Source organism: Euprymna scolopes, chromosome 4 (genome assembly GCF_053919585.1).
Source record: "Euprymna scolopes isolate OS-2025 chromosome 4, ASM5391958v1, whole genome shotgun sequence".
NCBI lineage: Eukaryota > Metazoa > Mollusca > Cephalopoda > Sepiida > Sepiolidae > Euprymna > Euprymna scolopes.
The window spans coordinates 168,043,827-168,166,960 of NC_136485.1; the positions used below are offsets into that span (position 1 = coordinate 168,043,827).

A 123,134-nucleotide genomic window follows, 5' to 3' on the forward strand; every position below is an offset into this window, starting at 1 on the left:
CAAGAGAGAATTCCAAAGTGCAGCAGTCTGAGGGAACAATGTAGGGGTGGGATTTTGCAGCTTATTGAGTTTGTAATCAAGAGGGTACTAGTGCTTTGAGTTCGTCAGAACACTTGCCATTAAAATACTTGTAAAACAAGGCGCAAGGATGCCATGTTTCAGTGATGGGACAGAGATTAGGGTTTAGTTGATAGTTCAGGATCTATTAGGTTGGCGACATTTTTAACCCTGTCAGGAGCGAGAGGCTAGTGGCAGATGCACCAGCCTATTGGTACAATAAAGAAAGCCCACTTTCCTCGCAGCAGCCTTGGCAATTGTCTGGATGTATTTGTTCCAATTCATGTTGTCTGTGAATGTTAACCCTCATTATTCTATCTCCCGAGAACATCATTGTTTTGGCTCTTTAGCTTCTTATATATATATATATATATATATATTTCGTTTTGAATGTGAGATCATCTGGATAATTATTTCCACGATCAAACAGTGCCACAGCTCACACAAACTATGAACGCTGCAGACCGTAAGTCCTAGACTTAAGTTTTAACAGTCTTTGGTCTCATAAGTAGGACATATTCGAACTCAGGATTCAAAACTCCAAGTCGCATGAACAACCACACTATATACAAAAAAATCTATTAACTAACACAGATCAAGCAAACCATAACTGTGGAATATATCAACTACAAAGAACACAGACTGATTTCTTGCAACTTGGATTTTATATGTGCGGAGATGTCATTCAACAAGCTAATCTAACAAATTAATATTACATTTTTTTTTCTTTCTGTGAATGCTCAGGTGACAGAGTGACTCCACAGCCCAATCTAATTTATTTTGCGGTGGCATGTATTTTAGTTTTTCCAAATCTGTACCTGGACCCAGGAAATACGAAAAAGTAAATGCGATTTGCTTCCGTCTGCAGCAACGAATAGGAGGCATAATGACTAATTACTGTTCAGAATACGCTATTTATAGTTATGTAACAGGATATGATGCAATATCTATAATTAGACATGACGAAATTGAAATCTTTTATTCAATCAAAGATATTTAAGTATAGGCACTACACAATCTTATTGTTAATGGGTTGGATATGTTTTTAAGCAAATGATCAGCTACGGAAGACCCGGATGTGTAACTTAGAATGTCCATTGTTAGGAAGATCACATTTCTGATGTTGCTATGTATTGTTGGACTTTACTATCTAATCTTAACATCGTTTGACCCAAGTAGTCAGAACTGTAACTATATTTAAATTAGTAAATTATAATTATTATGAGGGAGAGGAATGCATTTGAGATAATGCCATTAATGGTTTCCATACATTGGTAATTATATATATAAAGTGAAATTGTCTGTGTGTCTGTGTGTGTGTGTGTGTGTGTGTGTGTGTACATTTCCCTACCAAATTACTCTGTCAATTTTCTGTCTACAGACTCGAGATTTGACATAAGGGGTATTGAAATTGGGGAAAATCTTTTTAATCAGTTTTCGGCCAGAAATTTGGCCGTCAAGGGGTCAAAGTTCAACGATTTGACCTTTGAAAACTCTACCAAACTCCTCTGCGAATTTTGGGTCGAAACACTTGAAATTTTAGATGTAGGTTACCTGGACATGAGTCCAACTTAAATATACATACATACGCACATAAAGTTATGAACAGTACATAGGGCCCACACAAACCTGGGCTGAACTGCTAGTGTGTGTGTGTGTATATATATATATATATATATATAAACAAACTGGACCGTCTGGGCTTGCTTGTATCTTGTCTTCCATGCTCGGGCGATTCCATCTTTAAAACAAAAAAAAAAGGATGATATATATCTATATCTATATATCTATAAAAGTGAACGTGTCTGTCCGTCTGTTTGTCTGTGTGTCTGTGTACATTTCCCTACGCAATAACTCTGTCAATTTTTAGTCTATAGACTCGAAATTTGAAATACCGGGTACTGAGATTTGGGAAAATTGATGTGACGGGTGTCAGCCAGAAATTTGGCTGTTAAGGGGTCAAATTTCAACGATTTGACCTTTAAGAACTCTACCAAACTCCTCCGACAATTTTGGGTCTTGACACTTGAAATTTTAGATATAGGTTCCTTGAACCTGGATCTAACTTAATAAATGATTTGAGCCCGAAACTATAAATTTTAAGGGGTCATAATAGGGGTCAAAGTTTTAAAAAATTAACCATTTTTTTTGTTTTTTTGCACAGCATACACCTCCAAACACCCGAGCAATATATATATATAGATAGATAGATAGATAGATAGATAGGCAAAGGACTGAGGATGAAGAGTTGTAGGCTTTGGTTGCATTCTAGCTGATGGCACCCAAGTCATATAGACATTGTTTTTTAGTTTTAATCTATTATATATTAGGTTCAATATAATAATCAAAAGAGAATTGTCTCTATAATAATAAATACGTAATCCACATGAATTAAAATATTATATTTAAGCGTATCTTATGACTAGGCAATGCTGGGCGGCCTGCTAGTATATATATATGTATGTGTGCGTGGAATTTAAGAAAAGGTGAAAACTAATGTATTTGAAAATATCCAACATGGTTGACTTTTCACTTCCCTGTGAAATTTATAAAGAGTAAAGAAATAAAATAGGAACACGAAATCTTGACACAAAGAAATGACAAGTCAAATAAAAAAAAAAAATGATTTTTAATATAAGAGAAAATAGAAACAGGTATCACAGATGTTACATTTGTTTTCATTAGGATTCTGAGCAACGCTAAGAAATCTTTTACATTGATATTGGATTCCGAGAATGGATGTGTGTGGGGGCGGAGAAGGGGGATAAATTCTTAAAACATAAGCATTTTTTTTTTTTTTCTCAACAGTTTGGCCCATTGATTTTCTCTCGTCTTTTTATCTTTGTAATCGCAAATGATAGGATCAATGAGGAAAGAATTCCTTCCAGAACTAAACTAATTTATTTACACTGCGGTCCGTTTTGTTGAAAATAGGTTTGCTTTTTTTTTATTTATTTTTTTTTTATTTTTATTATAACTCAAGCATTTCACCTTTTTGAAGAAGGAAAGGGGGGAGGGGGATTAAAATGAGGCATTTCTTTATGGTTTAAAAAATATGGTGCAAGTCCAGAATTCAACCTAATCAAGAATTAAAAATACAGAAAATCTTTGTGTGCATCTGTTGCAGAATGAAAATATATTTCAAAAATCACATAATTTTTTTAATTAAGAAAATCAAACTTTATGCGGAAGCAAGAACATTGTCTTGATCTACCATAAGAGATAACTCAATTCAAACTACCGAAATTTTAAAATCAGTCTTATAATGGCTAGGATATACTATTAATCGCTAAAAACCGTTTTAAAAAAAAAAAAACAACTTGATCAAATTAATTTTTGGAATACGACATTTTCATTTTGTGATGGGTACATTCATCATAAAGATTTTTTTTCGTATTTCTTTTTAATTAGGTTGGATTCTATATAAGAAGCAAAAGTATTTTTAGTATTAAGTCTTCCCTGAACATTCCCTGACTTACGATGTATCAACTACAATTAGGTCAAAAGACAGACACCAAGTCAGAGAAAAAAAAAATCTTAAGTAAAATAGGAGTATAATAAAAAAAATTTTTATGAAACCTAAGTGGAGATTGGAGAGGGATTGGTTAAAGATAATGAAAGAATTATTTGAAATGAAAATTTACAAATGTGTTTAAATTTTAGAGAAAAAACTAAAATATGAAACTGCTCACGAAACTCAAGAGTTCCCTGCAAAAATTTGAAAGAAATGTAGTATAAATGCAAAAAAAAGTCAAAAGATATAAGCAAGCAAAATTTTAAAAGGCATCACTCGTATAAACTTTGTCGATTTAGTGGAAGAAACCAATTAAACTAACACAGAAATCTTAAATTCCAGATTTCTTTAATAAAGGGTGCTTAAACAAGAAGTTGTCTGCTCTTGTTTGCAAGGCAACATTTTTATTCTGTAAGAAAATTTTTTCTTAAAAACTTCAGATATGAGAGGGAGAGAAAGAGTCCCTTAACTCTCCGAGGTTGTGAACGTATTACATTCTTCCATGCAGCATGTCTTGGACAAGAATAACCTGTCGACACCCAAACCTCTCCAGGATTGAGAGCACGTACAGCACCTGATCTTACCAAATGGTGACCCATTTTAGCACTAGCCAAACAACATTGCTGATCTAATGGGCACCAGTGTGTCGACATGATTATGCCGTATGTGAAATACGAAATCATCTTTAATAAAATCCCCTTCATCAGTCGCAGATCCTAAATTCAAAATGTAGTTTAGTTTAATCAGTTTTCTTTTAAATGAAAGACGGTTGCATTTAATAAAAAAAAAAAAAAAGATTTATTCATAGTGAAAGATGCAAATTTAAACTAAGAATTCTACTTTCAACCTTGACATATTTTCTTATAGAAAAACAATACTTATTTACAAGGTAGAAATCTAACATCTAAAATGGTTAATTTTGTTTCATCCTTGAAAATAAAATTAAAAAGTTAATGCACTGAAAATAAAAATATATAAACTTTAAATGCAACAAACTTTTTTTTTTTTCATATTGCACTTATATTAAAAATTCATTTGTTTTTCTCGAAAACTGAAAAGTTAAGATTTTTATTTCAACACAAACTTAATTCAATAATGGCTGAAAATAGGATGCATGTGTATTATAAATGGATATGTAAAAAAAAAATTTTTAAATAAAACAATTTTTTTTTTAATAAAGATAATTTAAAATACATGCCACATTGAAATTAGTAAAAAAAAAAAAAAAAAAAAAAAAAAAAAAATCAAAAAAAGGATAGAATAGATTTGTTAAAACTATTTTTTTTTAACAAGAATAGTATCGATTAGTCATTTTCTAATTTAAAATGGCAAAACTTAAAACAAGGGAGATAAGCCAGTCATATAGACTAGACTAAACTGCTAAAACTGCATTATTCGATAAATTTTTTTCCTTGTAATTATTTTCTACCCTATCATTTTTCGTGATTTTTGGAATTTCTACTAATTTCATCAAGATGTGTAATTACATGTTTTTTTACTTAAAATGCATATTTTTAAAATATCCATTTATAATGCACAAGCACCAAAAAATAATATCAGTAGTTGTTTTTATTATTTATTCTTTTCACCTAAGATGTGACGCTGAGGAAGTGGATAGTTCTTCATTTTTGACAGAATACTAACATAATTAAAAAAAAAAAAGGGGGGGGCTTGATGTTATTTAAAGAGAAACAAGACGTTTTATAAGCTAACAAGAATTTTTAAATGTTTATAAAATATTGGCAATCGGCAAAATAGTGCTTGGGAATTGTAAGGAATCAGATATGTTTGTGATTTGATAAAATAAAAAAAATAAAAAAATCTAAAGAAAATTAAACTATTTCAGTTTGTCAACATCAATTCCATAGAGGAAAAATGAATATTGCTTTTCAAGTTTTTATAGACTGTAAACGTTTACTTTATCCATAATCCCTTTACTGAGATGGGGAAGAGGAGGCATTTTTCAAGAGGACAAACAAAAAATGTTTTTGTGTTTTCTTTTAAATCATTTTCATAAAGAAAATAAAACAAACAAGCAGAAACGGTTTAATGTATGGTATTAGTTGAAATAGTCCGATAAAAAAATAAAAACAACACCTTTTAAAATAAAATTAAAAAAAAAATAATCAATCTCTTTAACAAGAGCCAAATGTTATTGAGAGACAGGGGAAAAGGAATAAAAATTGTTTTAAAGAAAAAATATATCTTAAAGTTTTTTCTTTTTCAAAAGCGATAAAAAAAAAAAAGAAAAAAATTTTTTTTTTTTTTAAATGGTTCTTGTTCAGCATTTTCCTTATATTAAAAAAAAAAATTTTAATCTGTATGATGTATGTACCGTATTGTATTATTCCAAAAACCATGTAAACTGATAAAGTAGTTTTTAAAAAACATTTTTAATTAATGGGAATTTGTAGACATTACAACATAAATCTAGTAAGTTTGAATTATTGAGTTTTCTCCCTTTGTTTCTAAAGATATTTTTTTTTTAAATGTCAGATGAGACTGTCAATCCTCGGATACTCAAAATTTGATTTTTTGTTGAAAAATAGACCTACTTTTATCAATTTACATGGTATTTGGAATATGCTATTTTGGTTTTATTACAGATATGTATATCATGGTGTTTTTTTAATTTTTTTTAATATAGGAGGAATTCTGGACGAGAACCAAAAAATTGAAATATAGTTCAATCATAAAGTAATGATTACTAAACGATTTAACAAGAGGGCAATAAACAACCATTTTAAAAAATAAAAATGTAGATCTTGTTTTTTATCTTTTCATGTTAAACCTAACTTTTGGTTTGTTTTGGGTTTCGTTTTTTTATTATTTATTTTTATTTTTTTTTTTGCAGGATGAAATCGCTCAAAAAGAAGGATCACTCCTGTGAAAGGCAATAGAAATGTTTGTTTTTTTTTTGTTTTTTTTTAATGGCTGCTAATATAAGGAGAAAGGAGGAGGAGGGGTGATATAAGTAACCAATAAAAAGAAAAATAAGAAATTTCTAATGACTGTAATTCAAATCTCCATTTTACTACAAGTCATCTTCAGTCATTAAAATAATTGTTTAGTCATCAAGTGTCATTTCTATTTCTTCAGTTTTTTGGGGGGGTTTTCTCGCTCATCTCCTTTGCTTGACAATTCCATCATTGATACAATGATCATAAATATATGCAAAAAAAAAAAAAAAAAAAAAAAAAAAAAATCATAGAAAATAATTTTCTTTTCCTTGTTTCAAATTGTTTCCAATTGTACCGTGACCAACGATGACAAAAATGTCAGAGGAAAGTTTTGGTTCCTCTTTACAATAATCCTACAAAAAAAAAAATTTTTTTTTTTTTTTGGTTTTCAATAGTTGATTTTTTTTTTTTTGGTACCGGTATGCCAAGGGTTATACTTTTAAAATCTCAATGCATTTCAAACACAGACAAATTAATCGTGTCGTTATATGGTTAAAACTATAGTTCACTCTTAACATCTTGAGTGACGGAATCTGACAATAATAGTAAAAAGTATTGAAGCTAATCCACTGCCCAAATCAGAGGTGACTAGAGAGAGGCATAAAAACAGGAAATGCCATTTGGGTTAAAAACCCACACGGCAGATACACATGAAAATATAGAACTGGACAAGTCACCAAGGTGATCAGCTGGCAACCTGTGCAAATTGATTGGGTGTGTCATCATTTCAAAGATCTCTGACCAGTGATACAGATACAGACGTTTATTTGAAATAAAATCCACTAGATTGCAATTCTGATTGACAGCACCTTTTCACTGACGACATTATTCATGCAACCTCTTAACTACTCTTTCCTCTCAGCTAAATAGTATGTATATATAGCTCACCTTCCTCAAATACAAACTCTCCTGTTCTTCAAACAGCTTGCTTATATACAGCCCAAGATTGTCTAATCTGCATTTGAGCAATAAGAATTCAGTGAGATTTCGGCATTAGTTTGCACGTTCATTGAAGACAAATCAACTGCGCATCACCATTTTGGTTTTCTCTCATTCAGCAGCCGAACCTAACAAATCGTGTAGACATGTACATGTTTTTGAGGCAATATTCACACTCATTACAATTGTCTTGACAGAATGGTATTCAATTGTTTCATGTAACTAATCATTAAATACTGAGCATTTTGCGCAGCTGTAATTTTAATACAGACACTAACACAGTGACATCCATAACACTATTATAATAATAGCAACTTTAATAAAAGCTAGAGGGTGTCTCACAAAAAAATGACACCCAGTCAATTACTAATAAAATTCAAAATCCTTTCTGCAATCAATTTTTGGTAGAAATAAAATTTATTCTATGCCTGACTTGTTTTCCAGGTCTCAGTCGTGAATGTCCAACAGTCTTTGTTTTGTCACCGTTCAATAATAGGAAGGAGTCACTTTAATTAGAATTTCATCAGTAGAACGTGTGATTCACTTCACTCAAACTTTAACCAATTCTAAATATTTGAGTGGGGGTTAGGGTTAGTGGAGGATTGATTCTTAGATTATTCAAACTATTGTTCTCATCTTGAGTGTTAGTTTCTTAGATGCATCTTGCAGAACTCTGGAATCTTTCTGTCAAACTTAGAAATCTACACAGAATTTCGATCACAACTCTTTATTTAATCCATAGGGGGGTAGCATGGTCTCGTTCAATAATAGGAAGGAGTCTCGTTCCATCAGCCATGATTGGGTAGAAGTCCACAAAGACCTATGGCATATGGATACAATACTTGGTAAAATTCAGTTTTAAGTTACACTTTCTGGAGGTTGCAGGTTCAGCCTCAATGCGGGTGACACTCAAAAATGCGGATTACTTAGGACTTCTTTCCAATCAAAGCTGACGGAATGAGAGCATGTTACCCCTGTAGATTAAATAAAAGGTCCCGTTCCAAATTCAGTGCAGATTCCCAAATTCATTAGGAAGATTCCCCGAGTTCAATAAGATACACCTAAAGAAAGTTGGAGGTTATATTGACCGAAAAATTGTGAACACACGAGATGAGAACAGTGTTTGAATGATCCAAATACGAAACCTTAACCGCACCAGATTTTAGTATTATCTCAAAGATAAGGTCTATCAAAAAAATTCTTGGACTATACGTGAATGGAAGGTCACTACAACTCAGTCGTGCCAAGAAGAGCGTGTCAGAGATGTTAACAATTTTGAAGATCATATTCAGGTGTGCTTTTAATTGAATGGTGATAAAACAAAAATTGTTGGTATTCATGCCTAAAACTTGGGCAAGTCAGGCACAGACTTTTTTTTTCTTTTTGGTACCAAATATGGTCGGATTGCAAGTAAGGTCATATATTTTATTAATGATTTCATGGTTGACTTTTTTCATCCTGTACTTGTCTATGATTAAAATGCACAGAGATTCTTAGAGTCCATATATGTTGAAGCACCTACAACAACAATTGGACTGTTTGAAAAATAATGACACATTTTTTTTTCATGTCAGCATAATCAGAAACAAGTACCAAAAGCATATTTCAAAAACAAAAATTACTCAATAAAAATAAACAGCCAGTTTCATCCTTTTAGATATTTTTTTTCTTTTTAGTTCCATCATTCATGCTATTTATCCATGAACTCCCCCTGCATTAAAAACAAAACCGAAGCAAAATCTGTATAACGTACATAGCTGCGATGAAATGAATATATCATATTCCAAAAATCACGTTTTTACCAAATAGTTTTACTTTTTTATTAAAAAAAAAAAAAACATTTTTAAGCAATTATTGGGAATTCGTAGACGTTACAACATAAATTTTGCTAGTTTGAATTACTGAGTTATCTTCCTTTGTTTTCTTTTTTTGTACATTGTTTTCAAAATGGCTAACAAGACAGCCACTATTCGATTACTCATAAAATTTTATGTTCTTATTTAAAAATAAAACAACTTGATCAATTTATGTGATTTTTTTAATAAATTTTCATCTCATCACGAATATATACATCATACAAATTTTTTTTTTTTAATTTAGAGAGGATTCTGGACAAGAACCATTCTTTTTTTTGTGGGGGGGGAGTTTTCTTTTCTATTTTTTTCATTTTGTTATTTACATACACCACCAGTTTTATCGTTTATTTAATCTATTCTTTTTATTTTTTTATATTAAAAGTTTTTTAAAGGGAGAGTGGTAGGAATGTCCAGTGTAATTATTATTTTTAGCAACATGCTATAGCAAGGCAAATGATCGTTAGAGAAAGGGGGCAACATTTTTTTTTTTTAGTAATGTTGAACAAATACTAGTAGAGGAAATACAGATCTGGCCAAATGAAACCTCTTCCTTTTCTTCAGTTTTGTCCTTTTTTTAAATTTTTTTTTTTTTGCTTTTGTTTTCTTTTGTAATTTCATTAAAAAGACAGTTTTTACTTTTTATTTTTTTTTTTTTAACAATTCTATCGCTCATGAGGTGAATTCTTGCAATTGTTTCAGAATCTCTGGGTCAACTTGAGTCATCAATTCATTAAAGATTAGATTGCCATGTAACTGTTGGCACAACGTCAGTTGAGAAAGAAGAAACTCCTTCAGTGAATAGATATGCACAGGATCTTGACGCGTCAACTGGAAAAGTAAAAAAAAATGAAAAATTACATTTATAAAATACACTTTAAAATATTTTAAGGCAAAAAAAAAAGTTTAACAATCTGCTTCAAATCAAGTTTACACTCAGTGCTTTTCCAGAATTCCCCCTATATTAAAAAACAAAAATAAAGAAAAATCTGTATCTCTACTCCCCACCCCTGTGACAAAAAAAATATCATATTCCAAAAATTATGCAAATTTTTTTTTTTTTTTTTTTTACAAGGTGGACACCACTTATCAAGGCCCGGAAGCCACTCAGGGATAAGGGTTATTGTAAGTACAGTACGTTAGTGTGGAGATTTAATAAAGTGTCTACCCAATGGAGCGGTTCATCAGGAACGTGTTTACGGACTTGAAGACATCCAGGTTGTAGTCAGGTGAGAAGCAGGCAGACGGAACAGAGTTCCACAGGCGTGCAGTTCTAAGAAAGCTTTGTTCATGGAATCTACGTTTTGATTTAGGCATAGATAAAGAGTGGGGAAAGTTTCTGACAGTGGATTCAGCTAGACGGATGCTTTTCGTAAAAGATTGGTGAGGGGGGACCAGAGATTGGAGTTCAGACGAGCACCTGCCATGGAAATAACGATAAAACAAAGATAGGCTCGCAACGTCTCTTCTGTGGGAGAGAGGTTGCAAGAAAGAGAAAAGAGCATCCCCCACTAAGCCACAAAGTCTATTTTGTACTCTGTCAAGGCAGGATAGGCTGTTTTTAGCAGCTTCTGCCCAGATATGGCAGCAGCATTCCATCCTTGGACGTACTTGGCTTTTATACAGATAGAGAATTGCATCAGTAGTGATATATCTTCTGGAGCGGTAGAAGGATCCCACCATCTTTCCAGCAACCTCGACAACAGACTTGATGTACGTGTTCCATTTCAGATCAGGAGTGAAGGTCAAGCCCAGAAGCTTGTCAAAACATGGGGCTTCTCTTAGACGAGAGCCATCCATTTCAATTGATGCCAGATGGGGATCAGAGCATTGATGATGTAAAGATAGGAGTTTGGTCTTAGATGCATTAAAGGTAACCAGCCACGTCTTCCCCCACTGAACCACACGCTCGAGATCAGAGGAGAGAGAATCAGAGAGAGCTTTGTCATTTACAGCCTTTGATGTGTTGTCGTAGATGATCATGTCATCAGCATAGATGTCAATGAATGATTTAAGTATGTGTTTAGGAAGATCATTGATGTAGATCAGGAAGAGAGTTGGGCCCAGGATTGACTCTTGAGAGACTCCAGCATTAATACTGCAGGCCTCTGATTTTTGTCCATCAACCACTACTCTTATGAGCCTATCAGAGAGAAATGATTTCATGATAGAGAGAACATTTCCAGTTATATCGTAGCTGGAAATCTTGTGAAGTAGGTCTTTTTGCCATACCTTGTCGAAGGCCTTTGATATGTCAAGAGCAATTGCCCTAGAAAGGAAGCCTTTGTTAAGAGATTCACTAATCCTATGAGATATAACCGTTAGCACATCTGTTGTAGATCTTGCAGAACGGAAACCATATTGCGTGTCACTAAGAAGGTTACTTCTGTTGTGGTTGACTACTTCTTTATTTAATATGGATTCCAGCAACTTACTCATGACACACAGGAGACTTATTGGTCTGTACTGAGAGGGAGATGACTTATCACCTGAGTTCTTAAATACAGGGTATACTGATGAGGTTTTCCAGGGTGTTGGAAAGCACTTCTCCTTAAGGCAACGCTTAAACAGTTTTGTAAGTATGGGAGCAAGTTCTGGTTGAAGCTTTTTTAACACTATAATTGGGATGCCGTCAGAGCCAGTTGCTTTACTGGAATCAAGGTTCTTGATTAGTTTGGCGACCTCATGCACAGATATCTGTATGTTACCTAGCGTGTTTTGTGTTATAGGAGGAAATATGGGGAATTGATCGCCTTTGTCGCATAGGGTAGAATTAGCTGCAAAGTTCTTGGCAAATAGTTTGGCCTTGTCTGACGCTGACGAGATGACCTTTGGTCCATTGATAATGGTTGGGATAGAACGCACACTTCTGTTCAGGATCCTATTTGTTATTTGCCAAAACTGGTGGTAACCAAGCCACTGATCAGCTACTTTGGATTTAACAGACTGGGCATATAGCTCTCTTGCATTTTTTATTACTCTTTTACAGTGGTTGCTGGCAGTCCTGAAAGCAGCTTTAGTCTCAGTGCATCTATTACGTTGGTAGCTATGGAAAAAGTGATTTCTGTGTGCGATAGCAGCAGCATATTCTGGGGAGAACCATGGCTGGCTGTTAGGTTTTTGTTGGAATTTTTTAGATGGTACGAATCGGTCTATGCCTACAATTAACCATTCGATCAGGTCTAATACTATAGAGGATACAACCTTTTTAAACATGGAATGCAGAGGTAGATCAGATATAAATGTACGGAAGCTATCCCAGTCAGGAGCCATGGAGTATCGGTATACAGTACGGTGGAGGGGTACGTCTGGGGACTTATTACATTTCATTTTTATCTTAACTGATACGACGGAGTGGTTGGAGGATCCTAGAGGAGAAAGAACGGAACATAAACATAGCTCAGGGGAAGTTGAGAGAAAAAGGTCTAGGAGGCTTGCATATTGACCTCTAGTATCGGGCACACGGGTGGGCTCGCAACCAATCTGAGTGAGGTCATAAGCAATAGAAAAATCATGACAGAACCTCCCCTCATCGTCCGTCTTATTTGAGTGGGTCAGCCATTTCACGTTATGGACGTTGAAGTCACCACAGATGTGGATGTTAGCCGAGGGGTGTGCAGACAGGATGTGGTCTATTTTCTCAGATTGTTCAAGTAGTTTTGTTTTATAAAGAAAATCATTTTAAACAATTGGTGGGAACCCGTAGGCATTACAACATAAACCTAGAAAAGTATGAATTATTGTTGAGTTCTCTCCCTTGTGATTTATTTTTGTTAATGGTGGACTAGACTGTCAATCCTCCGAATTTGAAAATAAAATTATTTGATCAATTAACACGATTTTTGGAACATGGTATTTTCATTTTGTCACAAATACGTACATTATACAGAATTTTCTTTATTTTTGTCTTTAATATAGAGGAATTTTGGACAAGAACCGGTAAAATTTAGGTACAGATCGTTTTTGTTTTGTTTTCTTGTTACTAAATAAATTTATTTATATATTACACACAGTACTGCCAAAACGAAAGCCCGCACTTAATTTTTCAAAAACTGCAAATTTAAACTAAAATTGAACGTAACTGTTTAAACAACCTAGCCTCATTTTATTCACCTTTTATTCTTCTATAATTTTACATGTTCATATTTGACTTTTAATTGAAGTATCCTTGTGTTCATGTCAATTTAAAAAATTAGCTTCAAATCAAGAAGGCAGAGAGAAACTCTGCAGCAACAAATGAGCTTAAAACCAGCTTAAAATATCCACCTTTAAGCATCTCTAATCGTAATTGTTGTTGTTCCCAGATTATGCAACGTAACATTTAGTCCATACACCTCGAGTCTCTCTTGTGAACGTCAGAGCTCATTAATCTGCACCTTTCTGGTTTATGAAATCAAGAAATCGGCCGCAGATTGAAATACAGTGTTAGAAAACAGTATGAATGACTGTGCAAAAATAACAAAACACCAACAGTGTTCGCAATGCCCCTAAAACTAGTCATCCTAGAATTACTTCTTACAGGAAAGACAATGCTATCAAGATCCGCAGCCTCAGAAACACATTTGAAACAGCTCCCCAAATCCAACAACAGTGTAATCTTGTTAAAAAGTGCTCTCTTTCTACAGTTAACAGATTGGAGGAATTTAATTTGCGATGCTGTGTTGCAAGACGAAAGCCAATGATTTTTGTAAAGAATAGAAAGCGCTGTCTAGAATGCAAAGGAAATTTTTTTTAATTTAGAAAAAAAAAAAATTTATCAAACTTTTTTATGTCAAATTTTCATATTTCAGTCAATTTGACATTTTTGATCTGGAGATTTTAGTCAAATTCAGAAACCAAGACAATTGAAAACTAAACCCTTTAAAAAAAAAAGTGGTAGATTTTCTTATTCTGTCGGCCATATCAACATAGAAATATTAATTATTGTTATTTTTGGTTATTATCGCCTGAAGTAAAGATTGAACTTTTAACATTCAGAAAAATGGCCACTTATTTATTTATTTATTTTTTTCACCTCAAACAAGGCATATTGTCACTTGGATATAAGTGGCAACTACCAGAGATAATGTCTAACAGGGGATGGGAGGAGTTGAGCACTGAGGTATCTGTTCACAGTAGATTTAAACTTGTGCATGTTAGTACAGTCAGTAAAACAGAAAACAGGGAGGGAATTCCAAAGTCTAACAATCCAAAAGAAAAAAAACTATTAAAGCAAAAGACTTTCCGGCATCTAAGGATTTCTATAATGAAGGAGTGAGATTTTGCTGCTTGTCAAGAGTATGTACATCGAGGGGGCACAAGTGATGTTAATTCATCAGAGCACATTCCATTAAAGTACTTGTAAAACAAACACAGGGATGCAATATTGCAATGATGGGACAGGGGTTGGAGCTTGGTTGAAAGTGTGGGCCCTATTAGGATAGAGACTCGTTTTTGAACGAGGGAGAGACTAGTGGTAGATACACCAGCCAAGATGTGGTGGCAATACTTGATGCATGGGCCAACTGTAACTTTGTAAAGATATAGGATACTCTAATCATGCAAGTAATTTTCTTTCTTTAATAATCAACACCTTTATCTGTTGTGAGACATATCTATACGACAACCAAATTATAAAGCATCACGTCAAAAATTAAAAAACAAGGCAACATCTTCATAGATAAAAAAAAAATTTTTTTAAAAAGATGGGGTGGGGGGGGCGATAAAAATAAAGGCTCAACTACCATGTGCTTCCTTTTGTCATGTTCGGTGTCGAGATCATCATCACTGTTTAAGACTTCTTCATCTTCTTCAATCACAAGGCAACTGAAAAAAAAAAAAAGAAAAGTTATTTATCATTGTTAGGATCCATCTCAAGATTTAGGCTCGTCATATAAACTGCAACAACATAAATCTGTTTTTAACGTTTGTAAATTTGTTTAAATCAATTTCAATATCAAAAAAAAAAAACATGAAGGCAGTTTTGACAGGTCTTGGTTTGTTTACTTTTCTTCAATTCGAACAAAGCATATAGTCACTGAGACTTAAGAGGCTACTGAATTAGAGGCCAGATTTATAGGAAACATCTAAGTGGGGAGTTGTGCAGCAAGTTGCTTGTTTATATTACATTTGAATTTTTGCATGTTGGTAAAGTTTTACTAAAGTTTTGCATTTATAACAAAAAGCTACATCTAAAAAGAGAGAAATTTCAATGACATCCCTTCAGGGGTTGGATAACACAAAACCCAGGAATGAACCAGGACTCCTTTTTGACTCAAGTTAGAAGAGCATTGTTGAAATTACACTATTTGCTACTGACAAAAGTTTTTAAATTGATGAAAATAAACACTTCTCACCATTGTTGTATTAAAAATAAGAATTCCTTTCGAAAGTGTTTTTGAGTCTGTTAAAAGGAATTCCACTTCAAGGTTAGCGAAGATGCCCAGGAAGCGCGCTAAAGATATCTAAGATGACGTCAAACCTAGCTCCAGTCCACTGCGTTTGTCGCTGGTTACAAAACTGGCTGCCTATCACCATTTTGTCATGCTCGATTTGCGGACCCTGTATGTTTTACGGGAGGAGCTAGCTCAAGCTATTCTGGATGAATATCGCCGCAAGTCAAGTCAATCTTTAGATCATGAGAAACGGATAGGAATAACAGAGATAACAGAAGAGGAAGACAAAAACACCAAACAGGGTTATTAGAGAGAATCACCAACATGTTAACACAACAAGTTCAGATGACAAAAACTGATAAACAGAAAATTTTATCCACTTCTATTATTAAATTATGCAAATGTAGTCGATGATTCGGCGAAAAAATTTGTGACATGGATAAGTTGACTGCCGCAACTATTCGTTCGCAACCAAGCATTTTATAGGTTTAGAAAAATCCATTTGCATAGCCAACTGTCTCGACTATTTCTTTGCAACCAAGTGTTTCTGGGTTTGGGCCAACTTGTTTTAAGAAAACAACCAACCACTTGAGGTGACATTCACCTACGATAAATTGAGCTGGTTGTTCTCGTAGAACATACAGTGTACCGGATAAACGCAGAATGGATGCATGACAGTCCATAGCAGTCCAGATATGGATGTCTTCAAGTCCAACATAAACAAATTCCTGATGACCCCCCCCCCTTAAGAAGGACACTTTATCAAATCTCCAATACTAACGATTACTATGATATCCCATTGATTACTGTACACGCAATAACCTTTATCTCAGAGTGACTTCCAGGCCTTGATAAGTGGTGACTATCATGTATAAAAAAAAAAAAAAAAAAGATAGACAGCCAGTCCCGAGATCAGTAGCAAACACGGTAGACTGGTAGACCAGAGCTAGGTTCAACATGTGCCATGATACAGAAATAGTACGCAAAATAAATTGCTCACTATCAACACCACAGATGTTATGTAAAACCAGAAACTAACGTTTCTGGTCATCATCATCAACATCAGTTTAATGTCCATTTTACAAAGTGGCCTCAAAATGAATTTTTAAAACAGCAAAAATTACTTTCTGCAAAATGTATATTTTTAGTCCAAAGGAATTTTTATCAGTTTAAACAGATTCATTGAAAACAATCTAAAACACGGGGCAAACATGTGCCTTCCCCCCTCCAGATCACAAAACACTGACCACAATTTTAGGTTTTGATTCAAATTTTTCCATATTTAAAAATAATTGCATTTCTTTAGTGGTTTTGCATTGGTATGCATTTTTCTGAACTATGCTGTGCATGGAACATGTAAACAACCTTTAATCACACTTTTGTTGAAAAAAAAAAAAAAAAAAAAAAACTAAAAAAATTATCAAAAACATAACACTGGAAATTTACATCCTTTATTTCACATCTTTTTTAACACTGATATGACAACAAACAAACAAACAAACAAAAAGTGGGGGATATTTCTTACTCTGTTTGATTGCCAGTATCACAGTCTGCTCGGCAGATGTCATGCAGAACTTCCACACAGACATTTATAATATTACCAAATCTTGATGTCACTGGACTGAGAAAAAAAAATGAGAAAAGAAAACAATGTCATAAAAAATAATTGTATTTAACTAAAATTATCACATAAAATAAATGTCTTAAACACATTTTGTGAAAGTGATTGCAATTTAATATCTCAATAAACATCTGTAGACCAAAAGTATGTTAAAAAATAAACACTGTATTAAAACATAAAAAGTTCTTAAATATTAGTGAATTTAAACAGATTATATGAAGAGATGATATTTAAGCAATGCTCAGATTAACTTCCTCAGATGATTGAGAGAACAATATCCTAGATTCTATTCTGATTGTTCTTTCCTTAGTTAGTCCATACATTACACTTTAAAAAAGTGTAAACTGCTTCAAAAGGCCAAATTCACAAAATTTTGACTTAAAGGCCAATCTGGCAACATTGGACAAGGATATCAGTTACCTCCCTTTGATGTAGCTTCGTTTTTGAATATCATGTGATCAGTGTTGTAATGGTGTAAGAAATTACCTAGTAGTAATTTCGACATGTGGCAACTTTTCAAAGAAAAAAATTCCACAAAATTTTACATAGGAAAAGGAAACATTAAAAAAAAATAGAACATAGTCTGCCAAGAGGTGTTGGACTGAAGCAGTAAATTAAAGATTGTCTCTTACAATGTGATTTTCTTATTTCTATTGAACTATGTAACACAATATTACTTCACCAATCAAATATATTTTGATAAAGCTGATATTTTTCTGGATAGCACCAAAAATTAGTTTTGGACAAAAAAAAACACACAGCGAATATGAGTTTATTAACATTTCTATAAAAATAGTGTCCATAGTACTTCATATAAAGAACTGGCCCAAATGAGATAAGTACTAAAAAAGGTAATATTGTGCTACATAGTTCAATATAAATAATAACATTACATTCTAAGAGATAATTTTTAATTTACTCTTCAGTTCAGCACCTATTGGCAGACAATGTTCTTTTCCCCTATTTCTTTTGAATGTTCCCTTTTTTTTTCTTTTTAAACATAACATTTCACACATTTCTTTCTTCAGTAAAGAATCGTTGCACACTGAAATTACTACCAGTTCCTTTCTCACGCCATTAAAACAATAATCATATATTATTAAGATATTCAAAAACAAGACTAAATCAAAGAGAGGTCACTTTCTTATTCTTGTCCAGGGTTGCCAGATTGGCCTTTTTAAAGCCAAATTTCATGAATTTGTCCTTTTTTTTGTATTTAGCCTTTTTCAAGTCGTATGGATTAACTAAAGGAAAGAGCAGATTATGATATTGATAAATTACTTTTTTGGCTTATATTATGCCAATTATATTACTTTTTTTGCCAATTATTTAGACGACTTGCAGACCCGTGGTGTAGTGGATAAGGTACTTGGTAAAATTCAGTTGTAAGTTACACTCTTTTAGATGCTGAAGGTTTAATTCTCAGTGTGGACAATACTCAAAATACAATTGCAAGTTACTAAGAACTTTTACTCGGTAATAGCTGATGAAACAAGAGCGTACTATACCTGCAGATTATTAAAGAAAAGATTCCAATAGAAATTCTTTGCAGATTCACGAGTTTGACAAGATACACTTGAAAGATAGTTAGAAGTTACGACTGAAATATTGTGTGAGGAGAACAGTAGTCCAAACAGTACAAATTCTCCAAAATTCAGAAAAATAAAACTTTCCGCATTATATCTTCAGCGATCAAGCAGAATCATCTTTTCTAAAAAGAGGTAGAGTGATAACGTACACACAAACATAAAATTATTATATAGATCAGTAATCGTAAGTTATAAAAATAGGAATGGCAAGATGATGACTTACCTAAGGTTAACTGTAAGCAGTGAAGATATTGCCAAGGCAGCCAGTTTCCTTCGCTCTGGTTGCGTTATGGAATCAATTTTTTCAAACCACAAGTCAAGCAAGATACCAAGCAATGGAATACTCTAGAAAAGAACAAAGAAAAAAGACATAAATAATCGTTCATACATAAAATTTTATGAGTTGAATAGAATTGTTAGTCCTTCTACAGAATTCCCCTTATATTAACCTTTCCAACCCTGTACAGCTGAAATATCTGCCAAACACGGCAGATATTTCAGCCTTTTAATAATACATTAAGGAATATTTTTGCTGATTGCCTATTGTCTTTTTGACTAATTATTGCTTAATTGGACCATAGTCCAAAGGGTTAAAAAATAAAAAAAATAGAGAAAAATCTGTACGATGCATGTACCTGTGATGAACAGAAAATACTGTATCCCAAGAATTACATAAATTAATCAAGTAGTTTTATTGGTACTTGTGCATTACTTTTTGTTTTTTTTGTTTTAATTTTTATTTTCGTTTATGAAGTATTCTTTTGAGGGGGAAAACAATTAAAAAATACCATATCCAAAAATGTCAGTTTCACATGATTTTTAGTGAAAAACAAAACATTAAAAACAAATAAAACACTAATTATCTCAACAATAAAATTAAGGAAATTCTGAAATGAATGAAAGTTGTCATATGAAAATGTATAATTTTTTTAATTTATAAATAGTTTTGAACAGTCATTTTTCGAATGTGTGTGATTTTTTTCCTTTGATCAAGAAAACAAATTTTTCTTAATTTTATTTCAATTCAATACATGCTTAGATAATGTATAATTTTGTGTTATTGTATTACTTTAGCATATTTGTTTTGTTTTTAACTAAAAGTTATGCAAATCTGACATTTTTAGATAGGGATTTTGTTTTGATCTCTCTCCCTCAAAGAATTTCTTCAAAAATGAAAAAAATAAAAATCATGCTCTTGTGCCGTTTTATTTTTATAAAGAAAATCATTTTTAAGAGAATTTGAGTTTTTGCAATGTTAAAATGGCTTTCTAAAATTATACAGATTTTATTAGGAGTTATCTCCCTTGTTTTCAAAATACTGTCACAATATTATTTTTGTTCATTTGGCCAAAAAATTTGAGTTTTTTTTTTTTTACTATTTAAAAATAAATCTACTTAATCAATTTACATAATTTTTTAGTGAACAATTTTCTATCACAGATAACATAGAAGTTCTGGACAAGCACCAAAATGTTTGTACAAGTTAAAATATGGTGATTACTTTTGTACCAATTTTGGTTTTCCGTAGGCGTGGATATATCCATTGTTGTCATTTGTGGATACAACCCCTGATGTTGATGTTAGTCTATAAGAAGGTTTATTAATAAAACAAGAATGTGCACAACACAATAAATACGAGAGAATTTGAACCTCACATCACTAATTTCATAATCCATAATGACATCCATTCAGCTAATTACGAACCTTTCAACATGAATAGAAAATAAGTATAAACCATGCATTTTTTTTTTCTTACCGCTTTATCTGTTTCTGCCGACACTTGTTCAAGGAAAGACCAAAAGAATTCATTATTTTGCAACAGAACACGGCACAAGATTGAGATCTGCATTGCAATCACAGTCACAAATTCCTGGAAGAAAAAATAAGATGGGGAATTACATTTTAATATTGACGGTAAAGTCAAAACACAATTATATTATTTGAATTCTTTCAACAACTGTTCTCATCTTAATTGTTATTTGCACAAAGTTTTCATTCATATAAATTCCAACCTTCTTCAAATTTACCTTCTTAAATTCTGAAATTTACACACAATTTCAAACAGCAGCCTTTATTTAATCGACGGAAGTAGCATGACTGGGTAAAAAAGTAATTTGCAACTGTATTTTGAGTGTCATTCACACTGAAGATTGAACCTTTAATCTTCAGAAGAGTGTAACTTATACCGTAATTTTATCAAGTGCCATGGGTCTTTGTGGACAATTTAATAACTTTTTATAATTTATTTTTGGCATTCATCATGAATTTGGAGGAGTAGAATTTTTTACGCAAGGAAATAACCATGGTACTTGTGCACAATTTGAACCAGACATAACTCAACGTCCGATCGCCTTTGCTCGGAACATGACATTAACCGCTGCGTTTTGCCAAGCTTCACGATTATCAAAGTGTAACAAACACCACTCAAAAAAATACTGAAGGAAACAGTGAAATATAATAAAATCAACAGAAAAAAAATCACTAAAATAAAAAGAAACAATAACCTACCATAACAATTTCTGTTGTATTTTTTTGTAAGTTGTATTTTTTGTCTTTTACCATTTCTTTTTTTTTGGGGGGGGGGGGTCAACAAAATTGAACAAAATTAAACAGAAAAGCAATCATTTTTGTTTTTGCAATTTTTTTGGTTTTCTTGCATTTACTGTAATATATATTCTTTTTTTTTTTTTTGAATCCAACAAAATTGAAAAAAAAAAACAAAAAAACTTGATAAACATTTTTTCTTCAACAAAGAGGGAGTGATATTTCTAAGGCTTAGATAAACTTTTCTACGGTAGCATTAGATGATGTCAAAGTGGGGTGAGATGAGGCAGCGGAAGTGAAAGAAACTTCCGCCAACCAGGTAACTTTCTGATATATGGTTTAAGATGGAGACAAAAAGGATCATGACCAAATTTCTGTCTCCACGAACTCAAACTAATTACTGTCGAGAAACTCCAAGCCACGGGATGTCTTAATGACTAATATTGGCAAAATGCCACCTTATCTCCTATCACTGTTTGCCATAAAGTTAGGATGACTTACCGTGTTTTCGATTGTTGTTTTAAAAATATGAGAGAGCAATGGTTTGAATACTTGAGGCCCTTCCAGAGGGAATGACTGGAAGACGAGTTCAACAACCTGAAAAGAAAATATCAGAAAACAATGAAATAAATTGGAAGCTCATATTAAAAACATAATCTAAAAAGTCCATTTAAACATTCAATTCTATATTTAAAAATGTAGGACAAAAATGAGAAAAATTGATGAAAATAAAAATTGAAGAAATTATAATATCAAAAATTTTAAGAATTATAATAAAGAAAAATCCTTTACTCATAGATTTTTCAAGGATAAAGTCTTTTCATCAGATGATAAGCATTAGAAAAAAAAATGTATCACTGATTAGAATGAATTAGAAATTTATTTTTATATACATTTTTCAAATTTGTGCTCACTCTGGCCGGCCAAAGATAATTAACAGCGACTAAGTGAAAGCCATAGTTGAACATGATTGCTGTTTGTCAATTAGATACATCACAGAAATTTATAATTTCCAAATAGAAAATGAATTGCATTAATATCCAATTAAAAAAAAAAAAAAAAAAAGAAAAAAACTTTCAGACTGACCACATAATTATACATTGTCTTTTTTTTTTTTTTTTTTTTTTTTTTTTTAATTTAAACAAGCAAATTCAACAGATTCATGAATTACAAACATCTATTTACATCGACAATTAGTCAAGCTACAAATGTATACATGTACATGAAACATACTAATGTTGACCTTACATAATTCTGTGATCCAAAACAGATGACTGGAAGTCAATTACCACCTAAACCTGACACTATTTAAACTGCATTGATCCTAGGCAAACGGTTTTAATCCGAGATAGAATTAATAAAGTGTTTACTGGTCATGGCTCAAGTTGTGAAAGTTTATCCTTTTCTTTCATGCAGAAAGAAGGGTAGAAAGTTGACGGTGGATTGACTTTCAGCAGCCGTATAACTCTCGCTTCCCTTATCCTTTAGTCCTCACATTCCAGGAGAGATGTTTCTTATAAAGAGAAAAGAACTGCTGTTTTCTGGGTCAAAATCTATTTCATCTAACACTTATTCCAGTTTTTAAACTCCTTACATCAATTGACTTTTTGCCTTGATTGGAGCAATTGCCATAAAAAAAAAAAATACAAAGCAAACATGATGAAACATACTCATTCAATGATTTTATATTACAATATTACCAAAAGATTCAAAATTCAATTAGTAAAAATTACAAAAAAAAAATGATTGAATAGATCTGATAGAACTATTTTTTTTATAAAAAAAAATTAGCAATTTGTCATTTTCTATTTTGAAATGGTGGATATTAGTTCCTCTAGATTTTAACTCTTCAAAATTAATTCAAGAAACTAATTTATAATTCAATAAATTTATTTTTACTTTTTTTTTTTCTACTCATTTTTTAATAATTTTTGGTATTTTTACTAATTCTAAGCATGTTATCGTGTTTTTACCTAAAATGCATTTATTTGAAATCAAATTATACTGCACAAGTACAGTAAAATTCTAGTATGAATCTTGAGAACCTTGAACCTAATCTTGCCTAGATGTGTTGTATCACAGTTTTTACACATGCATGATAATTTGATGAGATAATTTTGTGCATAGAGATAAAAAAAAAAAAAAGAAAGAAAGAATACTGACCTTTAGAATCATAAGAATACCTTCTGTCCTAAGGTCTGTGATTAAATTGGAAAGTGAAAGAACAAGTTCAGTGGAAAATCTCTGAAATAAAATACAAAAATCATGAAAGATTTTGGTGGTTTGTCGAGATTTTTCTGTATTTTTTATTTTAATGTGTTGGGGAAGGGGGTCTACATTAAAAAACAAAAATAAAGAAAGTCTTTTTGATGTATATACTCGTTAGGAACAGAATAAATCATATTTTAAAAATCATGTAAATTGACCAAATTTTTTTATAGAAAATTATATTTTTTTTATAAATTTTTAGCAATTAATGGCAAATTGTAGCCTTTACAATGCTGAAATAAATACAAAAACATCTTGGAAGTTTGAATCAAGTGATCTTCCTTTATTTATTCAAGACGGCGGAGTAAAAAAATTAGATTTTCATAATAAAAAAACTATTTGATCAATTTACATGATTTTTGGAATATGACATTTTCATTCCATGACAGGTGCACACACCAGACAATTGTTTTCTTTATGTTTGTTTTTTTTTTTGTTTTTTTTTAATGTAGGGGAAATTCTGGAGAAGAACTGAGATTTTTAGGGTTTTTTTTGCTTGTTTCTTTTTAGACTCAAGAATTATGTAGCCAGAGACAAATATTTTACTCATTTTTGTTTTTATTTTTAACTCGCCAGGGGGTACCCGGCGTTGCCCGGGTGTTTGGAGGTGCGTGTGGTTTTGGGTAAATCAAAACACCGGGGGTGGGTGGGGTTAAAATGAAAAAAATATTTTGGTAGGTGAGTATGAGGATTGAACCCGAACCCTTGAAGCAAAGTTGGAAATTAAAGTGTGAAAAAAAAAATGTGCGACGCTAAACACTGGGCTACCGTGACATACAACAGAAACATGTTTGAATTTATTTATTTAAGTATTAAAAACAGGTGGCCGCAATAAAAGTTAACTCTGCTGCTTCTAGTTGACCTAATTAATGAGGTCAAATAGAAGTCACGCAGTTAACTTTTGCTGCGAGGCAGCGTTTGGGTTTGTTTACCCAACTTTGACTGGTTTTTTCCCCAACAGATGTTGGGGAGGGAGAAACCTGCTCCCCATTGTCCAGATTGAATAGCAATTGTCTGATATAAGAGGAGTTTGGCCCCACATTGATCAAAGCTAATTGCTTCTGGACGTTTCCGGCGCGATGCCGAGAACACGTCTGTGAATTTAGTTTCACTTTATTTATACTAAAAAGCAGGACAAACAGGGGACAGAGCGAAGTAGCGCAAATCTCATAAAAGTCGACGTAAATAAATGTAAAGGCGATCCGCGTTCCCAAATTGTAGATATTATTATCTAGGGGCTATATAAACAGTTCTAAGCGATCATAACCCCCCTCCTGGAGCGTGTGTGAAAGAAGCCTTTGCGAGACATACACGAAATGGTCACACACATTTTGATTCTCTGTAATAGTGTTGTTTTTTCAATTTTAAGATAAAAATTCATGAAATTTCTGTCCAATTTTTAGCAGGTGTTTAGTTGATGATGACTCAACAACAGCTGATAATCTGGGTATGTTAGGTTCAAATTCAGTTTGTTCAAGAGAAACATTTCCACTTATGTAGTCATTCCTGTAAGTACCTAATTTCTAGAAAGAATTCCAACTAGAAATATGGAACTAATTCAATGTGAAATCATCCAGAGTTTAAATCCTATATCAGATTTTATAGTAACTTGCAATACAGATGTCATAAAAACTAAGAAATCCTGAACACTTGAACATGTAACACCAAGCAGTTGCCGATTTTGAACATTTTTCAGGAATCATACAAGATGTCAGCCAGGCAACATTTTAATTATTACATTTTCTTGAACATTTTCAGTTTGGAAAATGATAGGACTGAAAATTCACTCAGGTAATTTTTTTTTTACCCAAGGAATCCAAAAATGGTATATTTTCTCAGAAATTAAGCCTATCTATAAAATTTTTTGTTCAATTTTTAGCTGGTGTATACGTCATGCTGGCTTAACGTTTTACGATGCAGATTGACAATCTGGGTGTGACTGGTTTGAATTCAGTTCAATCAAGAGAAACACTTTCATTTATGTGGCCACTCCTGTAAGTGGCGTCTTTTTAGAAAGAATTCTAACTAGAAAAATATCAATGCCAACAATAGAATCATCTGATTCATAGATGTTCATTCGTTGGAATGAACACCCTCGACAAACCCGACAGGCAGCTAAATTCCATCCTCACACTGTAGAGATCCCTAAATGTAAAAGATCCTTCTACTCCAGTAGTTTCTTCCCCAGAACCGCTAGACTTTGGAATTCCATTCCAGGTCCCTGCTTCCCCAACTGTACTGACGTGCAGAAGTTCAAGTGTAACGTGAATCGACATCTTGCTGCCCAAATCCCTACATAGTACCCCAGTAGTTGTTGCCCCTGATAGCAGCCCCTACACCAAAGTGGCAAAGTGCCTTGTTTGGGGTGAAAATGTAATTTAAAAAAAAAAAAAAAAAAAAAAGGGGCTCATCTAATCATTTTGGAGAGATGATGGATGACATGCGCAGAATTGTGAAGCAAGGGTTGCACAATCTACAACCACATGGGAATCGGCATTGTTTGATTCCAGTCGCAAGAAGTTCAGGATGACAGGAAACAATGTCAAGTGGAATACACATACAGTACCTGGTATTCCCAAATAGTAACCCATTTTAGTACTGACCGGGCTGAACGATGCTTAACTTTGGTGATTTAACGGGAACTGGTGTGTCAGTGTGATTATGCTGTATGTATGCGGGTTCATACAAAATGAATAGAGCTGAAGTATTTGGTTTTCGCTCTAAACTTAATGTGAATTGTATCCATACTTAATTTTTAATTAGTTTTGCTATTTTATTTTTTAGACTATGGCAGGTTTTATTTCTAATTTTTTTTTCTTTTCTTTTGCTCCAAAGGGAAATAAATCTTTAATTTCCAAATATCACGAATTACCTCCCTTGTATAAAAAAAAAATGATAGATAAAATAATTTTTGCATTCAAATAATTTTTTTTTCTGAAAGGAATTCATTCAAATTAAATTTTAAAATTCTTAACATTCTGAACAGTTTAAAATTTATGAATCAGAATCAAATCGTGATTTTGTAGTAAGAAGCATATTGATGACAAAAATTAAGAATTAGATCAACTTTAGTTTACATATACAATATATGCATATTATCTATATATATATATATATATATATATATATATATGTGTGGATAGATGTAATATTCTGCTTATTCCTTTTTTAGTTTATAGATTACGCTTTGAAAAATGCCAAATAGAACTTTTGAGTGCTAAACTATTTTAAAAATGGTAAATCTGACAAGCCTGGATAAGAATGACAGTGACCTCCATTTGGTATAGTCTTGTTTTCAAATGTCATTACAATATATGATTATTTTTGTAGTGTTATGAGAAAGGAACTCTATTTCGATGTGCAGCAGTTCTTCACTGAAGAAAGAAGTCAGCAAAACGTTACAAAAAAAAAAAAAAAAAAAAAAAAAAAACATTCGAAAGTAGCAGGACAAAAAAAAAAAAAAAAAAAAACATTCGAAAGTAGCAGGACAAAATAAAAAAAAAAACATTCGAAAGTAGCAGGACAAAAAAAAAAAAAAAAAAACATTCGAAAGTAGCAGGACAAAAAAAAAAAAGAACATTGTCTGCCAAGAGGTGCTGGACTGAAGAAGTAAATTTAAGGTGATCTCTTTATTTTATTATTTGTATTGAACTATGTAGCACAATATTACTTTCTAAGTATTCATTAGTACTTATTAATTTATCTCATTTAGGTCAGCTGTACACTTAAAATACAATGGACACTATTTCATAGGAATGTTTATGAACTCATATCTGCTGTGTTTTATTGATTTTTCTGTTCAAAAATGTAATTTTTTGCACTATCCAGAAAAATATAAGTTTTATCGAAACATTTGATTTTTTTTTTTTTTTTTTTTAAAGGAAGTCACCATTTATCAAGGTCCAAAAGCCACTTGAGGATAAGGGCTAATGTGTATGGTGATCCATGAGACAACAGCGTAGTGATCGTTGGTGAAAATTGGGTAGAATTTGATTAAGGGGACGGCTCAGCAAGAACTTGTTTACATTGAAATTGAAGACAACCATGTTGTAGTCAGCTGGAAAGCAGCCCATCGGAACAGCATTCCACAAGTAATCAGTTCTAGGAAAGAAACTATATTTATGGAATTTGCATTTAGATTTAAGCACCGATAGAGTGAAGGAAATTGTTAAATAGCTAAGCAAGTGTTATTATGAAAACTTACACAGTGAAGAGGTGGGGGGGGGGCATAGATTGAAGCTTGGATGAGCATTTATCATGAAAGTAATGATAAAGCAAAGACAGGCTTGCAACATCTCTTCTTTGGAAAAGAGGTTGCAGGAAGGAGAGGTATCAACTACTAGGTTTCGTAGCCATTTTTCAACTTTGTCGAGGCAGGATAGAGTACTCTGAGCCAGATGTGTCAACAGTACTCCATTTTGTATTTGGCTCTTATACGGGTAGAGAGGAATGATATACCTTATGGAGCAGTAGAATGACGCAAGCAGTTGCAGATTTTTGAGTATTATGGCTGGAATGCCAGTACCAGTTGCTTTGTTGGCATCAACCTCCTTGATGAGTGTGACATCATCACGAACAGATACATGAATGTCACTCAGATTATTTTTTGTTTTGGGAGGAAATTTAGGAGGCAGGTGGCCCTCATCGCATAGAGTTGAGTTTGATGCAAAGTTTTTGATAAAAAGTTTGATTTTTGTCAGATGCTGACGAAATCACCTCAGGCCAAGTGATGATGGTCGGGACAGAGGATGCACATTTGTTGTGAATCTTGGTTGTTATTCACCAAAACTCATGGGAACCAAACCTGTTATTCTACTTTGAACTTGATGGACTGAGCACATGACGCTTGTGTTTTCTATAATCCTTTTGCAATGATTGCTTGCAGTTCTAAACGCAACTTTAGTTTTAAAACATTGTTTTATGTTTAAAGCAATTGAAGTAGTGGTTTCTTTGCGCAATTTTGGCAGCACATTCAGGGGTGTATCATGGCTGACTGTTTGGTTTTAGTTGGAATTTTTTGGAATGTATGTAGCTGTTTATGTCGAGGGTTAACCAATCAGTAAAGTTGGATGTTATAGTGCATGCAGACTTTTTAAACAGAGGATAGGGGTAGTTCCGATATGAACATTCAAAAACTGAGCCGGTCAGCCTTCGATGGAGAAGGATATTTAAGGTTTTATTACACTGTTTTTATTAGATTATGATTAAATATATTTCTTATCCCGTAAAATTCCCAAAGGTCCTGCTAGCATACATATAATTGATTAATTAAGATTAAATATATTGCTAAGAACTAAAAACCAACATATATATTAGTGATGGGATGATTCTAATATTTTTCTCAATGAATATTTATTATTTTATTAATTTAAAATCAATAAATATTTATTACTACAAACAGTGGACGATTCTGTTTTAAACAAAATTAAGTTAAAAATAAAAAAGAAGATAATTAAAGAAATCGTTTTTGGCATCAGAAAAATGGCAAAATTTTTTCTGATTCCAATACCTGCAAAAGTTCCAATTGTTTTGATTCCGATTAATCATCCCAAAGTTAATATATATATAATCTGAGAGATATTAATAAACAAATTACTTTTCAGTACAAGTCCAGAATTTGACCTATTTAAAAAGCAAAAACACAGAAAAATCTTCACGATATACATGCCCATCACGGAATGTAAATGTTAGATTCCAAAATTCATGTCATTGTTTTTTTTAACTAAATGAAAAAAAAAACATTTTAATTTTTTTTTTAATGAAATTTATGGAAAAGCAAACAGAATTCTTTCTCTCTCCAGCATATTTAAATTTCATCATTGGTTACCTCCCTCTTCACAACCTCTTCAGAAAGAGATCAAATTAAGCCCTTTAATTGCTAAAAATTGTAAAAGAAATTTAAATGATTTTCTATAAAAAAAAATAATATTAGATCAATGTTTGTATTTTTTTTTTTAATTAGGTTGAATTGTGGACTTGCACCTACTTGTAAAATTGCTCCAGTGAGGATAACAATACAAGTAGCTGAATATGAAGAGCAACAAAACCTTTTGAGACAAGAAATCCCAACTCACCTGCATGAATTCTTTGGGTCCCAGCAGTACATAAGCCTCAATTATTTTAAGACAGACTTTAAGGTTTTCAGTTCCGAGCTCTTTAATAACAAAGAGAAAAACAATTTATAAACAATCAAAATAAAAAAAAGACACTCTGATATTGAGAATAACGGTTTTCTTAGGTATGACTTTTTTTATTTTTACATTTGAGGATTAAATAACATTTCATATATGAAAGCATTTCCTTTTTTAAAGGATAATAGGATAAGTGATGCTTGAGTTTGGTTTTGCAATATTCAACAGAATCTGTTACAGAATGCTAGTCTGTTGCCAGTTATACTTGTACATAAAGTTGGTACCTATTCGTAAACCTGGGGGGGGGGGTAACTCTTTTTTACCCCATGTAAGGCATATTGCCACTTGGATGTAAGGGCTACTATTTTGGATCATGTCTAACAGGGGACTATCAGGAATGGAACAGCGAGGTATGTTCACATTACATTTAAACTTCTGCATGTTAGTACAGTCAGAGAAACAAGAAACAGCGAGAGAATTATATATAAAGTCTAGCAGTCAGAGAGAATAAACTACTAAAGTAGGAGGCTTTTTGGCATCTAAGGACATCAACAGTGAAGGGGTAAGATTTGGTTGTTTGTCGAAGGCACGAGTGCTATGAGTTAATCAGAGCACATTCCATTAAAGTATTTGTAAAACAAGCACAGAGATGCAACATGGCAGTGATTAGACAGAGGTTGGACCTTGACCAATAGTGTGATTCTTTTCTTTTTTTTTTTCGCATAACAGAAAGAGACTAGTGATAGATGCACCAGCCCGGATGTAGCAACAATAGTCCATGCATGGACAAATGGTGGCTTTGTAGAGATATAGGATACTCTAAGGTGTAAGCTGCCTTGGCAATGTCCTCAGTGTATTTGTTCAAATTCATGTTGCCTATGAATGAAAAGCCAGGAGTTTGAACAATGATCTCTTAGGTAGAATGTTATATGCCATGGCAATTGGTTATGAAGGATTTTGTAATTATTAAAGGAAATATTTTGTGTCTTATTTATAGGACAGTGGGACTTAATGAGTTAAAAAAGGTAATATGGTGTTATGTTGTTGTTGTGTTATGGGCTAAGGGTAGAATGGCAATGTTCCTGATTCAATTTTTGGCAACATCAGGTCTTTCCTGGAGTTTAAACGAGGATGTAGTCCGTAGAGTAAACGATACTCAGACGAGTTTCAAAACATCCGACTTCAGCTAAAATTATAAAACAACAGTTTTATTGAGGAAATTAAACAAATCTGGCTCTCATCCAGAATTCTTTCGATAAAAAAAAAGATAAATCTGTATAATGACAAAACAAAAGTATCCGATTCCAAAACCGGTAAATTATAGTTATATTTTAAAATAACTAAAGTTATATGAATAAAATAAACATATAAAAATAATATTTCATAAGCACCCAAGGAATGATTGTCTCACCTGTCATTTTGAAAAAAAAAAAAAAATCTCAAGGAACTCAACAACAATTCATATTTACTATATTTATATAAGAATGTCTACAAATTCTCACTAATTGCTAAAAACATAATTTTCTTTATAAAAATAAAACTGATTAATTTATATGATTTTTGGAATATGATATTTTTGTTTCCTCACCGGCACCGTATAGATTTTTTTTTTTTTTTAATATGGTGGAAATACTAGACAAAAAACAAAAATCTTAAAAAGCATTTGTTATTTAGAAAGAAAATAAGTTAACCTTAACAATGGCCAAATCATAAATAGAAATATTTATAATCTTGTCATATTTATAAGATAAATAATGTCATCTGTTGAAATTATAGGGACTTATGAAGAGAAATTCAGTATGAGAGAAAATATTAATCATTTAAACTATTGAAACATCTTAAAATTTCCATCAAATATTTAAATGAATAAATTATTTAAAAAAAAAAAATGAAGTCAGGATAAAATATACATCAATTTAAAATCACATTTGATGAGGGTTTAGTCTTGAGATATTTTTAATAAAATAATTAAATATTTATAAATTTATAAATAAAATCACATTTGATGAAATTATTCAATTGAAATCCAGTAATTAAAATCATGATTAAAATATAAAAAAAAAAAACAATTTTGTCAAGACATGAAATCATACAAATAATTAAAATCATGTTTGATGAAGAGTTATTGTGAAAGTTATTTATATAAAAAAATCAATTATGAAAAAAAAGAGAGAGGGGTCACTGAAATGTTCTGGACTTAAAAAATTAATACAGATTGTGAAATTAAAATTATAATCTAAAAGTAAATGCAATTTAAAAAATTTGAAAGAAAAGTTGGTAATCTGCTAATTTTTTTAATTAAAATATATTAAAATATTATGAAAATGAAAAACAAGCCAAGGTATCATTAAATCCTTAGTTCTTGTTCAGAATCCCCTTTATATTAAAAAAGCACACAAAACTATTTTACCATTTCACATGATTTTTTTTTAATTATTTTGGTCATAGGTATGTACATTATACAGATTTCTTTATTTTTGTTTTTAAAAATAAGGGGAATTTTGAACAAGAACCTAAATTCACTTTAAGAAAAATTATGAAAACAAGTGTAATAAGAAAAAAAATATCAAAATTTTCAAAATTACAAGTTTGTTTTGAATTTCTAATATCCTCGCTTCATAGATGAAAACGAATTGTTCTTTGCAAAGAAAACGAAATAAATCATACTTAGGTATACAATTCGAATTTGAGAATAGCCACACTTAACTCTTTAATATTTTACATTGCATTTTTTTTTTTTATTAAAAAGAAAAAAAAGGAAAAATACAGATCGATTAGAAAAAAAAAAACGGCAACTGAAAAATGTATTAAACCTAAACTATTGAAGATACAGAAACGCACACTGTAAAGTTTTGCAGAGAAATTCTTCACATTTGACAAAATTGATTTACACGAAACAGATTTTATTGAAATTAGAATAAACTTTTGAGGAAAGAATCTTTCGGATGTGGATTTCATTGTTGACCCAACTTCCATCATTCATGTAAAAATAGAAACTAACATCTAAACTCATGGAATAAATAACTGAGTAATATTTTCTACCTAGAAAAACCAAAAGGATTGTTCATTCGGCACAACATCTTTTAGAAAAAAGTTAATATTTAAAGTTACAACTCGTATAATAAACTCTTAATTAGGTAAAAAAAAATAAGTCTTAAACGTTTGCCATAACATTTTAGCAGACCAGAATAGCATTAAATAAAATAATTTAGATAAGAAAATATAAAAAATGTTCAATTAGTAAATACTGGAATTTAATGATAATGATGATCAAAATTTTATAAAATCTTACACTAAAACGTAAGTCTGAGTTGGTGGTAGAGAATGCCAGGTTGTGACGTAAATTCAGCTCTGCTAGTAAACAATTTAAATTTTTTTTTAATTACGATTTCTTGTCCAGAAACCCCTTATATTAAAAAACAAAACTATAGAAAAACTTGTATGATGTATTTATCCGTGACAAAACAAAAATATATTTTAAAGAATCATGTAAATTAATTGAGTAGTTTTATTTTTAAAAAGCAAATCATTTTTAAGCAATTAATGAGAGTTCTAGGCATTAAACATAAATCTTGCAACTATAAATTATTGTTGAGTTATCTATAATTGTTTCTTGAGATTTTTTTTTTAAATGGTGAGCAGGCAATGACATCTCCCATAATCATAAACTTTGATTTTCTTTTTTAAAAATAAAACTACTTGATCAATTTTTCTGTGATTTTTGGAACATGATATTTTCATTATCAGTACATACATCATACAAATTTATCTGTAGTTTTGTTTTTTAATATAGGAGAAATTCCGGACAGGAACCAATTTTTTTTTTAAGTTATGTTAATTTGACAAAATATCTCCCTTTATTGGAGCTTGGTTAACCATTATCTAGCAGAGAGTTCATTACACAAGTATATACATCAGGAAGTAGTATTTTTTTATGGAAATTGCTCAAGACGAAGCATGAAGCCACTTAATGTAAGGAGCTAACAAGAACAAAACATGATTATTGAAAAGCCAAGAGATGGCTATTGATCTTTGTCTTGAAAAGACCAAGGCTGTAGGTAGAAGGAAAACGGTGAGCAGAAAGAGTTCCACAACCTTGCAGTCTTTGGAAAGAAGCTACTGGAACAGGAAGTTTTATTACTATGAGGTATTAAAACAGTTTGACTAACTTGAAGGATTTTCTCCATAAAACTCTACAGTGTGTGCATCAGTATTTTGAATAAGCTTTGGTCTAATCATTTTTCAAGAAAACTTTCTTCTGCTCGCTACATTCAAGGCTGTCTTAAATGTCAGTGAGATTGGCTATCTGGCAATCGGCACTCATCTCTCAGGTTAGAATATAACAAGGCTGCAGCTTTTCAATACTTGTAAACGTTTTGATGCCATGAACATTTTTATAATAGTATAAAATATAAAAAGATAAGTAATAGATGTTGATGGATAAAAAAAAAACTTTAATAGCCAATAAAAGCCAGGATTCATTTTGATTTCGTAAAATATCTCTGCGGAAGATCTTTAAAGGAGCAACATAAAAATTTAAAAAGAATTAGCATTAGCAGCAAATATAATTTTGGTGAAATTCTTAAAATGGTTATAAAAGATTCAGAGAAACAAAACAACTTCCTTCTCTTCATCCAAGGAAGATAATCTCTATTATATAAAAGTCACTTTGTATGTGGAAATTCCTTCCTTATAAGTTCCAAAACAGCTGAGCCTATCTTTTGCAAATTTCACACAAAGCTAATTTATATGTCTGGCAGTGTTCTTAGATATGTTTGGCATAGAAATTCATCCGATAAGTATTGAAAAAAATCCATCTCAAAATAGCTTTTCTCTCTTACAGATAAAAGGAATCATTTTTACAGAGGAATATTTTATGTTACACCAGCAAGGGACATAATAAAATTTCAGCAAATCATTTCTTCTTAAAAAAAAAGTTATTAATCGGAAGATATAGCTGGTAGAGCATTTGACTACAGATTGAATGATACCCTGTTCAAGCCCACGTGTACCTCACCATTTTATTATAATTTTTTCTTATTACGGAGTTCAATTTACGATAAAAGAGGTACCATTTAAAACTGCTGCAAATCATTTCTTTGTTTCCATATTTTTAAATGAATTTTCCAGAGCATTCATCGTCAAGCCCAAAAATCAGCTGACGTGATATTGTATACAAACACACACAGAATATGATGAATGACATTATCATTTTGTAAATTTATTTTGCGAATTAGTCTACCAGGAAAATTATTCCTCGTAATAAATAATAATCAAGAGAGGATTGATTCTATAATAATATATATGCAATCTACATAAATTATCATGTTTAAACGTGGATCAGGGTCAACAGTGAATATAATCTCAAACATCTTTAAATAGTAGTGCATATTCAGGTTGCCTTGAACTGGTGGAAATCAATACGTTGTGAAGAGTTCAAAACTGACATACATAGAAACACATACTGAGAGCCGGATAGAAAAGATGAACACATTTTAAAATGTAACTAATAAAAATAGCGAGCAGTAGATGGTCTCAGTTTCTGCCAGAATAATGGACCTGAAGAAATAAACAGGTAATTTGAATACAAACATCTTCGTAGGAATATTGGCAATTAATATTTCCGTGAGACAATTCAGAAAGAATCACTACAGCAGAACAAATCCACAACTCAACCAAGTATATCTTAGTTCTTCATCTCATAAGATTATTGTGTCAAAGCTCAGCAAAAGTCGATATACATCAATAGAAAAGTGAAAGCATAACTCAAGGCCTTAAAATCAATACCCAGAAGATACTTTTAAAATCGATACCCAGAGGATAATTTTAAAATCGATACCCAGAGGATAATTTTAAAATCGATACCCAGAGGATAATTTTTAAATCGATACCCAGAGGATAATTTTTAAATCGATACCCAGAGGATAATTTTAAAATCGATACCCAGAGGATAATTTTAAAATCGATACCCAGAGGATAATTTTAAAATCGATACCCAGAGGATAATTTTAAAATCGATACCCAGAGGATAATTTTAAAATCTTCTGTTTGATAAACTTTACATCTCAAAGTTTTAAATGCTATTTACATTTCCCGTCAAATGGCTAGGAGCAAGATGTAATATGTTTTGATTCTGCATTTAATCTTTCCTTGATGGCAGATGAAGTCCTGGACTGAAGCAAATTTTACAATACAGAATGCCCTTTTTTGGCAGAAGTGTATTCTCTTCACATAAAAAAAAAAAATTTGTGTCTAATTCTGCCCTCATGTGGAAGCAAGAAAATAGAAACAAAATTTGTCATGTAAAAAAAAATTATGTATGCTCCGATCTCTGAATCTTTTATGAACATTGTCAAAGTTTTGTCAAATATAAAAAAAAAAAAATTAAAAAAGAGGAAAAAAATTTTAAAATACTTTTTATTAGATAAATAGGTAATAAAAACCAGGCTTCATTGTTTAATAAATTTTCCAAGATCCTTCGACTAACTTTAATCAGGGTGTGGAATAAGGCAGGAGGAGGTGCTCCTTTTTTGAGCTGCCTTGAACCAGTCCTAGGGCAGCGAGAGAGAACGATTTATGACCATCAAAAAATTTGTCTTATACTCCATTAAAAAGGATGTGTTTGCCAGCATCAACAATTTATGAAAATGCAGTGAAGAAATGTTATCCTTTCTAAAATTTAGAACACAGGATGTCCTTTGTTTTTTGTTTTTACCAAGCATTCGATTTTTTAGATGCAATGATTCCTCTTTGTATAGAATTAATGATTTATGTCTAATACAACCAATTTACTCCGCAGTTCAGACATAGCTGGAGCAAACAAGTTTTTGAAGGTTTTAGACACAGCATGAGTTCAAGACACAGAACAAGCACTGCTTCGAAAGGAGAATGTGACTATCAACATCTAATATCTTGTGTCATGCCAGGAGGATAAGATTCCATCTCGGGATATCTCCACACCTTGAAGTACGATAGTATCACAAGAAGGGTTTGTTGTTATTCGGTTCAGTTATAGAATAACAGCCAATGGATACAGATGTTGTGCAAGTATTGTGAGAGTTCAATATCAATCAAGAGGCATGTCTATCAATCAAATGGCCTTCTCTAAGTTTGCAAAAAAGTAGCCAATAAAGATGGTTGATCATTAGAAGTTGGAAATCTTTGACAATGACCGACTCCACCCTCATCCTACATTATTGGCAAGCTAACCAGGCCACGACTGCTGTTCTCTGCGAACCCCTCAACCTGGAGCCTATCAGTGAGCTGCCAAGGATATTTGTATTATTTAGATTCATCGCACTACTGTTTTCATCTGGAATGTCATTTTCACAATATTTCGGTCAACATTACCTCCAATCTCCTTCAGGGGTATCTTGTCGAACTTAGGAATTTGGACAAAATTTCCATCAACCGTAACTAGATGGAAATAGAATTGCGAATTATTTAGGACCTCTATCCAATCATGGCTGACGAAACGAGAGCATGCTACTCCTGTAAATTCCGTTCAAAATTCCATTCAAATTTGTGAGTTCGACCAGATACACCTAAAGAAGGTTGGAGGTTACATCAACTGAAACATTGTGAAAATGACATTCAAGATGAGAACAGTAGTCAGACGAATTCAAATAATACAAATAACTAATCTTCATCTCAAAACTTCAGAAATTCTGAGAATATATACTATCAGAGAGAAATTGGCTAGGCTCTCTAACTCACAAGTGATCTTTGATAGAATAATGATTAACAATTTCTTGTAAGCTCAATCATTTTTGCTGTTACTTAATTTTTCTGGTTCTCAAATTACTCCTGATCAAAATTAGCTGATCTTTAATAATTTACTAAAACTGAAACACTGTCTTTATTAGCAATTTAAGTAATAAAAAAAATTTTTTTTTTTAGGCTTCCTTTTTTTTTTCTTTTTTTTTTTTTACAACAAAAATATATTACTTTTTGTGGGAAGGAGACTCCCACAAAAAGTGTAACTAAAGATAATTTTTGTTCCGAGAATCATTGTCTCCCCATTTTTCTGCTGTACAATAATTATTAATGTCCAAACAAAGTTTTTGATCCATGCAGATCACAAGACATTTTTTGGTTTGAAAATATAGAGTTTGTTATAAATTTTTTAACAATTAAATCTTATTGATAATTGACTGATTTAGCTGCTATTTGAGACAATTTCAAACCCTTGTTAAGGAAAATATTGTACAAGAAAATGGAAAAAAAATGAAATCAAATAAACAAAGCAGCCAGAGTAGGCCATTGATGCCAATTTGATAAAATAAATAAATAAATGGAGAAGACAATATTAAAAAGGTTCTGGTTGTTGATCCTTTTTATATAAAAAAAAAAATTAAAAACTAAAAAAAAAAAAAAAAAAAAAAAAAAAAAAATGGATCAGCGCCATACCAAATATTGTCTTTCCTAATCACCAACATCTAAGACATACCTAACATTTTTTTCCCAGTCACTGACACCTGGGACATACCTAATAATGCTGGCATAGCAGTGAACAATTCAAGAAGGTCAGGAGTGATAACGGGTGAATTGTGGAGGGTCTCGAGCCATAGGTCAAGACCATCTTCTTTCAAATAAACATGAAATGGCTGAGTTACATCAGTGCTAAGGCGAATCACAGGAATCAAGAAATTATACAGCGTGTTGCAGTTTGTGCCTAGACCCTAAAAAAACAGAAAAAAAAACAAATTCAATATAAAGTTATTTTTGTTAAGATTTTCAAAGTCAGAACCAAATAACAACGTACCTAGCATATATCGATAATGGATTATTACTAACCAATCTTCTTTCTACAATGTTCTTTGCAAGAAAATAACATTTATTCAGTAAGGTGCCATTGAAAAAAAAATGTTCAGTATTTATCTATTGGTGCAAATCTTATCAAATTACATTAATTTTAAAAGTTTTTCATTAAAATAATCAAGTTATTGTATAAACTTTTTTTGTTTAATTTTTAAAAGAAACATTTCATGAAAATATATTTTGTGCACATTAAAATACAAGTAAAATACACATTTCATAAACTGTAAAACTTGTATAAACTTTTTTTGTTTAATTTTTAAAAGAAACATTTCATGAAAAGATATTTTGTGCACATTAAAATACAAGTAAAATACACATTTCATAAACTGTAAAACTTGTATAAACAAAATTTTTGTTTAATTTTTAAAAGAAACATTTCATGAAAAGATATTTTGTGCACATTAAAATACAAGTAAAATACACATTTCATAAACTGTAAAGTTAGTGTTCTAATGATGGTCATTAAAAACATTCCAGATTTTATTTAAAAAAAAAAAAAAAAAAAAAGGCTATTATAAAAAGGGCAATGGTCGGTGTGTATGTCCAGATAAAAGTAAAAAACTACAAAACAAAGAACCACAAAGTCGATATGCCAGCATGTAAAACAAACATTAAACTAAATGTAAGTTTCACTCAAACATTTCTTATATATTTAAAGGTAAAACAAAAAACATTTTGCATGAAAATAAATAAATAAAAATAATCACTGAACAGTAAAAGCCAGGTTGTAATGGTGGTCATTAAAATTATGTCTGAATTTTTTTAGATGAGGATTGATAATTTGGATTCTTTGGATTATTCTATTATTATTCTCACCTTAAGCATTATTCTCACAATGTTTTAGTTGATGTAACCTCCGACCTTCTTTAGGTGTATCTTGTTGAACTTGGGAATCTTTCTGGTATACTCAGGAATCTGCATGGAATTTCAACTGGAATACTTTATTTCATCTTTGCGTGGGGATAACATGTTCTCATGCCGTTAGTCCTAAATAATTTGCAGTTTTATCTTGATCCACTGCTTCATAGGCGACACTAAAGTACTTGGTAAAACTCAGTTGTAAATTACACCCTTCTGGCTCAAAATACAATTGCGAAGGAGTTAGGACTTCTATGCAATCATGGCTGACAAATCAACGAGAGCATGTTAATACCATGAATTAAATAAAGAGTTCCATTCGAAATTCCATGTAGATTCCAAAGTTTGACAAAAATATTTTAGAATTCAGCACGATGCATCTGAAGAAGGTCAGGGGTTACATTGACCAGAAAGGTTGTGCGAATGATACTGGAGATGAAAATGGTAATCCTAAAAATCAAAATACAAAAAAAAAGAAATTTATTGAAAAAATCATGAAGCTAGTCAATCAAATCAATTGCAGATAGCTGCAATTTCATTTTCAATCAAAAGACTTCATCAGATTTAGTTTAAAATTTAAAATCAATTTTAATGAGTAATAGATACCAGAAGATAATGGATGGGCAAAAAAAAAAAAAAAAAAAAACTTGAAGAAAAAAGGCAAAAGGGCTAGTGTTATATTAAACATTTATATAAGAATTGGTATTAAAGTTCTTGAAAGCATGTCAAGAATTTAAAAAAAAAACATTTAAAAAGGTTAAAAATCTAAATTATTTTATTAAAAGAAAAATGTGATTCAATTTCTTTTTTTTCTGGTACTTGTACAGTTTAATCAGGACATTAAAAAAATGAAAATTTCAAAAATGTTATATTGTACATATCTATTATGGAACGAAGTTCTCCAAAAAAAAAATTTCACTTAATTTCATCAAGTATTTTTTTTTTTTTTTTTTTACAGCGAAAAAACAATTTGCTATGATACCGAGCAAAAAGTTCGATTTTTAGGAAGAAAAGCTAGTAATAAAGATTGGAAGGGAGTCTCTGCGCTTTAACTGGAGTTATCTCCCTGTGGCATGTTAAAAATTTCCATAATGGCTGACTTCAACGCGCTCTCATAAAAACGTGTTTTTCCTCTATAAAAAAAAAAAATAATACTCGATCAAATTAAATGAAATTTTTTTTTTGAGATCTTCAGTCCAAAACAGATACGTACAATATAACCTTTTTTCTATATTTTAATTTTTTAATGTGTTGATTGAACTGTACAAGTACCTTTTTTCTTTTTTAAAGTTGAAATATTTCTGATATATTTCAGGCTGTAACACGTCCATCTTCAGAGAGTAAAAGAGTTTTATTGCCTTTTTTTTTCTTTGCAAATAAAATCCTTGTGTTGTTAAGTCCAAGACATGTGTAAGGAACTCTCTAGTGAGCTTTTTAGCATGAGTTCACTTAAAGGTATAAGAATTAGCATTAAAGTTCTTGGAAGCATATCAACATAAACATTTATAGAAAATTAAACATATTTGTGACTGGTTGGATCACACTGTAACTATTTATTCGACGGATTTAATTTGAATATTCATAAATTGACATTTCTCCAATTTCTTCCTGCTTAACTAAAAATAGAACGTCTTTTCACATCTATATTATGAATGACTAGCAAGGATACCAGACGTTGACCGTGATTGAAGAAGGATCACCAAATGTTCCACCTTCCCATCAAAATCATTTATGATGTGTAATGAACACATTATGTAAATTGACTGAAAAAAAAGAGTCACTCTTTCTACAAATATTCAGATTAAAAACTACTAGAAAGTGAATTAACACACAGTGAAAGTAGACAACAGAAATGCAAAGCATGAGATATGGATGACTTGTTCCGTTAATTAAAATTTGTACTCAGAGAAGAGACAAGTGTCAAGATAATTAAAAAAAAATTAAAAATTTAAAAAATGGGGACCAATATCACGGACAGATGAATAATGTGTACAGAAATATGTTGGCAAGTTGAAATGCAAAATGTTCATTTTAACTTGTCAACATTTTTATTTCTTTCTATGCATCGGTAGGGAACATGGCTGGAGAGCTAAATGTTTTGGTTTTGATTCTAGCTGATGGTACCCAAGTCACTTTTTTCTTTTTTTTACTCACCTTCACCCCAAATAAGGCATTTATACGGAAGAGGCTACTAATTGAGACCATGCCTATGAAAGATTAACAAGATGTTGGTTTATGTTACATTTGAACTTCTACATATCAGTACAGTCAGGAAAGCAGGAAGGGAATTCCAAAGTCTAGCTATTCAAGGGAAAAAGCTATTAGAGTAAAAAGCTTTCCAGCATTTAGAAACCTCAAGAGCGAAGGGGTGTAATCTTGTTGCTGTTGTCGGAGATATGTACATCGAAGGAGCACAAGTGCTAGGAGTTCATCAGAGCACATTTCATTAAAATACTTGTAAAACAGGCACAAAGATGCAACATTGCAGCGACAGGACAGGGGTGGGAGCCTAGTTGACAAATTGGGACCTATTAGATTGGAGATCCTTTTTTATTTAGAGGAGAGACTATTTGTAGATGTACAAGCCCACATGTGGCAACAATACTCCATGCATGGGTGAATGGTGGCCTTATATAAGGTACAGGATACTCTCAGATGTTAGTTTTCTAGCAAGATAGAGGTAAACCCACTTTCCTTGCAGCAGCCTTTGCAATGTCCTCAATGTATTTGTTCCAGTTCATATTTCCTGTGAATGTTAAGCTTAGGAGTTTGAATGAAGAATTCTCAGGTAGGAAGTTATTTGTCATGGATGTCGGTGGTTGGAGAGGCTTCTTGTAATTCTTAAAGGAGAGCAGCTTAGTCTTATTAACATTAAATGTTTACCCTCAATTTATGTCCCATTCCACTAGGGTTTGGAGGTCATTTTCTAAGGATTCTGCCATGGACATAGATTTGTGTACATCCGTTCTTTCCTCATGCGCTACTTTATATTAAGTATTGAATATAATATTCAATAGAGAATTGGCTCTGTAATTATGAATACGGAATCTGCATAAATTAAAATATATTTAAGCGTATTTTACAACCTGGCAAGTCCCCTACCTAGTTTAACATAAAATGATCAACCCACTTTACAATGTTTAAACGCTAACAGTTTTAGTTCAATCTTACATGCAACGTGTTCTTTCTTTTAGAAATGTGTGCACCTGACCAAACAGTTATTGGTAGAGTTATTTTAATTTTTTTTTATTTTACTTTTTAAACCCTAAATAAGGCATATTACCACTTAGACCTAAGGGGCTATTATTTCGGGATCATGTCTAACAGGAAACTGCGGGGAGTTGAGCAGCAACATGTCTGTTCACATCGCATTTAAACTTCTCCATGTTAGCACAGTCAGGGAAACAGGAAACCAAAAGAGTATTCCAAAGTTTAGCATTCCAAGGGAAGAAGGCCTTCATGCATCTAGGCACTGCAACAGTGAGAGGGTGGGATTTTGCTGCTTGTTGGATTAGTTGGAAGTATGTATAGTAGAACCCCGGAATACGGTGGCCCAATGTTTTTCTGGCCCCTTGTTAAGGTATTTGCCCCGCCTTACAATGTTATTTATAATGTTATTTGATTATATACATGTGTATTATATACTGTACTGTATTTTGTTACTAATTTTTAATATGTACTGTATAAAATTTTGCTTAGGCCACGCAATACAGCGATTTTACCTTATGATCCCAACCCTGGAACAAATTAATGCCATATCCCAGGGTTCTACTGTACATTGAGGAGGCACAAGCTCTACGAGTTCATCAGACCACATTCCATTAAAGTACTTGTAAAACAGGAACAAGGATGTAACATTGCGGTGATGGGACAGAGGTTGAAACCTGGTCGATAATGCAGGACCTATTAAATTTAAGACACCTTCTTGGATCTTGTCTTAGAATTACGAGACTTTGGAGGGTAGGGAGCATTCGGGTTATATTTACAATGATGAAAAAAAATATTTTCATTACTAACTTTTCAACATGATCTCTCCCCTTAAACACATGCTTTATCTCAAAAAAAAAAAAACAATCTTATTATGTCCTTGAAATACTATCCAATTAGACAATGGCCCAGAAATAGGTGATTATTTTATGTTAGATTTATATGTGATGCTGATTCAAATACAGCTTCTTCCAAAAATACAAAAAAATAAAAAGTCAAACCTTGACCAGTCGAATAAGAGTTGTAAGAATCGCACATCGCAACATGTTGTGGTCCGAAGCATGTTCCCACAAGAGTGGCAAGTAGAGAATCAGCTGGTCAGCGTATGGACGGATCTGGCAACCGACACGTTCAATCACAAATGATATCACATACAGAACATGCATCTGAAATAAAAATTAAAAAACTTTTTTGTTTTTCATTACTGAATTCATGAAACGGTATAAAACAATATTTTGTTTTTTCCCCCCATTGCCTAACTAAAAATTTCAACAACTATATTTTGCTAACCAATTTATACACATTACGGTACTTTTCAGATTAAAAAAAAGAAAAAGTTGTGGTTCTTGTGAAGAATTATCATTTCTTTTAAATAAGAAAGAAAAAAAAAAAGAAAAACTCTGTATAATGTATGGACCAATGACAAAACAAAAATTTCATTTCCAAAAAGTCACGTAAATTAATCAAGCAGTTTTATTTTTATAAAGAAAATCATTTTAAAGCAATTAATGGGAATTTGTAAGCATTACAACATTAATCTAGTATGAAGTGTTGTTGACTTATCTCCCTTTGTTTCTTGAGATGGTATTCAAAATGGCAGATGAGACCTTCACTTCACAGATACTAATAAAATTTGATTTTCTTGTATAAAAATAAAACTTGATCAATTTACATGATTTTTAGAATATATTTCATCACAAGTACATACAAATTTTTCTTTACTTTTGTTTTCTTAATATAGGCTTTTAATGATCATGAGGCCATTCACCCACAGCTTAACATCAACTTTTTTTCTGGAGAGAGGGTCACGTTGCTGTCATGATACCATCCTCCCAAGCATTATTTCCTTTTTTTTGTAAGAATTATAATGTAATATCTGTGTGGTCATGTTACTATCTTCTCAGGAATTAACAACACATTCTTTTTTTGGGAGACGGAAGTTGTGTAGTGTCCATTTTGTTATATTTTAACCACCCTACCAGGGCATTATCTCCTCCTTTTTGGCAGTTATAATATAGTTTTCAAACGATCCAATGTATTAATTTGAAAAAAACTGAGTCATTAATAAAGATTTTCCAGAATGTACTTCAAATTAGTGGGGCCCCCGTCATTACCATCACTTTCTTTGGGAGAGAAGGGAGGCGAGTAGTGTAGTCTCTGTTTTTGTATTGAGACCATCCTCCCAGGCATTTTCTCTTCTTTTTATTAAGGATAATATGCTATTTTGTGCTCAGGAAACAATCATCCCAGGAAATAGGGGGGGGGGGGTCCTCGTAGTGATGAGTTCATTTTGTTGGCATAAACCAGCTTCACACGCATCATCTTTTTGGTAGTTGTTATAATGTAGTATCTTTTGTGGTCATGAGATCATCTTCCCTGGTGGCAAATAAATTGTCATTATCAATATCATTTCTCTGCTAGTCTATAATATAAAGGATAGTTGTTTGCACGTATATTTGTATGTCTGTCTAAAAATCTAAAACAAAACCCACAAAGTATTTTCATGATCAGCGTTGCCACAAATGAATAATATCTAAGATTTATAGATAAATTATTCATTTTTTGGCAGAGATTTTGTCAGCGGAAAAAAAGGTGATGTGATTTTTCAATTAGATTATATACTAATTAAACAGAACTGATTTTTTTTATTATGGAGTTCAATCCCTTATGCTAACATTTCTCGAGGGGTCTATAAATAGTTGTTCCTGTATACATTCAGATTGAGGAATAGGCTGGGCAAAGAAAAAGGGGATGCGAAAGGGGAAAGTCAGGGGAGGAGGAATATAAGAAATATAGAGAAATGGAAAGAAAGTTTTAAAAATGTTACACTTTTGTCCTGGGTAACACCAGGTTGCCCTGCTAGTGGTTATATAATGGGCACATTCTCAAATTCTATCAGTAAAGGGAGTTAAATGTCACAGTTTAATCGTAACATATTTTGACATGCACCTCTCATACAATCCACTCTTCTATTAAAATAAAAAAAGAATGGAATGAAAAGTAAAGCTACAACTGACCTTAGTATCACATTCCTTGACTTCCCTCAGCAGTTGGAATAGAAGGCTAAAAGAGGGGCTTAGATACTGAAAAAGGAAAAAACAAATTTACTTGAAATTTAAAAATGTTTAGGTAAGGATATGTAAAAAAGGTTCTAATTGAAAATTTTACACACAAGGTTAAAATTAAGCAAAGAACAGAAAATTTCATTGAAAAATCAAAGTTTAAAATTAGAACTACATTTTATGCTTTTGAATTTTTTAAATGAGGATTGATTATTCATATTATTTGGATTTTTGGACTACTGTTTTCATCTTGAATGTTATTTTGGCAACATTTCAATCGATGTAACCTCTGACCTTCAGGTGTATTTTGTCAAACTCAGGAATCTGCACAGAATTTCAAACAGGACTCTTTATTTAATCTACAGGGATAACATGCTCTCGTTCCATCAGCCGTGGAAGAGTTAGTGTTCTAAGTAATTTGCAATTGTATTTTAGTGTTGCTTGCACTGAAGATTAAACCTTCAACCTCCAGAAGATTTAACTTTACAACTGAATTTTACAAAGTACCTTATCCACTACACCACGAGTCCTGAGCATGGATTAAATAATGGGTTCTATTTTATATGCAAATACCAGAGTTAGAGATAAGGATTCACAGAGTTCGACAAGATGTAAGAAGGTCAGAGGTTAAATTAATGGAAACGCTGTGTAAATAACACTAAAGACGAGACCAATAATCTGAATAATCCAAATAATACGAATTAGGATTACAAGGTGAAATGTGATGTCATGGAAGGAAGTATGTGGAAGGAAAGTGATTGCTTGTGCAGTGTGTAATTTCAAACCTCATTTCAGGTGAAAAACAATACATACTTCTGTGCCATGTTGAAATTAGTAAAAATTTCGAAAATTATGGAAAATGATCCAATAAAAAAAAATAGAATTTATTGAATTAAGTTTTATCGTTTGTTTTAATATGAAAGTTCTTTTGCAACTAATTCTGTATGACAAACTGATTTATCTCCCTTGCTTTTCTTGAAATCCGCCATTGAAAAAATAGAAAATGTCTGACTGCTAGTATAGATGATTTTTTTGTATGAAAAATAGATTTACCACATCTACTGGATTATTTTTCATAACTTTTGTGAGTACTTTTTTTTTTTTTTTTTTAACCTGAAATGCATTTGTTCAAAATTTCATTATACTGCACAAGCACCGAAAAGTGAGAATTTGTGCCTAGATTAATCAAACATGGAATTCTGATCGTTTTCTACCCCTTTTAGGGGTTGAAAAGAGTAGACAGTTGATCGGGCTGTACTTGTTGTAAATTAATGTAAAACAGCAATCAAAATTGCAGAGTAAATAACGGAGTAATAAAGACATTTAAAAAAAGAAAAAAAAAATTTTTTTCTCTATTAGTTCAGCCACAAATTCAATTTGCATATATGTCTTCATCCAGTGTTGGTATTTAGAAGGCTAAAAGTGTCCCAAACTTTGGAGTAGGCAATACTAGGCACGTCTCGCACCAGCTTACTATGTTGTCCACATATATTTGTCATACACCAAGATTACAATAGATTCAAAAATGTCTCAATTAAGTTTTTACATGTTTTGCATTAAAAGGAAAAAAAGGGGGGGGGGGTACATTTTTCGGTTCTTGTTCAGAATTCGCCTTACACTAAAATACAAAAAATCTGTATGATGCGCATATCTGTGACAGAATGTAAATGTGATATTCCAAAATTATAACTTGGTCAAATAGTTTCATTTTTAACCAAGAAAACTTCAATTTTATAAGTAAATGAAGAGAGACTGTTTTGCATCGCCATTTTGAAGAAATAAAAGGAGATAACTATTCAGACTTGCAAGATCAATCTACAATTTCCCATTAATTGCTTAAAATCATTTCAAAATTATTTTCTCCATAAAATAAAACCACTTGATCAATTTACATAATTTTTGGAATATGATTATTTCATTCCATCACGGTTATGTACATCAAGGATTTTTGTCTATTTTTGCTTTTTAATTGAGGATGAATTCTGGACAGCCACCCATTTTTGCAGAAAATTAGACAATAGAATGAATTGTGAATATATAATTACAAATTAATTAAACTGATAAATCTAAAATTATTCAACAAATGAAGATCTTAAACTTATTTCTTAAATCTTCAAAGAAAAATTTAAAAATCAGCAAAAGATGAACATACATTTTATCTACTTCTGAATACAAAGTTTCCTAATTTCAACTAGGGAGTTTTGTTTGTTTTTTTTTTCAATGAATAAAAGCTAAATTTAAACTTGTAACTTACTTGAAATTTTTAAAAAATACAAAAATGCTCATACTTACTGGTAAAAACTGTTCAGTATTAAATTCAAAGTCATCAACAGGTACAAAAGAGTTAAGGATATATATATTTCTCTTTGTTACACATTTTCTCAAAGACTGGTGGCTGATCTAGCTGAAATTTTATATGGACCTTTGCCATAAGGTGCAGTGAATGAAGTATTATGTTCGATGCACAATTAGAGATAAGTCACCACAATACCATATTTACTTTAGAAATTTTGTAAAACTACAAGGCCCATCTGGACGAGATTTTGTATAGCAAACTATTTTGTTTGATAGAGGTTAACAGGGATTAATATTAATGTAAAACGAAGTACAAATTTAACCGTATACAGCCACCAATTTGGCATAAAGCACTCATTCTAAGTTAACGGCTATAACTTCTGCTCATTTGTAACGGTCTAAAAGTTGAATAATTTTTAGTTTTCAACCAGTATAAGTACCCTCTGGAATATTCTAAAGTTAAATCATGGGGTAATATTACAGTTTATATGAAAAATAAATATGGTTTGATGATAAAATTCTTTCATTTTCTTTAAAAATATTTTTATTCAAAAACATTTTTGTATCAATAGACAAAATAAATTCAATCAGGAATGACAATAGAGGGAATACACAAGTTTGTCTGATGATAAAAGGATATCAGTCCTCAAAGTGTTGGCAGCTTCAAGCCGTACGACGAGATCTTCATCATCTTGTAATAAGGGAAGTATGGTCTCATACAAGGTTGGCCGCAACGTCACAGACAATTTAACACCCACCCATTGACTGACCAACCATATCACACGTCGACGCATAATTCGATAACTGGAAATAAAAAAATAAAATAGCCATAAAATTTTCAGAATTTTCAAGATGAGGATTGATTATTCGTGTAATCTATATATTAATATGATAGCGTATGTTATTTTCTGTGTCATGCTTACATCCGAATCATTTAATTGCTATGTACTTCCATTTCTTGTCATAAATAATTTTATCAAGAATTCTTCATAAGTTTTGGTTTTGATTATGGCTGAAGTAAGTTATGTTTTTATTTCAGTTTCGATTCAAGCTAATGCACCCAAGTTATATGGATATATTTCTTTATTTTTGCAATCATAACTTTATAATATATAAAAAGAAATCGATAGAACATTAACTCTTTAATAATAATCTGCAAGAATTAAAATATATTTAAGCGTACTTTATGACCGGGGTTTGCCGGGCGTCCTGCTAGCTTAGATAACTACTTTTGCAGTTTTAAAAAAAATGCTGCAATAATATCAGAGCATCTCCATTTACACTTAACATCTACAGAATGCCAACATCAATATATTACATATGAATGATTCCCCTGTGGAATTTCCACAGGTTCTGCTAGCATGAGATTATTCGGACAACTGTTCTCATCATGAGTGTTATTTTCACAATGTTTTAGTCAATGTAACTTCCAACCTTCTTCGGGTATACCTTATCAAACTCTGGAATTTGTGCAGAATTTCAAATGGAATCCTTTATTTAATCAATGAGGTTGCATGCTCTTATTCTGTCAGCCATTACTGGGTAAAAGTCCCAAGTAAATTGCAATTATATTTTGAGTGTCGCCCATAGTGTTAGATATTGGCAGGCAACCTCGGGAAGAAAAAACATTCGATGAGCTGAACACATGCAAATGGATTAAATGTGAGAAATTCGGGATTTTCCACAATAACGGAATGCATAACTTGGATATTTATCAAAAGTTGAAACAAAAGAAAATATTTAACATTCTAATAGGAAAAGAATGTTTTTATAAATAAAATCATCACAAAGAGAAAGTCAATCAGTTGGTCAGAGAGAGCGAAGCTGTGTGACCATTTTTTCACTGCCTGACACTCGCCTAACCTCACACCACCCTACTCGTCTTTCAAAAACCTCAAAACACCAGTAATAATTTATAATCAAAAGCTAATTGGTCATTGTGAAATAAAAGCGATATATTTTTTTTAGATCAACTGTGTTGTGATTTTTACTTTGCTGTCAGTGTGTGTATATATCTTGTACCAGTGATAAAAGTAGATGTTAACAATTATATAGACTGGACAAGTCCATATTAAACACTCAGCCACAGTAACAATGATACAGTGGATAAAGTACTTGGTAAGATTCAGTTGTAAGCTACACTCTTCTGGAGGGTGACAATTCAATCCTCAGTCGTAAAAAAAATACTCAAGGTGAAAACAATAGTACAAAGAATCCAAATAATATCAAGTTAAAAAGGTTATAATTTCCCCAAGTCATGCCACAATTATCTCAAAAAAAAATGTGTGTAGAAAATATCAATATCCACTAGATATGGTGCTAATGATAGCAGCAGATTGATTTTGAGAGGAACGCAAGTTTCCAAGTTTGAAGACAAACTAGTAAGTTTCTTAACATTCTTTGTTATAGTTCTTATTTACTTGCCTCCTTATTAGGGTGAAGTTATACACAAAATCAAGGTTGTAATTTGGTAAAAAAAAAAAAAAAAAAAAAACGGACACAGAATTAGGACAAATCTGTTACTGTTTCCTAAGTAAAATTAGTATCGATCTGAAAAGAATATAGAAACAATGAAAATGAAAAAAGTGTAATATGAGTTAAAGTAAAAAAAAAAAATAATAATAATTTGGGGCTTTGTCCAAAATTCTCCCTATAATAAAAAAAAAAAATAAAAATAAAAAGAAATCTGTATGATGTACGTACCATGATGAAACAATATCATATTGTATTGCAAGAATCATGTAAATTCATAGATTTATTTTTAGATAAGGAGTGACTGTCTCTCCTGCCATTTTTTTTTTTTTAATGGCAAGAACCAAAAAGATAACTCAACTAAATTGATCAAATAGTTTTATTTTTACAAAGGAAAGTTTCTTTAAGCAATTAATGGAATTTTGCAAGCATTACAACATACATCTACTAAGTATGAATTATTGTTGAATTATCTCCCTTTGTTTCTTGAGATACATTTTGATGGGCAAAAACAGTCTATACTCATAAAATTTGATTTTCAAAATAAAACTACTTGAATAATTTACATGATTTTTGGAATATATTTTTTCATTTCATTATGGGTACATAGATCAGATTTTTTTTTTTAATTTTTATTTCTTAATATTGTGAGAAGTCTGGACAAGAAGCAACATTTTGCTACTCAGCATAAATTCTACAAGGAAAAACATGTTTTTTTTTTTTCATAAAATCTTACTTTGTATGCTTGTTTTGTAATTCTGGTATCAAGTGACTTGTGAACCATTGGTCAAAGTCGATGTCATCAAAAAGATCAAAAGAGGCCAAACCAACAGCATTATAAACTGCAAAGGAGAAACACACAAAACTATTAGAATAGTTCAAAGATGTGTATAACACTAATAAAGATACATCTTGTTTGAAAATTTGGATATATTAAATACGAGCCTGGGTGCTTTGGAGGTGTGGGTTGAGCAAAAAAAAAAAAAAAAAGCAGGCAAGCAGGCAGGCAGGCAGGCAGGCTTGAACCTGTACCGCAAAGGAGGAAAAGAATGTGGAAAAAAAAAAAAACGGGATGCGTTTGCTGTTGCGTCTATCGCCAAACCGGAAGTGACGTAGTTTTAAATTAGGGCTAGTCAATCGAAAAGAGGGGAGGACTTTCAAAAATATTGGTGAAAAAAGCGACTCCTCCCAGTAGAAAAGTGCCGAGTTGAGGGTGAAGAAATTAATGTTTTTGGCCAATTTTTCCATATTTGTTGTCTGGAGGGTCGATCTTCAAAATGATACCAATCCTGTGAAAATCCATCGCCTCTGTTGAAAGTTTTAAGCAGACATACATACACATATTTAAACAGACAGGTGAGATTTATATTATAGACTAGCAGGGGGTACCCGGCGTTGCCCGGGTGTTTGGAGGTGTATGTGTGTGTGTGTGTGTGTGAGGGGGGGGGTTTAGATCAAAACAACCCTGTTTTAAAAAACTTTGGCCGGGTGTTTGGAGGTGTAAAAGAAAAAAAAGTTTTAGTAGAAAGGTATGCTTGAACCCCAACCTTTGACGCGGAGGTGAAAAGGAAATGGAAAAAAAACCTGCGACCTAACCATCTCGACCACCGGAATAGATGAATTGATAAGTGTGTTAAGTTGACGTTTATAAAGCGAAATTAACAGGTGCGAGAACGTCAAGTCGCGTGATGTTGTACCTAGTTTTGCGCTGGAAGCCAGTTTCCGTTTTCTCTGCTATGCGGTGATCAAAAAATATCTCGACAATAGCTTGTAAAAGTCAGGTAAATTAAAGATAGCTGCGGCCAGAGTTCCTTAGTCGTAGATATTATTTAGACAGCATATAAAAAGTTTTAAGAAGGAGCAAGCTAACCAAGAATCACAGCCAAAAAAAGCCTTTTGTAGATATACACAAAAAGCGAACACACATACATTTTCACTTTTATATATACAGATGGACATATTTAATATAAGTGAACTGCAAAGGAGAAACCAAAGAACAAAAAACATCAAAACAAATACATTGGGGACATTACAAAGGCTGCTGCAAAGAAGGTGAACTCCCTCTACTATGCTAGAAAATAACATAAACGAGTACCCGATGTATCTACAAAACCAACATTCGCCCCCGCATGAGTATTGTTGCCACATTTGGGCTTGTGCATCTATCAGTAGTTTTTCTCTTTTAGACAAGGTTAAAAAAGACTCCAATTTAATAGGGCCTGCACTATTGACCAAGCTCCAACCCTTGTCCTATTGCCACAATGTTGGATGCCTGTGCATATTTTACAAGTATTTTAATAGAATGGGCTCTGATGTACTAATAGTACTTGAGCCCCCTCGACGTATATACTCATAACTTGATAAGCAACAAAATCTCACCCCTTTATTGTGTAGGTCTCTAGATGTGGAAAAACTTTTTATTCTAATAGTTTCTTTCCTTGGACTGATAGACTTTAAAATTCCTATTTCTTGCTTCTTTGACTGTACTAACATGCAGAAGTTTAAATCTAATTTGAAGATATCTTGCTGCTACACTCCCCATGTAATCCCCTGTAGACATAATCCCAATTAGTACCTCCTTACGTCCAAGTGGCAATACACCTTATTTGAGGTATGAAAAAAAATAGTTACAACAAAAGTATAACACTAATAAACATCTAGTAAGAAAATTATATTAAAGTAGCTCTACTTATCAGTGATTGCTTTTTAACCATTTTTGTTTTTATTTTATTATTTTCAAGTTAAATTTAATTAATGTGCTCCAACAAATTTTGTAGACCTTTCAATTTAAATACAGCATACCAACCCAACAATCAGATAAGTTCTACCCCTTTACTGTAGAAGGTCCCCAGATGCCGAAAGACATTATACTCTAATAGCTTCTTTCATCAAATCACTTGCTTTTAGAAATTCCTCCCCGTTTCCAACTATCAATACGTAGAAATTTAAATGTAATGCGAAATTACACAGCCCAACATCAGAAATAAGTTTGAGAAGTTTTATTCCCACACAAGCTGAAAGGCCAGACATTTAAAACCAACAGTAGGTTCTTTGATATGGGGGTTTGAAATGAATGTTTCTCTTTAAAGCACAATTGAATTTTTTTATTTTAAAAACTTAAATTCAATCATTATCACTGCACAAGCAGAAAGGCCGGGAATATATAATCAACAGTACACTCTTTGATATGATTGGCGCATTTAAAATGAATGTTTCTAGAGCACAATTGCATCATGATACTTGACGTTTGCATTTTAAACTTTAATTAAAGCCATTATATGAAAAATAATTTTATAAAATCAACAGTAGGTTCTCTATAGTGGAATGTATTGTGGACTAAGACGTTGCAGGGAGGCATGTGAAGCTTCCTTCCGATGCACCATGATGGGTTACCAACTAGAGCAGGCAATCAATTTGACTGAAAAATGGGCGATTTAACTGATTTCAATGGCAATAAAAATATGGGAGTGTGAAACATTCGTTGATCATCATTCAATCCCTAGCAACGTTGTGTCTCCCTACTAATACGGAATAAATTGCTAAAATAAATTTTTTTTCTTGTAATTAGTTTTCTATTCAAGCATTTCCACAATTTTTGGAAATTTCAACATGACACGTAATTACATAATGGGTTAGGTTTTTACTTAAAAGGTCTTTTTTTGATATCCAATTATAATGTACAAGCACCAAATTTTATTTCAATAAATAATTGCAATTAATAATGAAAAAAAACGTGTATGTTACATAGAAAAAGAGGTGAAGAACTTACAAAAACAAACAAAAAGGTGATCACCCAATTTTGTTTGTGGGATTTAAAAAAAAAAAAAAAAAACTGATTATGTTAATAGAGAAATATTTTCTTTCCAATTTACCTGCATCTTTCTGCAGTATAGCTGCCATATCATCAACATCACAGGATGCTTGAACATTACGGACCATTTCAAGAAGAACGGGAGAGAGTACGCTATGGAAGCATTTAAACAACGATAAAAATAATACTTCTGTGCATGGCTGAAATAAAAAAAAAAAAAAAAAGAAATATTTAAGAAATTTATAAATCTATTCTTTGAAAACAATTTCAACCAATTATAAAAATCAGTTAAATCAATTTTGGGTGCTTACAATATGGGACACGGATGAAAATCGCCTTCCTGTAAAAATGTCTTGATATACTTTTGTATTAGGCAAAAATAAACATCCTCACCAAAAAGTAGGAAAAATTATTGAGTAGAAGTTAAATTAAAAATAAGCCAAGCATGCGGGGTTCCCCTCCACGAATGAAAAATTTACTTTCACCATGACTAATGTTTGTGCAAAATTTAAAAAAAAAAAAAAAAAAGAAAAATCCAAAGTGTGGTTATTCAGAAAAGTGTAACAAAATGAACAGAAGTAAATTACTAGGTCCAATACCTCTTTTGTTAGGGGATCAATAAAAATCAGTAATTTGCAATTGTATTTTTGAGTGTCACTTGCACTGAGGATTCAACCTACAAAAGAGTACTTGGCAAAATTCAGTTAACTCAAAAATACAAAGACAAATTACTTACGACTACTAGCCTATCATGGCTAACGGAATGATAGTGTACTACTCCAGTGGATTAAATAAAAGGTTTTGTTCAAAATTTTATACAGATTGCATAGTTCAACAAGATACAACTAAAGAAGGTTGGAGGTTACATCAATCAAAGTATGGAGACACTCAAGATAAAAACAATAGTCCAAATAATACAAATATTTTTTTAAAGAAATATTATCTGTGTTTGAATTGTTGCATATATTTGAAATTAAGAATTATGTATATAAATACGTTTGGAAGGCTAGAAAACAATGCATATTCCCTTTTTTTTTTTTATATATATAAATACATTTATTTAATTCAGATATTTTGATGATACACATTTTTGTCAATGAAAGACTTTTTTTTCTTTTTTCTGGTCCACATGGTGTCATCAACACGCGAGAGTATTAGTTCACAGGTCTCATAACGGTACGATTTTTAAAAGTAGTAATTAGCAGGGTGTCATGTTAGACGCGTTTTCTAGCCTTCCAAATGTATTTATATACGTAATTCTTAATTTTAAATACATGCAATGCTTCAAACGCAAGTAATATTTCTTTAATTCATTTTGCGCAGCTAACACAACACTCTGCTGATTATTGTTTTTGAAAATCATAAGACCTACAAACTAACACTCTCGCTCGCAGATTACACCATGCAACCAAGAAAAAAAAAAGGTTTTCATTGACAAGGATGTGTATAATCAAAATATCTGAATAAACAATTTTTTTTTATAAAATAAAAAAATAAAAAAATGCATGGCTTTTGAGCCTTCCAAACATATTTATATATGTAATTCTTAATTTCAAATATATTTTTCTTTATTTTCTTTCATAAAACTTTAACACATCTTCCTATTACGTTTGATGTACATCGAGGATCAACACTTCCATAGCTTCCTTTCAATGTCGCCACTCAATGATATACCATGCAGACAAAAAATAAAAAATGGCGAAACGTCTGACACTAACATATACTGTCTACAAACGACATAACACAAATGTAAATCTGTTGCTAGAAGTTGCTGGAAAAACGGATCATTCTACCGATTCAGAAGATATCTAACTCCTGACACAATCCTCTACCTGAATGAAAGTTAAACATGTCTTATGATGAAGTACAAGTGCAATGGGGAAAAAGGTGGCTGATGGCTTTTAATGCATCTAAAATCAAGCTTCTCTCCTTTCAATGCCAATACTCGGATCATCATTTTGCCCCAATTAAAATGATTCTCTCCTTGTGACTCCTTATGTGTCTCTCCTATAAGCTCATCCATGCATGGGGTCCGTGCTTTGATAAACTTCTACGACTGACTTTTACTCCAGACCTCAAATGATTTAGATAAAATCCGTTGCCAAAAGTTGCTGGGAAAACGGATCATTCTACCGATTCAGAAGATATCTCACTCCTGACGCAATCCTACCTGAATAAAAGATGAAGATCTGAAGATGAAGTACTGTTGCCATGTCTGACAAGGAATACACAACAGTACTCTCTCCTGCCTTAAGAGAGTTTAAAACTGGCTTTGAAATCTTGTGATCAAGGATCTTTTTCCCTCCTTAATTCCTTTTTTCTCACAGAAGAGGAACTGAGTCTATCTTTGCTTTATCATTTTCATGACAAGTGCTCGACTGAGCTTCAAACTATGCCCTCTTCCTAAAAAACATTCATAGCAAACACTCATCTAGCTATAGCTTCTACTCTCTATTTGTGCCTAAACCTAAAATTCTATGAACAAAGTTTCTTTCCTAAAACTGCTCGCCTGTGGAACTATATAGCTGACATGATAGTTTTCAAGTCCAATGTAAACAAGTTCTTGTTGAACCATTTTAAATAATGAACTTCTACCCAATTTCCATCATTAGAGTGTTGGGTTATCTCACCAGCCTTCTACCAATTATTAACCCTTATCCACAAATGGCTTTCAGACCTTTATAATTAGTAACTCTTTTATAAAAAAAAAAATATAAATAAATAATTAAGATGAAGGACACTAGAAAAATGTCCAAAGGACGACGAAAACAAAGGTGGTTGGATACCTGACAGGAAGATTTGAAACAAACTTCATCCTGATCAAACCTTTGATAGTGTTGAGTGGAGAGGAAATCCATTGCCATGTCACATTTCATAATTTTAATTGGCAAATAATTGCAACTTACAACATTTTAGAAAAAAGTAAAACAGTGGAAGTCCAGAATTCAACCTAATTAAAAAATACAGCAAAATTTTTATAATGTACGCACCCAGTATGGAACAAAATGTCATATTCCAAATATCACATAAATAGATCAAATTTTTTATATATAGAAAAATCATTCTTTTAATGATTTTTAGTGATTTTAGTTGTAAAAGTAGCCATTACAAGGCTGATTTGGATCATAGTAGTTCGAATTGTCTCCCTTTATTAATTTTACCTACAATGTTCTCGCTTCTCCATATTTAATTTTCTTATTTAAAAATAAACCTACATGATCAATGTATGTTATTTTTGGAATATGATATTTTTGTTGTGTTTTTGTTTTTTTAATTAGGTTGAATTCTGCCCTTGCACCAGGAAAAAAAAAACATTTTTGCTTTCTTCCTGTCACCTCCACCCTTGCCTCTTTTCAGGTCAAGATCACAGTGTAGTATCTGTTCTGGTGCTACACTATACCTTTTCTGTCCTCGACCAGTGACTGAAACAATTTTTATTTTTGTTCCTATCCAGCGTGCCCCTAAGGGAGCTGAATTTCCTCACATTAAAAACCGACCTTGTGTATAACTCTGCGCTCGTGAGGAGGTAAGTAAATAGGAACAATACAAAGAGTAACAGGGAAAAAAGCTTTTGAAGATGTTTACCTAATTTAACCATTGTCAGAAAATTGCATGATGCATCTGAACTTGTGTGTAGCAAAAATTGGTAAATAGAACAGTGCTTGTGTAGTATAAGCGAATTTCAAACATGCTTTTCCAGTAAAAACATTATCACTCAAGTATCATGTCAAAATTAGAATAAATTGCAAAACTTACAAAAAAAAAATGATCCAGTAGGAGATTTGCTAATCTATTTTTCACAAAAGAGGCCAACATTTTCTATTTCCTCAATGCAAGGGAGATAAGTCAGTTCGTCATAAAGAATAGATTGCACAACTGTCACCTTATAACATGAAAAAAAAATTCAATAAAACATTTTATTTTTACTTGTAATTATTTTTTTACCAGATAATTTGTCGTAATTTATAATTTTGACACAACACGTAATCATGTGAGAGGGTTTTTATTTGAAAGTCATTACACTACACGAGCAGAAGAGAACGTAAAAATTTATCTTTGCATCATCAATGCTCTGATCCCCATCTGGCATCAATCAAAATGGATGGCTCTCGTCTTGGGGAGGCTCCATGTTTTGACAAGCTTCTGGGTTTGACCTTTACTCCTGATCTGAAATGGAATACGTACATCAAGTCTGTTGCCATGGTCGCTGAGAAAATGATGGGATCCTTCTACCGCTCCAGAAGATATCTTACTGCTGATTCAATTCTCTATCTATATAAAAGCCAAGTACGTCCAAGGATGGAATACTGCTGCCACATCTGGGCTGGAGCTGCTAAAAACAGCCTATCCTGTCTTGACAGAGTACAAAATAGACTCCATGGCTTAGTGGGGGATGCCCTTTTCTCTTCCCTACAACCTCTCTCCCACAGAAGAGACGTTGCGAGCCTGTCTTTGTTTTATCGTTATTTCCATGGCAAGTGCCAATCTTTCACGAAAAACACCCGTCTAGCTGAAACCACTATTAGTATTTTTCCCCATTCTTTATCTGTGCCTAAATCAAAACGTAGATTCCATGAACAAAGCTTCTTTCTTAGAAGTGCACGCCTGTGGAACTCTCTTCTGTTTGCCTGTTTTTCACCTGACTACAACTTGGACGTCTTCAAGTCTGACATAAACAAATTCCTGATTAATCGTCTCCTTAAGACACTTTATCAAATCTCCAATACTAACGATTACTACGATACTATCCCATTATAACCCTTATAACCCTTATCCCCAAGTGACTTCCGGACCTTGATAAGTGATGATCTCCATGTAAAAAAAAAAAATAAATAATCGACACATGCGCACGCCCTCTTCCTGGCTGTTAAAAAATTTATTTTTACTAACCTTTAATGAAAATTTATAAGAATCTCCACCTTCATCTTGACCTATCAAAAACAGAAAAATAAAAATGCTTTATATATTAAAAGTATTAATGCTTTTATATATATTTTTAGACTCATATAGCTACAAGTAAAATAAAGATATAATTTTTGGGTGTTTGTCCAGGATACCTCCTATTTTAAAAAACAAAAATAAAGAAAAATCTGCGTGATATATGTGCCCATGACCAAACATATTCTCAAAATAACGTAAATTGATCAAGTACTTTTATATTTATAAAGAAATTTCTTTTTGTTTTTTCAATATAGGATGAATTCTGGACAAGAAGCGAACATTGAAAAGATGTATTTTAATTTCTAAAATTAAATACACCAGATATTTGATGATATACTTTTTATGGTTAAGGTGAATTGATTGTCTGCCAATTTAGAAAGACAGTGATTTGAATGATACTTACAAAATGTCTCTGGATCAGATTCCCATGCTTGAAGATCATCAGAAGACAGCAAGAAATAACGGTTAATTAGATGATGAGAGATTTCTGTTAGTGTGCTAGGCGTGAAAAACTCCATCTTTAATTTGTGCGCTTCAACTGTGGCAGGATTTATTTTGTCAGCTTCAAAAATGAAAAAAATTTACAAATTATCAAATACAGATGAAAAATACAAAAAAGTATAATCAACGGCCTTTTCACGTTAGACTTAAAGTACAATGCATCTGACACATTGATACTTGATTCTAACTAGCCTATCAATTACGTCATTTATTTATTTTTGTTCTTTACTATTGAAAATTGAAATTCCAATCAATTTAACTGATTACAGATTATATCTGGTCCAGCATTTTCATTCAGTAACTTACAAATCCTGACATACACCAGTAACATCTATTTGTTAGAGATACGCAAATTGACAAATGGGTTTTCAGTCTATGGTTATTTCCAGATTCATTATACTAAAATACTGAGTTTGTTTTACTATAGATTTGAAAAAGTTGTCAAAAAGCAAATACATAACAAATAAATGTTGTCAAAGGCAAAATAAGTTACTTTTTTTACCTAACTCGATAAGTTTTTAGTGTTTTTATATAATGTCAAACCTTTATTCGGTTCGAAAAACGAATAATGTTGAAGATTGCCAAAGAACTAGAAAAGATGGCCGCGGTGCCTTTGGAGACTCGACAATCACTTCAAAATAAGAAATAAAACAAAATGGTGTTAGAAACTCACCCAATAAATTTCACTAACATTCAGCACTCAATGGCCTCAGTCAAACAGTGTCGTTAGAATTCAAAACGTGTAATATGGTTAGGAAATAGAAAGAGCATGGAGTTGTTTGTATTTTTTCTTATTAATTCGTGTTCATATTGATTTGATATAGCATTTTTGCATGTTTTAGATGAGGATAAGAGTCATTGTCAAGATACAAATTATCCTCATCTCAAAAATTCAGAAACATTTAAAGTTATTTGATGTTGTCCATTAATTTTTTTTTGATGAATGCTCTCTCTCCCTTAAAACAACTCCATCCATTTGCAACCAAGTCAAAAATAATGGAAAGACAAAAAGTGCACGTGTGTGGCTTAGACAGAAAGATGGTGGACGTCAAGGATTCAATTAACAAAAAGGCTCAATAAAAATTTATTCGCATTGGACATGAAAACAACAATGTTGTAGTCAATACGGAAGAAGCCTCATATTTTATTCCACAGATAGTTCTAGAAAAGAAACTTTGCTTATAAAAGTTTCCTTTAGTTTTAATAGAGAGCAGGAAAGGAAAATTATTGACAATGGTTGTAGATAGGAGTTTTTACTGTGAATGTTTTACAGGTGAAGGGACCACAGATTGAAGCTCAGCCAAGAACTTGCCATCAAAATATTGATAAAATAGAGAAAGACTAGCAATGTCTCTTCTGTGAGAAAGAGGTTGTAGGGAGGAGAAGATATCAGCCACAAGATTATGAAGTTGTTCTCGTCAAAACATGTGTAGAAAAATATATTTGTATAATACATTATATACAGCATAATTACGTTGACACACTGGTTCTTGTAAGATCACCAAAGTTAACCAACGTTAGTACCAGATGGGTGACTATTTGGGAATTCTAGGCACTCTGTTTATTTCAGCATTGTTTCCAGTCGTTCTGAACCTCCACTTGCCACTGGTATTTAACAACGCTGACTCACAAGAGGTGTAGTTGGAGATTGGGCAACTCTTGCGACAAAAATTCCACATGCAGACATCCTTACAGTGTGTATCCAGTGTGTCAAGAGTGAAGGAAGCTACCAACCATATTTGTACAAATAAAAAATTTTAAATAAATATACAGCTTTAATATTGAACATTATTCTTTAGACACAGCAAGATTGATTGTTTATTAAACGTGTATGAACAATGCATATATATATATATACGTTGTTTGTTCACTTACCTTTTCGAGAATCAACTTTGTAGCTATCACTATGAATGATACCTTTCAAAAGATTCAAACAATTCACAATGAAATGAGGAAAGAGAAGACCTAGAAAAGAAAAACGATGAACAAAAGCTGAAGAAATCAATTTCAATAAAGACAAGCGTTTTAGAAAATCAAAATAATTGAACAATTTTAGATAAATACTAGAAATAAAAAAGTCACATTTTAAATGGCATATAAAAATCTTTACAGAAGTCAATCTATATAAATAAAACAGCAAATGTATGTACGTCTGTGTAAATATTTATCCGATAAACTCTTAAACAACTGGTCACATAACACTGAAATTAACAGGAAATAGTAGTCATACACTAAGAATGGTTTATAATGAGTAAAATCTTTGTTTGGATGAATGAATAATGAAATGTGTCGGCAAGTTGAAATGCAAAATGTTCAGTTCAACTTTTATTGTCTGGATGAATGAATGATGAAATGTGTCGGCAAGTTGAAATGCAAAATGTTCAGTTCAACTTTTATTGTTTGGATGAATGAATGATGAAATGTGTCGGCAAGTTGAAATGCAAAATGTTCAGTTCAACTTTTATTGTTTGGATGAATGAATGATGAAATGTGTCGGCAAGTTGAAATGCAAAATGTTCAGTTCAACTTTTATTGTTTGGATGAATGAATGATGAAATGTGTCGGCAAGTTGAAATGCAAAATGTTCAGTTCAACTTTTATTGTTTGGATGAATGAATGATGAAATGTGTCGGCAAGTTGAAATGCAAAATGTTCAGTTCAACTATTATTGTTTGGATGAATGAATAATGAAATGTGTCGGCAAGTTGAAATGCAAAATGTTCAGTTCAACTTTTATTGTTTGGATGAATGAATGATGAAATGTGTCGGCAAGTTGAAATGCAAAATGTTCAGTTCAACTTTTATTGTTTGGATGAATGAATGATGAAATGTGTCAGCAAGTTGAAATGCAAAATGTTCAGTTCAACTTTTATTGTTTGGATGAATGAATGATGAAATGTGTCGGCAAGTTGAAATGCAAAATGTTCAGTTCAACTTTTATTGTTTGGATGAATGAATGATGAAATGTGTCGGCAAGTTGAAATGCAAAATGTTCAGTTCCACTTTTATTGTTTGGATGAATGAATGATGAAATGTGTCGGCAAGTTGAAATGCAAAATGTTCAGTTCAACTTTTATTGTTTGGCTGAATGAATGATGAAATGTGTCGGCAAGTTGAAATGCAAAATGTTCAGTTCAACTTTTATTGTTTGGATGAATGAATAATGAAATGTGTCGGCAAGTTGAAATGCAAAATGTTCAGTTCAACTTTTATTGTTTGGATGAATGAATAATGAAATGTGTCGGCAAGTTGAAATGCAAAATGTTCAGTTCAACTTTTATTGTTTGGATGAATGAATAATGAAATGTGTCGGCAAGTTGAAATGCAAAATGTTCAGTTCAACTTGCTGACCTACACCTATTACTGTGCAAATTCATTCACAGCTTGAAGTGGTTTCATTTTAAATCTTTCTTATCTTTCTGTCGGGTTAGCTCAAACAGTAGGGAATGCAGCTGAAGCGCTAAATGTTTTGGCTTTGATTCTAGCTGATGGCACCCAAGTCATATTTTTTTAACTTTTGAAATCCGTACTATATATATATATATATATATATATATTATATAAAAGTGAAAGTGTCTGTGTGTGTGTGTGTGTGTACATTTCCCTACATAATAACTGTCAATTTTAAGTCTACAGACTCGCAATTTGATATACAGGGTACTGAGATTTGGGAAAATCTACGTGATCGGTTTTCGGCCAGAAATTTGGCTGTTAAGGAGTCAAAGTTCAACGATTTGACCTTTGAGAACTCTACCAAACTCCTCTGACAATTTTGAGTCTAAACACTTGAAATTGTAGATAAAGGTTCCTTGGACATTGATCTAACTTAATTGATTTGAGCTCAAAACAATAAATTTTAAGGGGCCATAATAGGGGTCAAAGTTAAAAAAATTGACCGTTTTTTTGGGGGGGGTTTTTTTTGCTCAGCATACACCTCCAAACACCCGAGCAACGCCAGGCACCCATGCTAGTATATATATATATATACGCACACATACACCTCCAATAGAGAATGACCAAATAAGGCCATGCATTTCCTGTTATCTATAAAATACAGAACTGTATTGTGTGTGTGTTCACCTAAAAGCCAGAAGTTCCAAAAAACAAAACATTCTTGATACATTCATTATTTAAAAATCATGCTCACAATAAGCAGGTTGGATTATTTAATCTACTGTTCACATCTTGGATTTGTGTTATTCTCACATTTTGGCCAATGTAACCTCTGACCCTCTTCAGATGCATCTGATCAAACTCAGAAATCTCTAAGGATTTTATAAAAGGAACTCTTCATTTAATCCACGAGAGTAGCTTGTTCTCTTTCTGTCAGCTATGATTGGGTAGAAATCTTAATTTATAATTTTATAATTGTATCATCAGTTATTACCCATACTGAGGATTGAACCGTCAACTGGCAGAAGACGGTCACTTATTATATGTTAGATGCGTATTATTACGATTTATTAATATCTATACATTATTTCATGCGTTATGTTATGGAGATAAATTTTATATATTGATTTTCAGTATTTAGTTTAACAGTGCTCAATACGAGAGTAGAGCTACGTAGCAATACACATGAAAAGCTTGAAATGGTTTAAAATCTCAATATTGGTAGATATAGAAAGAGATTATTAAGCAAAGAAAGAATCTTTTGAAATTTTTAAAATCTGATTAAAATTAAGAAAGTTATGACTATTTTTGTGCCTTGCACATTTGGATATTTTTCTTTCTTTAAGACCATATGCGTAGTGTCACATTTTTTTCACTACTTTGTCAGTAAAAATGTCATATCTTTTTTAAAACACAAAATTAAGCAATGAAATTTGTCATGTGTATTTTTGTGCAAAGAATCAGAATACGCTACAGAAAATCTCCAGAAATTAATGGTTTTTAAATAATCTGCAGTAAACGCACATAAATATGCTGCAATTCCTTAAAAATGCTATGTATTCATTAACAGAAAAGAAGTTAGAGAACTCAAAGCTGAATTGTAATGCATTTTATGTACTTAAAACTGAAATCTAAATCTCAAACCATTTAAAAATGAATATATTGCAACATTTCTTTGGTATTATTGTAGATTAATACCTTCCGTTACCCTCCCATCTAACCACCTCTCCAAAATATGTGATTCTACCTTACATATGACCATCTTGAAAAACTTTAATGAAAGATAAATTTAAAAATAATTTTTGTTTAACGCAAAATGATTCCCAATTTTTAGCTATTAGGGCAGTTAACCCATTTTTTTTTCTATGGGAGTTAAATCCTGGGCATTTTTTTTTCTAAAAGGTGATTATGTGTGGAATTTTGTCTGATGGAGAGCTTGCCACTCGAACTTAGTGTTATTGTTAGGGCTAAAGGTTTTAGGAGATTTGCCACTACTTAGGATTAGAGGTAGGATTAAGGGAGTTTTTTTAAGAGGGCATTTGACACCCATTATGAAACTTTATAAGAATTACGACAGACAAAAATTCATGTTATTTAAAACAAGTGACGTCACTAACAGAAAACATGACATTTGGAAAGGTATCAAGTATTTTTTGCCCAACTATTTAAATATTAAAAAAAAACTTTTTGCTAAAGCTGACAAACTGTCTTACATGTCTTTTTCTATCGTTTTTATTTCTTAACTTCACTGACGTTTGGAGTATTCTTCCTAAAAATATTTAAATATCGACTTTGCATTTTTTTTTTTTATTAGTTTCCATTCGATAATAATCCACTAAAAACATTGTAAAAAAGATGAAAATTTTAAAAGGTACTGCTCATACATGTGAACCAAAAGAAATCATATTTCATATTTTCAGTTGTTCAAAGCAAAAGAATAATTTTAAAATTTGACCACTGGTCAAATTTTAAAATGTATATTTTAAATTTATAACAAAATAGCTCTAATTAAACATGTAAGAAAATTTTTTTTATAATCAGATTTTCAATTTTTAAAAATTTGATCTGGAATAAAAATCAAAAACAAAATGTGCCTGTTTACAGTCGTGCTATCACTGCTAATAATGAGGTTATTACTAATACTAAAAAACAATCAAACTCAAAATGATTTTTTTTTTTGGGGGGGGGGGGAATCATTATTTTAAATTGCTAGCTACCACAAGAGAAAACATACAATTATACTTTTAATGAATAAAAACAGTAAAAAAAAATCATCTTATTTAACAGTGGGTGTCTGGAGAAAACTTTTTTCAAAATTTTCAATACTTGTCATGTTGAAGTGTTTTTTTGAACACAACAAAATAGTAGTCAAAAGTATTTCGGACACCATAAACTATTAAAAGTGACATCTCTTCTGGTTAGTTCCCAAATTTCATGACAAAATTCTTAATATAAATGCAGTACTAGCATTTACAAATCGAGGGGGGGGGGTCTTTACAAAATCTTACCAAAAACGCAGTTTTATGATGTTCAGGCTTTTATCACTTTATTTGCTTAAAACTCTAAAAATATATAATGTACATTATTATTTAATTCATTTGAAAGTATATTAATTTCCGAACAAAATGGTTCTATTTTGAGGACTTAAAGTGTTTTGTGTTGTAAAATATGACTATTTTAGCAGAAGCCCTTGAAATCTGTGATTATCCAAAGCGTCTTATCGCCCATGTTATGAAAACATATGGCAATTAAGCTACACAGAACCTTCTGCATTTCATACCCCATGGAGGATTGTTAAGCTAAAACGCATGGAATTCATGTTACTGTGTTTTTATATGTCCACACAGTATTTAGTTAAGCTAGCCAATTAGATTCATTTTTATTCCCACCCAAAAGTTAGTTTTCATTAGTCAATAGTTGAGCTTCAGAAAAAAGTTCAGTACACACACACACGTTATTTATTTTCTGATTTTAAAGAGCACCCTTTTAACAATCATTATAATTTCCTATAATACAAATTGAATATAAATACTTAGAGTTTCAAAAAAATGTTCAATACACACACACATATATTGCATGCATATACATATTTTTTTTTTGTACATTGTCTGATTTTAAATAAAAAACACCTTTTAAAAATTATCATAATTTCATAAATACAAAATAAATATAAATACTTATCTTTTGTTTATGAAGAAAATGTATTTTAGTTAATAATGTACAGAAATTAAATATCAATAGAGATTTCATTTGGACTATTATTTCTACACTAATAAGAATGAAAAAATCTTTCAATAAAACTATACAAAAAAACTTCAAATCGAAAATATAAAAATTGAAGATTTATTTTTCTATTCAATCTTTTCATTTAATTATTTCTATTGCTAAACTCGCTAAAGTCAAGAATCGAGAAATTTAATTTACCTTTCCCAGTTTCTGTAAAATTATAACGAGCCACAAATTGTAGTGCAGTTGGTATGAACTGAATGAAGCAGAATGGATGGACTTCTAGCACATCTAACAACTGAAATAAAAAAAAAGGGGGGGATTGCCAGAGAGCAGCATTAGAGAGAGATTCATAAATAATTCTAACAAATAATTTGTTTATGAATCAAAACAATTCTTTTCTGAAAAAAGATTCTTTTATCAAAGTTTGAAAAATCTAATAAAAATACAAAGATAAAAAAAAATAGATCTTTTACTTCCAGAAAAATGTTACTTAAAAATGAACTTTACTTAGTATGTTATCCATTACGCCACCATACAAATTATCAATCCTCATCTTAAAAATTAAGAAACATATGATGGTTGAAAAATATTTTAATAAATATATAAATTTTCAACTGCTTTCTATGTAAAAAAAAAAATAAAAATAAAAATTAATTGAAAAATATCTTTGTAAATTTCTAGCATTATTTCTAAATTCATCCAATTATATTTCTTTAGAATGATTTGCATTTGTAACCTGTTTATGAAACTTATTTTAAAAATAAGTTAATCTAATTGAAAAATTAACATTTGTGATTTGTACATAAAAGCATAAGTTTATGAACTGTTTTTTTTTTAATGTCTCAGATTGGAAGTGAGAGGACATAAATAATCAAACCAAATAGAGTGAACAAGACTGAAAAATAAATACACTTACCACTTTGCTCATCAGTAAAATTAATTTCTCACACTTATCCACCATTTGTCGGTTATTCCATAAACTACGACCTGAAAAAAAAAAATTTTTTTTTTAAATAACTATCATAAGTTTTGGTTTAGAACTAAATTCAGTTCTTATCCAGAATTTCATTAAAAACCAAAAATAACGAAAAATCTGTATGTACATACTTGTGACAAAACAAAAATATCATATTCCAAAATTCATAAATTGATTAAGTAGTTTAATTACTGAGTTATCTTCCTTTGTTTTTGCAAGATGACTTTCAAAATGGCGGATAAGACAGCTATTTCGATAATCATAAAATTTGATTTTCTTAAAAAATAAAACTAATTGATCAATTTACATAATTCTTGGAAGGCGATATATTCGTTTCATCACACATAGGTTACAGATTTTTATTTTTGTTTTTTTAATATAAGGGGAATTCTCAACAAAACTCCTAAATTGTGTCAGTTTCAGGCATTTTTTTTTTTATTCAACAATTGTTTCTAATCAAAAGTCTCTCGCTCATAGATAGGATTCAAAGCAGAGTCACCAGCCTAAAAGGTGCTGAACTATCAACTAAACTTCAAACTGCCCTTTCGCCGAAACGTGACATCCTTGTGCCTGTTTTACAAGTATTTCAATGGCAAGTGCTCTGACGAACTCAAAGCACTAGTCCCTCTTCAACAACAATATCCTCAATAAACCCAAAAAGCAGCAAAATTTCACCCCTACACTGTAGAGATCCCTAGATGCTGTAAAACCTACTCAAATAACTTTTTGCTCTCGGATTACTGCACTCCCCCCTCCCCGGGCTCCTGCTTCCCTGACTATACCGACATGCAGAAATTCAAGTGTAATGTGAACAGACATTTCGCTGCCGAACTCCCTAAATAATATTCCTGCAAATCTGATCCCAAATAGTAACTTCTCATGACTAAGTGGCTCTGTGCTTCGTTTGGGATGAAATAACAGTAGAAAAAAAAAAAAAAAAAAAACAATTCATTTGTTTTGTTAGTTTTTGCTGCATGAACTTTTGTTTATCATTGCCATATATGGCATTTTGTGTCTTCCATGCTTAAAAAGGATTTTTCAAAGTTTTGTTTTTTAAATCGAACAAATCATGAGGGGGCATTCAATAAGAATTGCCCCGACACACTTCTAGCTATCTGATCTAGCTGAAATATGGCAAATTACATTTCTGAACTAATTCTGTTTTTTTTTTTACAAATGTTTTAACCAAATCAGGTATAAAATGGAGTTGAAGATGTTCTAAAATAAAATAAACATTTTTTTTTTTAAATTTGTCATCAGATGATGCAAGTTTGATTTTTCAAAATCACAACGTGGTTGAAGGACTAACTTGGGATGTTCTACAAAAACAATCTACAGAGCTGCATTAAATGATGGGAGAAATGCATAACTCTGGATGGTTCCTACTTAAAGAAAGACTGATAACTGTGCCAAGTTTTGTTGTTCTTCTGCTATGCTAAGAGGGTCAAGTGCATTACTTATTGAACGCATATTGTTTTTTGCTTACTGTTAACAAGGTTGCTTGGTTTGAATGTTCCGGAGTGAATTTATTATTAAAATGTTTCCTCCATTGACTTCATAATACACATTAATATGGCTGAGTATCATCCAAACTTTACATTCTTGAATCAAGATGTTCACTTGTTTAATGTTTGTCCATTCACAGAGTTTGTCTATCCATTTTTTGCCTAATTTTCAACCTGTTTCCTTATATTATGCCTTCAACGTATATTTTGAATAGCCCCACACTGAAACTTCACCTTACAGATTCACACTTTTCTCAGTTCATCTGGAGTTAATTGCACGTGTCAAATTTTGGAGGCTCGTTTCTTTTTCACATTATTACAACATAATGAAGATAGACATTCACTTTTTTACTTAAATATTAAAAAGTTGAATTGTACTTGTTTTTATTTAGTTTTAATTGAGAAGATTCCTTAAATTAAGTACATTTTAAATTTAATTTAAATTTATATATATATATATATATATATATATATATATATATATATATATATATATATATACACTAGACTACCCGTGACCCGTTGGGTCAGTATGTTATATTAGCTATGGAATTAATGCATGAGCATGACACTTGTGAGGTAAAGAAAACAGGTTTTTTTTGACATAACAGAAACATTTCTATGAAAGTATATTAAAATGAAAAAAGAATATAGATAGATTTCTATGAGTCATTCTGTTTATAATTGTTTATTGTTGAAAAAAAACTTACAGCCATTGAATTATAAGTGGTCTGCCATACTTGTATGTAAATGTGCACTGAACAGATACCATAATACTTGAAGTAAAATTCAAATTTTAACTATCTTAATTTAAGCACAAAAAAAAAAAAAAACAATTGGGATGCTGAAAACGTACGCAATAAAACAATAAGGTTTAATGTCGCGGTGATTACTTATTTGTAACGCAAATTAAAAAACATATTTTCGGGGTTATTTATTTATGTTGGTAGTGTAGGAGAAAATGTATGAATGTTTTTTTAAGATGTATTAAAAAAAAAAAAAAAAAAAAATGGAGGATAAATTTAAAAAAAAAAAAAAAAAAAAAAGGGAAGGCTGTGGGTAAATCACTGCTCTTATGGTGGTCAACAGGTTAAATTAGATTTATTTGTAAGAAAATTGCATTAAAATAACTTAAATGTAATACGGAAATGAACGATGTAAAAAAAAAAATTTTTTTTTAAATGCAGAAAGTATTAACAATTGTTTATTTGGATAATTTAAACGCGAAAAGTTTTATTGTCGTATTGATTATTTGTTTATGTATGCATGCACAACCGAAAGTCGTAAACCGAATGTTGGGTTACAACACCCGTTACAAGGTCATTTGAGTTTTATAATTATATAGATATATACCTCAAGCTTATGCAGTTGTAATCTATATAAATAAAACAGTAAATGTATGCGTGTGCATGTGCAAATACTTAACCAATAAAACACTACTGGTCACATAACACTGAAATTAACAGAAAATAAACATACATCAAGGATGGCTTATGATGAGTAAAATTTTCATTTGGTTGGATGATACACACAGAAATGTTGGCAAACTGAAATGCAAAATGTTCATTTCAAATTGCCGACATATTTCTATTAATTTTCTAGATACACAAATTCATTATCATAGCTTAAAATGATTTAATTTTAAACCATTATCTATCTCTCGATAGCTCAAATGATAGGGAGCGTGGCTAGAGCACGGAAGGTTTTGGTTTCAATTCTAGATGATGGCACTCAAATCACTTTCTTTCTAACCTTTGAAATCAGTACTATATATATGCTCACGAGAGAACTGACTGTAATAATATTAAATTTGCATAAATGAAGATATATTTGAGCATATTTTATGACCAAGCAAGGCTGGACACCCTGGCATTGCTCGGGCAAAAGTGTAATCTATTTCAATTAAAACTTCTCTCTATCCGTCTATCTTTCTCTTTTCATTTCTCCAATCATATTTTGCTTCTTCCACCCAGCCCATATCTCTCTAGCTGGACATACAGACAATTCTCTCATCTTATATATAGTTAACTAGTCAGCATTTTCTTTCAAAATAAATACATACCACTAAAAAACCTACCACTCAACAAAACTTTATTCAGTTGAGTCTCAGGGAATGAATAATTATTTTCTAAATTTTAGATATCATTCATTGCGGATATTGCTGATATATGAACTTTGAGTTTTTGTTTTGTAATTTTTTTAACTTTTAGGTATATAAACATACTCTTCTCTGTTACAATGGACAACAGTGTAGTATCTGTGCTGCCCTTCCATTTCTTGTTCTCTTTCGGTGGAGGAGAAATCCTTCACGACTGAGACAATTTTTATTTTTGTACCTTTTCTCCACGTTAAAAAACAACCCTGGTGTCTAACTCTGTCCCGTGGGGAAGCATTGTAAATAGGTACAATGGACAACAATTTGAGATCAGGAGAAAGTGTGTTGCAACAATCCATTTCAAGCAGAAACTTAAATCTCAAAAGATTGGCTCTAATGATTTTTGGAGAATCTATAATGTTATGCATAATAAGGTTAATGGTGGCAAGTATGCTATTTCTTCTTTATTTAATAGTCTTCGGTTTATTTCATCTTCTAAGGATACGGCTGATCCTTTTGCTCGCATTTTGTTGACATTTCTTTTACTGATGATTCTGGTGTTGTTTCTGATTTTCTTCTGAAAACATTTCTTTTACTGATGATTCTGGTGTTGTTGTTTCTGATTTTCTTTTGAAAACATTTCTTTTACCGATGATTCTGGTGTTGTTTCTGATTTTCTTTTGAAAACATTTCTTTTACCGATGATTCTGGTGTTGTTGTTTCTGATTTTCTTTTGAAAACATTTCTTTTACCGATGATTCTGGTGTTGTTTCTGATTTTCTTTTGAAAACATTTCTTTTACAGATGATTCTGGTGTTGTTGTTTCTGATTTTCTTTTGAAAACTGACAAGTCTGTTCATTCTATAATTATCACTCCAAGATAGTTGCTAGGGTTCTTTCTGATCTCGACCAATTTAACGCTTCCGATACTGGTTCAATTCCTGTTGTCGTTCTTAAAGATTGTGCTTCTGAACTTTTTGTATCCCCTCAAAATTAGTCTTTTTTTTTATTATTGACCTTTCACCCCAAACAAGGCACAGGGCCACTTAGTTATGAGGGGCTACTATTTGGGACCAGATTTGTAGGGAGACTATTGATGGAGTTGGGCAACAAGATGTCTGTTCACATTACACTTGAATTTCTGCATGTCAGTACAGTCAGAGAAGCAGGGACCCGAGAGTCAATTCTAAAGTGCAGCAGTCCAAGGGAAAAGCTAATCGAGTAGAAGGCTTTAAGGTATCTATAGATCTCTACAGTGTAGAGGTGAGATTTTGTTGCTTGTTAGGGGCATACTAGTGTTCGGAGTTCGTCAGAGCACTTGCCATTGAAATACTTGTAAAACAGGCACAATGATGCCACGTTTTAGCGATAGGACAGAGTTTGGAGTTTAGTTGATAGTTCAGGAGCTATTAGGTCGGCGACTCTTTTTTAAACCCTGTCTAGGAGCGAGAGACTAGTGGCAGATGCACCAGCTCAGATGTGGCAACAGTATTCCATGCATGGGCGAACCATGGTCTTTTAGAAATATAGGATACTCTCGGGTGTGAGTAGACTTTTAGCACGGTAGAGAGTCCAGCATCCTCACAGCAGCCTTGGCAATTGCTTCAATGTATTTGCTCCATTGGTCAAAACATGGAGCCTCCTCAAGATGAGAGCCATTCATTTCAATTGATGCCAGATGGGGGTTCAGAGCGTTGATGATGGAAAGATAGAAGTGGTCTTAGATGCATTAAAATTAACCAGCCACCTCTTTCTCCATTGCACCACATGCTCAAAATCAGAGAAGAGAGAATCAGAGAATTTGGTCGTCTACAGCCTTTGATGTTCAGTATGGCTTTTGTGATTTTCGTTGAACTACTGCTCTTTTTTAATTGAGCAAATCTGTCAGTTTATGGATAATTCAGGAGAGGTTAGGGTCATTGTACTTGACATTTCGGAGATGTTTCATAGAGTGTGTCATTCAAGGTTATGGTATTGGCGATGATATTCTTGATATCATTAAGTATTTTCTTTCTGATTGAAGATTGGAAGACCCTTTAGTTCAGTTGTTGATTGGGGTACAAAACGGTTTATTTCGTTTAATCCTTTAAGACTCAGCTTGCGTCTTTCAATTGTAGGAGTGTCCCTTTTTTTCCTGAGATTCTCGTGAATGGCTCTGCTCTTGAGCTTTCTTTTTTCATTAAATCTTTCTTGGAATGCATATTAAATCCATTGTGGATTCCACTTCTCATAAAGTTGGTTCTATTATTATAAACACTTTCTCACAGCTGAGGCTATTCTCTATCTCCATAAATCTAGTGTCAGACCAGATATGGAGTGCTATTGATATATTTTGGCTGGTGAATCTCTCATATTTGAGGGTTCTTGATAAGATGCAGAAACATATTTGCAATTTCATTGAAATGTCTCAGTTGCTTTTTTTACAAATACTATTATAGCATGTGTTCTTCAGAATTGTCTGATCTATTCCTGGCTTCTTTTGTTACAGCTCGTTTGACTCTTTGGTCAAGTGGTCTTCATCAATTTACTGTTTTTATACCTAATTGTAATACAGCTTCCTATTTCAGTAGCTTCTTTCCAAAAACTGCAATATTGTTGAACTCTTTCTGTTCACCGTTTTCCCCCTTTTAACATTGATCTTTTCAAGACGACAGTTAATAGGCATCTTCAGTCTTTGCAATAAGCACTTTTTCTTTTATTAGTTCCTTACATTAAGTGGCTTCACACTTTGTCAGGAGCGATTTATATAAAAAATAACTTTCACAAAGGAGAATTCATCATTCATCAGAAGATGAACATTAATTTTTGTTGAGAAGAAAAAAAAAATACAGTGGAAATAAACTTTGTGTAAGAATATTTAGATGTGGATGCATGAAAATAAGGTGAAATTAAATAGAGAGTGGAATTTCACATTAAGAATCCAATTAGAATTAGAGGTATATGTACATGAAATTATGTCATAGAAATAGAGTTGCTAGTGACAACTGGCAAATAAACAGCTTAGATATCCTTTTTTTTTTTGAATTACAAGAGAGAGAAACAGAGTGATCAGGGTTTTGGAGAGCGGTTTTCAATTATTAGAGATGTATATACATGGGAAAAAAAAAAACTAAAACATTGTTGCTTCTTCTCCAGAACGCCATCTATATTAAAAAACAAAAATAAAAAAAAACCTTTATGATGTACATATCCGTATATCTTAAATATCATATCCAAAAAATTATATAAATTGATCAATTTTATTTTTAAATAAGCTCAGTTTGAAGCAATTAATGCGAATTTGTAGGCATCGCAACATAAATCTTGAAAATTTGAATTATTGAGTTATCTCCCTGTGTTCTTTTTTAAAGATCGTTTTCAAAATGACAGACAAGACAGTCGCTCTTTGGTGATTTTTTAATATCAAGGGAATTCTGGACAAACAGCAAAAGTGTGTAAATATTTAAACTTAAACTTACGACATTCAAGAAGGGTTTCAAGCCGCGTAAAAATCATGTTAAGGAATAATACAGCATCAGAATGAAGTTGATGCTGATCTCGGAATCCAAAACAAACAAGTTTTCTTAATACTGAAATGAAACGGCAAAACATTTAGTAAAAATACATTCAAAATAAGTTACGATACAAACAGCACACATTGCTTGCGATTGAATAAGGAATCATAAGAACCCACTGCATTTCAAACTTGTACTATCTTTTTTTTGTTCCTTTTTTTTCATATTTCATAGAATTAAATTCTATCGTTAGGGTCAAATATATAGTCATGAATTAGGCAGGGAGGAATCCAAGTACATTGGCATTCACTGAACTAATTTTTCCATTAATGTTTAGTCTTTTTATGAAAGTAGAAAATGTATCTTGGGTTTACTTTCGGCATCCTCGTAACTCTTGCTTGCCTCATTTTGTCCTCACATTCTGTGAACGATGTTTCTGACAAAGGGGGAAGAATTGTTTTCTGGGTTGGAATCTATCCTTCTAACATTTAGCATTGGCTAGTTTTTGACCTTGAAACGGTATTTTTGTTTTTAGCTCTTTACATCAAGTGGATTCATGCCTTGTCCGGAGTAATTTCCATAAAAAATTGCTAAAATAATGAGAGACTGCTAGAATGAACAATACGGGAGTAATTCTTGTTGCTGCTGTTGTTGTACACCATTCACTCTAGGCAGGTTGAACTGGCTTCCTCTGAGTAAGGAAGTTTCAAGGGAATATTAAAATCACAGATGGTCTAGTCGCTTGCAATATTTAGTACATTTTTGGTCAGGAAGCCAGTATCTTTAGATAAGCTGAGAGTAATCTGGTTCCAAATCCTAAAACTACATTTTTTTCTTCCAATAATATTCATTTTTAACGAATACAAGATATACCTGTGACTGTTACATCACCAGTACTACCATTATTTATGCTATTTCTATTTCATTAGCTACGTCATATTTTAAGACATTATTCTTATATAACTAAAAACACCAACCCCTTAGATTTTTCGCTTGGAACAAAAAGTAGTATCTGTACTGATACTTTAGCCTATTCTGTCCTTGGTTTGGTGAAGGAGAAATCCTTCTAGACCGAGGCATATCCCACCCCCTTAATCCAGAGCACCCCATTTTGGAGAGCTACATTTTCCTTATTAAACAAGGGAGGCATAGGTATACAGCATAATCACATTAACACACCAGTCTGGCCAGTATCAGATAGGTGACCATTTAGGAAGGCTAGGCGCTCTATATACCACAAGGTAATATACAAGGTTGGGAAACTGGTACGGTTAATCCTTCTCGAGGGTAGATTAGTCTCCCTTAAGCCATGGAATGCAACCCATCTAGTGATGGAGTCACAATAAAAATACCCTTGATAGCCCTGGCGAAGTATTAAGTGTTCAGTTACTGACAAGTACTCGTGTAGTGAGTTCAATCTCAGCTGCAGCCGCATGTTATGGAGGCAAGTAAATAAATCTATTTTTACATTATTTTATGGATAAAAAGATTTATTATTTTGCTAATTTTATATGCAATGTGTGTATGTGAACACTGTCAATTAGATGACAAAATAATTAAGAAACATTGGAAACAAAAAGATTCACTCTTTCACTAAATGATCATAAAAAAACATTAAAAATATTAGTCATTGAATTAACATAGGGTGAAAGGAAGCAGATTTGTTCAGTTAATTACAAATTACGGTTAAATAGAAAAATTCTTTACAAACTCAATCCCAGAACTAAGCAATCTTTTAAACATCTATTTTCTGCCATTTCACACTCACAGGAAACAGGAATTGGAACAATTACATTGAGAGTATCACCAGGACCACTGCGAAGAAGGTAGGTTCTCTCTACCGTGCTAGAAAGATACTAACGCCCGAAAGCATCCTATACCTCTATAAGGCCACCATTCGCCCATGTATGGAGTATTGTTGTCATATTTGGGCTGGTGCATCTGCTACTAGTCTCTCGCTCCTAGACAAGAGAGTCGCCAATCTGATAGGTCCTGAACTGTCATCTAAGCTTCAGCCTCTGTCCCATCAACGAAATGTTGCATCCCTCTGCCTGTTCTACAAGTACTTTAACGGTGAATGCTCTGACGAACTGCAAGCACTTGTGTCCCCTCGACGTAAATACCCCCGACAAGCAGCACAATCCCACCCCTTCACAGTAGAAATTCCTACGATGTAAGAGAGCCTTCTACTCCAGTAGTTTCTTCCCCAGAACAGCTAGACTTTGGAATTCCCTTCCGGGTCACTGCTTCCCCAACTGTACTGACATGGAGAAGTTCAAGTGCAACGTGAACCAACATCTTGCTGCCCAACTCCCTATACAGTACCCCTAATGCCTATGTCCCTGATAGTAGCCCCCTACAACAAAGTGGCAATGTGCCTTGTTTGGAGTGAAAATGTAATAAAAAAATTTAAAAAAATAAATTTAAGCATATACAAAAAAGTCTTTAGGAAACAAATAACTCAACATTAGTATAATAATAAAATCTATAGTATATTTTATTTATTTATACAAACATTATTGGCTACATATGTGCATACATGTTACTGCTGCAAATTCTTTAGAAATGTAATATCATTATGCCGAATACATACAATGAAACCAGATTTTAAATAGTAATTATCTTATGCAAAATATTTGTATTTGAAAAATAAAAGGGGAATGGAAAAAAAAAGATTACAATAAAAGGGGAAAGTTTAAGGAAAATGAGAAATAATAATTTTGATAAACACCGAGGTTTCATAGGTGAAGGAACAATAATTTCCTCAACCCTTACTGAATTATTTAATTCATATTTTAATCATAGTTAAATTACACAAGATCTGTTGATTTTGAACAATTTGGAAAATGCCAATCATTTTATGATCCTTTAATCAATATCATGAAATGAAAATTCTTTACTCAATTTGTCTGAAAACAACATTAAAAAAAAATATATCAAGTTGAAATATTTGGGGCCTGAATTCTTGCACTCATGAAAGAGTGCATGGATGTCTCGGTATTTATTATGACTGCATCCTTAGATGAAGGTTTCGTATAATATCAAAGACTTCTGAGCAATGCCAGATAGGGACAGTTAATCTTCTATGATATAAAGGGCAGTTGCTCCTGTATATGTTCAGCTAAAAGTAAATAACTACCAGACAAACACCCACAAAGTAGGCATATTCTTAATCGGCATTGTCCTGGATGAATAATATGTCAAATATTTTTACAATTATTCTTTGGGAGTCAATTTGGCCAGGATTAATCTAGGGATTCTGCAGTTTTCAATGTTATCAATTATATAAAGGAGAAGTGAATGAATTGCATGATTATTTGTTAACACATTAAAACAGAGGGAAATGGGTTATGCGGAATGTTGAAAAATTGGGAAAAGAAAGAGAGACAGATAAAGAGAGAGAGACATTTTAAAGATTTTGCATAAAAATTTTTAACTCTTTTTTTTTTAATGGCCCCGGGCAATGTCAGGTAGGCCTGCTAGTATATGTTAAAATGTTTTTGGGTTGTTTTTATATATATTAAACAAGGTAACAATTTAATAATTTTAAAAACATTTCCGCCTATTTGCCGTGCAATGGCGAGTACATCTGTTGATTACAAAGATGTGAAGATTAAAACATAAACCAACCTTTTAGAATCAAAATGCACCTCTCAATAGCTTCTAACATCCCTTCCTCGTACTTTGAGGCAAGCTGCAGAAAGGTCTCCATGTGCGTATTCCACAAGTTCAACACAAATGAGAATAAATTATCTGATACCTAAAAGAAAAATAACATTTGCAAAAGAAAAAAAAATAAAGTTTATCTAAACAAAAAGCAACAAAATTTTTATATCGCAATTAGGAAGGCAACACTCCCTTTTTATTACTTTTCTAAGACATTGAAATTATTATGTAATCTTAGCATCCCCATACTTCATGCAAAACAGTAAACCTAGAAAGAAAATGGCCACAAAGTTTTGAGAATGCATCCAACAAGTCTTGTAAATGATGTTTATGACAATGATTTCATGCAGACTGAGAAATAACATTATTCCAACTTGTCATGAAACTGTATGACAATTTAAAAATGATTTCATGTATTGCCAAGCATCAGTTAATAGCCAATTGGAAGTGTGAAATCTATAATTTACTATGTGCACTGAACCATTATTCACAGTCAATTGATGGTTGGAGATTGAAATGTTCAAAAAATGGATTTCATCATTCAATACAAAAAAAACTCTTGGGCGAAGCAAACTTTCCTTTTCAATAATTACCTTTATAATTTATATGTGCAGTAAGGATTTTAAATTAGTGATATTTTTCTTTTTACTATAAAAAATAATTTTAAGCTAAATATTTTTTAAATAAATTAAAACAAGTGTCATTTTTTTTTTAATTATTTAAAATAGTATCAATTATATGTGGTAAAATAAACTTTTAAAAAAAAAGGTGTAAGAAGTATTTTTAAAATGTTTACGCACACTGCGATGACGGAATTAATGCATAATGTCATATTCACTTTTGGAATCATTCAAGATTGCTTTCAGTTTTTACATACAACTCAAACTCAGCAGCCATTTTTTTTTCTAGGTTGCTGTGCCTGTATATTACCAGCAAAACAGTTGCTTATACATAAAGGAGAGGTAGAGCAAGAGAGAAAACATAGTATTTCAATCAATTTGCAACAACTCAACACCATGCATTTTAATTAGTGAAATCTTTGGAATTTTATTATTTGAGCATCTAAATTTTTAGTTATCAAAAAATAAAAATCAATTAAAAAAAATAAACAAATTTTTATGTCACAGTTTTACAGTTAATTATAGAGATTAGCGAATCTCAACGGAGGCTTCCTTTCTAGGACAATTGCCCTTGACATATCTAAGGCTTTTGATAGGGTATGGCATAAAGGTCTACTTCACAAAATCTCCATCTACAGTATAGCTTGAAATGTCTTTTCAATTATTAAATCATTTCTCTGATAGGTTCATAAAAGTAGTGGTTGATAGGCAGGAATCAGAAGCTCACAGTATTAATGCTGGAGTCTTTCAGGGTTCCATCCTGGGCCCTACTCTCTTCCTGATCTACATCAACAATCTCCCAAATCACATCCTAAGAACATTCGTGGACATTTATGCTGACAACACTACCATCTATGATAACGCTTCAAAAGTTGTAAATGACTAAGTTCTTGAACATGTGGTGCAATGGGGAAAGAAGTGGCTAATTAAGTTTAATGCATCTGAAACCAAGCTTCTATCTTTCCATCATCAACACTGATCCCTGTCTGGTATCAACTGAAATGAATGACACTTATCTTGGGGAGGCTTCATGTTTTGACAAGCTTCTAGGTCTGACCTTTACTCCTGATCCGAGACACAACATATACATCAAATCTGTTGCCAAGGCCGCTGGAAAAATGGGATCATTCTACCGCTCCAATAGATATCTCATTGCTGATGTAATTCTCTATCCGTATAAGAGCCAAGTACATCCAAGGATGAAGTACTGTAGCCACATCTGGGCAGGAGCTGCTAAAAGCAGCTTACATTGCCTTGACAGAGTTCAAAATAGACCTCATAGCCTAGTAGGGGTTTCCCTTAGAAAGGACGTTACGAGCCTGTCTACTTATCGTTATTTTCATGGCAAGTACTTGTGTGAGCTCCAATCTATGGTCCTCCTGGCCTGACTTCTCACAAAAAAAAAAAAAACACTTGTCTAGCTGAAACCACTATCAATAATTTCCCCCACTCTTTATCTGTGCCTACACTAAACATGGATTCCATGAACAAAGCTTCTTTCTTGGAACTGCATGCCAGTGGAACTGTCTCGTTTTCTTGCTTTCAATCTGACTACAATATGGTTGTTTTCAAGTTCAACATGAATAAGTTCTTGATGAGCCATCCCTTTAATTAATTCAATTTACCCAATTCCCACTACTAACGATTACCACAACATTTTCCCACTGATTACTGTACATTCATTAACCCTTATCCTCGAGTGGCCTCTGGGCCTTCATAAGTGGTGACTCCTTTGTAAAAAAAATGAAGCCTGAATCAAATAAAAAGCCTTACTTCTTCAAAGAGCTTGCGGTCTGCCATGAGACGTTTTGAAGCCAACGACTTTATAACATGATGCAGTACGAGGAGAGATCGTTCTTGCAGTAATCGATCATTGCAGCGTACCACCTGCAGCAAAGTGGGGATCAGCTCAGGCCAGTACCGCGGACAGTCCATGCGAGCAATCTTGCCAATGAGCACAGCCAGTTGGGTGGCCACCTGAAATAAATGATTCACATGGTCATGCAATCTACACACACATGATTACAATTAACAGCAATAAATAATAAGATGACTATAATTGGGGGAAAAAAAAAACAAGATTTTAAACATTTTGCTTCAAAAAGATTTTTTAAAAGCATTTTGTTGAAAATACTCTCAGTGGATTAAAAAAAAAGAAAAGAAAAAAAAAAGAAAAAAGTAGCTTAAAACATTTTTTTTTTCCATTTAAATGTTTTTTTACTTAATATTTATAGTAAATACTTTTAGTTATTGTCCAGAATTCCCCTATATTAAAAAGAAAAAAACAAAGAGAAAAATCTCTGAAGTATGTATCCATGCAAAACAAAAACATCATACTCCCAAAATCACAAATTGATCAAGTAGTTTTATTTTTAATAAATATTAGGTTGGTGCAAAAATGTTTTTTGACATGTATATATATATATGTCAAAAAACATTTTTGCACCAACCTAATTAGATCAAATTTTATGAGTATTGGAGGAGTGACAGTCTCAACATTTTGAAAATAAAAAAATCTCAAAAAAATAGAGATAACTCTATTTAAAACTTGCAAAATTTATTCCTATTAATGAATTTTAAAAAAAAATTTTTTTAATAAAATTAAAACTACTTATCAATTTATGTGGTTTTTGTAATATATATTTGTTTCATTCGCTGGGAACGTATATCGTACAAATTTTTCTTTTTTTTTTATATATATAAGGGGAATTTTGGATAAAAACCTTTGTTCTATTATATAATGTTATGTTAAAATAATAATATCATCAATTATTTCAATAAATCTAAGTTGACTAACACACATTCTTTTAACCTAATCAATACTGAGTATACTTGAGCTCCACTTAAAAACTTAACCATAAAATGCAAAAATCAATAAAAAGTAATATTGTGTTAAAAATTACACACAAAAAAAAAAAATGTAGAGTTTCTGATTAAATTCAAGGCAATGACAAGTTTTCCTAACAGTAAAGTATATACTTTCCCATAAGTACCTAAAACTAAATCAAAATTTCATGAGGAAAGTCCCCCCCCCCCAGAACTGTCCACCTCCGGAATACAATAGCACGAGATTGCTTCCCAGCTGACTATAACATGGTCATCTTAAATCTAATGTAAATAAGTCTTTGTTCAGTTGTCCTCATAAATAACCTAACCCTATATTCCACCATTACTGATCATCACAATGTTGTCTCACCGTTTACCTGGTGCTCAGTGACCATTATCCTCGAGGGGACCTTGAGCCTTGATAAGCAGTATTCCCATACTAAAACAAAAAATTTAAAAATAAATTATTTAAGTGTCCAGAAATTAATTTCAGGATGGCTAGGTAGTTCACATGTGGGGTTCATATAAAAGCAACTAGACTAACTAATATAAGGTATCACAAACCAGCCTAGTGTAGAATACAAGATTAGGTTAATATAATAACATTCCCTTCAATTTGTAATATCGCATTTTCTTGCAGGTTATTTTGAGAAAATTTGAATGTACCAAAAAATATCTTTTTTTTTAATAAAACTGTACAAGTCTTTCCCTTGTGTCATTAATATTTTTTCTCTTCAAGTCAAATTACTATTTTCAGTAAAGAGCAATTTGTTTTTTTACATGTAAAAATGTCTTGTTTTTTGTTTTTTTCAAAATTTGGTGTGCATGGTACACAAAGAGCGTCTCATTTTAAATAAAAAGGGCAACTTTGAAAATAAGGTAGGTTTAATATAAGATTTTAAGTTAAGACACAAATCCACGTCCACTAAACTTCCACAAAACAACACTTGACTAGCCAAAACCACTATGTACGATTTTCCCCCACTCTATCTGTGCCTAAATGTAGACGCAGATTCCATGAACAGAGCTTCTTTCCCAGAACTACCCGCCTTTGGAACACTGTTCTGCTGGCATGCTTCCTAGCTGAATACAACATAATATCCTTCAAATCTAATGTAAACAAATTCTTGTTAAGTCGCCTCATAAATAGACAAATTCCATCCAATTTAAGGATTACTTCACTACCATTAACTCTTATCCTCAAGTGGCCTTTGGGAGATAAACAGTGATCCCCAAGTAAAAAAAAAAAAAAAAGGGAAAACTTCAGTGAATGAAATACAGAAATATTTGTTTTTACATGATCAAAATCCAATTTTTTTTTTTTTTTTTTTTTTAACAATTTATATCAAATGTAAACATCTGACCTGATTCAAAATATTTTAACTGCTGAAATTAATCTTCTGAACAGTCAAAGTTACACTTTTGGTATCAGATCTTAATTTTTTTTTTTTTAGTGGGTAATGAGGTTTTGACTAATATTTATTGAATATTCTTTATTATAATAGCAAAATTCGAAATATTGAATTTCAAGTAAAACCAATGGTATCTCTTAATTGTCACGTTGAAAAATAAACGTATCCAAAAATTATGAACACCAATAAGATAGAAAATTAATTATTAAGGAAAACAGTTTTCAAAGACAATTAGCAAAAGTTGAGGTTTGCTAATTGTCTTTAAAAAATATGTTATTTAATAATTAATTTTCTAGCTTATCGTTTTTCATACTGTTTGAATATGTTCATTACTGTAACATGACAATTAAGTTGATTTTACTTAAAATTCAGTATTTTGATTTTCGCTATTATAACACAGAAGAACCATTAACTAGCAGAAGAACCATTAACTGAAGCAAAAGTGTAACATTTCTATAAAAACTTCTATCTTTTTCTACCTTTCTCTCTTTCTTCCACACATTTTCCCTCTGCCCAACCCATTCCTCTCTATTTAGAGACACATATACAACTCTCCTTCATATAATAGATTCCTCATAAAATTAGTCAGCATTTTATTTACAAATTAATACATGATTACACTAAAAACGTCCTCCACCGAAACCTAGCCGAGTTGACCCTTAGAGAATGAATAAGTTTTTCTAATTCTAGATATTATTCATTTGGGGCAACACTGATCAAGACATTACTAACTTGATGAGTTTTTGTTTAGTAGTTAGAGACTTTTAGCTGGACAGACAAAAACACAGAGAACTACCCTTTATAACATGGATACCCGGCATTGTTCAGGTGGACATGAAGCTCGATTTGGACATAGCTGTTATACTAAGGAGCAATCTCTATAAAAGAATGGAACCGCGCCCCCCCCCCAAAAAAAATAATAGGTGACACTTTTTTGTTGCCCTTGTGCTGGAACCCACCCACCCCCAAAATAAATCGATGCTTTTCTTTCAATCAAAATAGTAGCAAGTGCCTGTGCGACCACAAAAAAAAATTAGCCATGGCAGGCAGGTTCGAACCAGAAACGCAAAAGAGGGAAAAGTTACTGGCAAACGCTTTTGTCTATCGGACCACAATGACTTATGACGTCATGATCCTGCAAAAATACGTTTTTAAACATTCAGTTTGATACGCGTGCATGACTTGCAAAAAGTGACCCCCCCCCCTTCCAAAAAATGGTTCAGTTGACCACCACAGAATTAATCTTATTCTAATTTTCACATATGCATCCGAGGCATCGCTCTTTCAGATGGTACCGGTTTTGACCCGGTCCGATGTGGCTGACAAAAGTTTTAGCGGACATGAACACAAACAAACACATTTTCCCTTTTCTATAATAGACTAGCGGGGGTACCCAGCTTTGCCAGAGTGTGGAGAGGTGGTATAGTTAGGCTATTGAGCAACCCAACCCTAAAAAAGTTTCAATCAAAATACTCGTGCGAGCGCAAAAAAAGAAAAAAAAATAGCCACAGTAGCCAGGTTTGAACCTGTAACACTAAGGTGAAAAAAGCCGACTTATCATGTTGTGGACATTTAAAATAAGCTTAGTCATTGCAAGGCGTATGATGACTTTGCAAAAATGTCAACCCAAAAACTGACCCCTCCTTGAAAAAAAAAAAAAAAAAACAGCTCAGTTGATCAACACAGAATTAATGATTTTGACCAATTTTTGGATATTTGTCATACGAGAGTCCCATCTTTCTAATGAAACCAATTTTGTCAGTGTTCGTTCCGTGTGTCGAAAGTTTTTGGCAGACATACACACGCAAAGACACAAATCGACGTTTGAAATTTAGATAATAGATAAATTTTCATCTACCACAAGATATTAAATTTGTAAGGTTATTTCATTTGTTTGAAGCCTGCAAATTTAATTATAAACAGAAAATGACTAGTAGATCAATACCACACAAGATCACCAGTTTTCTAATTTTCAACAAACCATAAACCGGTCATAATTTGATGGCTAATTGAGGTACCAAATGAAATTTGTAATCATTGTTTATTTTTTACAAAGATCTACGACATTAAACATTTGTAAATGTAATGTAAATAAAATTTACATTTAAGATGCATACTAATATAAAGCAGAACAAAAATTTTTATGAATAAAAAAAAAAGCCTTAATATTTTTTTCTGCTTCAGTTTTGCCAGAATGCACTCACTCTCAAAATGTGAACAGTAATGTCTTTCATAAAGAAACAATTGAGCAACCGTTCTAAATCGACTAACCCGACAAACAGTAAAATTCTGCATCTTCACTGTTGAGGTAACGAGAAGCAGGAAAATCTTCTATAATAATTCCTTCCCTTGGACTGATAGAATTTGGAATTCCTCTCTGCTTCCCTGACTGTACTAACCTGCAGAAGTTTAAATGTAATGTGAACAGACATCTTCTTGTTCAACATCCCACAGTTTACTGTTAGAAACAATCCCAATTAGAAGACCTTTACGTTCAAAGTGGCAATATGCCTTGTTTGGGGGTGGGGAAAAAAAAAAAAAAAAACTACGACATTTATTTTGTCTAATGCCAACCTGCATATATAAGCACCATCAACTTACCTGTGGCACAGGTTCATTAAAACTATCAACAAGGCGTTTCTTCAACGCATCTTTTTCTTCTTCAGCAATGGCACTGCAGATTAAGAAAAAAAAAAAAAAAAGGCATATAAGCAACAAATACCAAAATCAAAATCATATTTCCACATCGACACATAGCCTAATGGTTAATAGCGTTAGTTTGTTCTAAGTGTTGGTCTTTGGTTCTTGTCCAGAACTTCTATATTAAAAAAAAAAAAAAAATCTCTGATGTACATACCTGTGACTAATTAAAAATATATTCCAAAAATCAGTTTTATTTTTATAAAGAAAATCACTTTCAAGTGATTAATGGAAATTTGTAGGCATTACAACATTAATCTTACAAGTTTGGATCATTATTGAATTATTCCCTTATTTCTCGCCATTATTTTAAAAATGACCATGCAAGACAATCGCTTCTCTCACTCATAAGATTTGATTATCTTATATAAAACAACATGATCAATTTACGTAATTTTTGGAATATAATTTCTTTTTGCCATGGGTACGGATATCATAGATTTTTCTTTATTTTTGTTTTGTAATGCCAGTGGAATTCTCAACAAGAATCTTTCATTTTCATAATTTTCAAGTTATAAAATAAAAATGTTGCTGCGAACATAAAATCATGATATTGTAAAATTCCTTTTAAATAAAATGAATGCAACCATTAAAATCCTTATAAAATTTTATTTGATAAAAATGTGATCTTAGTATAGTGCGTAATTTCCAATAGTACCCCAGACAAAAACATTCCGAATATATTATCGATTGCTAATGATACCACACTATTCTCAACATATGGGTAAAACGAACACGCATGTATCCAAGGCAGTGGCTGAATTCTTAGAATCACTTCCATTTGCCTGTTTCCCACCTGACTACAATTTGGATGTCTTCAAGTCCAACATAAACAAATTCCTGATAAACCGCCCTCTTAAGTAAGACACTATCAAATCTCCAATAGTAATGATTACTACAATACTATCTCATTGATTACTGTACACACAATAACCCTTATTCCTGACTGGCCTCTGGGCCTTGATAAGTGGTGACCTCCATGTAAAAAAAAAAAAGTATAAACCTCCAGTCTATACTTAAATGGGTGTCATAAATGAAAAGTAACATTTGATAATACTGAGACAAAACTTCTTTCCTTTAAGAATTATAAGAAATCTTTTGCCATGGCTAAAACACCCTACACAGTTCAATATTCAAACTCCTCTGCCTAATTTTCACAGGTCACACAAATTGAAACAAATACATAGAAGATACTGTGAAAGCAAAGAAGGTGATCTCCCTCTACCATGCAAGAAAACTTCCAACACCTGCCAGAATCCTATACTTCTACAAAACCACCACTGCACATGCATCAAGTATTGTTGTCACATCTGGACCGGTGCACAAAAAACTAGGCTCTCCTTAGGCTCTAAAAGAGACTAATAGGTGCTACACTGTCTACAAAGTTCCAGTCACATCACCACAATGTTACAGCCTTGTGATTTTTTTTTTTTAAGTACTTCATTGGAATGTGTTCTGAGGAATTCACTGCTCTGGTACCAACTCGATATAAATACTCTTACAATCAGCAAAATCCCACCTCTTCAGCATAGAGGTCCCTAGATGCCTATTGTAATAGCTTCTTTCTGAAAACAGTTATGTCTTTAGAATTCTCTCCTTGCTCCCAGTTTCCATTAATATACCAAGATGCTGAAACTTAAATGTAATTTGAACAACCCTCCGACTGCACAACTCCCTACTTATTATGTTACGATGAATATGAGCCCCAACTCACATATGACCCCTTACATTTCAAAAGCAAATGCTTTGTTTTAGGTGAATAAAATGATAAAAATTAATAAATTAAAAAAATAACAAAAAGGATTTGTTCACATTCCAAAAATTTCACTATTAGATATTTGAATATAAAAAAAAAATTAAAAATGCATTTTTTGTCAATTTGAGAATTTATTTTTTGATTTTCCTAAGAGACAAACCAGAATTTATCTGAGGCTCACCATTACTTGTTTTATTTAAAGGATTACTTGGTGATCTCCACCCGAAAAAAAAAAAACCCAAAGATGCCACTCTTGAAGTTGTTAACATTCAAAATTCCTTCCACAATCCAACCACATTCGATACAGATAAAATTCAATATACTGTATGTCTTACTTGAATAGATGTCCATTTTTTTTTTTTTTTACAAGCCAGAACCTCCACCCTCTCAACCCTCTAAAAAATTTGGTTTTGTCAGTTTCATGTGTTCATAGTCCAAGAACATCAAGCAGAATTTCATTAAAAATAAACTCATGATTTGGAGAAAACTATGGAAATATCAGACAATAGTGACAAAAACGTAAGTCATTTCTGATTAACATAATAAAAAAATAAATAAAAGAGAGACAATGTTCAAAACTATTTAAACAAAGCAAAGTTTCACCAGAACCAGCTCACAATTTTGGATTAACACCAACTTTAAACAAACAATAAAATAAAAACTTTGTTGTCATGATTTCTTCTCTTACACGATTCAGATTTTTTTTTCCTTTCAAAATAAAAATCTTTCTATGACAACATCCAACCAACAATTGAACTGACATTTTTCATATGTACTTTTATCCAAATTTTTTGCCTGAAAAGGTTTAACAAAGTTTGGTTCAAGCCAAAACACAGTTGCAGTGACTTCAATAAGTTTCCAGACTTTTTTGTGCAGGCATTTAAAATTATCGTAGACTCTTGAAAATTTAGTATGTTATTGCTATACATACTATGAGATGGCTGACCAATTTTTATAATTTCAGGTTCAAATGAATAGCTACAGCAGAAATTCAAATACACCCTACTAAAGCCTGATTGTCACAATTGGTGAATTTAAAAATGCAATCTGGACATGAGGACAATTTAGAAGAATGATATGCAATAAAATTGTTTTAAACTTAAGAAAAAAATGTCATAGAAATGTGTGGAATACTTCAGACTGCTTTTGGACCATCTTGCATAAATCGAGCAACAGTTTTAGAGTAACAAGAGATTCAAGGAAGGTAGGGAGTCTGTAAGGGATGATGAGAGGTGTGAGAAGAGTAAGGAAGTCGGAACATTAGAGTTGATTGGCCAAATAAAGAATTTCATGGATAAGGATGTTCGTGTGCACAGTTTGGTGTCAGTGTGGGAACTGTACACACAGTTATTTGCGAGGAACTAAAGATACGGAAGATTTGCACAAAGTTTATCCCAAGGTTGCTGCATTGTTGTAACAGATGGGCATCAAGACAGGTCCTCACCCTCCGTATAGTCCAGACCTTGCTCCCTATTACTTTTGGCTGGTCCCTAAGCTCAAGGAAAATCTTAGAGGCTGTCATTATGAGACAATTGAGATGAAAAAGGCTGTGACAAGGGTCATTTACATGACCATGCAAGAGGACTTCCATGTGGCCTCCCAGAAGTTGTTGGAACAAAACGATTAGAGCATTGCAACCAGAGATTACTTCGAAGACGACTAGAGTTTCATGTATGTACTATCAATAAAAGTGGCCATATGAAAACAGTTTGGAAACTTATTGAAGGCACCTTGTACATCGCATAAATTTTCTGTAAAGAAAATAGACAAAATTTATAAATAGATTTACTTATTATTTGAGTAATATTATATAAATACTTAAAAGTCCATATCTTTATGAAATTAATCATACCTGGAACATATTTAACAGTCATCAACACACATCCATTTGTCGATGATTGCTACAGCAATTACAATTACTCATAAACAATAGATTTTTTTTTTCTTTTTTGTTTTTTTTGAGATAAGACTCTTTAGATCCATCATGTTCTAACCACGCCCATGTTCCTTAACAGTATTACTTTGTGGTCATTCACTATAAAGAGTCTTACTAAAAGAAGCAGATGCGGCAAAACATGTTTTAAGTCATAGAAATCAGTCAAAGATGCCACAGAAGATTTATAAACTTAATGCCATCTCATCAAATTCTAATACCAAAATGTTCCTTAATTTCCTTTGATTTTTTGGGACTTTAGCAGAATACAGGCCACGCTATTTTTTAAACTCGATTTTCAAGTTTAAGTTAAATTTGTACAGTATCTTTTATTAAATTGTTAAATGAAAGTACAAAATCGTTAATAAAAAAACGCCCTCCCCATGGTAAGAATGGGTTTCTAAAGATTATTTCAGCATGGTTTGTATTCTGCACAAGTACCAAATTTTTTATATAGTAAAATCAAATAAAAATATTTAAACATTAAAAAGTATATATATATATATATATATATATATATATATATACTTTTTAATGTTTAAATATTTTTATTTATATATTTATATATTTATATATATTTATATATATTTATATATATTTATATATATTGTTTGTTTTGGTTTGGTTTTAGTGATATGTTTTGAATGAATTCAATTATTTACGAAAGTGCATTTTTACCTAAATGCGAGTTGGGAATAATTTTCCCTTTAACCAATTTGGTACCCCCACATGGGGAGCAGTATATATATTATTTTTAAAATGTAATTATCCACTGACACGTGTTTCGTCGTCTACGACTTATCAGAGTAGCTGAATATAGCGAGATTCGAAATCGGGGCCCCACGGTAATGAGCCTAAACCCCTTACCTCTGACCCATCCCGCCATGTGGGGGTACCAAATTGGTTAAAGGGAAAATTATTCCCAACTCGCATTTAGGAAAAATGCACTTTCGTAAATAATTGAATTCATTCAAAACATATCGCTAAAATCAAAACAAACAACATCTAAGTAAATCGCGATATATCCAGACAGTTGGCGAGATGGGTCAGAGGTAAGGGGTTTAGGCTAATTACCGTGGGGTCCCAATTTCGAATCTCGCTATATTCAGCCACTCTAATGAGTCATAGACGACGAAACACGTGTCAGTAGATAATTACATTTTAAATATATATATATATATATATATGATTGCAACGTCTTGTCAGATGAGTGCCAATCTTGCAGACACTTAAAGTCCATGAGACCAAAAATGACTTCCATCGCCACAGGACAATTTTAATAGACAAATGCCTGAGGGAGTAACTATACACAGATGATGTTACAGAGTCTTAGCTACAACAGGCTTGGCCTTCGGGCCAGGATCAAAGTGTAGTATCTGTTCCGGCAGATACTGCACTTAAGATAATTTGTACCAGTAAATGGAGGGGAAACCCTCTATACTGGGACAATTATTATTTTTGGTAACCAGAGTGACCCCTTTTAGGAGAGCTGGTTTTTACCTCACATTAAAAACGGCCTTGTGCCTAATTTGCTCAGTGGGGGAGCAAATAAATACCATCTGTTCCGGCAGATACTGCAAGCAAAGACCATATGTGGGGGCAACCCCACATATAAGACCTTGGTCAATGTAGGGGCAACCCTTCATACCAATTGTCACTATCCAGCTCCCCTACTCCCCGGGGAGTTGGTCCCCATTTCCCCTTCACTCCTCACATTAAAAATCGGCCTTGTGCCTAATTTGCTTGGTGGGGGAGCAAATAAATACTATCTGTTCTTCAGATGCTGCACTTCCATTTCTTGTTCTCTTTCGGTGGAGGAGAAATCCTTCATGACAGACAATTTTTATTTTTGTACCTTTTCTCCACGTTAAAAAACGACCCTGGTGTCTAACTCTGTCTCGTGGGGAGGCATAGTAAATAGGTACAACAGCTAAGTCTCTCTCTCGGTTCAAAATGTTGAGATCCAGCAACAAGCAAAAGCAAGATAGCCAGCAACAAGTTAAACTGCAGACCAGCTTCATGCGAGTAATGGTCTCCCGCTTTCTGGTTTTTTAAATCAGATTTGCTTCTCCTAGAAAGGTCGTCTTCACCACGGCTTACGGTAGCCCTCTCCACCCCCAACACACACATACATACATACATACATACACAAACACACACGGTGCTAGTTGGCTGTTGACCTCGAAAAAGGGTTCATTCGCCTATATATATATTACATACACACTTTTTTTTTTTACTTACTTTGGAGCGTTCCTACGCCAGTAACGCTCAATGCCATTTTTAAAATATAACACTGCCAACCATCGCACATTAAAATCAATATCATGATTCTGAAAGATGGTCTGAAAGAGAAAAAAAAAAAGTTTCAATATTTAAGTGACAATACAGTACAAAACATCAATACAATGTCTTCAAACATTTCATATCTAAAAAGGTGGTTTGTCATCAGCAGTGGAATCTCGGTTGAATTGCCAGCTCCTGTGAACTGCCAGAATTCAGACATAGTGCAAGCAATTTACAAGTCAGCTTAACTCCAATAGGATAAACACAAGTAGGAAGCATTCTACAGATGTTCATTCTCGTACAGTTACTCACCCCCATATTAAAAAAAAAAATAAGGAAAAATCTGCATGTGTGTATCCATGGCGAAATGAAAATATATTCCAAAAATCACAAAGTAATTTTTTTTTTTAAAGAAAATCAAATTTTATGAGTAATTGAAGAGTGTCTGGCTGCTATTTTAAAAACAATTTCAAGAAACAAAGGGAGATAACTCAAAAATTCATACATACTAGATTCCTTAGGAGATTGTAATTGCTACAAATTCCCATTCATTGTTTAAAACTGATTTTCTTTATAAAATACTATTTTATCAATTTATGTGATTTTTGGAATATGATATTTTCATTTTGCTACAGGCATGTATATAATAAAGATTTTTCTTCATCTTTGATTTTTAATATTGGTGCAATTCTGAACAAGATTAGTGATTTTTTTTTTTTCATATGCAAAACTTTAATTGAATTCTTCAGATTTCATTAATTTAAAAAGTTTTTTTCTTTCAAAAGTTGAATTGACAGAGCGCTGAAAAATGTACCATTTTTATTGAAACAAAGTCATCTCCAACGAATATGTATTGGGTTAGAATTGGACACTTTAAGTTGAAATCAAAGTCAAGTGCTTGGGTTACAGACATCATAACTCTGTCTTCAGTTTTTTTTATTATTATTATTTTCAATTAAGAAGCCATTTTGATAGTGGATGTGTGGTATTTAGAAAATACTTTTATATGTATTGAAAAAATTTTTTTTTTAAAGTCTAGACAAAATGAAAGGCTGAAATTGCTTCACTCTGCAACGAAGGCGAGTCTATAATCAGCATAAAATTATGTTATAGGCAAACAACTGTGCAAACTATTAGTGTAAAGAAAAATAATATAAATTGACTTTTAAAAATGGCTGTGGAGACTAAAACAAATTTATCAGTTCTGACTCTTGAAACTTTAAAAGACTCCGGCTCTGAAGTTTTTGTCCCCTTTGCAATAAACATATTTGTATGTTTTATAGCATTTTGATTTTAGTTATGGCTTTAGCATGAAGATTTAAAAGTTTTCTTAAAAAGGGTAGTTCCAACAGTAAAGCTTCCTTTTTTTTTTTTTTTACTCAAAAAGTTGAAGAGCTATCAAAACAGAAATGATACTATTAAAACTAGCAACCTTTTTCTACATAGTTACCACCATTCTCAATACTTTTGCCAGGAATTTAATGATGCATTTCTGCTTCTAACGTATATCCATGACAATGGTTGCTTTCTTAGAGTCTCACACCAATATCTGCATCAGAGATATGGAACTTTCAGGTCATGAATGCACAAGTTCAATCATCATAACAATGCAATTTGCAATCCTCTCCGATCCATTCGGACGGAATAAAAAAAATAGGATGCATTACTTTTGGAACGCCCTTTGTATTAATCAGGGCTCTACATTGCGAGCATTTGCGAATGATTTTCCAAAGTGGCAACTAGAAATAATGAAACGCTTATCTTTTGGCGATTGTCTTTCTTTCACTGACAATATTCCAAAGCTCATTACTGAGTGAAAAATATCTTTTCAACTTTTTTTTTTTTTTTTTAAATAAAACAAAGTTAACTTATTTAAACAATGAAAGTTTAATAGAACAATATGCTCTTCTTTTTTTAACGAAGGCTGTTTAAAAAAATATCTGAAGAAATTAGAATGTTTATACCGTCAAGTATCAACATAAAATTTGCTGTATATTTAGAATTACACTTATTAAAAAAAACACAGAAAAATCTTTATGGTGTATATACTCGTCACAGAAAGAAGATGTCATATTCTAAAAATCATATAGATTTGGCTAGTAACTTTTCTATTTAGCTAGTAAATGAAAATATTTAGTTGTCAAAGGTCCATAGTGTTAATGGAAATAATAAAACCATGGCTGACTGGGTTGCTTTTTTATTTAGCAGTACAACCTTTATGAGTCATTTAACAATGTTAAATCCTTTTGTTTTTCTGATAAGGATTGATAATTCATATTAGTTGGATTATTAAATTTAAATTAAATTTTAAAAAACATGTTCAATACATATAAGAGTATTTTTTAAATATGGCTTCTTCTCAGTTGAACAAACAACATTTCAGCCAATGCAACCTTGGATAGTTTTCAGGTGTAATTTATCGAACTCTAGAATCTGTCGAACTTTAATCTGCACAGATTTTGAATAAAATCGTTATTTAATCCACGGGGGTAGCATGCTCTCGTTCTGTCAACCATGACTGGGTCACAATTCATTTCTTGGTATCACTCTACATTGAACCTTCAGAAGAGTGTCACTGAATTTTATCCATTACACCACAAATCTTTGTAAGATACACCGAAGAAGGTTGGAGGTTACATCAACCAAACTGTGCGAATAACACAAAAGATGAAAACAATAGTCCAAATAATACAAACTGAATCCTTTGATTTGTAAATAAAATTTGAAAAATCATCGTTATGAATATATGTTGCAATATATGCTGTAATAATATCAAATGAAAATTGGTTAGTCAGAAGTTTGATTTGTCAGCTTAAATGCTATTTGGGTCTGACTTTGAAAATCTGAGAAGATAACTATGTTATATTAATACATTACGATAAGATTTTTTTAATTGAAATTAGACTTTTAAAACCTCAAGGGTTGGAGAAGGGTGTTTGGGTTACTGATTCCACAGTCTAATACTATCACATACACAAAGTAATTTCAAATCACAAAATATTTTTGATTCAAAAGATGAGCCAACATCTTCTAAACTGAGTCATAGGTGATATTGTCTAACAGGGGACTAAGGGGGAGTTGAGCAGCGGGGTGTCTGTTCACATTACATTTAAATTTCTGCAGGTTAGTAAAGTTAGGGAAGCATGAAATTGGAAGGGAAATCAAGTTTAGCAGTCCGAAAGAAGAAGTTAGAGTATAAGGCTTACCAGGGTGAAATTTTGCTGATTTTAGTGCTAAATGGGAGAATGTATGTTGAGGGAGCACAAGTGCTACAAGTTCATCAGAGCAAAAGGATGCGACATTGCAGTAATGTGAGAAAGGTTGAAGGTTCACCGAAAGTGTAGGACTTATTAGATTTGAGATCTTTTTAGACCATAGCAACACCCCATACATGGGAGGGAGAGAGAAAGAGAGAGAGGTTGCAGCAACACTCCATACATGGGAGTGAGAGGTCAATACACGGGAGAGAGAGAGAGACAGAGGTCGTAGCAACACTCCATACACGGGAGAGAGAGGTCAATACACGGGAGAGAGAGAGAGACAGAGGTCGCAGCAACACTCCATACACGGGAGAGAGAGAGGTCGCAGCAACACTCCATACACGGGAGAGAGAGAGAGAGAGGTCGCAGCAACACTGCATACACGGGAGAGAGAGAGAGAGAGGTCGCAGCAACACTCCATACACGGGAGAGAGAGAGAGAGAGGTCGCAGCAACACTCCATACACGGGAGAGAGAGAGAGGTCGCAGCAACACTCCATACACGGGAGAGAGAGAGAGAGGTCGCAGCAACACTCCATACACGGGAGAGAGAGAGAGAGGTCGCAGCAACACTCCATACACGGGAGAGAGAGAGAGAGGTCGCAGCAACACTCCATACACGGGAGAGAGGAGAGAGGTCGCAGCAACACTCCATACATGGAGAGAGAGAGAGAGAGGTCGCAGCAACACTCCATACACGGGAGAGAGAGAGAGAGGTCGCAGCAACACTCCATACACGGGAGAGAGAGAGAGGTCGCAGCAACACTCCATACACGGGAGAGAGAGAGAGAGGTCGCAGCAACACTCCATACACGGGAGAGAGAGAGAGAGGTCGTAGCAACACTCCATACATGGGAGAGAGAGAGAGAGAGGTCGCAGCAACACTCCATACACGGGGAGAGAGAGAGAGAGGTCGCAGCAACACTCCATACACGGGAGAGAGAGAGAGAGAGGTCGCAGCAACACTCCATACATGGGAGAGAGAGAGAGAGAGAGAGGTCGCAGCAACACTCCATACATGGGAGAGAGAGAGAGAGAGAGGTCGCAGCAACACTCCATACACGGGAGAGAAGTGAGAGGTCGCAGCAACACTCCATACACGGGAGAGAGAGAGAGGTCGCAGCAACACTCCATACACGGGAGAGAGAGAGAGGTCGCAGCAACACTCCATACACGGGAGAGAGAGAGAGAGGTCGCAGCAACACTCCATACATGGGAGAGAGAGAGAGAGGTCGCAGCAACACTCCATACACGGGAGAGAGAGAGGTCGCAGCAACACTCCATACACGGTAGAGTTGTTGCAACAACACTCCATACACTGTAGATTTATTTGTAAGAAAATTGCGTTAAAATAAACTTGAACGGAATACGGAAATGAACGATGTAATAAAAAAAATGCAGAAATTATTTTATTTGGATAATTTAAATGCAAAAAAAAAAAAAAAAAAAAATTGGGACGCTGAAATCGTACACAGTAAAACAATACGTTTTATTGTCAAGTTGATTATTTATGTACGCATGCGCAACCGGATCATAAACCGGATGTTGGGTTACAACACCCGTTACAAGGTCATTTGAGTTTTATAATTATATAGATTGAAGGTTTATTTTTAGAAAGAAAATAATTTTTAAGTGAATAATGGAAATTCATAATCATTGCAACATAAATCTTGCAAGTTTGAATCATTAAATTATCTCCCTTGGTCTTTTTTTAGACTAGCATGGCTACCCGGCCTTGTTCGGGTGGACATGAAATTCAATTTTGGACACAGCTGCTCACTCCATTGTTACCCTCCCCCACAACAATTTCAGCAATAAAAGAACGGATTAAAACAGGTTAACCAAAAAAGTATGTGAAAACCTTCTCAGATATTTTGGCAGAAGGATATGAAGATAAGCTTTTCTCCGGATAGACTAGTTTAAGCAAACTTCCTGGAAACATTTCTAGTTATGGTTTGTTGCAACAAGAAGAAACTGAAAATAATTCAGTTTTTAAAAATAACAGAATTTTTTTAACCGAAATAACCGTTAAAAAATACGCCACATAAACGATACAAAGTTTAAAAGTTTTTTTAACTCTGCTTAAAAAAAAAAATTGTAAAATGATAGCAAGTTTGTTTGTTTTTTGTCTATTGTCATTGGATTGGAGTTTGTGATTCTTTTAAATAAAAAATTAACCTTCATTTTACTTACAGTGCTGATAAAAAAATGAAATAAGGAAATTGCTTTATGTTTTTATCTGCCAAAATTAGAAACAACTCTGCTTAAATGAAAAAAAAAAAAAACTGCCGCTATGTGTACAGGAACGTCCAAACTAAAGCTTACAAGACAACCTCTGAATCCATTGGCCTACAACGCAGATTGAGAAATGTTGGAAATTATTTTATTTAAATCAATTAAAAAAAATAATGCTTAACACATGCACAGTCTTTGAAGTTATTTAGAATGATGAATTTTACCGATCCTCCCTTCATCGAAAACTTCATTTCTATACGAATAATTGACCATTTTTTCTAATTTTCACATATTATGCAGTTGAGGGATCACTCTTTCAGATGGTACCGGTTTCAACCCAGTCCAATGCGGCTGAAAAATTTTAGCAAGACATACAAACATACATACATACATACTTTCACACATGCGTGCGCACACACACACAAACTGTGCCCTTTGGTAACACAAAAAAATAAATAAATAAAATCTCATTTTCTTATTTATTCTTTAAAATTTATTGGAAAACTCCTTTGCTTGTAAGTCAATACTCGGAACTCATGACTCTTGACTTCCAATTTTTTGTCTAAAATTTTAATCACGTGATTACAGTGTAGTGTCAATAAAATAAACCATTCATTCAAGTGCTACTTGTTATGGATTTAGCTGAATACAATATTAAAAATCACTTTATTAGTACTTATGCACTTATGTTACCGGGCTGGCGGGTGTATTGTAACTATTCTGTATTTTCACCTAACAAATTCATAAACAAAAAGATATTGTAAAACTTGAAAATACTATTTTTTTTTAAAATAGCATAGTAACGTGCACCATTTTATTTTATATATTTCTTTTCCAAAGGACCGTTTGAAAGTTTTACAATATATTTTTGTGACAAAATACTTTTTTTTTAAAATACACACGAATTCATTCATAATTGTGAAATTATTCAAAATTGAAGAAAAAGCACAAGCACAACTGAATTTTTTTTTTAATTAAATAATTACACAACACTTTAAATTTAAATCAATGTATTCAATGCTATATGTGCAAAGCTGCCTTTAGAATAAGAGTAAAGTGTAGTATGTTCTGATACTGCAGTTAATCTTTTCTAATCTTGGTCAGAGAAGAAGAAATCCTTCCAGAAGAAGGCAAATTTCATTTTTGTCCTCATCCAAAACGCTCAGTTTTGAGAAGTTTCGTTTTTCTCACATTAAAAACTGCTCTTTAAGGGAAGCAAGCAGATAGGCTGTTCTATAACATGAAAAAAAAAAATCTTTAAAAAGATGTGAGTAGATGAGGAGGTTGGTATTAATCACAACGGAATAATCCGACAGATAATATGCGCGTTTAAAACAGGTATTAATAATGGTTAACAGAATGCATGTGCTCATCATAGATTGTTTTCAACAATTGAAAATTAAGTGCAATTATATAAAATAAAAATATTAATAATGTAATTCAATAAAATGTATTTATAGTTTTTAAATACCAAACAACTTTGATACGCTATTATCTCTCTTCAGATTTTTCTGCAGCTAAAAATATTGGAGAATGCAAACGGAGATATTTTGATTTGCTTTTCTGCCAACGTTTGCAGAAAATTTACTATCTAACTGCCAGTGTTATATTTTTGTTATTTTATCTGGATATTTGGTGCCGTCTGTATATGATGCAATTTGCAACAAATGACTTCACATTCCAGCCAACCAGGGCTGTGAATTTAAATCACAAAACCCTTAACTATTTTTTGTACTTCCAACTCCTTTTTGTAATTAATTGATCATAGTCTAAAAATTTGATATGATCATAGCATACATAGCACCAGAGTATGACCTTAAAAGACCCAATTTCAGGGCTGTGAGGAATGTGGAGTTGGCCCTTAGTTATTGTTGCTTCCAGGTCCACTTTGGCCCAGAGGGGTAATACCTGTTAGGCCATCTGGTGCTACCAGATTAGGCTGTCTGAAGATACTGGCTTCCTAACCTTAAAATGCATCAAACATGAATGTTTTTTTTTCTTTCTCTTTGCAAAACTCAATGATGTTCTGCAAAGTCAAAATCAAACATTTTTCTTCTACAAAACAATCAAAACCAAACGGCACGAATGCGGTACCATTAGAAAGAGCGATCTCTCAGATACATAACATCGAAAAATTAGAGCAAAAATCATCAACTATTTCATGTAGAAATGTAGTTTTGTTTTAAGGAGTCAGGTAAAACCTTGGTTTCAACGATGTTTATCAATTGCACATGCGTGAGCAGTCGATCCATGGTTTCATTTTAAAAAGCTAAATTTGCAATGTCATAACATCTGTGTCATCATGGTCTGATCAATAACGTGTTTGCTTACAAACTTAAGTTATGCAAGTTTGCGCTCAGCACACTGCATTTTTTTTTCTCTCCTGTATCTTTAAATTTTCAACTTTCTTACATACGTCCATTTTTTTTTTTTAAATTTATTTAATCGTATTTTACGATCAGGCAACACTTTAGAGGCTGTCGTTATGAGACAATTGAGATGAAAGAAGCTGCGAGGAGAGTCATTGCCACGCTCACACAAGAGGATTTCCATGGAGCCTTCCAGAAGTTGTTGGAACAGTACAAGTGCATTACAGCCAGAGGAGATTACTTCAAAGGGGATTAGGGTTTCATGTGTGTACTATCAATAATAGTGCCCATACAAAAAAAGTCTGGAAACTTATTGAAGGCACCTCGTACACTTGGAGATTAGAATTTACATCAGCCAAAAAGTTGTGCAAATAACACTCAGGATGAGAACAGTAATTTGAATAATCAGTTATTTCAATCCCAAAATATTTCATTTGCCGTTTTATTCGTGCCAAGACGAGAGTTGTTACACCAGTAAAATGTATATTTCTCATGAGATTTTTTTTTTAACAGATAAAAAAATATTTGTTTTACCAAATTTATGAGGATTTTTTTCCTGTGATTAAAAGCATTATTGAGCATTTTTCTTTGTCAAGTCACATTTTGTTTGAAGATAGTTTTAAAGCATGTTTCAGGTAGAATTGAAAAACTAAGTTTTGACAGGGATTCTATTGTTTTTAATTATTTTTTTTTTTTTTGCAACTTTCAACACTTCATGTCATTGGCCTCATCTCATAAAACATGCGCATATGATTCTGGTTCATAATTCACCTATATTTAAAAAGTAAAGGAAACTGTGATATACATACCAATGACAAAAATCACCTTCAAAAAGTCATGTAAATTGATAGACAAGTTTTATTTTTTATAATAAAATAAATAAATAAAAATAAAATAAAATTAACTGAACAGAGTAGACTCAGGTAGGTATTTTCCTTTTGGTAACATGTATTTATTATACATTTGTTTTTGTCAACCCTTTGTTTTGTTGGCTCTTGTTAAAAATGTCCAATCTTTTTATATTCTTCTCTTTCTTCAATATATTAGACCCAACAAAGTGATAAAAAGCGATAAATAGCGTATCAAATAAAAGATGGCCGATCAACACACACCATAATAGAAACTTAGTAAAAGATGAATCAGTGGAGTCCAAATACGAACAAGTAAAATTGCAAGTTTTCTTTTTTAAACATAACTCAATCCCAAAACTGACATTTGAGCAGATATTTTGTGTGATTAAAATAAAGAGGCTTAAGGAAACAACTATTGATCGACTCAGATTTAGGCCACAATCACAGAATTACATAAAGAGACAAGTTTGTCAAAGGATCTGGGTTTCAACTCTACAGGCATTGGAAATGGAATTCTATCAGGGCTAAATATTTTTTATATTTAATACCACAGCGTTGCTTTCCAGCTGACTACAATATGGTCATTTTCAAATCCAATGCAAACAAATTCTTGTTGAGCAATCCTTTTAAATAAGCAAATTCTATCCAATTTCCACAATTATGATGTTGTCCCACTGACTTCCTGATACTCATTAACCCACATCATCGAGTAGCCTTTGGATCTTCATAAGTGGTGACTACCTTGAAAAAATTTAAAAAGAAATAAGAAACTAAGACGACAATATACTGGGTGAATTTTGAAGATTTCAGTGATACCTTAATTGCTTCCCACACAAACTACACAAAGAAAAAAAAAGTGTTGGACATCTAGAAATATAAAAATTAGTTTTGCTCCCAAAGTATTGAAATATTTAAATTGTATCTCGCTGTTTGACAGGTGATATACCACGCACACATAGTTTGCTCCTTCATCAAGGCATAGTTGCAACATGGTAACGTCAGAGGGTACTGGCAAAACTCCAGCATCAGTCACCCTCTGGTCATCTATATCTAAGTGAACTACTAATAATAATATTAGTAAAAAATGCCAGCAGCGTTCACCCTAAGTGAGTGAAACCATCTTCCTCAGAAAAAGGAAGTTTCAAGGGAATATTTCATTCACAAGCAGTCCCCAGTCGTTTGTACATCCCCCGCAAGAACAAAAAAAACCTAACGTCATCGTCTCTTCTGAGAGACGATGATGTTAGGTTTTTGCAGTTCTTGCGGGGCGGTGTCAATGTTCTACATACAATGCCTGACATTCCTAAATGGTCACCTACTTGGTACTGACCAGGATCAACGTTGCTTAACTTCAGTGCAATCACCATTTTTGTGCATGTCATAGATAGAACTGATGATCCCATGCTTTGATATTGCAACCCACGCAGTGTAACGCTTATAGGTTTACATACTGCATCCATTCTAACATTCATCAAAAAGATCTTCATTTCTTTAAACACAAGTGTTGTTTGTTTCTTCTCTCTAGACTCATTAATACATAATTGTTTTTACAGCCAACACTTTAGGACGAAGGAATGAACTGGTCAAAAACAGTGACTGAATGAAAATTCAATCTAAAATGATTATGCTGGTTCTATTGGGTTATAGAACATCTGAAACAGTAAAAAAAAAAAAAAAAGAAAAAAAAAAAAGAAATGGGTTTACTTTCAGCAACCTTGTAACTCTCACTTCTTTTATTTTGTCCTTTAGTCCTCACGTTCCAGGAGCAAGATTTTAGGGAAAAAAATTGTTTTCTGGATCAGAATCTCTTTATCAAAAACTTATTGTTGGCTAGTTTTGGACCTTGAAATAACATACATATAACTACTTTATTTACTCATGTAAAATCAATATACGAAAGTATAAATTTATGCGTAAACTTTAAGTATTTACTTCAAAAGTGCTCAATACGTGCGTAGAGCTAATTAGTAAGTTATAAAATATATATGGCAATTAAGCTACACTGAATATTTCGCATTTCATCCACTCTAGGACTCTTCAGGCTTATACGCACCTTCTATTGAGATTTTAGTTAGCCAATCACCTTTCTAGTATCCACCGCGCCCTTCCTATCAGCCAATGAACATGCACTTACCGGACAAAGGCCTATTTGACCTCTGGTTGACCTGTTCCTTTCTGTGCGCTCTATTTAGCCTGGATATCTAGTTTCTTGACCTGTTTTAAAATCTAGGTCAGGGTTTTTTTTATGTTATATATATATATATATATATATATATATATACATACATACATACATGTGTGTGATTGCTTATGTATATTCATGTTTATTTAATTTATTTGTTTGTTTTCTATTGTTTTTTTTTTGTTAGTTTTAAAAATAGTGGATGCAAAAATATCAATATCAAATATAAGCAACAAAACACCAATAACTATAATAAAATTAAAAATAGAAGAAAAAGAACTATAATTTGGTATACGGCCCTATACAATCAAATGTTAAAAACAAAACTTGGCAAGAAATTTCTAGATCTTATTGAAAAACACTTTCCCGCAACCAACCCCTTACACAAAATTTTCAATAAAAATACCTTAAAGTTATCCTACAGTTGTTGCGAAAATTTAGAGATGATAATTAAAGCACATAATAACAAAATATTAAATAAAAACAATGTAAACAACAACAAAAACAATAAAAAAAAAAGTAGACACCATGACAAAAATAAAACTAACACTAGCAGAAATAATAATAATAAACCAACCCCGGACAAGAACAACCATACTATAAATAAAAATACTAATAACGAACAAGATAAATGCAACTGTAGACACCGCACACTTTACCCACTTCAAAATAAATGTCTAACCAAAAGTATAGTTTACCAGGCCACAATATTTGTGAAAGAAACCCCGAAAAACAAGAAATATTACGTAGGTATGACTTCCTTAGATTTCAAAACTCAATATTATAACCACAAAAGTACATTCAACAATAAAAAACACCATATGAAAACAACGCTAGCAAATAAATACTGGGAACTCAAGGAAAGCGGACATTCGCCGGTAGTTGAATGGAAAATAATAAGACAAGCTACCACATGTAGATTATGCCTTCATGAAAAATTTGCTATCCTGTACTTTAAAGAACCCCAACATCTATTAAACTGTAGAAGAGAAATAGCGAACAACTATGTTCACAAGATAAAATTTACTCTACAATAGCAACACAAAATAATTTTAAAACTAACAAAAAAACAATAGAAAATAAACAAATAAATAAATTAAATAAACATGAATATACATAGACTATCACACACACACACACATATATATAAAAACTAACATTAAAAAAAAAAACCCTAATCTAGATTTAAAACAGGTCAAGAAACTATATATCCAGGCTAAATAGAATACACACAAAGGAACAGGTCAACCAGAGGTCAAATAGGCCTTTGTCCGGTAAGTGTATGTTCATTGGCTGATAGGAAGGGCACGGTGGATACTAGAAAGCTGATTAGTTAACTAAAATCTCAATAGTATATAAAAACGACAGACAACCACAAAATTCGCGCATAAGCCTGAAGAGTCCTAGAGTGGATGAAACGCGGAATATTCAGTGTCGCTTAATCGCCATATATATATATATATATATATATATTAGCTCCTTTATTTATCCGCTCACATATCTGATTGAATATATTAAGTTCATGCTATTAATTTTTAAATGGCAATGTTCATCTCAGCTCCAATCTATGGTCCTACCTCGCCAAACCTTCACGGAAAACATTCGTCTAGCTGAAACCACTATCAATAATTTCCCTCACTCTTTATCTGTGCCTAAACCTAAAATGTAGATTCCATGAAAGAAGCTTCTTTCTTAGAACACCTGTGGAACTCTCTTCCTCTTGCCTGCTTTCCAACTGACTACAATTTGGTAGCTTTCAAGTCTAATATAAACAAATTATTGATGAACCATTCTCTTAAGTAATCCAATTTACCAAATTTCCACTACTAACTACAATATTATCCCACCGACTGCTGTACACTCATTAACCCTTACCCTCGAGTGGCCTCCGGGCCTTGATAAGTGGTGACTCCTACATAAAAAAAAAAAATTAGAAAAAGTAGGCTTTTAATATCAATGCCAGAGTGAGAAAAACCACTCAACTTTAAAGGTTGAGAGATTATTTTACCCAATCCATGTAAGTTTCTTCACGTTGACATCTCTATCTAGCTGTTCAACAAATGATATCCTATCACGTATATGTAGCAGGTCTGCTCTAAAGTTTGTTCCTTCATCAAGGCATGACAATGTGATAATATCAAAGTGTACTGGCAAAAATCCAGGATCAGTCACCCTCCGGTCATCTCTGCATCTAGGTGAACAAATAATAACATTAGTAAAAAATGCCAGCAGTGTTCACCCAAGATGAGTTAAACTGTCTTCCTTCGAAAAAGTGCCCCGGGAATATTTCATTCACAAGCGGCCCTCAGTCGCATGTATATCCCCATTATTTTATTTATTTATTTTTTTTTTTTTTACACAGTGATCACCACTTATCAAGGCCCGGAAGCCACTCAGGGATAAGGGTTATTGCAAGTACATTAAGTTAGTGAGGAGATTTGCTGAAGTGTTTACTTAAGGGGGCGGTTCATTAGAAATTTGTTAACATTGGACTTGAAGACATCCAAATTGTAGTCCGGAGGGAAGCAGGCAGACGGAACAGAGTTCCACAGGCGTGCAGTTCTAAGAAAGAAGCTTTGTTCATGGAATCCGTGTTTTGATTTAGGCACAGATATAGAGTGGGGGGAAATTATTAGGGGAGATGATGATGCTAGGTTTTTGCAGTTAGGATGGTCACTGGACAGAAAAATCAATAACATACAACAAATAGGTTGGTTGGTTGGTTGGTTGTTTTTGTTTTATGGCATATCAACCCTTTTCAGGTTATTTAATACCGAATCCAAAGATTTTGAAGAAAAATTTTTTATAGAATATATTTGTTTTCAAGTCGGTTTCTATTCAACCCATAGTTGGGACCCTAACAGGTACTACCACTCCGGGTCAGAGTGGACCTGGGAGCAATGGCAATTAAAGGGTGGCTCCACACTCCCCAAAGCCCACAAGCTGGAGCCTCACCACTTAAGATCATATCCAGGACCTGCAACAAATAGGAGTCTATTAAAATTTCTATGAAAATAGTGTCCACTGTATTTTAAATATAGAACTGACCCAAATGAGATAAATTAATTATTAATAAATATTCAGAAAGCAATATTGTGCTATATAGTTCAATACAAATAAAATCACATTGTAAGAGTAAATCTTTAATTTACTTCGTCATTCCAGCACCTCTTAGCAAACAATGTGTTTTTTTTGTTTTTTTTTTTTTTGCCCCTGTTATTTTCAAATGTTTCCTTTTTTTATGTAACATTTTGCTGACTTCTTTGATGAAGAACTGTTGCACATCAAAATTAAACGTTCCTTTCTCACATCATTACAACAATGTTTATATATTATAATGATAATCGAAAACAAGGTTACAAAGGGAGGTCACTCTCATATTCTTGTCCAAGATTGCTAAATTGACCTCTTAAGGCAAAATTTTGTGAATTTGGCCTTTTTCAAAGCATAACATACAAACTAAATAAGGAACAAGCAGAACATGATATAGAATAGTTTTATCTACCCAGTATTGTTCAGGAGTCTTTATTTTCATTTATTTGACTTTTTTTTTTTGTTTTGTTTTTTTTAAATGGTACTTTAAAAATTTAATTATATATTTTGACCATTTAATAAGCAAACGATACTGTAAAAATAGGGTAATGTATTAATCTCTATAAAATGATCAAATATAAAATGCTTCCAAAACTTTCAAACAAAAATTTACTAAAAATTTCAAAGGATGAAGTTGAGTTTCAATTATCTTGGCGCCATCATTACAGCCACAAGTTGAAGTGGAGGTAAAGTCAAAGCGTAAATTAACTTTGCACTTCATGTCTTCTGCAAACTTAATTTACGGTCCTGGTCAAGATCTGAGATAAGGTACAGCACAAAACTAAAGATCTATTAAGTGCTGGTGTTAATGATCCTTCTTTATGGTAGGGAGTCCTGGCCAATGAGAGTGGAATCCATTAGGCAATTGGAACCTTCCAGTCTGCCTGTGTCACATCCTCCATGTCCAATGACACCATTCTAGGTTTCTGCTGCAAAATTAGCTTCCTCTGACAGGTCCTACTAATAAAATGTCTATGCTGGCTAGATTATGTCCTTTGCAATCAATAAGATACACCACATACATGAACACTCAAAAGACGAAGCTCCTGACTGCAGATTTCCTCCCAATTGAAAAACAACTAATTGCTCTCAATGAGGAAGGTTTTGAAGCGGTTGATCATTACAAATACCTTGATCCTATCATCATTACAACAGATCAGGACGAAGAGGATATCAACAATCACATTAACAATGCTCATTTCACTTTCTGAGGTTTTGGATCTCAGATTTGGTTCAGATCTGAAACATAACTTTATACTAAAACCTACATCAAGCTCTCGTCCACACCATTCCATTATACGGCTGTCAAACTTGGCCAATGAGAGCAAGCGACAAAAGATTGAGGTGTTGCCTCACCATCTTGAAGAAACCAAACTACAATAATTCAAACTTGCGAGATCAGCTTTGTAATGTCTACGATTTCCCACTAATCAATTAAAATCGTTTAAAACTGATTTTCTTTATAAAAATAAAACTACTTGATCAATTTACCTAATTTTTGGAGTATTGATATTTCCATTTCGTCATGGGTACGTACATCATGAAGAGTTTTTGGTATTTGTTTTTTTTTTTTTTTAATATAGGAGGAATTCTGAACCACCGAACAAAATGTAATATCTGTTCTGATGCTACAGTAACTCTAAGGCATAGATTCTCGGTCAGTGAAGACAGAAGTACTTCTAGACGGAGGCAATTTTTATTTACGCTTCAATCCAGACAGTCACTATTTGAGTTGGAATTTCTTCACATAAAAAACCGACCTTGTGTCTAACTTTGCCCTCGTGGGGAGGCAAGTAAATAGGAATATTAACAAATTTCAAGACAAAAGATACTGTTAATTGTTAATGTTCTGCATCATAAATTTCAGCCATTTTTGTCTGCATCCAAAGCGAAACTGCAAACATCTGAGACAATGGGAAAGTAAACATTTTGCAATAAAAAAGTTCTCAAGTCTGAAAATAACACTGCATTAATAGAAGATCCACTTTAATTTAAAATGAAAAAAATATGGCAAAGATACAAGTTAAAAATCGAAATTTTTTTTTTTTTTTTTGAAATGGCCAGAATTTTCTTCCATGAATTCAAGAAACAAATCTAAATTTGTTCTTAAAGGAAAAATGAATAATTAAAACTGTGTTTTGAAATTATGGGTGCTTATACAGATTAGCCCTATGGCTGGCTACATATTGGCTTGCTGAAGTGCGATAATAAATTACGATACTTATGCTGAAATAACATTTAGAAAGCCATTCTTAACATGGGAAGAACGGGAGCCTTTTTTTTTCTTTTTTTTTTTTTTACTATTCTGTACTTTCACCTAGCAATTTAATAAATTAAAGATGCCGTAAAAATTGAATTTAACTTGAAAATCCTATCTATCTAGCACTAGGTGTATCAGAATTTTGGGGGAATTTTTGGACACCCCTAACACAAAACTGCGATTAAAATATAAAAAAAAAACTTGTAATTTCTCTTTTTAAAGTGGGTTATTTATTTTCTTTATGGAATATACTTCCAAAATAAACTATTAAAGTTGTTTGAAAAATAATAGAAATATTATTTTTGATTCTTTTAAAAAACAGTGTTTACAAAGTGATTGCGCACATTCATGCAGCCATTTTTTTTTTTTTACGTAATGAAATCAATTGAATTTTACAAGTTAATTTTTTTCAATTGTTTTACTTTAAAAATCTATCAAAATTTTTCTATTGGTTCAATTATTAAGATATTTTCAGGTTCAATGTGAAATTTTATGCTCTTTCCAATAAATAGAATATAATATTCTAGACAAGCATTTTTTTTAAATTCGCACCCCCCCATTTTGAAATGTCTAATAAAATGAAAATAATTAATTTTCTCACCTCAAATTTATATATCATAAATTGAAGATAAAAGATCACAGTGGAAGATGAAAATAAGCAGTGTTCATGCCTAAAACACACAGATTTACCACCACCTATACCAACAAAGCTTATAACAAGTATTGCGCCCACTGATGAAAATGTGCCCATTCTGAAGCAGTGGCTGCTTGACTGGCTGGTGCTTGCATGTATTAAACATTAATGAATAGAAATTCATTAACAACGTTTAATACATGCGAGCACCAGCCACTTCCCATGATGAAGTGTGAACTGCTGGAGTTCCACATCGACCTCAACGCAAAGCCAGTCGCCATTCACAAGCCTGTATTGGTCCCCCTACACTGGCAGGATAAGGCCTATAACGACCTTGAGAGAGACGTCACTATCGGCATCTTAGAGAAGGTCAGCCCCAACACGCCGACCACCTGGTGTTCCCGCATGGTGGTGACCGCAAAAGCTAATGGCTCCCCTAGAAGAACAGTGGATCTGCAGTCACAGAATCGACAGTCTGTGAGGTAGACTCACCATCCATCTGCCAGATCGTGTCCCCCAGCACACACGGAAGACCGTCACGGACACTTGGAATGGTTACCATTCTGTTCCCATCCGAGAGGAAGATCGCCACATTACAACCTTCATAACCCCATGGGGTCATTATCGTTACAAGGTGGCACCACAGGGCTTCCTCGCTAGTGGCGACGCCTACAACCAGCAATTTGATGCTATTATCGCCAACTTCAAAAACAAGGTTAAGTGCGTGGATGACACGTGCATGTGGGCTGACTCAGTTGAGGCATCATTCTTTCAGGCGTGCGAGTGGTTGGACCTCTGTGCCAGAAATGGGATTACCCTCAACCCCAAGAAGTTCCAGTTCGCCGAAGAGACTGTTGTCTTTGCGGCCCTCCAGATCACGCCCACTAATGTTACCCCGTCTGACAAATTCTTGAACTCTATTCAGAATTTCCCTACTCCGAAGGACATCACTGGCGCACGGGCTTGGTTTGGATTGGTCAATCAAGGAGCATATGCATTCTCCATGACCAAGCGCATGCAGCCGTTCCAGCATCTCCTGAAGCCATCCACCAAATTTCAGTGGACAGAGGAATTGAACGAGATATTCACTGAGTCTAAGCTCAAGATCATAGAGGAGATAAAGGAAGGAGTGAGGTTGTTCCAGCCATCCCGCCCAACCTGTCTGTTAACCGATTGGTCGGTCACTGGCATTGAGTACTTCATGATGCAAAAGTACTGCGATTGCGCCACCAGGACGCCTGTGTTCTGCAAGGAGGGCTGGAAACTCTGCCTGGTGGGTAGCCGCTTCACCCATGTGGCAGAATCCAGGTATGCACCAATTGAAGGAGAAGCCCCCGCTGTCGCCTACACCTTGCATCAAACACAGTATTACATACTCGGATGCCGTGACTTGACTGTGGCTACCGACCACAAGCCGCTGGTCGGGATACTCAATGACCGCTCCTTGACGGAGATAGACAATCGCAGTCTGTTGAATCTAAAGGAAAAGACCCTCTCCTACAACTTTGAAGTCATCAACATCTCTGGAAAGAAGAACCTGGGACCTGACGCCGCCTCTTGGTACCCACCAGCGGTGCAGATGATGCTTCTAGCCCAGAAGACACCGCAGATATTGGAGAGGATGGTGGGATACACGCATCCATGTCTAACACATGTCTATGCCGTCACTAATGTGGTTTCCTGGGACATGGTGCGGGAAGCTACATCTTCGGACGCAGACCTACAGGAATTACACCAACTGATTCATGACGGATTTCCTTTGGACTGCCGAGAGCTAAGGACCGCACTCCGGCCGTACCACCACATCTCCAGCAGTCTTTGCACCGTTGATGGCATGATCCTTGCCGGCAACTGCATCATTGTGCCAGCAACATTACGCCAATAGATATTAGAGGCCCTGCATGCGGCCCACCAGGGAGTCAGCTTCATTTACTGGCCCAATATCAGCATCGACATCCAACGTGTCAGGGACAATTACACCCACTGCCATCGGATTACAAAGTCTAATGCTATACAGCTACCTTTTAATGCTGTGCCTCCAGAGTACCCGTTCCACAAGATCACCAGCGACTACTTCACACACAACGACCATGATTATGTTGTGGTGGTCGACCGGTACTCCAAATCCAACTGGCCGATGGTATTTCAAGCAGAGAACGGCGCAGATGGCCTCATTAAGCGTTTCAGAGAAGTCTTTGTGACTTTTGGAGTGCCTGAGGAGCTGACATCCAACAGGGAACCCCAGTTCACTGCTAGGAAGACTCAGGATTTCCTCCGATCATGGGGAGTCCATCATCGTCTTACCTCTGTTGCCAACCCTCACGCCAACTGCAGAGCAGAAATTGCAGTCAAAACTGTCAAACGAATGCTGATGGATAACACCTCAGTGGGCGAGTCCATGAATGTGGACAAGTTTCAACGGGCGATGCTAATATACCGCAGCTACATTGCCCCAGAGACGAAGGCATCCCCTGGTCTTATATTAGAAATCTATCAAAATTTTTCTATTGGTTCAATTTTTACGATATTTTCAGGGTCCATGTGAAATTTTATGCTCTTTCCAATAAACCAAATATAATATTTTGGACAAATGTTTTTTTTTTAAATTCACCCCCCCCCCATTTTGAAATGTCCATTAAAATTTTAATTTATGTACCAAAGTTTTATATATTACAAATTGAAGAGAAAAGATCAATAAATAAAATACTTTAGATTACATTTTTCAAGAAGTTATAAGCTTCGAAAGACAGTAAGTCTAAATATTCTTGTGTTTACCGCAAATTTTTACTGACAATTTCTGACAATGCTAGCGAACGGCTCCGATGTTGTACGCAGTTCGATTGAGGGAGCAATTATTATTTTTACAAGGAAAGAATTTTTGCGTGTGTGGTCTAGTTTTTTTTATTATTATTTATTTTGGCTTGAACTTTGCGCTTTTTCAGATTATTTACGTTTTTTTTCTTTTTTGAATGGATATTTTTTATTTTGGCTTGAACTTTGCGCTTTGCGAATTATTTTATTGTTATATGATTTTTTCTGCTTTTTTTTTGGGGGGGGGGCGGAGATTATAGTTATAGGTAATTATTAACAGGAAAATTGGTGCAAGTACAGATTAGCACTTGTGGCGATAAACAAAAAGCTTTAGCATGTACCTACCTCTCACGGAATCTCGGTGCTTTTTCTCCTATTGAAACAGTGAAATGTTATTTTGTGCTAGTGCACCAAATAACATTGATCCTAATCAGCAAATTTAAATTAATCATTAATAATCATTAAAATAGTATTTTCAAGTTTAATTAAAGTTTTACGAGCCGTTTTTATTAAATTGTTAGGTAAAAGTACAGAATAGGTACACAACACCCTCCCATCTCCATGTTAAGAATGGCTTTCTAAATAATGTCATTATTTCAACATGGCTCAATAATGACTCTATTCACTACAGGGTTCTAAGTCGTGTACGTCAGGCAAAAATTGCAGGTTCTTTTGTAGAAGATGTCTTTTTAGATATCTTTTGCTTTTTCTCGCTCACATGCCCCTATTCTGAATTCGTGGCAAGCAGGCCGAGGCCAATATCAGTAGACGTTTTTCTACCAAAACGGTCATTAATAATGTTTTTTGTTTTTTTATTATTGTTTGACATATTTCAGACTGATATAAATTATCGCACAGTATAAATAATAAAATTAAAATAATCATTTTAGTGCTTATGCACTTGTGTTACCGCGCTATTTTTAAACAGTTTTTTCAGGTTAAATTCAAGTTTCACAATATCTTTTTTTATTAAATTGTTACGTGGAAGAAAGTTACAAAACACCCTCCCCTCCCCATGTTAAGAATGGCTTTCAAAATAACAAAAGTACGTAAGTACCAAATTCCATTTTTTACTGTAATCTCAATGTATATACCATTCACTGGACAAAGCGGGGGGGGGGGAGGGCAGAGCGGTAGCTCTAGATATATCTAAAGCTTTTGACAGGGTATGGCATGAGGATCTCCTCAGGAAAATTGGATCATACAGTATCACTGGTAGAATACTTAACATAATTAAATCCTTCTTAGATAAGAGAAAAATCCAGGTTGTCCTCGATGGTCGTACATCTAAACAATATGATATAAATGCGGGAGTGCCTGCCTCAGCGGTCTATCCTTGGACCTCTATTGTTCCTAATATTCTTAATGACCTCCCTGACAAAATTGCCTCCGAGATGAGTATATATATGCTGATGACACCACACTATAACAGGTGTGACAGGAAAACAAATGAACCTATATCTAAAGAAATGGCAAAAACACTAGAGGATGACCTCCAATCTGTAGTGGAATGGGGACAAAAATGGATGGTCACATTCAATGCTGCCAAGACTAAACTGGTTTCATTCAATAATTACAAGAAACCTTCTCTGCCACACATAACAATGGCCAGTAACTCTTTATCTGAGAGTAGATCTTTCAAACTGCTTGGCCTAACGTTCACAGGAAACATGAGTTGGAACAATTACATTAAAAGTGTTGTCACGGCCGCTGCGAAGAAGGTAGGCTCTCTCGACCATGCTAGAAAACTACTAACACCCGAAAGTATCCTGTACCTCTATAAGGCCACTATTCGCCAATGTATGGAGTATTGCTGTCATATTTGGGCTGGTGCATCTGCTACTAGTCTCTCGCTCCTAGACAAGGTTCAAAAGAGAGTCGCCAATCTGATCGGCCCTGAACTGGCATCTAAGCTTCAGCCTCTGTCTCATCAACGAAATGTTGCATCCCTCTGCCTGTTCTACAAGTATTTTAATGGTGAATGCTCTGGCGAACTGCAGACAGTTGTGCCCCCACGACGTAGACACCCTCGACAGCCAGCTAAATCCCACCCCCACACAGTACAGATCCCCAGATGTAAAAGATCTTTCTACTCCAGTAGTTTCTTCCCCAGAACAGCTAAATTCTGGAATTCCATTCCAGGTCCCTGCTTCCCCAACTGTACTGACATGCAGAAGTTCAAGCGTAACATGAACCGACATCTTGCTGCCCAAATCCCAACATAGAACCCCAGTAGTTGTTGCCCTGATAATAACACCAAAGTGGCAATGTGCCTTGTTTAGGGTGAAAATGTAAAAAGAAAAAAAAAGTAATTTTGGTACTCATGCAAAGAGTGATCCGTGCTGAAATAATAACGTTATTATTTAAAAAGCCATTCTTAACATGGGGAGGGGAGGATGTTTTGTACCTATTCTGTACAATTGAAAAAAAAAACAAAAAAACTTTAATTCAGCAATCAAGTAAAATAAAAATGTGGAATTTTTATTTGATTAAATAATTTGAAATAAGAAAAATGATTTTTGTTTAAATTTAATTATTTTTATTGTGCAATAAATTATATTAGATTGAAATAGATAAGACATATATATATATATATATATATTAATGAAATCAAAGGGATGTATTTTTTATATACGCAATGGTAAACTTCAATCTAATATATATTTATATATAGATAATTTAATCCCAATCGAATAAAAAAAGCTCAATACGCAATAGAGAGTAGAGCTTATTATACGAGAAAGAAAATTAAGACTTGAAGTTGAAATCAGGGTTTTTTTTCTGTTCTGTTTCAATAACCCGGGTTTCATTTTGTGTGATTGTTTGTTGGGTTTTTTTTTTTTTTTTTTTTTTTTGCAGTTGTAACTCGTTCAAGAATTTTTAAGAGTCTACTTTATCAACAAACGAATCTGTAAAAATCAACCAATTATTTTTTTGCCAATTTTTTTTATTATTATTTCGACTATTCGGATTACTATTCTCATCTCGTGATTATATTTACGTTTCAGCCAATGTAACTTCCAATATTTTTCTGGTGCAGCTTTCGAACTTGGCAAGGAGTTAGGTTCGAAAATATGCACCTGAAGATGACCGAAGCTTACATCGGCCGAAAGATGAAAATAAAAAACTAATATATCAATATAACCTTAATTACTAAGACTTATTTAAAAAATCAGAAAAGAAATAAATCGTAACTTTGGGAAAAAGAAATTAAATTCTCCCAAAAAATTTTTAAATGAATCTAAACACGTGAGACGAGAAAAAGTCTTGTCTAGAAAATGGAGGTAGGATTGAAAAACGGTTCTTAGACGTTATATGAAAATAAATGCCAAAATTAACAGGAATTTCCTAAGAATAAGCAATTTTAACTCTAAGGAGAAAAACAAAATCGAAATTTAAAAATTCTACAACGTCGGAATTTGGGATTCTTCTTTCCCAGCAAAAAAATGATGACTTCATCACAGTTGGTGCGCAGTTCAACACGAATTACATTTTTAAAGTCATCGTAATCCACAGGTATATCAAAATCTAGCAATACCCACTTCTAGTTAAAGCCCTTTTTCAGTCTCGACCCCTTGTAAATGGGTCTGTTTAGGGAGTCTATAGTGAAACCAAAACTGCGTAATCCCAACCTCTTCTTAACTGGCACTTGTTATCCAATAGCAAGGAAAAGTCCAGGACTACTCGAAACAATACCGGGATAAGAATTTGTTGGTCCGGTAAACATATGGGGGGGATATGGGACGGTGGTCTAACAGTATTTTGTATAATTTTTTTTTTATTTTAAAGTCATTATCAAACCATCACATACTTAGATGTCAGCTCGCCGCCATTTTTCTTGTTCGTACCTATCGCTTGACACTACCTGTTTTTCGAACCGATTAAACGTTTTAAAGTGAGTAAAAAAAAAAAGACTAACCTTTTTCAGATAGGTAGAAGAGTAACTTAATCTTGCCTTTGCTAACATTTATTTACATAACATTTAATTACATTTTTAAATTTTTTAACCACTTTTTCGTATCTCTGGATTGTAAAACCAACACGAAAAATCTTTATGATGTACGTACTTGACAAGTAGTATTTGTCAAGAAACGAAGATGTCATATTCGAAAAAAATCACCTAAATTGATCAAGTAGTTTTCTTTTAAGAAAATACTTCTTTTTAGTGATTCTAATACTAACATTATAAAGCTGAATTTGATAGTGATACTTCGAATTGAGTTGTCTCTTCTTCATTTATGCTGGATCAAAAACATGGCCGACCAAAAATAATTACGTCTCGCTTTTCGTGGCCAGGGAGAATGTCAAAATTATTTTTTTCCGGTAGCTAGATTAGGGTAGAACGTTATGTACGTGTATAAAACACGGATCGTGCTAATCTTTATTGGGTAAATGTTTACGATGTGCTCCAGAATATTATAAACACACCAACCTCTCCATGTTAACAACGGCTTTCGAAATAAACACCCGACAACCTCGAAAGCCGTTCTTAACATGGGGAGGTTGGGTGTTTATTCCGAAAGCTGGTCTTAATATGGTGTGGTTGGGGTGTTTATACTACGCTGGGGCAGATCGTAAAAAGAATTTTTTTTTTTTCGTGATAAGATTTTCAAGCTAAATTAAATTTTGGTGAAAGCCATTCTTAACACGGGGGGGGGTAACTATTCCGTACTTCCACCTAACAATTTCATAAGATATCGTGAAACTTGCATTTAATTTGAAAATACTATTTAAAAAAAAAAAAAAAAAAAAAAAAAAAAAAAAAAAAGCACAGTAACATAAGTGCATAAGCACCTAAATTTTTACGATAGCTTTGTTTATTAAATTGTTAGGTGAAAGTTAAAGCATAGTTTATAAAGCCCGCTCCATGTTAAGGACTTTCTAGATAATCTTTTGCAGAGCCGGTAAGCCGTCCCCCTTCTTCCCCGCGTTAAGAATGATAATAACTTTATTATTTCAACACGACCCGTATTCTGCATAAGTACCGAACTGGGTGAGGGATTAGAGTTGGGAAAGTTTAAATTTTCAACATGGCTTCCTTATCATTATTAAAACGTACATGTTTTAAATTAAATTGCATTTTCTAACAAACAAATAAAAATAAGTAAATAAAAGATGGGAGATATAATTTAATTGTTGATACTTACTGATAAAATTGTATAAAATCCTGGGCTGGTTTCCCATTGTTTCAACTGGTGTACAGCCGGTTTAAGAATGTCGGCATTCTGGCTGCAAGCACTGGTTAGGGTGTGCAAGACGAGGGGACCCGCACTCGCCAAGTCCATATTTTCTTTTTAGTTTTTCCTCTTACAAAAATCCCACTCTACAAATATTCCATCAAACAAGAAATGTTGGTAAAACAAAAGGCGCGACATTCAGAAATCTTCACAAACATGACATTTTTGTCCTTTTCAAAAACCTATCAGACATGACACCATTAAAATTCTAGACAGTCTTGGGTTTCTATGCAAAAATAGATATATTACGCTTTGTTTATATATACAAATCTATTTAACATCCAAAACGTTATTTTTTCTTATGTATGCAAAAAAATAATAATAATTCGCCATTTAAAGAATCGTTTATGAATGGTAGATATTTCAGACCATTTTGATTGCGTTTTTTTTTTTTTTTTTTTTTTTTTGCGCAGAATCGAAAAATAACTGTTTGTATTTTAAAAACGATATTAAAACAGTTCCAATTAAGATTGGAAGACAGAAGAAACTGTTGATTGTTGACTGTATTCCGGAGGTTTCAAAACAGATTTTGTCAAGTCAAATAATTATGATTAAACGGGTCGTGCCATTTTTTATTTCATTCATTTTTTTTTTTTTTTACCAAATCCGGTGAATAACATAAAAAAGGATGAACCGACTACCTCGACAGCCAAAGTTTGGTACCAAGCCGTACGATGTAAACATAAAAAAGAAACTTTTCTCCCTCGTCCGGTATTCGTTTGTTATTTTTTTACCAACATTTTTTAAAAATCCTTTTGCATTCTTTCTTTTTTGTTATTTTTTCTTTTTTCATAAGGCTGCAAGTATAGTAGAATTTTTCAGAGGGAAACACATGGTGGGTTTTCCACGAGACTTCCGGTTCTCCGCAGTTGATCATGACGTGCAGTAGAGATCGACCAGTATTTCACAGGTCTTCAACTGAACACTAAATTTCTTATAACGATTTCCCCTATTTACTTGCCACTCGCCTCACGAGGGCACAAGGTTGGATATTAATGTGAGAAAAATCTAACTCCCTAAAAAGGAGCTCTCTGGATTGGGACAAAAGTTTAAATTTCCTCAGGAGAGAAGGATTTTTTCACTAACTGGAGACAGAACAGTTACTACAGTTTGATCCTTGATTATTATAGAAAGGATAGGTGCTTATGCACTTATGTTACCGTGCTATTTTTTAAAATCGTATTTTCAAATAAACTTCCAGTTTTACGGTATCTTATTTTATTAAATTGTTAGGTAGAAGTACAGTACTACAGACTAGTTACAAAACACCTTCCTCTCTCTATGTTAAGAATGGCTTTTTAAATAATGAGGTTATTATTTCAGCATGGTAACATTAGTGCGCAAGTACCAAAAGATATATTATTCAAACTTGCATTTAATTCAATTTTCCAAATTTCACTATTATATAAAAGGAAGTTAGCGTTTGTTACAGGCTAAAGGTCAAGTGTGATTCCAACCTGGTAAAAATTACTTATTTAAAATTAAACCTATTTTCAAAACAAAAGTACAGAAAAATCTTTTAAAAATCTTTATGATGTATGTACTTGTCACAGAACGAGGATTTCATATTCCCAAAATCACATAATTTGATCAAGTAGTTTTACTTTTACTTAAGAAAATCAAATTTTATGAATAAACAAAATGGGACAGTAGTCTCATGTCGCCATCTTGAAAAAAAAGGCAGATAAGTCCATAATAATTCAAACTTGTGACATCAGCCTTGTAATGCTAACGATTTCATATTAAATTGAAAAAAATTGTAAAAAATAATTTTCTTTATAAACATAAAACTACTTGATTACTTAATGTGATTTTTGGAATATGACATCATTCTGTGACGAGTACGTATAGCAGAAATATTTTTCTGCAACTTAGTTTTTTATTTCTAAAACAGATTTACTTCTAAATAAGCAGAAAAAATTCTATTATTCGTTTTTTTGGGGGGGTGGGACACATTAATATTGGGGGATAAATTATTTTTTTTTCCATTCTTACTGAGGGCTGTTCGAAAGACAACATTGAAACTAAGGTAAACTGTAAATCAGCGTTCTTTTTCTTGGTTTCTTTCTTTTATATTGAACCAGTCGCTAGAAAAAGAGAGAAGCAGGGCAGTTGGAGAGAGAAGAAATTTGTTCAAAGAGTAAAGAGGCTGAGACGTTTTTTGAAAAAAAAATTTTTTAACTATCGTAACGAAAAAAAAAAGTTTTCTTTTTTTCCTCTGAGTGCTTAGCATCTGTCATAATTTCCACAAATCATATGTCTTCATAACTGTTTTCCATCTGTGGAACACATTATCACAGGACTGCTTCCTTGCAGGTTGAAACATTTTTGGCTTCAAAGTTTCTAGGAGAGTAAAAAGCGGGCCTTAGTTTTGCTTTCGACAGTTTTATAATACTCGCTTCCCTTATTTTGTCCTTTAGTCCTCACATTTCATGATGATGTTTCTGACAAAGGGGTAAAATTGCTGCTTTCTGAGTCAAAATCATTTTTCATTGAATAGTTTTTGACATTGAAGTAGTATTTGTTTTTTTTAATAATTAATTAATAATATTTTACTAGCAGGTGGCGCCTGGCATTACCGGGTCATCCAGATTTCGTATATATTATAATAGAATTAATTCCTATTTGAGTCATATAAATTCTTTTGAGTTGAAAACAAACAGCGTCAAAGTTTTATTTTTGTTTCTCTCACGAGGAAATCAATACGTTTTTGTGATTGAATGATATTTTTCAGGAATTAATTCCTATTTCAGTCACGTAAATTCTTTCAAATTGAGATTGTACCCAATTTATAGTAGTGATTTAAAAAATACATATAAACAAATCGATGCAGATTCCATTCTGAAATTCAATCTGCGCTCGGCGTTGTTCGGTTTTAAAACGCATCTAAATATATTTTGATTCATCCAGATTTCATATATATCAATTCTCTATCCTTTATTTCATATGATATTGTACTTAACATAAAGTCGTGATTTAAAAAGTAAAAAAAAAAAAAACCTTGGTTGCCATCAGCTAGAATCGAAATCGAAACAAAAGCAAAACTAGCTTTCAAGCCTGTGTCGTTATCACTGGTCCATCCTCAGTCAGATATGAAATAATTAAAAATATACAAAATGTATAATGATTTATGCATGCATATAAGAGTAATTTTAGCTGACTCACGCTTGGCAAGTTCTGATTTCTTTAAATTTTGACCTTTTTTGACCCTTTAACAACTATTTTAGTCGGCTAAAGGCCCATAAAAAACGTCCCACAAAAAATGCAATCACTTGAGCTGCCTAGTGTCGCTTTGAGAGCTTTCGTCTTGGAGAAAATACAGCTTAAAAAATGGAGACAGACAGACATAATGAGTTTTATAAATCATATATATATATATATATATATATAATATGTCTGTCTGTCTGTTTCCATTTAGTTTATGAATTTAATTGTTAGTGCGCTGCTGACTATATTGGTCGAACCTCCTTAAATTTACAGACTCGAATCAACCAACATATTCCAGCAAAACTGAGATTGGGCAAGCCTTGTTGCTCTTACCCCCTTTCTTCCACCTTGGAATCTGCCATTGGCCAACACCTCCATGAAAATCCAGCATGTGCCAATGGATATAAAATGGAGTGTTTTAGGATTTTGCATCGTTATGTATTAATTTGATTCAGTTTGTGTCTATCCATTACACTTCTGCATTATATTGCCTCCTATAAACATAAATTTCTTTTATATACACATTAAACAATGCTTTAAGCAAACTACATTAGCCTCTTATTTTTATTTTTCGCTCCTTACATCAAGTGGATTCATGTTTTGTCTAGAGCGATTTCCATAAAAACTCCTATCATGAACCATTCACACAAATATTCGAATTCATTCCATCAATCATTCTCCGTTCTCTCGTGAGGTTCTTCATCTCTTAAAGCTTGGCCTCTAGTGGCTTTTGGCCTAAAAGTGGTGATTCTTTAGCAAAAAATAAATAAATTTTAAAAGTCTATTTTCTTATCCATGTATGCTCTCGTAGTCTATATAAATAAAACACAAGATCTATGTGTGCCTGGATGTAAATATTTCGCCGATAAACTCTTAAACTACTGGTCACATAAGATTGAAATTAACAGGAAATAGTAATCATATACCAAGGATTGTTTATAATGAGTAAAAGCTTTGTTTGGATGGATGAATAACACGTACAGAAATAAGTCAGCAAGTTGAAATATAAAATGTTCATTTCAAACTTGCCAAACTATTTCGATTATTTTTGTGCATGTGCAAATTCATTCATAGCTTGAAGTGGTTTAATTTAAAAATTTTCTTATCTATCTGTCAGTAGCTCAAAATGTAGGGAACATGGCTGGAACGCTAAATGTTTTGGTTTCGATTCTAGCAGATGGCATGAAAGTCATTTTTCTCTTAATGTTTTTAAATCAGTGTATATATATATATATATATATATATATATATATATTTTTTTTTTTTTTTTTTTTTTTTTTTTTTACACAGTGTTCACCACTTATCAAGGCCCGGAAGCCACTCAGGGATAAGGGTTATTGCAAGTACATAAAGTTAGTGAGGAGATTTGCTGAAGTGTTTACTTAAGGGGGCGGTTCATTAGGAATTTGTTAACATTGGACTTGAAGACATCCAAGTCCAATGTTAACAAATTCTAATGAACCGCCCCCTTAAGTAAACACTTCAGCAAATCTCCTCACTAACTTTATGTACTTGCAATAACCCTTATCCCTGAGTGGCTTCCGGGCCTTGATAAGTGGTGAACACTGTGTAAAAAATATATATATATATATATATATATATATATATATATATACACACACTGATTTCAAAACATTAAGAGAAAAATGACTTTCATGCCATCTGCTAGAATCGAAACCAAAATATATATATTCTTCAGAATAGTTTTTATTTAACAATCAGTTGTTATGGAAAGGTGAGATTGTAGGTTTACAAAATATTACTGGCAGTAATATTCTATAAGTTATCCCATCTAAACAAGAATTGCTTGATATGCAAGATAGAGCAAATAAATTAAATTGTAATTCAATGAATTTCAAAAAACTCTCATTGAAATGAAATGAAGTGGTTGAGTTTCATATCAAAGAATTTTTATTATTCTAAGCAAGACAAACAATGCTTTAGAAAATTAATCTCCTTAACCTATAGGTTTTCGATGTCTACCATCTCATCATTTTCTCTCCTCTGATGAGATGGTAGACATCGAAACCCTATAGGTTAAGAAGATTAATTTTCTAAAGCATTGTTTGTCTTGCTTAGAATAATAAAAATTCTTTGATATGAAACTCAACCACTTCATTTCATTTCAATGAGAGTTTTTTGAAATTCATTGAATTACAATTTTATATATATATATATATATATATGATTGTTGAGCTGGATTAAATCCGACGATATGAAATAAAATGGAGGTGGAAGGACCTGGATACTCAACGTTTCGCCCGATCTATGCGGGCTTCTTCAAGAGGGATGGTCATTGACGAGAGAGTCGGAGGATTGGGGCTATATATAATGATGGGGGAGAGCAGCGTGTTTTCCTTATGCAAATTAGATGTCATATATACATGTATATACATTTTATGAGAGAAGAACTAATTATAGTAAACTAGTGTAGTGGATTACGTCTAAAAGATAAAATATCGTAGAGATTAAAAATTGTGTTTGGAAATATAGCGGTGATAGATTAAATAAATAAAATGACACGAGATTACGATTAGTCTATATAAATAAAACACAAGATCTATGTGTGCCTGGATGTAAATATTTCGCCGATAAACTCTTAAACTACTGGTCACATAAGATTGAAATTAACAGGAAATAGTAATCATATACCAAGGATTGTTTATAATGAGTAAAAGCTTTGTTTGGATGGATGAATAACACGTACAGAAATAAGTCAGCAAGTTGAAATATAAAATGTTCATTTCAAACTTGCCAAACTATTTCGATTATTTTTGTGCATGTGCAAATT

At 32.8% G+C, this 123,134-nt stretch overlaps 1 protein-coding gene across 2 annotated transcripts; it reads right to left on the reverse strand.

Annotated features, from left to right (window-relative positions):
- Positions 1-9,385: 9,385 nt before the first annotated feature.
- LOC145270104 (importin-11-like) lies at positions 9,386-117,990 on the reverse strand. Of its 2 annotated transcripts, none has more exons than XM_080125709.1 (26): positions 117,047-117,984; positions 92,164-92,264; positions 86,135-86,207; positions 81,069-81,272; positions 78,640-78,769; positions 74,974-75,084; positions 67,856-67,926; positions 67,135-67,234; positions 61,693-61,782; positions 59,720-59,878; positions 59,266-59,306; positions 54,437-54,575; positions 51,301-51,406; positions 48,733-48,896; positions 48,090-48,130; positions 45,753-45,818; positions 43,737-43,901; positions 38,339-38,531; positions 29,794-29,873; positions 23,615-23,695; positions 21,953-22,048; positions 20,664-20,777; positions 19,131-19,252; positions 17,223-17,318; positions 15,047-15,128; positions 9,386-10,154 (listed from the first exon to the last, which is right to left on the reverse strand). In XM_080125709.1, the coding sequence occupies exons 1-26, from the start codon at positions 117,182-117,184 to the stop codon at positions 9,996-9,998; spliced, it is 2,922 nt and encodes a 973-aa protein (XP_079981835.1). In that variant the 5' UTR covers positions 117,185-117,984; the 3' UTR covers positions 9,386-9,995. The 2 variants fall into 2 exon arrangements, with proteins under 2 accessions (XP_079981835.1, XP_079981833.1); XM_080125707.1 differs by having other exon boundaries at positions 9,793-10,154; positions 38,300-38,531; positions 117,047-117,990.
- Between the last annotated feature and the right edge of the window lie 5,144 nt (positions 117,991-123,134).

Excerpts from the sequence above, each read along its gene's own strand:
- LOC145270104 (XM_080125707.1), bottom strand. The coding sequence starts at position 117,184 with ATGGACTTGGCGAGTGCGGGTCCCCTCGTCTTGCACACCCTAACCAGT. Across the intron at positions 43,902-45,752 it reads TCAAGGAATGTGATACTAAG|ATGCATGTTCTGTATGTGAT; the intron begins GTCAGTTGTAGC and ends TTTTTATTTCAG. Across the intron at positions 29,874-38,299 it reads GACTGGGAAAAAAATGTTAG|AGCTCGGAACTGAAAACCTT; the intron begins GTATGTCTTAGA and ends TTGTTATTAAAG.